This window comes from Sturnus vulgaris, chromosome 1 (assembly GCF_052056855.1).
Source record: "Sturnus vulgaris isolate bStuVul1 chromosome 1, bStuVul1.hap1, whole genome shotgun sequence".
In the NCBI taxonomy this organism is placed as follows: domain Eukaryota; kingdom Metazoa; phylum Chordata; class Aves; order Passeriformes; family Sturnidae; genus Sturnus; species Sturnus vulgaris.
In genome coordinates this window covers 134,449,800-134,573,513 of record NC_142243.1, presented here as the reverse complement: position 1 = coordinate 134,573,513, position 123,714 = coordinate 134,449,800, and the positions used below count along the sequence as shown (strand labels likewise).

Genomic DNA, 123,714 nt, shown 5'->3' with positions numbered 1-123,714 from the left:
GTCCAGGTGGAAAAGCTAAGTGTGCGATTTGTATCAACACTTATGGTATTATGTATTAAGAAGAAAAAATAAAATTCCTGATTTGATCCCAAGAAATTGTGATTTCTGTTTCCTGAGAAAAAAAACAAAAACAAAAACTAACAAACACACAAAAAAACCCTACAAACCACCTCCCCCCCAAAAAAAAAGAAAAAAAAATAAAACAAAAGCAAACAAACAAATAAACCCACAGTGAAAGCCGTTTAAACGGCAGAGGTGAGCTGGACTCACTGTCACTGTCCAACAAGAAAGACATAAATCGCCAAGCCATGCCAATTGCAGTAAATCAGGTGCCAGAGGAGTCCTACAGAGGAGACTTGTACCCCTCAGAGCTGCGGGGATACTGAGTAACTTTGGCAATCAGCGGAGCTACTTTGTGTAAGTTTTGTAAGGCACAATTAATTGTGATGTGTGTGTACGAAATCTAATCTCTAAAAGGAAGCATAAAGATAACAAGCGAATCTCAAACTGAAAGTTGGATTCACCTTATCTTTAATTCTGAGCACTGGCTCCTGAACCTTTCCTGTAGCCAGAGAAAAAGGAAAAAATAAAAATGTGACTGAGCACTGATAGACATTATAGCAAACCCAGCAGAGCCAAGTGCAGAACAATTCACCCATTCTGTTTCATCCTTGTAATGTAGCCTAGGATGAGGCCCAAGTCACGGTCCTAGTTAATGCTCTGCTGTCTTAAAATACAGAAACCATACTTCCATTTCACTGGTGCTGTGGTTTGAAGTATCAGCTGAGTTGCCAGAGCTGCCAAAGTCAGGAGGAGAAAATGTTGCAGTGACAAGATCATGTGAGTGCCCAGAGTAACTGGTGGCTTTAGCTCCAGTTTGTGCACGAGAGCCCATCACTAGAGCTCTTCCCAGAGACCGGGCAGCCTGCTGCTCTTGGCAGGTTGAACACATGGAAGGTATCCCAGCATGAGATTGAAGGAAAGGATGATGGCAGGAATCCAGCACAAAGTATCTCTTTGTTTCGTATGAGACAGCATAGAAGATGGGGGACTTTTATTTGACTTTGACTTTGGCATTTATTTAATAGCACACCAGAAGTACTGTGTAATCCCCACATTTCAGTCTCAGTCTCTTTGCTGCTTGTCGTTTCTCAAATGATGAGCTTCTGTCCACCACTCCCACCACTTGACTACTTTTTTATTTGTAAGAGTCTTTGTTCAGTCTGTCAACATTTGAGACAATGGGTAGAGGAAGATTGGAAGATATAAAGTAGGAAAATGCTGGAGGCTTCTATCAAGCCATGCTTTGATATGCAAAGAATCAAAAATCTGGCAACTCCCCCCAGGCAATTACTAAACTTCTTGAGGATTGCTAACTATATCTGAGGCTTTGAGTCCTTTTCTTCCTTCCCTGTCTTCTCTTAGTACCTGGAGGGATTACTCTCAGTCTGGAAGAAGCTCTCAGTAATGTAGGCTGCTTCTCAGTTATTACAGGCAACCACTTAATATAAAAACCACCTTTCAGAAAGTAGGTTTCACATTATAAGCAGGTGCTTTAAGTAAAACAGTAGTGAATTGATTTTCCTCCTGCTGTTAGAGGACTGTTTCAGACCTTCATGGTAGTTGGACACTTCCTATGAATTTCCAGACTAAATATTTTTATGACCATTTTGTATTTGTTTCCTAGTATCAACATTGCCTTTTAACCTAAATAATTCATTTTGTTCTCTGAGGCTTGCCTAGCTAGGGCATTGAGTGACAGCATTTTCTTTTTCAGCTTTCACTCTTGTTTCACTCAGCAAGTTCTTGCTGTGTATGTAGCTCCTGAGAGGATGTGTGGAAAAACTGAACATGATAAATGCCATGCAAGCCCTCTCCACATGATTTCTGTTTATTGAAAATACTTCTCCCGATGTGCTCAAGGATTTCATTACCATTTTCAGTGGCCACAGCACCACTGATGGCTGATGGTCACCTTTGTGTTCAGTTTATATATACAGCTGCAGCTGTTTGCCACTGGATTAATCCTCTCTAATACATGATCTTGAGGGTTTCTTCCAACCTTGATGATTCAGTAATTCTGTGATTTTATGGTATTTCATCTCTCTTCTAGTTCTTTATTTTTTTTTCTTTCTAATTAGCATTCCTAATGCTACTTATTGTAGATAACAAAGTAGATGATTGATTTTTCTATCTTTTGAAGAAAAAAAGTTTATTTATCTTACAGTGAGTGAAACTTTTTCTTTAGATTGGATTCAGTGGCAGTATTAGAAGTATTCTTTCACTACCTCACCAGGTTTGCCTTAGCTACAAACCATACCAAGATTACTATACACCTTCTGTAGCATCTCATTCCTTTTTTTTTTTAACTGCAGTTTTGTTTTTTTTTGCATTTTTCTGTGAAAAATCTTACATTTGAATGGATTTTCCAGATATTTAGGGGCAGGGAGAATTGATTTTTTTTTTCCTAACAAAACCAGGTACACATTAAATTAAGCTACTCTATACCTACAATATCATATCTACTACTATCTAGTAGTACTTTCAAGAGCCTTTAATCCTTTCACTACAACTTTTTCAACGTTTTCTTTCCCTTCAGCATTTTAAAACACAGTGGTTGCAGAACCAAAATACTGGCAAATGCCGCCACCACCACCAGTGATTGTACCAAAAAAATCATCTTCTGGAGAGTTCCTATGGTAAAGTTTCTTGACTTCAGGTAAAACAGAAGATTCATCATATGAGGCTATAACTTAGAGATGCTGGACACCATTCTTGGGAATTTTTTTTTGATCACTTCCTTTTTCCATGATATTGTCATTCAGTGCATTACTCACAAAACTGGTAGTAGAACACAGGACTGCTTAGAGAAACAGATTTTGTCCAAATATCCTTTTTTCTTTTTTTTTAAACAGGCTATGAAATGGATCAATATGGGGTTAAGTGTAAACATTATACACTTGGACATTTCTTAGGCACTCACATAACGCAATATTTTGACTAGGGAGCTATAATGCTGCAGCAGCAGCTTTGCACATATGAAATAGATTGCAAAACAGATGATAAATCTCAGCTGTATCTGAGCAAAGAATACTTATTAAGTGAGTGTATTTCAAGAGAAACTTTGCAAGGATAAATTTCTGACTCTGTAGTGCTTTAAATTCTTTATCTACAGCATTAAAGAAAACTTACTCTATTTTGGCTACACCTTAAAGCCTTGAATAATTCAAGCAGAATGTTTGAAAAACCTTGGAGTAGGATAGCAAAGAACAGAAAGAACCAATAGAGAACTGGAAAATAGGCCATCCAGTGAAAAACTCAGAAAATGCAATGTCTTTAATAACTTGGATTTAGGAGGTGACTTAAGGACACCATATAAGTAAACATATAAAGGACAAAACTTCAATAAAAGTGTCTTCAATGCAGCCAACAGAAATGTAATAGCACTTAATGATAGAAATCTGTGAATAGAAAAATCAGACTAGAAACAGGCTGGTTTATCTACATCTCAGTCCTTCATATTTGATAACATTTTGTAAGGATTTTTTTTTCTCCTTTGCAAGTTTTTGACTAATAAAGAACTGCTGTTGTAAGGCAATCCATAAATTAACACAGAAAATAATTATCTGAGGGTAATTCTTTATCCTTTTGTATACTGAAGGCTCAAAAAAGATCTTGTATTTTAATTCCAAAAGTGATGCCTAGACAGCATATTCAATGGCTGCCCAACCTTCAACTTGCTCAGTTTCACTGCTCCCTTGGTGCCTGCAGTTCTGCCTTGCAGACAATGTTTTCTCCAACCTATGGAGCTTGGCATTCAGCTCCTGCCTTGGCCCCAGGGTGATCTGGTATGGAGAAAAACACCAGTTTGGACAAGGTTCAGCAGGCTGGTGCTCAGCTCATGCACAAGCTCCCTGCAGCTGTTTGGCTGCCTGAGTTCCCCTGTGTGCTCTTACATCACAACCAGCACAAACCTGCAGAAATCTGCTCCTCACAAAACACAGAGGTGGCTTCTAAGTGTCTTTTGCAGGACAGTCCGAGGTGTAGGTGTGACTTGGCTGCTGCTGGCTCCTGTTAGCACAGAGGCTTGGAGCATCTGTCCTGCAAGTGTGCCTGAGAGCAAGCACAGGGTGACCAGCACAAGGTCTCACAGAGAGCTGGACAGGGCCTGCCACCTTCCTTGGCTCCTGAGGTCCTCTGCACAGCCCTGGCAGCAAAAACCAAACTCTTTGTCTTCTGCATGTTAGAATAGGATAGGCAACAAAGGCATTAGCATTTACATTTCATTATGAACTTCATGAAGGACCAAGTTACAGGGGCAATTTCTACAAACCTAGGTGTTACAGGACCAAACTTTCAGGAGTCAAGAATTTTTTAAGTTATAATTTTTTTTGAGAAACTACCAAAACCTCTGAACATATACTTAATTTGAAGATCGTGAGTAATCTCTTTAAAATATAAATTCAGTGCAGGGTTTGGTGGCTCCTGTTATCTCCTCAAGATGGTTCATGAGTCAGATTTAACTGTGGCTCAGCATCACAGCTGTACCATAGCCAAAAGAAAAGGTGCTTCCAGTACACAACATTTAATCAACACAAAAGCTTTTGTATATATGCATATATATGTACATATATATTCTATATATTAATACATCATATTAATATATGATGTATATAATACATATATAATATATATTAATAAATTATCATAATGGCCTTTTAACAGAACATAATTCATCTGAGACATGCAGAGCCAGGCAGCATTCATTAATTACACTTTTTGGTTTAACTTTTTCTTTTAAATATATACTTATGAATTTAAGTACCACACCCCTGTTGATATGTGCTACAAAACAGTCTCTTTCCTTTTTGAAGTAGTAAGATCATCACTAAAGAGGAAATCAGAGGAAATCTCAAGCCAGGAGCCACAGCAATGACAGATCAGGCAGGCATTTCTGCTGCAAATGTTGCCACAAAAGCCCCTAGGGATCTGACTGGACCCTTTGGCTACCCTTTGGCTGCTGGGCATCTGAAACACGACATTTGAAATGTTGATATAATTTTCTTTTTTTATTCCTTGATCTATATAATTCTGTATGAACACCATTAGGTCAAGAGCCATACTGCCTAAATTCTGCCAAATTTGTAGTTTTGATGATATTTGGGTGCTTATTTTGAGCACAACACAGACATTATATAAGATTCATGAAGAATCATGTTATTTAACATGCAGATACATGTGAAAATTCAAAGACATTCCTACATTTAGAATATTGTTCATTGTGCAAGGACTGATTTAGAGCAATTTGCGTGCTTTCTGGATCATGTTGTAAGATCTAAGTTGATCTTCTTGCGTGTGTGATGTCAATTTTGTCCCAGAACTGAGTAAGAAAACATTGTCTTGGATTCTGAAGGAGAGTTGAATTTAAGCATGGCATGGCTTAAATTACCAAGGGCAATGCTGAAAATGCAGTTTTGCTGATCACATGTTCAAAGTTACAACAGAAGTAAAGCCTGTGAATATACTTGGCAGAGCAGCAATCCCAGGACAATTTTTCAGCTAGCTAAAGTAGGTGAGTGCTGTCTGTGGATGAATTCAGTATGTATTTTATCAACAGGATATAACTTCATTAAGTCCTGCCTCTGATGATATCGTATATCAAATTTTTTCACAGTAAACATTATCCAGTCTGGATGATAATCATAAGCTACCACACAGTTCTGAAGAAAAGGAAGAAAAGATGTAACCTATGTATAAGGCAAATGCTTGCTTTTCAGTTACCATCTGCGAGAGTTCTGATTTTCTTGTTCCAAAATATTTTGAAGAATCACATGGAGTTTCCAATAGAATTCCAGTAGGGAGAACTTAGTTAATTGCAATATGTGTGGCTATCAATCAAAATTTTGCCTTCTCTCCATTTCCCTGAGGTCCTGTGGCTGACTTCAGCTGCTATCCATGGCACCCAGAAAGATGGAAGTCTGCAGTTACAGAGACAGCAAGGCAAAAGGGGCCTGAGCCTGTGTGTCCAGCCTTGCACACCAGGGAGTTCCTTGCCTTTTCATTTACTTTAAAATTGTGAAGTGATTCTTAGATTCAAGCCTCAAGATTCTAATCCTCAAACATCTGGAAATGAAACACAGCAAGATGACCACAGAAGTGTGGGAGAGAAGTGCAAGCTCTTTACATACTCATACTTCTTCAAACCCTTTGATCTGTTTCAGTTCCCCTGTTTTTAAATGTATATAATGAAGTTTGCAAACTGTGAATTGTGAACAGAACTGTGCAATTCATGTATCATTGATCTATCACTAACACTCAGGGTAGTCCTTTTTACCACAGTGAAAAATCAACACTTTTCATTACATCTGTGTTTGAGTCTTTACTGAATTTGTTTTTAACCATCAGCATGTTCCTGGAATTATAGAAAATGTCAGCTGAATGCAAGGGATTCAAGTAAGAAAACGGTATGGCTTTGCAAAATATGTGTCTTCATTTCCTTTTAGAGGTGATATAATGTACTGTGCACAAATTAGAATCATGTAAGTGTCAAGCAGGTGGCTAGCTATATGCAGAGATGCTCCAAACAGCAATGAAAAAAGTGAAGTGCATATCCAAAATAGGACTTGTGGATGTAACAAAAGGAAGATGTTTTTAGAGGGATGATGAGATAGAGCAACTTATCTACTTAATTCTTCAGGAAAACAAATCAGATTTAGCCTCAAACCCTATATCTTTATCTTTTAAGTGATACAAATGGAGAATCATAAGGTAATTGACAAACTACCAGTAATGGTTACTGTGTGTTACTGGCCAACTGTAACATACCTGCTTTACCTGACAGTAATTTGCATCCTTCTTTTTTTAAGATACCAAACACCTGCTGATCTGGCACTTCAGGAGTCAACTGAGACAGTTTGATTTCAGTAAGCACTCGACCCAGGAAAGGATGTCTCCTCTAATTATACAATTAAGACTGATGCTTCCACTGATAGACTCAAATTTGCACATGTATTGCAAATTCTGCTTGATTAATTGCAGTACAGTATGGTTTCTAAACCCTATGACCTAGTATTACACATACATTCTATATTTCCAATCCTAAGGCTGTCAGGTACAAACGTTTTAAATTATTTTAAAACTATGGTTTGATTTCTCTGTAGACTAATAAAGACAATAACACAACAACATTATGATCTAGTTTACAAGCATTTCAAACCTTGCATGTCAATAAATAAGAAGCTGAATTCTTCCACTGGCAAAAGCCATAGACTTTTTATTGTACTAACAACCATTTCGATTTATTTATTTATTTCAAACTACTTTTTACTACGATCTCAAATTTTCTTGTTTGCAACAGAAACTAACAAAAATTTTATCCAGGTCTTTGAGAAATCTGTCTCGCTTCTGTCTGTCTATGCAATGCTAAACACTTTGCTATCTATAAATATTTTATTACAGTCAGCACAGACAAAGGCAAGATAATAAGCAAGAGCTGCAGAAAGTACAAACAAGGGAGACATGAACCTTAAAACACATCAAGGGGAGGAGACAATTTCCATTCCAGCACAGGTATACCAAATTGAAAAGCAATAAATACCTCAGACCATCATGATTTGTACAAATGCCATCTCAGCTTCTATTCTGATCCAAATAATACTAAACACTTTAGAACAAAATTTGAAGCAAAAAAATAATTGCTGATGTTTCAAAACATGAACAGGTGATAAATACAGAATTTGTTTCTCAACATTATGTTGTGCTCATCCAACCTGTTGGGGTTTTTTTGAGGCAAAGGAAATGTCGTAGATCTAATCTGTCTGCATTTCAGAAAAGCATTGCCATAGATGTGATTTATAACTGAAAAAGGAACCAGCAGAAGGAATGTGAGTTAGTATGGACCTAGCCCATGGCCAGGAAAGACATTATATATTGGGTGCACGGAGACATCACAAATACAGTCAGCGATCACATCTTAAACTTTCCCAGCTAGTGACTCTATCTGGTCTCAGAACCCCTGAGACAAAGCTGTTTAATAGATGTTTGTTTGTTTTCTCAAGCATCCACCTCCCTCTTTTCTCTGCCCCTTTTTATAGCTCATCCTCAGGCTGGTCATGTAGAATGAACTGGTCTGAGCTCCGCTGGGGCTGTGCTGCTGGTGCAGCCTCTTGTACAAGAGCCACAGACAAGGCAGCTCACATTTAAATGTTGGTGCTCTACACCTGCACAATTATGGAACCATGCATGTTCTGTTTCTTGGTGCTAATAGGAGTGCAACAGTTGACAGAGGAATTTTTCTGAGCTCCCCTTTTTCACTGGGGGTTACTTTTCTAGCCCCCTAGAGTGCTTACAGTGTCTGTTGAGTGTAATGATATATTACCTTTATTTGAACCTTATTTATCCAAATTACTATGTCAGGACTTTTCATCCAGGATGAAAAACTGAAATGCAGAGAGGAGTAAGTAACTAAAATGTGTGGTTCGGGCTTTTTTTTTGCTGACAATTCACACGATAAAAAATTAAAAAGAAAATATACATTTGAAACAGAAACCAGTCAGTTCTAGATGAACATATGGCCACTGATACTGTCACTCAATATCTATGCATTTAAAAGGAAAAGATTTGCATTAAGAAATAAGCTAAATTCAATTTTTTAAAGAAAAAAAACCCCAAAATTGGTGGATCAAATAGTCTGTTTTTAAGAGCCTTTTGAACATCTTTAGCTGTTTTTTTAATGAGAAGCAAAGCAGCAGGATCACACAATAGCAGGAAATTTAAGCTGATAAAGCTAATTTCATCCTCTGCTCTAATGCAATGAAAGAAAAAAAAAACTCATCCCATTTTTCTAATGATTTAATGGGCAGAGGACATTATAAATTCCCAGAAGATAAACATTTTTAACTAATTTCCAGCTCTTGCCTTTGTTCTTTTACTTTTATTGTCCTTGCTGCCCCAGGTGAGTGTATCTAATATTGCCAAGAATAACCACATTCACATAAATCAATCTCCTGGAGTGTCCCATTGATTTATTTTTTATCTGTTGATCTTAAACTGGTGCACTGATGATACACAAAACTATTAAAAGTACCTGCCTATCCAGACAACTTTTCTCCATGAGAGAGGACGCCTGTTTTGTGCTTGCCTCTGGCACAGAATGGAGGCTGAAATATCTTCCACTCATAAAGTAGCACATATCTCATCTTATTAGGATGGTCTCTGAACTTTGAAGAACACTTTGCCCATCCTGGCACTGAATGGGATCAGAAGATTTGATGCTAAAAGTTTACTCATGTTGAACCTCTAATTTCATGTTTGCCTCTACTGTCATGAAGGGTCCTGAAATGGGGAGTTTTGGAGAAGGAAACAGATTCAATATTACTTGAAAATATATTAATCTAAAAAAAAACTCAACCCCTTCAAAAACCAGAAGTATTTACATACTAAGGGAAAATTTATATGAAGGAGAAGCCTGTAAGAGTTATTCCCAGGATGCACATAGGTACTGTGATGGAGCCCAGGTTCTGGGCTAAAGAGCTGTATGTGGCTCATCCCTGCTATTTCTGGTCATGTTGACCTCAAAGAGCAAACAGAAATCTTCTGAAATGCCTGCAGAGACTCTGCAGTGCTGCAGCTCCCTCCCTCACAGTGGCTTCACAGCTCTTTTGTCTCTGCTGGCTAGCAAAGCTTCTCATGTAAGCCAAGTAGCAAGCCCTGCTGCAGGCCTGATTCATCTCCTTGCTGTTTATTCAGCTTTCCAAGTGACCCTGTGTCCTCCACTCAGACTAATTAGTTAAGTCCAGCTCTGGCTACAAATGAAAACATTTCATTATTTCCCAAAAACTCTTCTGTCTGAAACATTTGAATAATCTGTGTCCTGGTTTCAGCTAGAGGTAGACAGCGGTAATTTCTCGGAAGAAAATGAAAATTGTTTACTGCATTAAATTTCAAAAAGGTTCTTTTCACTAAAATAAACTACTGTTGTAGCTCATTGTCCAGGGTAGAGCTGTAGAACTGCCTTTTTGGTTGAAATAGCTTTGTATCTGCTGGCTGGGTGACAATGAGGCTTTCACTCCCAATGCTAAAGCATGCTCTTCTGCTGGAGGTAGACACAGGCTGCAGGCAGAAGGTCACAGATCTGTATTCCACACCCTGCTGAGCTATTCAGCTGAAAACTGGCCACATTGCAGAATGATTCCGGGTCAAACCCATGGGTGTGGAGACATCATTTACAAATACCACAGTCTTTCTCTGAAGGAACACTAATACTGATTTATCAGAGCCAAGCCTCCCTTTAGACAGCTATAGCTGCTGTTTTGGATTTCTCAGAGCTGGGAACTGAGACAGTGTTGAAACGTCTTCACAGTGAATTTGCAAGAAAAAACTTTTTTTGTGGTATTTGACTGCAGTTTCTACAGCTAATAGAGACGGGTAAACAGGAAAGATACAACCTAGCTCCAGAGAAGAAGCAAGGAGAACAGACTCTAGGGAGAGAACATCTACGAAGTCTCTAAGGATAAAACTTCGCTCCAGAGGAGCAGTTTAGAGTCCTCTGTCAGACTAGACTGTTTGGCACGTATTTAACCAATACTCCTTTTGGTTTAGATATATTAATCTGTAGATGTCCTTGTATTAAAACAAGACAAAGGTATCCACTTCAGTGACAGAATTCTGGAACAGAGCTTGTCTAAGCTAATATAAGAGGTTACATGAGCAATTATATTTCTTCTGACCATAGCAGAGGAGAAAAGGCACATAAGTCAACCAATACTGCAGCAGTGAGCCTTGTTTCTGTGATGTTTAAAAGATGTACATGAATGTTGCCCTCCCATATTCTGTTCCTGCTCCTCTTTCCCTTCTGCCCTTAGCAGTAGCCAAGTCTTCCATTTTGCAGATTCCAAGCACCAGTGTGCACAGACTTGTGATTAGCAACAATTTTTAAAACTGTCCATGGTATCCCTAGCCAACAGAGTAGTGGTGAGGAATGCCCTAATTTTAAAGAATTTGGAATTTATTTGGAACTTGTTGACTGGTTATCATTTGCTCTGCTGCCTTGCCAAGATTTTATCTGGCTGTATATCGACTCGATGTGGCCTTTGCTAACATATCAAGACTGGATTTTTTTACCAACCAGATGTTTTCCAAAAGAAGTACAGACAGGCTAACACCTAAAATTACGGTCATGAGTGATTGCTTTAGAGAACTTCATGTACTTAGAAGCACAAGTGCCACACTGTTGGGTCACCACTGCAAATTCCTCGTTGCTTTCTCCAATATGATGCATGGATGAGCGTAGAATGAAGGAAAGCTGCATTGTTCAATCAGGAATAAAAGCATCAGGCACATATGAGAAAGGTCGGATTTATGCCTTAGCATGTGTAGGATTTGTGAAGCCTGCAGTGCCTTGTAACACACATTAAAAGAAAAAAAAACAAACCCGGAAGAGATTTCAGCAAAAGATCTACTTATATTTCTGGTACTATCAAAGTTTAGATTCCTGTTTGCTGCTTTTGGCCTTATATTTATGATGTTTCATATCAAAATTTCCTCAAAGTATTTTCTTTCCACTCCTAAGTTACTAAAAATTATTAATAAAAGGCCACTATATTAGAGTTTCAGATACAAAACCAGGTGAGCATTTGAGAAAGCAGATACTCCTAATATTTGTGAGAAAGGGAAAAAATGCAAGGAATATTGGAAAAAACTGTTAGGAGTAAGCAGTTCCCAAAACACAGAAACTTAAGAAGCCAGCTTTTTAATGGGCTTTCTGTTCACAGATAACTATTAAAAAATGAATTACAGAAAAGCTGTGGTGTAAATTCCCCAGAATCATATATGGAAATGGAGAATGAATTCAACATCTGAGGATAAAATCCCTTCAGCCAGAGTTCATGTCTCTTCATGTAACCCACAGAATCCTTTTTATTTGGGAGCAGTGGAACTCATCTCTCATGGGGATCCTCTGATAGTCACGAGAACTAAACTTATATTACATTATCTGTTACCTCCTAACCAGCTATTTACTCTGTGTGCAAGAATGTCAGGGTTTTGATACCATAACCTTCCTGCCCTCTTTAACTCAAATTGGACCAAATCCAAGAGGAGTTCTGGAAGGACACACTGTACTCACATTTATGCATGCATGGGGTGTGTGAAGAAGTCTTGATTCTTTAGTGAGACAAGCTAAAGTCTTAAAAAATTTCATGTGAATTAGCACATTATTCCTATTATGGTGTGGAGAAAAGGAAGTCCCAGCTTTCAGTGTAGCTCAGTTTAGCCCTGTTCTGTATTACACACTTCATCAGATCTGAAAAAATGCCTGCAGTTTTGGACAATGAACAAAAACCTTGAATTATCTTTTGGTCTTATTAGGCAATAAATTATAGAATTTACTGTCCTTTCCTCCATTTGTACAGTATGATGGGAAAGCTGATGAATTGACTAGTGAGTGGACTAAAAACTATCTTTTAGTCCTCTACAGAGAAAATTCTACTATGACAGACTGATTGGATAGGAATTTGTATATGTTTGTGCTTGGAAGACCATAAAAAATTATTTCCATAGTTTTGAGGAAACAATCCCTTTTATTGTAGAGAAGTTTGTATACACAGATGCGACGTATTTACAACCAGCTTTTCTCAAACAGATGACTGCTTAACATTCTTCACAAATCTGTCCAGAACGAAGTAAAATGAAGCTCAGAAGCCCAGCCGGCCAGCACAACCCCAAAATTCAGATTAATTCCCAAGGATATCTGTAATGTGAATAGATGACATTCTTCAGAAGGAAGAAAATAGGACTGTGACAAAGATCAGTGGATGTATTTTAGGATTGGTTCATTCAAATGCATTGCTTAGCTTGATCTCAGAATAGATAAACCATGAACTAAAATCCCAACAAGCACATGGAGACCTGCCTTTTGCCAGGGGTGTGGAAGAGAGAGGCAGAAAGAGTCTGTCCTTTCCTTCCTGGCCTCTGCAAGAACAGCTCACAGTTGCTATCTCTGTGAAAAGAATTTGTTGGTCCTGTGTTCCCCTGGAAAGCTGTTTTCCAGAAAAAGTCAGGAAAGGTTCCACATTTTTTCAGTCAGCAGAATGGAGTCAATGCACTAAGGGTGAGAACAGGTGTCCTCCTCAGGAAGGGTGTGAACTCACATGCCAGCCCAGCCACAAGAGAGATGGCACCTTGGAGTCTTCTGGTGCCCCTCCAAACTGTGACTCAGCTCTGCACTGCCCTTTACCTGGGGTGCTGTGCAATGGCACCAGTTTAGCTTCAGCCTGTTCAGTCACCCCAAATGCAGAGGAGACAATGCAGAGGGAAAGGAGAGGTAGAGACACATTATATTCCCTTTTCATGTTCCCTTTCAATTAAAAGTAGAAACTTCATTTAAAAAAAAAGTTACATGTGCAGGAGGCACTTCTCTAGAGAAGAAATAAATACCTCATACAAGCATTCATGGATGGATGAGCCTCATGAGAAAGATTCTCAGTACAACCAGTTCAGTCATAAAAGGAATCTAATGCCCTGACATTGATGTATATGAGAAACAGACAAAACATATCTGCTGATGCTCAAGGAAATTACATGCTAAAGTTCCCCACAGGTTGGGAATATGTATCTTAGAATCTGCATAATTTAGTTTACACTCAGCAGAACATTGCGGTATTTACAGGCACATTCCGATGGGAAAACATTTGCATACTGAGAGCAAAAGACACAGCTTTGTCACCTAATCATGGGACTTTAAAGCAGGGATCTTGTGACCTCAAAATACTATTTGTGAGGTTAGTGGGGAGGAGAAAGGTGTGTAGGTGGGAAAAGAACGTTATCAGAATTTGCTAACTTTTTTTTTGAGCATTAGAATGGTTTCGGGCTGGGACAAAGTGAGTCCGTGTGGACCACACGTTCTGGCTTGTTACACATAGAGTGCTTTGTCTATTCTCATTTCCTGTATTTATCCTTCCCTATTAAATATGTTTCCTGTCAGCCAGGTTGGTGAGAACAGTGCTTAAGACTAATTCTTCTTCTTGCAATCATCATTATCATTTATAGCATAGTAACTTCAAAAATACTTGCAGAAGAGAAATGAACTGGAATGTCACTTTTTTTGACTTGGTCTGTATTCTGAAGTTGAATGTGGGCATCTGAGAAACATATTTGTAATGCTTTGGAAGTTTTAGAAATAAAAAAAATTAAGTTACACTCTGAACCTGATTGAGAATGCAAAGTTCTACGTTCTCTAGCACTGTATGTCAGACATGGTGGAAAAAGCTATTCAGTGACTACTGTAACTCTAATGCTACCCAGAATTATTTTGAAACTAGTTCACTAGTTTCTGAAACACTACTGTAGTTGCAGCAAATTATTAAAACTATCTACAGAATATGAGTCATACAATTTAGGTTTCAATATGTCAGCAAAACAGCAAGGTGTAACCCATGGAGATTATATCCTGGAAGTGAAATTATCAAACTATTGCTTCAATGTCTGTAAAGTAAAGCTATCCTCCCTAGGGACACAGCACTCTCACTTATGCTGACACATAAGGTGGTGGTGGATCTTTAGCAGCTCCATTTGCAGGATCATCATATGGTGGTAACAGGACCTGCAGGAAAGGAAAAAAAGTTTTTATTTTTAAAAAAGAAGTCAAATGATAAAATTTACAGAAAAGAAAACCCCTAAGACCGTGTCCTCAACCAAACAAACCCCCAAAAAACAACAAAAAACCCCAAACAAACCAACAAAAAAAGACGCCCCAAAACCAAAAAAGAGTAAATTATTAAGCGGGAGCAGAATACTTAGGAAAAGAAATAATATTAGCTTGAAGTTCCTCCTTTTCAATATGTATACTGTTTTCATTATGAAAGAAAACATGATTTCTTCTCATTTCTTAGTAACCTCAGTGACAGCTTGATTTCATCTGTTCACTGCTGGTACCTGAATTTGTTCAATCTGGCAGTGATAGTGGCTGCTTCTTCTGCAGCTCTGTCAGGAGGGCTAAACCTTGTTTCCTGGAGGAGTGCTCAAACTGCCAGAGACACAAAAGTCCTCTCCTTCCGAGCCCACCCTGGAATAGCTAATAATTATTTTGGAGTGGGGAAAAAGAAAGTAAATGGAGAACAAATTACCTAATGCCTAAATATATCTCCAATTCTATACTTCTGGAGTACTCAGACATGAGAAAGAAGATCTATACTCCCAGAAGCATTTCAGTGAGTACTTCAACATCTGACAGCAATTAGGAAATTAGGACAGGTTTAGTCATATATCATCCCCATTCACTGGAGTCCAAACAGCTTTCTAGGACATGAGAGATACAAGTTCAGGCCACACAGGGCAGAAGAAAGATTTAAACCAAGATTCCTTAGGTAAGTATGCCAGCCATCATGCAATTTTTAATGGCACCTGCACTGACATTAGCTTGCATGTGGGAAGGCGAAGGAAGAGTTGGTCTGCTAAGCCCAGCAGGATAAAATAGATGTCTGAATGAAGAATGAGTGTACATTTCCTAAAATATCTCAATAACATGTAAGAATATCACTGAAGTGCATTGTCTGAGATACTTTATGCAGCTGATGATAAATTATTCATAACGGAATTTCCAGATTTATCAGCATCACTTCTTGGTCATTAAAGAGTATGTAAAGCTGATTGTCTATATGTACATAGGGAATATCCTGATCTCAATAAAGCCAGTGGGAGTTTTGCTGTGAAAGGATTTCACCAGTTCTTATAGAAGTTGATAACCTGCCTTCTGCAAAGAAACATCCATATCATTCATCCCTTTTGGACCTCAACCACAACATACAAAATCAGTAGGAATTGTTCTATAGATTTAAACAGACTTTGGAACAGGCTTTTGTGGGATAGTTCCAAGTGTGATTCACATTATACTCATGTGAGTTTACAAACATGCATTGATGACCATGTGTTCAAGTACATCTGTGCACGTTGCTAAGATTACGGAATGGCTACCTTGGCATCTTCAGCCTGTAATCAGAGAAGTTTTATTACTTCAAAAAGGAAATTGTCAGAGCCATTGCTCTTCATTAATACCATATGTCTGAGCTTGTAAATGCAGTATTTTATGCACTGCACAATCTAAAAACTCTCGTACTTGAAAAGCACTTAATAAATTGTGTCACCCTTAAAGGCTGCAAGCATCTTATGATTATTATCTAGTGAAATTAGGACAACATTTAGGATTTCAAGTAATATTATGATAAAAATCATAAATATATTTTGTAATGTAACCTCAGTAAATCACAGTACTAAAGCATGTTAACTATGAAAAGCACTACAGATGAAATCCCCTCCCTAGAACTGATCACTAGCTTAATAACAGGATTTCTAGTAAAATCCTCATGTTACTAAAAAAAGCACTAATTTCTCAAATATACAGAAATATGTTTATTGGTTTATTATGAAACAATATAATTGGTAATTAAATCTGATCCACAGATGACTCTGAAAATGAATCAAGTTTCCCTTCACAAAGTTCCCTTTGTGAAGCTTTAGCTGTCTTACTGCACTTTTGTAATGCTAAGCCCCAGCTTGTGATCCATTTCTTTCAGGTTAAGAGTCAGTTTCATCAGGTGTGACAAGAAGTGACAGCAGATGCAATCCAAAGAGCTGTCCATCATCCAGTGATAAAGACCAGCTGATAAATAATAGACAATATCTCTTCCTGTACTCTGATCCTCTTTTAAACCCTTGTGTACTAAAACTACATTGTTTACATCAATATTACTATTTCAGCATAGAGGTTGCTGTCATTTCCAGTAGGTCTCCTAGCCTGGAGAATTAATGATATGGGTGAACTTCTCCATTCCCTTCATTCTTGTATTAAACAAAATCTGTCTGGTAGGAGAAAAGCCTCCTGGTGAGACTTTTACATCTTGGGAGGCAAGCACCCCTCTTTGTTCTGCAGACTCAAACCTCATATATGGGTCAATGGCCCTAAGGGCCCTCAGAAGACACTTTCTCACTTACCAACAGTTCAACCAGAAGTGAGAGGAGATGGGAATGCCTGTAGAAGTCTGGACAGCAAGGAGATAATGCATTGCTATGCCTCAAATACTAATGACAATTCAAGTGAGCAAGTTGGAACAGAACATTCCTAGAAAGGTGGGACCGTACAAAGGTAGGGCAGTCCCTTTCTGAAGCCAATTTTCCTGTTCTGTGGTGACCACACAACATACAGCACAAGTGCAGAAGCAGGATCAAACAGTGCTCATATTCCTAGAAAGGACTGTGGACCACCAAGGACTCCAAACACCCCCCAACTCTTTTTGGGAACTCTCCATTGGAAAACTGTGTGCTCCATAGTGTTGCATCAGACACGAAGAATCCCCTCCCTGGAAGGGATCTGGATGCTCCTCTGCTAACCTGAAGGTACATAACTTGATAAACTTTTTGTTTTGTGGGCCCCCCACCCTCAATGGAACAAAACTGTAACCATTAGTTTGACCACAGACATTGAAATTACAACAGTCAAATCTTGTCACTGGATCCACAGGTGGTTATGTCCTTCCTCTATCTGTTCCTTTCCTTTCCTTTCCTTTCCTTTCCTTTCCTTTCCTTTCCTTTCCTTTCCTTTCCTTTCCTTTCCTTTCCTTTCCTTTCCTTTCCTTTCCTTTCCTTTCCTTTCCTTTCCTTTCCTTTCCTTTCCTTTCCTTTCCTTTCCTTTCCTTTCCTTTCCTTTCCTTTCCTTTCCTTTCCTTTCCTTTCCTTTCCTTTCCTTTCCTTTCTCCATCTTCTTTGTGACACTTTTATAGAAAATAACCAAAATTGCCACATGCCTCCTTTCTGCTGAAATTGAATTGTTTTTAAATAAGTCTGTGTTATATTTACACTGAATATTCAATAATATTTCACTCTAATTCACTCCAAGGGATTTATTAACAGGAGCCTCAGTTATCCCACCTCAGTGGCAGGTCATAACAAAGCCTCCAGGACCCATTTTGGAGAAGTCACTGGCTAAATCCTAAGGCATACAGATTTCTATTGGAATATTCAAAATATGTGGGGTATGAACTGGGGAGGCTGCTAAAAAGGTTCAGAAATTTCACACGAAAATATTTACATTAGAAGGCTAAAGCACATTTGTTAAATGTTTTTAAAGTTTAGGGTCATGTTATTACTGGCAATGGTTTTTTTGAACAGTTCTATCAGTGATGACTTTACAGGCTTACTCCCCACACATTTTTTTCTTTCAATATTTAAATATCCTGATTTTTCATTCCCTAAAATGAAGAAAACAGTCATAAAAAATAACCAGCGCAGAAGGAGCAGAATTCAAAAATTACTACCTTTGCCCAGCAGTGTTTGACTTAAATGAAGAAAATAGGCACAGAATATTAAACAAAGGTTAAGGTGAATAAATGTGATGGACAACAAATGGAAGAAAACACTCAGTTTATTGAATACATGGCACCAGCTGGGACACCAAGTGTCTCACATCATTCATACAGTAAAAGCCCTTCAAACTAACTTACTTTCTGTCAATGTGATTTTGTTACTCTTATTTATTCATCTGTCAATGATAAATCTAAATAATCATCCTTCAGCTTCCATGACAGTTTGAATAACTCTTCAGCCAATTCTAATTACAAATCCTGCAACTCTACCCCTGTAGGAGATTTTTTTTTTATAAAAACAGAGTTTCATGCCCTTACTTTTCCTTTTTTTCCATATTTCCTCAATTAAATCTATTTTGGCAAAAGGGAGAACTATAATAAAACCTGAACCATTTCAGCTTTTAACTGCTTACTGTTAAAATGGCCAACATTTTACAAGAAAGATAATTTCATTAGAATTTTAATCACTGAATTTATACCAAAGTAGCTGAGATGAAAATCTGGATCAGAGTAGTTTTCTGGAGTAGTTTCTTGTGTTAATTTTAAATTTCAGCATGGCTAATGGAGGCAGATAAGTGCCTTGAACATAAACCAACACAGATATTCAGGCAGTACATTATGCTCTCCAGAGACGTAAAATGGAAGCCAGTCACTGAGCTACAGGGTAAATTCAGAAACTGGAAAACTATTCAGTCTTATCTATGAGTCTAATTAGAATGGATATAGTCTAAATTAATTGATAAAGTACAAAAAATATGTGCATGTTTTAGGTATGTGGTACCCCAAGGCAGAATTCCACTCAAACAACTGATGCATTTTGCTTCCCAGGCATTACATTTCTGCATTTCTTTGTTTCTTTATTGTGAGTTGAGAAAAATGTATGTCAGTTGCCTGAATGCTGTGGGATTAATGTTTGCAGAGTGTATGAGATTGTCACTCACAAGTTACTATAAAAATTATGAAGGACGCCCATTTTTTGGCACTCAGTGACCCCTATGTGAAGATATTCTGGCTTTTTTTCAGTAGACCAGCATGCAAGTTTGGAAGATTAGATAGTTGCAGAGTTCAGTCCTACAGGATGCCTGAAATCTAAAGGACAGAAGCTTATAACTTCTTTCACAAGCCCTATAACTGCATTAATTGTATTTAAGAAGCAAGCACCATTTGAACACCATCGTTTAAGATGCAGCCAGAGGTAACATTACTCACTGTTTGTACAATAGTCTGGTGTAAAAGCATCACAGAGAGACTCTGAAATCAGAGCTCTAGGGGTCTCAAACCAAGAGGGTTCAAACCCACAGCTCCAATCTGCCATATGAATGCTCCAGATACAAGGTTTTCAGTTATATTTGAAGAACCATTTTTCATGGATGGATGGAAGGGAGGGAGGAAGGGAGGGAGGGAGGAAATAGGAGAAACTGGGGCTATGTAGCCCTATGCTCAAGTGGGACAGGGAGTGCTGAGAGCTGGGCTTTGTTCCCAATAGCATTTAAGCATTTTGTGATAAGCAGTCTTGTATAATATGCAGAAGTAATCCATAACTGACCCATAAGAAATCCTGTTCCTGACTTAGCTGGTGTCATCTGAGTGGTTTGGTTAATTGTATTACATAAGCATCTCTATTATAAAACATGATACAAGATGACCTTCTCTGAAAGAAATAATTACCAAACAAGTTTGCCAATGGCTATAACATATTCAGTTAATATAAGCATATGTCATTTCATGTTTTTTACATCCTGGTTAATCTGATTTTGGAGAATAAGTTTTTTAAGACATTGCTTAGAAACAGATCTGAGAAGAAACACAAATAAATAGTTGTATATTCAAACAGTTTGTAGCTAATCTTGTTCCAACAGTGTTTTTGTTTGTTTGCCTGCTTTGGGGGGCATATTGCATTATTTCAATAATCACTCCATAGCTTTGCAGCTGATTCCACATTTACTTGAACTTCTAGGAGAAAATTTTCTTTCTTCAGCACGTGTACAAGTTTTCTCATATTGCTGCAGTGATTTCTGTTTGAACCCAAGCTCTTATATCTCCTCTTTCTAAAGAAGAAAATGTGCCCAGTTCCGTATGAGTAAAATAAAATATTTGATCAATGGATTATTTCTGCATTCTCACCCAAACCTCACTGAAATCAACAGGAATCTTTATGTGTCTCCAGAGAGCTTTGGATTGCTTTTTCCAACAGCCATTTCTATTCTCCACTGAATGGAATGGTACATTTACCACACAGCAGCTTTGAGTTTGAACAGCATCCTGTTTGCTGCTGTATGAAACATTTGGGAGTTCCCACGACAAAAAGCCTTGTTGATGTCTTGTTAGAAACAAACACAACTTTAATATACTTTTATCCAACACCTTCTAGAACTTAAATGCCAAAAAAAAGGTATAGATTAGAAAGGTCTATGATAACTACTGATGGTTATAGTGAGCATTCACAATGTTTTCTCAAGCTTTAGCTTTTCAGTAGAAACACCTTTGCTTTATGCTGAAGGACTTCAGGTTACATCACACAGGTGACAATAAATAGTTGTGTGGAATTATGGTCATTACTACTGCAACTTAATCCTGTTGCTATTGTTTGGAGCTCTGACAAATTATTTGACTTTGCCTTAGAAGGATCTCACACTTGTAAAACAAGCTTATTATTTGAAACTTCTTAAAAGATGTTGGAAACATCAAGACAAAGTCAAAACTCTCTTGGATGACACTTGCATATGACTGTATGAGACAGGTGCTAAATTGTGGAAATATTTACAAAATAAATATGTATTTGGAGAAATTTCAATCTATGCCTGGAAATGTTTATTTCAAGCTCTTCACCACAGCTCTGTATGTGCTGCACATAACTCTTCTACAGAAGTGACCTTTACATTTTAGACACCCAAATCCTTAGGGAAGGCCAATGTGAATACACAGGGAGGAAAAGAAGAGAGGGCAAAAGGAGCCCTTTGTTCCACACAGGTCAAATACAAGGTGTCAGTGGGCTCAGACTGTATTCTCTGTTTATTAAAAAGAGGAGGGAGAGTAACCACAAGGTGAATACTGTTAGATGGGAAGAATATGCCAGAGCCAGTGTTGAATGCAGTGCTGAAATAGTCACTGCATGCCGTTCCTAATGCAGGGTACATTCTCAATATGCACAAGCCTGATATATCAGCTTCAGAGACAAATGAACTGAAAGAAGAGGTTTTAAGCAGCACATACCTAATTGCACCAGTCCTCTGCTCTGGGTTTATTTCATCTCAGTGATTCCAGCCATGACCAATAACTGACTTGCACCAATCTGACACCACTGTGTGCTTTGGAGAGGGTTTAATGGTATGCAATCACATTTACTAATTTCATGTTTACTTCCCTGCTGTCCTGTCATTCACCCAGCCAAGAGGAGTGGAATTTCCTCCCACAGCTGTGGTGCTTTGAGGAGCCATTAACTGCAACCTAAAGCATGTTCAGCTGCATGGAGCAGCAGCCAGCCCACAAACAGCTCTGGAGACCACCTGTTCAAGACAGTCCCAAAGGTACTGTTGGGTTCTCATTACACAGATGTTAGGAAGATCACCTGGGGAAAATAGAAGATGTCTGTGTGCATACACAGCTAGAGCCAGATGATTGCTTCATGCTTGAGACAGGAAAGGCTCAGAATAATTCTCTTTTGCAATGTTTCCCTGTCAAGTTTGACAATGTGGTTTTCTTCTGAGCAGTCTGAGATTACAAAGGAAAACATAAAATTAAGGTATTTTTTTTTCTTAAAAAATTCTGAAATCTAGATCTCCTCAATTTAAGCACTGTTTTGGAGACTCAAGCCACAAAGTGGTAGCTTATTTCCTTTAGTGCTTTGTATAACAATGAGATCTGGACTATATGTAAATATCACTGACTATTTAATCAATTTTGTATTTTATTTGAAAGGAAATAAGCCTATTAATGTAGCACTTGTTTTATTTCCTGTACAAAATTTACTGGAAGCTATTACTAAATATACTGATTTTATTGAGGCCAACCTTCTAAAGTTTTTAACCTTTCTTGTGTAGGGAGAAAAGAAGTAGCACTTATCAAGAGTGTCTGAAGAAATAAGTTTTTTCTATAATGAGTTTCCAAGAGTTCACAGAATCATAGAATATCCTGAGTTGGGAGGGACCCATAAGCATCACTGAAGCACAGCTCCTTGCCCTGCACAGCACCATCCCCAAGAGTCACACCATGTGCTTTAGAGCATTGTCCAAATGCTTATTGAGCTCTGTCAGGCTTGGTGGTCAATTCCCTGGGGAGCTGTTCCAGTGCCCAACCACCCTCTGGCTGAAAAACCTTTTCCTGATATCCAATCAAAGTTTCCTCTGACACAACTTTGGGCCATTCCCACTGGTCACCAGAGAAGAGAGATCAATGTCTGGCACCACACTTGCCCTTGTGAGAATGCTGAAAACCACTATGAGGTCTCCTCTCAGTCTCCTCTCCTCCAGGCTGAACAGACCAAGTGACCACAGCCACCCCTCGTGGGGCTTCCCCTCCAGACCCTTCACCATGCTTGTGGCCCTCCTTTGGACACTCTCTAATAGCTTTATATCTTTCTTATATTGTGGTGCCCAAAACTTCACAGAGCACTCACCAGTGGGAAAAACAAGAAGTATTAAAACTAAATCCACTGAGAATTCGGTTTTCTATTTAATCCCTTAACATGAATTTACATTTTACACTGGCTGTATGAAAAGGCTGACAGCCTTCAGGAGAAGAGGGAGCTTTTTTCCAGTAGTGAGGAAAGAGGAATAGTAATAATTCTTTGGTGAGATGCAGTCAGATGTTGCATACAAGGCAAGCACTGGAGACAGAAGTAGGGATTAGCTTTCATAATGCTGCAGTTAAGCACTTGCATGCAGGAACAGCTTTCCTGGATAAGTTAAAAGGTCCGTCCAGATCACAGTAATAAGTGCTGGATGATAAAGAAACAGAAGTGCATGACTGAACAATGAAAGAAATTTAGAAAGAGCAGAGCAAGCATATACAGTTACAACTTGCCCAGAATATTCTATAAAATGTCAGAAATTTGATTGTCAAGGACATGAAAGGAATTTTTCTTTCACTGATTTTTCTAGCCTGTATTTCAATCCATGCTGATGTCTAGCACCACTATGTACCCTGGCAAGCAGTCCCACAGCTCATCTAGGTGTTCCATGAAGAAATACCTTTGGTTTGCTATGAAACCTGCCAGTAGCTATGTCACTGAGTAAGTGAGCATCTCCTCTGCCACTCATGACTTTAAAGACCTCTGTTTGGTTCCTTCTTGTTCTGCCCTCTTTCCTCTCATTAAGGATCCTCACTCCCCTGCAGCGCATTCCCCAGTTACTTTCTTCATACTAAGAAACCCACTTGACAGTTTTGGGTCTGGGCTGAAGAGAGAGCTCCAAGACCAGGTATGTGAAAGGTGCTGGTGAGGTAGCTAACCTAAATTTGTGCTCAGGAAAGTGGCAGGCACCTTCACCCACCTGACCTGGGTCAGATGATCTTCCAGATGAGATCAGCCACCCTTTAGAAGCAATTCTTATAAGTAAATGCTTATAAATATCTGCTTCTTGTTTACAATGTAAATAGATGCTTTGGTCAAATGAGTCCAGTCAAAGCAAATGTTCCTGAGGAAGTAACAGAGCAATATCTAAAAAAAAGTTCCCATCTTTTTCTTTTTCTTCCTCCCTGTCCCTAGATAAAAAGAATCCTGGATATAGGGCCAAAACCAAAGCTTCGTATCTGAGCCAAATCTTATTTAATATTAAATGAGAAATGTTTGACTTTGCTTCATACACAGATGCTGTTACAGTTTCATTTGGATGCTTTTGCTTGAAAAATCTGTCCAAAGTATGCTAGTTAATTACTATTTAAGGATTTCATTATATGTTGTCTTTCAAATAAATCCCAAGAAATCTTCCTTGCAACCTGGACAGGAAGTATTTTCATGTTTGTATGTATGCATTTCCTTTAGAAACCACACTAGAACGATTACAGATGGAGTAACTGGAAGCAGAATAGCTCAGAGATAATTTATAATGCCATTCAGCAAACAAGCAGGGTTTAGTGCTCCAAAATAATCTGTGCAAAGTTAGAGCTGCTATGGCTTATTTTTGTTTGGCAAAATTGCTTATTTATTCCAAGCCACCAGCTCTCCAAGACACTATTTAGGAAACTTTATGTGAGTTTATGAAATTCTGTAATGAAGCAGCACAATGTTTTCAGCACTCCAGACAGATGAATAAATGTATATATTTCTAGGATACAACAATATTTAGGGAGAGATTGTGATTACCCTTGCGTGGGAAGAAAATTGAATTGAGGAAGCTATTGTCTTGTTCCATCATGTGCAGCCTCATAAAAGTCATCCAGAATAATGGTGTAATTACTCTCTCCATTCAGAGGCATGGAGCAACAGCCCTCTTCAGGTCACAGATGTCTTTCCTACACCTTGGTCAGCCTCATACTGCTGCATTTTTAGCTGTACAACATGATTTTGTATAAGCAGAACAGCATTATTTTTTCAATTTTTCCTTATTTTTTTTCAAAATGAGCATTTTCTGGATGAGCTTTCTCAGGGTATATTTGTCTAAAAGTCATCAGTACTGAAAACATTGAGGTATACTTTTGTCTGTTTAACAAATGGTTGATGTCTTGAGTGCAGAAAACTGAGAGAGCACTACTCTTTCAGGACTTTTTAATTACTAAACTACATCTCTTTCTAACCTTATCTTTTGCACTTACATTGTGTATTCCACTCAAGTGTTAACAAGGCAAAGCTGGGTACAGCTCACATGGACATCCAAATTTTTTAAGAGGATTGATTATCTCTCAAGAGTGTGATTATCAGTCATGCTTACATTACAGATGCAGCTGGAAAGGCTTCTGTCTGTATAAAAAATCTATTACTGTTAGAAAATCATAACTGTAAAGCACCTGTCAGCCAGAAACTCTCACAAACTTTTCCAGATCTTCTAAATTTGGTAGATGTATACCCACTGAACATTGCTCTTTCTGAAGCTGAGTGTCTGCCCTAGAATTACTTGAAAGCAGACCCTGCTTTCCTCACTGCTCATAAGACAGAGAATCAAACCCACAAGTGCTGTGCAGTTTGGAACAGACCACAGTGGACAGTCCCATGTCCATGAAGAGTCCCAAGGGATGCTTGGGAAGAGCACAATTGCTCTAAGGGAGCCACTAAAGTGAAATGAAATGAGACTTAAAGTCCATAAGTTAAGTGAAACCATTAACAACCCCAGAAAGACAGGCTCTTGACCACTGCCAAACACGGGCAGCTGGGTGCTCCTCCCCAGTGTGAGCCGAGTGTGGCTCCAGGTGATCTCTGAGAGAACACAGCCACCTGCTGAGCCACCAGCTGTCACTGCTCTCCCCATCCAGCTGATGGCTCTTCAGCATCTGCGTGGCTTGTGGGGTTGGGAAAGTTTTGTCAGAGAGGCTTGGGGAGGGAGGGGCTGGGATGTGGGAGGCGTTCCTGCTCTGCTTGGCAAAGGCCAGGGCTGTGCTGTGCTGTGCAGGAGGATGTGATGAGGTGACACCAGATGAGGTAGTGCTGGAGCTACAGCAGGACCACGCCTGGGGAGCAGCTCTGCAGCAGGGCAGGGCTCCTGCACAGGCCAACTCTACAGCTATAAAACCCCAGCATGGCTCAGCACTGCTGGGACTCTGCCTCTCACACCCTGCTCCAGCTCCCTGCTTGAGCAACACCTGCCTGAGCCAGTTCTCACCTCCCCCGACTGTTGCTGCACAGTGTAACTATGACTTGAGCCTGACCTGGAAAATACACACACAGCTCAGCTAAACACCCATGCATCCTTGGCAACAAGGATTTAAGTTGTCATTGACTTTTGCTGCATTGATATGTATCCTTGGAATTATACTGAAGACTTTGATTTGTGTTTTGAAGCCCAAAAAGCAGCAGCTGTCACATGGTAGTTAATTAATCCCATTAGGATAAAAAGCACTAAAGAAACACTGCAAATTTATAAACACTGGTTTTTTCCTACATTGCCACATACCCAATTAGTGAACCCAAAAATATTTGGAAGATTTAAATTACACATCCCCATTTCATGTCTTCTTTTTAATCTAATTATGAACACTGAGAACAGATTTGTCTATTTTATTGTAAATCGCTCACAAATTGTCACGTATGAGTTCCAAATTCCAGTATGTCAACTGCAAATAAACACAGATTTACAGTCTACTTAGGAAAATACATAAACATGCATATTTTGACCTTGTAATTTAGCTCACAGATAAATTTATAACTGTCATGACAAATGAAAATGTTTTGGAAATCTTATTTTTAAACTTAAGAGGGTATCTGCTCCAAATTGGCACTGTTAATGGTCCATTCCAAACAGTACAGCTGGTTTCTGACAGCAGCTACCTAATAATAGGTGAGACCCATAACAAGAAGTTCAGTTAGCCTATAGAACTAAGCAACAGAGCAAACATGCAGCATGAAGTAATTCAAACCACAGGGACTGCTGGATTTTAATTTAAAAAATCTTCCATAAACATAGAAAAGGTGGAAGCAAGAGCTGAATATAGATAAGACAGAAAGTTAAAAGCAGAGAAATAAGTAAGAATGAACAATCTCTTCCCTAAGATTAAAAGCTAGTTGACAAGGCATGGGACTTCACTGCAAGGAGAATATGAAATGCTGGAGCAGCTGAACCATTTGTTGGCAGATGCAGACCATCATGATACTTTTCTGCAACTCACAAACAAACAGAAGGGGAAGAACTGCACGTGTGGCACATGCATACTACCAGGATGTCAATGATGGAATCCATGCGGATCTTGAGCCCTTTGAAGATTCTCTCATTAAAGAAATTGCTTGTATTGTTATATTTACAAAGTGCAATTCTGAAGAAAAACAGCTCCAGCATTTAAACCGCATTTCTAGGTCTCATGCAGACTACTGCATTTGATTACTAATGAACCATCCCCTTTCCTTATTGCACTGGGTAGTTCCACTTATATCCTTTATTTCTTGTCCCTGAGTCTCCTTCCTCTTATCTTCGTCCTGCTTTACCTGCTTTTCTTCTTGCAGGTTTTATCAGACAGTTTCCAATAAGGAAGGTCAGAGGTCCTCTATCTGGACTCCATTGGAGGCCCTGAAAGGACTGAGTGAGTCACGCCAGGGATATTAATTTGTGGTGTCAGTTCATTTTAAAATATTTCTCTGGTTACTATTCACTGCAAAAAGTTGTTTGTGACCTAGTGGTCACAGTTATGCACACAAACTGCCACACAGGACCAGCTACCTGGTGAGCACTGACAAGTTTATAGGATTTTTATGGAAAACATCTTTAAAGCAGAATTTTTCTCTGAGCTGTCTTCTACTCTGACACATACCATCCCAAATCTGGCTAGGCAGTCTGAAACCACAGGTTCCAAAGCACCTATCAGAAAGAAGAGCTCTTGCTATGGTTTATCTGTCTCTGGGATCCATCTCACACTTCAGTCTCTTTAACTGGCATGAGTCTAAGGGTCCTTCCCTCTGTCCATAGCCAAATTAATCACCAAATTAATAACACAATAATACAAAGAATGGCTCTTCCAATTTTACCAAAGAATATTCTTCCTCTGCTCAGAGAAATCATCCATCAAGAATGAAAGATCTAACTCTGCACTTCTCAAATAGGTCTCCTATTGCTTTGAGAAAGGGAAAGCAAACAAAAGTGTTGACCGATTAATTACAGGCTACTTAGCTGATACCATGTCTGCAGAGGGAATACATCTACATTTTTAAAAAAAAAGTAACTTATTAACCATTGTGGATAAGTGTATGTAAGATAAAATCTATTGAAGTGATTTTATAAAGCACATAAAGATCTAAATCCCACTTTGAAGAGAGATTTACGGCTTTACATTTTATCCCCACTGGCGGCATGACCGGAGATGAAACTTCCATTGATTGGCTTCAGGGAGAGTTAAAAATACACAGACTGAAATCCCCTGGCTGTTCAAGAGCACAATAGAGCTGCTACTGCTCCAGAGACCAAATGTCTAACTTTGGGTTATCTTCTGCACCTGTACACTGGCAATTTTTCCAAATTGGATGAACATTTCCATGGTACTACTGTGACAGTTTAAATTTGTGTGGAAAACTAACCTTCATCCATGGTGCTTTTGAGAAGCTGTCAGGAAAAAGCAACCTCAGATTGGGAAAGTGGAAAAAAACAATCCTCAGGTTACTGTGGATTGGGAAATGGAAAAAGCAGTCCTCAGGTTACTGCAGGGGAGCCACCTTACTGCCATGCCAAAACCTCCTACAGACACCTCCAAAAACTGAGGGGAGAGAAATACTGGAAAAACACTTAGGAGGAGGGAGATCCACATTCCCAAGAGACTCTGCTGTGATTCAGAGCTGGATTTTCAGGTCCTCAGGAGCTTAAGAGAGTCACATCTTCCCCCACCTGGAGTCCAAGCCATTCCCCTGCCCAGCATTAGCTGGTTCCCATGTCATAACACAGGCTTTTGATGGAGCCAAGCCAGGCATATTCATGTGGTGTCACATTTTGATCAAAGGTCACAGAAGGAGCATCTCTCACCTAATGGGCAGCAGGGATATCCCATTCACAGCCTGCAGTAGGAGGAGGCATGTTTGTTCCAGATGGCACACTGGCAAAAAGGATGGCTTAAACCACTTACACTGAGTGACAAAAATCAGATTATCTGGTAGCTGATAAAAGGTTAGTTACAGATCAGATCTATGAGCATTATTTATAAGAATCAGTTTGACTAGGGGAACTAACTGGAAATTTCTGTGCTGAGAACAACAGAGCAAATGCATAGCATGAAACAATTCAGACTACAGGATGGATTTTAAGACAAAATCCTTCTATAAACAAGAAAGCATCCAGCTCTGGAGGCCTCATCATAAGTAGGACATGGACCTGCTGGAACCAGTCCAGAGGAGGGCCACAAAAATGGAGAAAAGGAGGCTCAGAGAAACCTTATAGCACCTTCCAGTATCTAAAGGGGGTCTACAAGAAAGCTGAAGTGGGACTTTTCACTATAGCATGTAGTGATAGGACAAGAGGGAATGGCTTTAAACTGAGAGTAGGTGTAAATTAGACATTAGGAAGAAATTCTTTACTGTGAGGGTGGTGAAACACTGAAACAGTTTGCCCAGAGAAGCTGTGGATGGCCCATTCCCAGAAGTGTTCCAGGCCAGGTTAGATGATGCTTTGAGCAGCCTGGTCTAGTGGAAGGTTGCCTATGGCAGGGGGTTGGAACTAAATTACCTCCAAAGTCCCTTCCAACCCAAACCATTCCACAATACTTAAAAGTTTTACTTTAAACTGTAGCAATTATGTCCAGTCTCCTATTTAAACTTAGATTTTTACCTCCATTTGTACAGGTTCTCCTAGCTAATGCTGATGACAAATACATATCAAAAACCATCCCTGAAGGTATGACTTGCAGCTCTGTTGGAATTTAGGTAGCAGGTTTGATTCTAATAATGACACATTTATTTCAAAGAAGAGGGCAGAGATTGACTCATTTTTTAAGAAACTTGTAGCTCATGATTTAAAGGTATATTGGTTTGAAGAAGCCCTGCTGAAAGAAGTTTCGCAGCATTCATAGAAATGGAAAACCATCATTTTAATACAAAAGTACACTTGAATGTTGGGAAAATATTATACAATTCAACAGACTATAGTGACATATTGCAGCATTTCAAAATTTTGTAAGGTTTCCTCAAGAGTTCTAAACTCTCAGAGGTCCTCAGTATTTAACTTTCAAAGCTCTACTCTTCCATGCTTCATTTTGAAACCATTTCAAACCAACAGTATTGCACGTACACTTTTTAGTCATGTGGAGAGGGAGTTTTGTCTATGTTTCACAAGGTAGACATATGAAAAAGATAATCTTCTTAAGTCTATGATTTCAGGGGGTAAAGGGAGGCAAGAACTACCTTCTGACTCACAGTGGAGAATGATGGGGATTTAACCCCACATACTGTTGTTCCTTTTGAAGCCCAGCAAAGAGCAGAAGAAAGAAAGAGGCTGCTCAGGAGCACATCAGCTCCTCCATCACAACACTGAGTGCACTGTGCTGGTGGGTGCCCATGGAACTTGTCAGGGAAGGATGTGAAAGAGATGGATATGGACTGTGTCACCTAAGGGTGAAAGTGCTCACCCTGACTAGAAAGAAGCAATCAGACATGGGTTTCAATGAAGCTTGCCTCCACCTCAAATAAATAATTCAAAACCCAGGCTGTTAGTGACTCTCCTCTTGCCTTTCTGTCTGGGCCTGAGAAAATCTTCCCTGGCAGCATTGCTCCTGAGCCTTTCTGTACCCACAAACAGGAATTTTTGAGTGATTTTTTTTTTGTTAGCTGATAAATTCCCAATCAGCTCTTTCTCATTTAATGTCATCTTATTGAACTTCCTTAGTAAGATGCATCATACCTGACATATTCTCACCTTATTAAAATTAAAGCAGTGTAAATACTGGGGAAGAAGAGTCCAGTGGTCAGAGCCCTAGCTAGGAATGCACAACCTTTCTCACAACCTCCTTTTGCTTAGATATATTGCAAGAGCAAGGTAAGTGAAGTTAAATTAAAGGTTCAGTCCAACAATGTTATCTGTGAATGGGATGAAAGGGCTTCCTTTTCTCACAGAAACTTTTGGTAATTACGAAATACAAAAGTACTGAGAAGAACTTTGGTAGCCAGGCATCTCTAAAATGTCTTTTGTTTTATGAAGACAGCAATGAGGCAGGTGGTTTTAATGCAACTTTTAAGAAGTATGTTTAGTTTCCCAGATAATCCAGCTGACACTCTCCCACTGCTGAGGCCGCTGGCTCTGTGGGCTGTAGAGTTAACAATGTTTAAAGCTGAGTTACAACTACCTACAGGCTGAACAAAAGAACTATCAAAATTATTTCACATAAAATTCCTGTTATTCAAAGTTGATTCCAGTAAAGAAAATAGTAACACTTCTTAGCTCTCAATATATTCATGTTTTTATATTTAAATGTCCTGGCTGCCAGCTGGGATCATGATCTATAAAACTTCTTGCATTTTTCTTAAAACTTCAGGTATAGAAGACAAATAACTATGCAAGAGTTCTATCTTTCATGTAAAAGTAGTTATGGTTTTCTAAGCCCTTGTGGCTGCACAGGAATCACTCATTCCAGAGGATTACAGCTGACAGTCTAATACCTCAGTGCATGGAGACCACCCACAGTTAGTGAAACCCGAGGAAGGCAATGCTGGGATTTTACCCAGATGATCCAAAGGCCCAAGTTCATGCTGCTCTCATTCTGTTATGTAAATGGTGTAAAGACCCTTGTTACATCAGCCCACAAGTCACCCCAGTGGCTGATCTGGCACAGAGTCTTCAGTGTAGCTTGGGTGGAACTGAGCAGCTCCACAGCAAAATCCCTGCAGACAGAACTGGCTCTTTTCCAGAGACCCCATCTTCCTATATTCCTTCAGTACCTTCTGCAAAAAGCAAGGCATTACCTAGCAATCATGTCCTGCCCATGTGCATGTAAGCACTAAACTACCATAAAGTGAATCTATGCTTTTCATTCTTTGAGGTTAAAATCTATTTATTAATTTCTTTCATGATGATCTTTGTTTCATTTGGTCTCCTTTGCTTCCTTTGGATACAAACCCCATTACGGACTGTGAAACAAATCATTGAACTTTTGTTGCCTTTTAGCTCCTCTCTGTGAGTTTGTAAAGCACTACATCAGATGTTAAGTGTCCTAAATCACAGTTTCTGTAGATAAATCAAAATTTCACAGCAGGTGTAGACCATGGCATCTTTGAGTCCTAATCAGTCCCTCCTCTGTCCAGATCATCACACAGCTGGAGAGCTCAGAACTGGGGGTCATTCCTGGGGCCACGAGATAAACTGTAGTTTATGATTAACACAGATTCTTTAACAGATAATATGCATAAAATAAAACCAGCTTTTTAGCAATGGGTGTGATTTCCAGCTATTGAACACCAGCCCCTTGAGTTTCAAGTCCAAACATCACCAACAGATGAGGACTGTCAAAGGGATTAAGGTGGTTAACTAAAAAGTCAGCAATATAAAATAAAGCCTTTAAATGCATAATATTACACAAATGTTTGCCATCTGACATCCTTACCGCCGTGTCGTTGGTGGTAATGTACACCAACACATCCGAGTTGTTTCTGCCATTGATGTATCGGTAACAGTTCCACACACAGCTTATCAAGTAACCCTGCAAAGAAAAGGGATTTATTATTCTGTGCAGAAAAGAAACCATGGATGCTTTTCTGACAGAGCATTTCCATTCTTTATAAATATGAACATCATCATGATAGAAGCACTGGACAGTCACTTCCCTGGTTGCAGTGAGTGGGAGGATGTCTGGGGGCTCTGTGAACAACCCAACATCATTCCTCATACTGATAGAATTGGGGTTCTTTAGAATTGAGAAGGTTCTGAGGATACTTTACTGTGGCTTTCAGTTTATAAAGAGGGCTTATTCAATCAATGCATTCCATGTGACTGAAATGGTCTGAGATCTTAGTATTTTTGCCTGACTAGAGAAAATCACCAAAAAGCTTTTATTGATATCTGAAGTTATTTTAAACACTGTTAAAAATAGTTGGGAGTTTTTTTCCCAGTTTAAGACAAAAGCCCCTGTAGCAACAATAAACCTACTGCAAGATCATAAACTTCACTGCTTTCATTCCTGGAGCTTGGGTAGTGCTGCATCCTGTCAAACAACTAGTAGTCTCCACTTTTTAAACTGGTTGGTCAAAATGCTAACAGCCACCACATCCTTCACGAGCAGGAGAGATTCCAGTTCGGGCAGCAGAGAGGAGTGAAGTGACTGGAAGGAAGATAAGAGGCAGGAAGATGTGGAGGAGTTGGAGCCAGATCTGCAGGATGTCGGTAATGCAGCTGGCAGGACTAAAGCAGCTCTCTCTGGAGCTTTCTGCTTCCCATTGTTGGAGGTTAGGGTTTTTCCTTTTGTTTTCTTTCAAACCAAGACACCCATGCAATCACTCACGATGGTGATGAGGAGAATTTTATGTTTTGATAGTGCCCAACTTCTATTTTTACTTAGTAGGCGTCCACAGCAATTCTTCCACAAACCTAACACATGCAGATGAATCTGCCAGCACTGAATTTGCATGTGTGTCTCACTGAGTGAGTCATACTTTTGTGACTCACTTGCACTGATGGCCTTCCAAAAGCCTCTTATCCCTTTGAGCTGCCCTGTGCTTCCTCTGTATCCAGAGCTGACACACATGAGCTGTGTTTTTCAGGGTGCCATGTGATTCACTGATGGCTTGCACATCAGGAAGTTTTTTTCCACCAGGGCTGAGCTGGCTAAAATCTGGTAAATTTGCTTCCTCTTTTTTCCACAGCACCTTACAGACCCTGGACTGATTTGCAGCTGTTGCAGACTTTGACAATACTTTTGGCCATCAAATGGGGAGAGAAAAAGTCTTGTGGAGTGAGCTAAGTCCCACGGGAAGATTAGACAGGCCAAGCTGTGGGCTGTGCAAACCTACCCCAGGCTACTGAAACAAATAAAGGCACATACATGGAGAAGTGCATCTTTTCCAGAAGTAAAATGTCATTGTTAATTTTAAGTGGTAATTAGTAGTTCAGCAGCTTTCAGATACTATAGCCTGAGAAAGGCATAAGAGTCAATGAGGAACAGAGACTGAATATAGTACACTTCTGTGGGGACACAGCCTGTCTTTATAAGAAACCCTTTACATTAAGCCTACCTACTTGCAAAACTATTTCTATACTCCTTCTTAAATCCAAAGTGAGGGAAGCCCTGTTTTGGATAATACAATCCTATCTGGGAGAAGCTAGTGGGAGATTTATTTTTTAATGCTCCCATTCCATGTGGTGAATAAAACACACTTAACCCCACAATGAACCTCTACAGCTTTCCCAGCTCTGAACCCTAGCTCTAATCATCCCTGCTCCTGCATGCACAGGCTGTTTCTCAGTGGGTGAGGTCTGTTCCTTGAATTAAGAAGGTCATCAGCCAGCACACACCAAGGAATTGGCCCTGAGACACTGACCAAAATAGGGTGGAAAGTGGCAGCAGCTTGGAGCATGTCCTTGTACAACTGCCGGACGTGCGCTGCTGACCTGCAAATCATGAATCACAGAAACTTGTTTTCCTCAACCTGCAACTTTATTTAAGCTCATTCCTAATAATTATTTTCTACCAATACTGCTCCACTGTTAAATGAGGCTTCTGACTCAGTTACCAATTTTCTTTCTTTAAAGACTTGGCTGAGGTTTCAAATACTGCTTTAAAATGTGTGGCTGGACAAACAGTATAGAAATATATTGATTTTTACCCCAAGAGACTAATGTTCACATTTGAAATTGGCCCTCGATAAAAGGCCTGAACTCCCTCAGCTTAATCCACCCTTAGTGGATCTCCTGCCTACCACAGCATAGACTGGTGACAGACACCTTTTGGGGGAGGCAGCCCCAAGCAACCACCATGAGAAAGGACAGGTATGTAAGAAGGCTGAATGAAGAAACAGGCACCATGCCTACTTCTAACCAGCTTTCAGTCTTCCCCTTTGGATGGTGGGAAATCATTTGAGACCCTAAGGATCTGAAACCCACAAAACTTTGTCACCCTGCCTCTCACTGTTGCAGTTGCAGATGCACCTGTTAAGTTTTATAATAACAGCAATGAACTGCAGACCTGTGCTCATCAGATGCCTGACCAGAAGACTGACCAGCATCTTTATGGAAATAAGAGGTTGTTGTATTGTGCTGCTTCTTGTAACACAGCAAGGGAAAGTCTGTGCTGATCTGGGTCACAGCAGCCCTCTGGGTAACCCCTTACTGGCAGCAAGTGCAGGGTGAACACCACATGCAGCTTTCCCTACTGTAGCTTTTCCTAGGTCACAATGTATAGGTTTCTCTCCTATTTCTAGTTGAACTCCAGAGGGAGAGGAGGCATGTTTTTTTATACATAGGACCTTTCCAGTTTCAATATATAAATGTGGTACCATCTGTAAAGTCTATCAAAGATAAATGTGATGCATCTGTGTGTGTTCAGCTTTCATTTGATGGAGCAGATTCTGTAAATCTGCATAGCAGCTCTTCTGGAAACATAAGAAATTTAAATGAAAATACTGACAGGAATTTAGTATGTGTTTCTGTGTGAGTCACATTTTTTGTGACACATTTATATGATAGTATGTTGCTAAAATGAGCATTATATGAGCCACATATACTCTAGGAAAAATATGTTTTACCATTTAAAAACAAAATAAGTCTTTGGCACTATTAATTTCTTAGGTTTCTTGTCTCTGTAGTAAGCATTTTTGCCATTCCAATTTTAGTTGCCTTTTTTTTTTAATAAGCTTGAAGCTTTCTTGACATACTTTGTCAATGAAACACCAGATCCATGTGGGGTAAAAAGGTGCTGTTGGTTGCATTGGAGAAATTTTTTAGAGCACATTCCTTGTGGAACCTGAAAAATCTATGGATTTGTTAAATTTACACATATTTCTTGGAAGTGCAAATAAAATCAGCTGTACGGTTGGGAACATATAAGACCAGAAGGCTAAACTCTATTGCTAAATCACAAAAGTGAGCACAGCTTCCAACAGCACTTTAATGTACCCTGTCTGTTGGGTTTCTTTCCCCAGTTTTGAAGTAGCTTCAATAACCTAATCTACCTCTTTGCCAGGTAGCTACCACAATAACATTTCCTGTGTATGTTGTAAAATGTGTTGTCTAGAAGCAACACCTTTGGTGTCACTGTGATTCTTTAGGACTTCTCTAATACAATGCAGAATTGCTTTGCAGAAAAAGCAAGACTAATTTAGAATAAAGTCCACACAAGAAATACAAAAACAGCAGTGCTGTGCTGTGAGAAACTTGCAGGAGGGTGCAAGAAAAGGGCAAACACACCAGCATATTTTACAAGAGGTCCAATGCTTGGGGTACTAGTTGGAGCCACAGGTGGTTGTTTTTCCTGCATTGATTTGTCTGCTCTTACTCTGAGCTCCTTTTGAACTTCTGACCCACATCAGGAGAGGGCTGCTGCACAGGACACTCAACCTGGATGTGGTGGTTTCACATGAGCCCTTTCTGGCTGCTCTGGGTGATGCTACATCTCCCCTTTGCCTGGCACCTGCCTCCTCCAGCCCTCTCACCCACTAGGTTTGCATAACAGCAAATAAATTCTCATTCCCTGTGTCCTTCTGTTGCCTGGTCTAACAGTTCTTTATGGTGCTCCTCCCAGGAGAGACTGCTTGGATTTATTTACCCGCTCTACAAAATTCTTTCTGAGAATTCAGAGCACCAGAAGGGAAGCCCTACTTCCAGAGGTGGTGGGCATCAAAACTGGCTAAGAAATGATACAATTTATATTTTTGGTTTTTCTATTCTTTTCTTAATATTCTGAGCATTTGATTTACTTGTTTGACCAGAAATGAGCTAAGTTAATATTTTCACAGGTCTATCTGTTACAGCTAAAAGACTTCTTTTATAGGTGGTCATGCTTACTTCAGAGTCCACTGCAGTTTATGAAACAAGAGCATACTTCCTCAGTGCCCACTACTTAGAATTTTTCACCACTGAATTTCTCTACCATTTCCTTGTTCAGTCAGTCCATCCCATGAGATTCTCCTGCAAATATTTCTTGGCTAATTATTTTCCCTATTTCGAATGATATTGCAAAAAATATTGTTAGATTTCCTTCCCCTTCCCAGATCTCTTATGAATGTACCGAACTGCATGGATCACAGTGCTGGAAAGACTAATAATTTATCCTTATTCCTTATTCCCTAGCTGCAGTCAGAGAGATTACTTTTTTCCCCTACACATCTAAGGGTGGTTTTTAAAGTTTTTCACAAGACACACTGCCAAACACATTCTGAAAAAACAAGAAGTCTGTATCAACAGGCTCTCCCTTGTCCCCTGGATGATCCACTGCTTCAAAGGATTCATAAGTCACAAGTTCCTCCTACACGCATCACACTTCCCCATTGTGGCCTATACGTTCTTGTGTTTGTCTGTGAGATTTTTCACAATTTTTTCATGACGATGTGTGTAACTCTGTTTCAAGTTGCTGGGCCTGTAGTTACCCAGAACTCTTCTAAAGACAAACCTCCCAGCAAGGGACATTCCACCCATGACCAGAAGCAGACTTTATACACCATAGTGCACTTACCTTAAAAGCCAAAATGATACTTATGAAAAGGAGGATAATCACAACCAGACATGTAGGGTTCACAGACATAATCTCTTCCTTGTAGGGAAAATTGTTGGGCTGCATAAGCAAAAATAAGGAAAACACTGTGAGTCAATCTCATAAGTAATTCAAGAGCCATTCAACTAGTGCATTCTATAATTAACAGCTTACAAAGCTTTCTGTGATCTACTAAATCAGGAGCTCTCCCCACCAACAACCAGTTTCAGTAAGTGTGGCTACAACAGGCATTGTGAACACTCAGCTGCCAAAGGTTCCCTGGAGGGCTGAGGGATTTGCTTTTTGCTTTGAATGTGGTGTGGGCTCTCTTCCTCAGTGCATGCTGGGTTTGTATCTGACACAAACTAGCAGAAGTCAGAGAGCTTTGCAGCAGGAAATCTTCCACCATGGGAAATGGCAAGCAAATCTCTTACTGAGTAATCATTACACTGGCACTGGCTGCCAAAGAACAGTGGCAGCTCTTTCCCGAAAGTCAAAGCAGGAAAAACTGGACAGCATAATTTTTTGTCCTAATATTATATGACATTTCAAAATACATTGGGTCTATTCTACTCCATCTTATTTTGGCTAAATTTGGACTACTCCTCTAGGAGCACTTGTTAGTGCTGCTAAGTGTGTGTTCCATGGAGTCATGGGTCCTAAAGGGGAGCCACCTCATGATTTCAAGTTGAAATGTGGAAATGTGCCCCAGGCCCTTCTGTTACCACATACATGAAATAGAGGAGACAAAATTCATCTTCTTGCTTAGCACAAGCTCTAGTGATTTACAGCTGTGAAACACTTCAGGATCAGCCCCTAAATATGTTTTACTGGATTTTTTATTGCTTAAAAGCTCCACGCCTCTTAAAATGAATGTTCCAAATAGTTCTGAAATACTGCAAGACACAAGTTCCTGTTACAGTTAGAATAAACCATTGTTCATAGACAGAGCTGTTCTCCACAAAAAGATAGCTCCACTGCAACAGTAGCTCATTATGTCTGATTGTAATAGTTCCTTCCCTTTTCCCTTACAGGTCTAATTACTTAACCAGGCCAGCTCTGCATCCTTGTCAGGACAATTAACTAGACCAAGCTATAACCGTATTCTTGGCAATGATGGTGTAAATCCAGAGTAACCCCTTAATAACCCTTATTCCAGCACTCAGCCCAGTGCATCAGGAAATTATCTTTTTTTTTTTTTTTTTTGGACAGCTGCTACCGAGAATAGCTCTTTATTTAGCGCTTCCATGAACTGTTCAGAGTGGTTAACATCAACAGCAGCTGTAACCATTTGCAGATAAATGTTACATAAGCACATTTTCCACTTCTTGACAGCAATGTTTCTGTTCCTGTACTGAATTCCATGGCTGAAGTTTTTATCATGGTATCTTCTTTGTTGAGGTACAGCTTTTGTAGGGAATTAGCTTACTATAATTCAATAAGTTACTGTTTTGGGTTTTTTTTCCACAGAAGGTTATTCAAAATATAGTAGATGCAGTCACTCAGAGACCAAGAAAGCAAGAGTATATGCCAAGAAACAATGCACTGAAAAATTAAACAAAACCTTTGTATGCATAAAATTTAAGTATTAATGCCCCAACCTATCATCCTACATGCAGGAGGGACACCATATGTCAGGAAGTTAGAAAGTCCAGTCAAGTCAACGACAGTTACAGTAAATCTGTACTCAAATTATTTTTTTCAGTGCTGATCTACCATTAAAAAAGTAATCAAAATAGTTCTTGAATGTAATAAAAAATTCCTGTTAAGACTTTCGTTCTCCAAAGAAAAACCTGTTTTTTGGGAACCAGTCACAGTCAAAGACTGGATGACTGCATGCTGTGTTTTTGGCCATAATCTGATGGGCTGTTTCTAGACATCAGCTCAAAAGGGATTTGCATAGGGCAAGAGCAGGGCAGGGAAATGACCAAGTTCCCACTTCCCTGACAAGCAGGAACATCTGCTGGAGCCATGAACCCTGGTGAAGTCTGGTGCAGGATGTGCTGCTCAGCAGTGCCTGGCCTTCCCTTATATCAGCACCCGTGTTTCAGCAAATATTTCAGCAAAGCCAGGAGAGCACATAAGGAACAAATGCTGTGGTTTGTCCCCTTCAGACTCAGGTTCCTCAGCCTCTGTCCTGAAGAGATGAGAGGTGTAAGCAGCCCCAGTGAGGCGGTGGGAGCTGCACCCATGCCATGGTCACCCCCACCCAGGTGCCTGGGAGATCTTGGTGCAGGGTGTGAAACCTGAAGTCAGTTCCTTTTGGAGCTTCTAGGCTCCCTGTGTGGGAGATAAAGCTTTCAGTTCTCTGATAGATAGCCCAGGAGCATTGGGTCAGCATGGAAGAAACTCCTTTGTCTCTTTTTGCTAACTGGGCTGGGCCAGCCTATGAGCAGTCTGATCTTAAGTCACAACTACAAACCCCTTCAGTGCTGTAAGAAAACCAATTTTTAAAACCTGCACCTTTGGCAAAGAAGCAGGAAAGATGGTAGGAAGCATCTCAGCTGGCTCCAGTTTCACCTGGTACAGGGACCACCATGGAACTGGTGCCATTAGACAGCCCTCGGGTCTCATCCCATGGCTGCAACTGTTCCCAAAATCTCATTAATTCCCACAGGAAACAGGTACCAAGAGTGGTTCAGATGAATCAAATCACTGGACTTCACTGACTGCAATGATGAACTTAAATACTGATGTGGACACATGAAGTCGGACAAGAAATTCTGCTCCTGTCTTGGGAATTTGCTCTCCTGTGGGAAGACCAGTAGCTGAAATCCTTCTGCTGAGAAGGTTCCAGGCACCAGTGCTGCAACTTCTGGAAAAAGATCAGTGTCAAATGTTGTACAAGGTTTGATGAAGATGAGACTGAAATACATCTGTGTGGGGAAAATCAAGCCTATCACTGGAAATACAGGAGAGATTTTGGAGCAGAACATGACGAAATTTTCTATACAAACAAAGGATAGTTGTAATTGTGTTGCACTGGCATGCAAAAGTCATAATTAAAGTGTCATTTATAACCTTGTCACAGATATGGAGAGGGCTATGTGCATAATAATATACCTGATATGTTCTAATTTTAAAAGACTACTGCTTATTCATATCAAAGCCCTATTAGACACTTAAAAAGACTCTAAAACATGCATGGAAAGTACATTTCTACTGCATTAGTATTGTACAAACACACAAGAAGAATAAAATGACAAAGGCTCAGCCTGCTTGCATAACCTTTCATGTCTACCTTCACCTTGGACCACAAAAAATCCACTTTAAAATAAAGTGTGGACTGTCATTCCAAGTTCCAATCCTCCAAGTATCAAAATCTTACAAAATTGAAAGAAAACAGCAATATGTCTGTAGAACTTGTAAAGCTCTGCTATGAAGTTAGTGGTACTTCTTTGGAATTATAAAATGGCATTTAAAATGTCAGAAAAGGTATTTTGGTTTTAAGCTTTTGTTTATAGGAAGAATTTCTTTAGGTTAATCTCTTTTATGTTCTCTAGGTATTTCTCCATGGATTTAAAAGCATGGCTGATAGCACCTGAATTGTTAAGCAGGAGCATTGCAGGCAGTCCGACAGCAAAGCTACTTAATATACTTTAATATACTTCTGAAATTTTGTTTGGATGAACTGTCATAGTCCTTGATTAGAAAAAAAGTCTGCATAACTCAGTTGCAGACCAGCCTGTTCTGCACCTCTGCTTCAATCCATTTCATATGCTCTTATCATGTGACAGAAGATAAAGTGTTCAATTTGAAGGCTTTAAAATGCCATATATCAAAGACTTAGTGAGGTTAAAAGGAAGAAATGTGCTTTAGGTCAAACTGCTTTAGACCTCTGCTTAGAGCAAGAACTAAAATTATTTTTATTTTACACATGTTGGATTTGCTGTATGCAAAAGTTTTTGCTTTTTAAATGACAATGATAATGACCAAGATATCCAGTGTAGCTCTTAAAAATTTTGATCACATGACCACCATAAAACTTACTAAATGCAAAACTTGTAATATTTGCTTGTTTTACATGACCCTTCACACTAAGATGCTCTTGCAATCTATGGCAATAGCTTAAGTAGCACACCTGAGCTAAGCTGGGTATCAAAAGGCAACAAGAAGTTCCCAAAGACACCGTTCTTAGGAAAGAAGCCAGTACAGACTGATGTTACCAAACACCCTGTGAACACAATTGCAACATTTTCAGCTATGGCCCTGACCAGCTTATTGAGATGTACTCATCATCTTGCTAAAAGTACATGGAGAATTTCACAGTAGCTGTAACTCATCACTGACAGACTGAAATCCCACAGATGTGCACTAAAGTAACTATATAATGATACCAGATAATAGTGAAGTAGAAATGGTTAAAGAAACAGGGTTTTCCTCACCTTAAATCAAACAAAAAGTTATTTGAGACCGCTAAATGTATTCTGTTACCAAATGCACAGTTTCTTCCAGATAATCAACAATGGATTTGAACAACAGTTGATTTTTCATTTACCTTATGGAGCTGTGCCCCCTAAAATATAATTTCCCAAATGCAAAGCAGATTCAGAGGAACAGAAACTGCAAGAATGCCAGGAAGAAACACAATCCTTGTTTCCTGCCTACCCTGGCAGACCACTGCAAAGGGGGTGAGGGCAAGACAGCCCTAGGGCTTATTTGCAAACCATCAGGAGGGATCACACCTGAAAGGCATTGCATTTATGGTGTAATTGCTTGCATTGATTTTCATCTTGTCCTATGTCTGAGTATCTGACAATGGTGGATGTGCCCTTCACATCTCCCCTTTGCTTCTGCCCACTCAGATAGAGTGTATTTACTCTGAATCAAATGTAACAACCTTATGCCAACAGATCTAGCCCTTCCAGGTAAAGGGACAAGGGGTTCCATTTGAGCCATTTGTGCTTGGGACCACAGCTAAGACACAGGAGGCACGATCAGCTTCAAAGCAGATGCAGAAGAGCTTCAAAACTTTTTTGAACTAGGTGACACTAACTGTTCAAAATTCATCACAACTCTTGGTAGTTTTTCCCCATCACTGATCTCCAACACAAATGATAAAATACAAACTAATCTTTGTTTCTAAATGAACTTAATTGGACTAACTTCCAGCTGCTCATTAGCATTATGCCTTACATCTAATTCAAACAGCCTTTTAATACCTCATTATTTTGCATATGAAACCTCTAATGGCACTACCTCTTGGTATTTTTGCTCAGTAAATGAAGCAGGAAAAGCTGATAGTCTTTCATCATACTACAATATATCCAGCTTTTTTTTTTTCCTAAGTTATTCTTAGGAACTTTTCTGTATGTTCTCTGACTTTTAAGCATTGTTTTTTTTACAACCAGACTCCATAAATAGATGGAGAAAATCCACATTACCAACAGAAAAGGGAAGTCTCTTCTCCCTTACAATTAATTGCTCTTTTTTCTGTCCACAAATCCCAAGAGCAATTTTTGCAAACAGCAAAACAACCTAGGGACTTTAGTTTAGGCACTTAAATCCCCTAGGCTGCTTACAGGGCCACTGCATCCCAGGCATAGTTGTCAAACTGTATGCTCATCTGTATTGCTTAGGCTTTTACATTTCTTTGCATTTATCTCTGTAGCACACATTAGTAGCTGAAATCAAGTTCTCAGGCAGTCTAGCTCAGTGTGAGCCACGGGTTTGATTAGAAGTGAATTTGCTGGGAAAAGTCACAAGTACTGCCACTGGGAAATGCAGAGATGTGCTCACTCTAGGCAATGCAGGGTAGGGTCCTCCAGAGGATGACACAGAACAGCCAGATTACACTCCTGCTCACAACCTCCCAGCAAAGGACTCAATCCCTCTAGACAATGAGCCTGGAGAAACTCTCCCATGGCTGACATCAGCTTTTGTGAAGTGCCTCTTGGGGTCCAACATTATTAATGGAAGTCAGGAGGAGCATGAAATCTACTGCTGACTCCTGGAGACCTTTCTCTACTCAAAATAGAAACTCAGTAGCAGATGGTCGGCTTGACCACAGCCTTTAGCAGTCTGCCAGCTAACCTCTCCTAATCCATGTGATACATCCTGTATTGATCTAGTGCTTTATTGTTGCTCTGAGCATCATGCTGCAAAGTCAAACATCTCATCAAAGCTCATTATGCTCCTGCTCATCTTTATTGATGAAGTCAGTAATCTTGTCAGTGAAGGAAAATGAGTTTGCCTTCAGGACTGATTTTTCATGAAACTGTGCTGGCCGTGATTAATAATTTTTCTCTGGTCTAATCCATTATCAATGGACTGTCCTCTCAGCCCCAGCCCTTCTTTTATTATTCTGCTTGGTAGCAATGTCAGGCTAATCAGCCTATAATTATCCTGGAAATCCCCATTGCCCTTTTGAGCACTGACAGTTCAGCGCTCCTGAAGTCCCGTGGCATTTCATTACCAGACCAGAATATGATTTACAACAGCAAGACAAAGATGTGTGCAGCCAAAGATTCAACACTCCAGAGCAGCAGTGCAGATCACAGAGTGTTCTGCTGCACCATACCAAATCCCTTCCAAGGCCTGCTCTTTCTATTTCTGCTACAGAAAGACCTGCTATTTTTTTATCTGCAAGGAAAGAAAGGGATGTTTTAGCACACATTTCCAGAGGAACAGCTGGTCTTTGCCCTTCTAGTCAGTCAGCTCCATATGTAGCACCAGATTTTAAGCAGAAAAGCAGAGGCTTTTAAGTGCACATTTCCCAGTCTGTTTTTGTCCCCATCATGTTCTTGCACAGTGACCAAGACAGAGTAAAATCTGGTTACAACTCATGCTCTGGGAGGTGGGGGGAGTTCTGCAGCCACACAGATGCTTGTGCTGCCACAAGAGCAGGGCTGCACCAATGCAGCAGCAAGGGTCTGTAGGCAAAGGACAAGCAGGAGGGCTCCAGCAGTGGCACTGCCAGCTTTAGCACTCCCAAGCCATGGCTGCAATTTGCTCTTTTCCACTCGTATCTCTGAGAGCCTTTTGATTTATTCCTCTGCTTCTCTTCTAGGGCACCATCAGCTGTGAATGCAGGTGGGTGTTAATAAGATGAAATATAACAGGCTCCTGATGTATCCCAGCTCTCACTGGCATGACACATTGCCTCTTCCTGCAGATTTGTGCAGCTACTTATCTGCCTGCTGTTTCTCATTACCTGTTATTTATACTGGCCAGCTTTCTATCCACACAACAAAGTTCACAGCCAAGCTAATCTCAAGGCAGATTTTCAGAGACATTTGCAGCACTGGCTTCTCCAGAGCTCTGTGACTCCACGTGAACCCTGCTGGACATGCTGGTGTGCTCCTTTCTTTGTTCTAGGGGATTGTGATCATATCTTGTACACTTATGGCAATACTGGCCATAGATGTTTGACCAAAGCAGAATGAGAAGTGAGCCTCTAAATGTCCCTATGACAGAATCCAAAATATTTTCTAGCAAAATCAAACCTACACTGAATCAAACTCCTGCATAATTAAATGTCTTATAGCTATTGAATAAATTAAAAGGAGTAACAAAATATCCTTGAAATAGTACCAAAAATAAGTCACTGGTTATGAACACAATAACTCTGAATGCAAAAGCGATTATTTATCATCTATGTCTTGCAGTATGAGTCTCACTCTAAATCAATGGTGCTGAGACCTTTCACATCATTGCAAAGCTTCCAAGCTTTTCACAAATATTGTAGTAACTTAGTAATGTAGCCTTGCAAGGATGTTGAATTCAGACTGGCAAGGACTGAAAGAACTTCTCAAGGACTGTATGAGAAGGATATCACTGGCTAGAAAAACAGGGCAAATAATGCATCTTACAGAGTTTTTTTCCCCCAAAGGCCTGTGAACATCAAGTGATTTACCAGTTGACGGAGGTAGTCCTGAATTGTGCTGGGATAGACAAGTACACTGATGGCAACCAATGTGTTGAGAGCAAAGTCAAAGATCTGGTAACAGAAGAAAGGGATGATCCAAGCCGCATGTTGCTAAAAAGGAAATAGAAACTCATCAGCCACAAGATAAAATAGAGGAATAGATTTCTTTCTACAGGAATCGAAGGAATATTTGACATTATGGAGTATTAAATCAGCTGAAAGAAATATGACATTCAGCCAAAAGGTTTGGCCAAGGCAATTTGGCTACTATACTGCAGTAATATGTGCGGTGCAACTCCTACAACTCATTACATTAGGAGATTTAGAAACCACACGATACTTTTCCTCTCTAATTAATAGGATTAATGTTGGGACAAACCACAGGCTTGGGAGGTGAATGGGAAAAAATTCCCTTAACTTTGATAGGTACAAGATTCAGTTCTCTGAATTCACCATTTGCACAGAGGTTACTCATATTTGAAACTGCAGACAATCAACACAACTGCTGCGTGCAGCAGGGGGCCCTGGGGTATCACTGATCTAAGCAATCAGCTCTGCTGCCTCTTTAACTTCTTTCCCTCCTCCCTCCCCCCTCAATTTTCAGCCAAACAAGTAAAGAAGTAATTGTTAGAAAACAGTTTTCTTAATTTTGTTTCTGTGGAGTTGTGTAGATCTCTTCATTTGTGTATTCAGCAAATACAATGAATTACCTTATATGCGCCATATGTAGCCATTGCACAGATCAGAATCATAAGGAGAGAAATAGCGGTGGCAATGCACATATCTGGAAAAGAGACACATCAATGATTGCAGACAAATTCAGAGCTTGCTTCAGTTATTTTGCCACCTCCCTTGTGTGGAGCATCTCAAAGGGCAGGGTGGGAGATGGGTGGAGATGGGGTCAGGTGCATTGTTCAGAAAAAATCTCTGGCTTTTGTGGGGAACATCCTAAATACAAGAAGCACAGACAGTGCTTCTGTCTGTGCAAGCCTACAACGTTACACCGTGCTGACACACTAATACTAACACTGTGCAGCCTCTATCAGACTATGGAGATGAATGGTTTAATTTTTCTAAGGATTTTCAAAAGTCGGGAGCAGTTTTGACAAGACTATTTTACTTGTGGTGGTATCTGTAGTCAGAATGTGTCTGCTTTCCTGCACTACAGATTGTTTCTTCATCAACAGCTGCTGCATACCATTGCTCATATATCTCTATACTGGAAAAGGAGCACAACTGGCAGATAAAGGCATCTCACAGCAGAAATAACATCTTGAAATTTTTCATTTCAACCACGAATACTACAGAGATATATTTATTAATGAAAATGTGTAACTGTCAGGAAAGTTAAAGCAGTAAAGGAAAAAAGACATTCTTTAAGGTTTTGATTGGAGGAATTACAGGACTCCTATCTTTTTCTTCTACTGCTGATCAGTTTTCAGTTAACTTTTCATTAGATTTAAGAAGTTCCTAAGCTATGAACAGTTGGAAGGAGGTCTTGGGTAAAAAAATTACATGTTTGGTATTTCCATATGCACCTCCCTAGATATCATTACAGACCACTGTCAGGAGATCAGACATGAATTTCAGAATTTGACTTTACAGTGAGTTTAAGAGAGCAATGGAACATCGTGCCTATTTTTCTGAGGTTAAGGCAGTGCACAAAGAGGATGGAGGATGTGAGGTGTATAGGACATGGCTTTAGAGAGACCACCTCTGTTGGTATCTGTGAGGTACCTGAGCTGATTTGGGTCATTGCTGTTACCAGGTGTGTTTACCTGCCTTGATGAGGCACGTGGAGGAGCTCTGAGATGCACAAACACATGACAGTGCTCAGGAGGTTCATCACCCTGACTTTGGAAGCATTCAACGTGTAAAGATGACATCATTTCATCACAGAGCTGCCATGACATCTAACTCCAGCACATGATGAGGAGCATCCCACAGCATGGAACAGTCCTCAACTCAGCTCCCTGGATGCATCAAAATCAGGTTCTGGGTTCATGCCCTGGAGCCTTCACCCAAGTCTCTAAAAGGATCTGGCAGCTGTGCACAGGTCTCACCTGTCACCACCAGGAAGCACTGCAGGCTCACCCAGGTCATGGCTGAGGAGGAAGGACAGGCACTAATTCTTGTCTGTCATTATTTCCAGCCTACCAGAGCGATCATCCATGTAGGAAACAAAAGACCAGGTCCTTGATCCTCCTGCGCCTGAGGGAACACAAACCTTGCTCTAGATGGCACTAATCCAGATTTCTGCTGGCCCTTGATGCAGAGAGGAACCTGAGGCTTTTGAAGCTGGTGGGAAAATGAGCAAGAGGAGACTGCTGCTGGCAGGTGAGGACATCTCCAGAGCTGCTATATTCCCTGGCTCTTTGGGCACTGTACCTACCAAGAGCAGGACTTCAGAACCCAGGTCTCTCCCTTTCCAGAACACTGCCTGTGTCCTAAGTTTCAGGATTCTTGTTCTCTCTCTCTCGCCCCCAAAGTTTGTCCTTGAGATTGCATAGGGACTCAAATGCCACAGAAGTCCTATGGCAGGCTACTTCCTAATTTAATGGATTAAATATGAAGGATAAAGTGCCCTTTCCTGGCATTTGGAGGAGCACATTCAAACCACTATTCAGATGAGGCCCTGGAGCACAGATGTCATTTCCCACAGTACAAATGCTTGAATCTTTTATCTTATTGTCAAAATCAGCAGGTCTCACCCAGGAGTGGGGCCAGCACTCAGCAGTGAGTTTAGCTTACCCTGGCACTCCCTGTTTCCTTCACAGGGGCTTCCTCCAACTCAGCTCATGAGTGCTGCACAATGCCAGTGGGAGGCAGCTGGGCTCCCTGTTCGTCATTCAGGAGGGAATGGTATCTCAGTGCATCCCAAATTGCTCTTCAAAGGCACCTCCTTCTCCTCTTAGAATGTGTAGAGAATCTAGACAACCAGCACAGTGTTTGAGCCTCATTACTTTGACCAGTTTCTAGGGTTTTAGGAGCTGTTAAGGCTGTGCTGTGCCTGTTAGAAGTGATCTGAATTCTGCCCTCAAGAGGAAGAAGCATCCACAAAATATACACTGACTAATAAAAGTTACTGCAGTTTCTTAAGACACTTCTGGTTGTGTGGCTATTTGCTCTGGCTGCCTACATACATCCTGTGAAATCAAAATTATTTTGAATAGACCAGGTACAATTGGGGTAATGAAATAAAAGGAGAGAAGTGAAAATGGCTGCTGTAGCCACTAACCTCAATTGAACCTCTTGTAAAAGGGCCTCTTGGATCAATAGTTTGACTCTGACCATCAGTTTGGAGGCACTGCTTATGCACTTATTCTTGATCCCAACCACTTCCTGCATCCAGGGGGAAGCTGATGTCACTGTCATTTGCAGCAGACGTAGGAGTCACAGGTACCACTTTGCTGGTTACTGTGGCAGTACTGGTCCAGAGCCAGAGCCCAGCAAACTGTGATGAATTTGACATTGAAGATCTGGTCTGACATACTCATGCTCCCTGTCTCCAGTGTCTCCCTAACTGTGCTCTATCGTGCCAAGTCCTAGTTGGCTCAAGCTAGTTCTTTCTCATTTAAGGCTTCATTGAGTTTTTTGAGCTGTGCCAGCTTCAATTAATCAGAATGAAACTAGATATGCAGAACATTAAACGAAAAACTGACAGGGGTGTGTGATTTTTTTTTCAGCTATGCTGTGCTTTGTATGGCATTCATGGCTAGAAGGGCTGTACTTGGACTGCTGAAGGGATTATCCAGCCTATTGTCCTAGATGGCTTTCTGCCTTTTCTCCTTGGGTTTAAAGAAACCAGATGAGTTTTTTAATTCTTATACCTTGCAGTGGCATCCTACTTTCCTGCCTCTTTGGAGAGAAGATGCTGCTGGGGCTGGGCAGAGCTCCTGTCAGGCACTTGTATGCACAGCAAGCTGCAGCTCGAGCTCCCTCGAATCCACCTCAGAAGTATTTCCCTGCCTTCCCCTCTCCTCTTGCAGAGGAGGCTGATGGTGGGTGCTGCAGGGACAGGGAGGAACAGCCAGCAAGGCCAGTCCTTGAGCCAGGACTTGTGTGAAGTGATGAAGACCTCAAATGCTCATCATCTGCCCCAGCCTTGGAGTTAATTGCTGGCCCACAGCTTTGACAGCAGGGGCCAGAAAGCTGCTGATCAGTAGCCTGCAATCCTCAGGCAGTTTCTCCCACTCTCCCAGACTTATTTATCCAAGAGCCTCCTGACTGCCAGCTAAGGATTACTGCCTTCTCTCTCCTCCAGGCCGCTTGTGCAAGCTTGATGCCACTGCTGCCAGCCACTGTGCAGCCTCCTGGGCCACAACCTGCACAGCAGCAGCATTTTCTCCCTGGCAAAGAGAGAAGGACAATGAGAAGGAAAGAATATTCTGCACCTTTGAGCCCAGCACATCTACTCCAGAGTATAAAATTAGAGGGAAAGATGCTGCCCTGAATATCCTATGCCGGGAAAGGATCTAGTTTTCTCCCCCTCCCTACATCTGGGACTTGTACTACATAGGTACTGTTGATGGGGCAGGAATGTACCTACTCCACCATTTCCATTTATCCCCCAGCAGAAGTCCAAGCCCTGCTGTCTGTAGATTTCTTTATAAAATTTTTCTATTTGAATTAGTTTTTTTAAGTCCTCAGTGCATGTCATATTTAGCAGAGAGATCATCACATTATTTATTCTCCCATGTCCTGAGATGTCTGCTGTCCTGTCTGCCCATCCCACGGCAGAGACACAGGCAGATTTTGACCTAGAGTTGCTGACATCAGTGTCAAAGTTCCCCTCCATTTCTGCAGGGCATGCAGAAGATTTCAGTCCTTGTTGTCATGTGGCCTGTGAAGTATCACACACATCTCTGACACTATGACAGCAAAACAAAACCAAGCAACACTCACTGCTTGTTTGGGCTGTTGACATGTCAGGATGATGGTCTGTGTGTGTCTGAAGAAACTGAACAGAAGGCTCAGGCAAAACCCTCTGGGAAGTCAAAATGAATTACAGGGCTTTTCCATCTCCTGCTCTGGGATTAGTCTTTTAACAGCAGCAGTATTACATTGAGCAGCTCGCACATTTCTAATTTTCCCTAGTCCAGGTTCTAAACTCCCTCAGGAAATAATAAAAACAAAGATGAGACTAAATGGGCTCAGCTGAATATCTAGAACAGGAGGATATCCAGTATTTTACCCAGCTCCGAGATGTACACAAACCACACACTGGTGTCTTCCAGTACCTCCCTCTGCCACATGGCCAAGTCTTGGCAGACTTTCTTCCCCCTTGCTTCCTTTTCTAGAATAGAAGGGAAAATAAATAGCCTAGAGTTTTTTCCTAAGTGTTCAGGTAAATCCTTTCTCTGACTAATCAAACAGGTATTTTGGAGCCTCTGGCAATGCCCTTGGAACCACACTAAATCCTGGACTTAAAACTGATGCTGCACTGGTATTTTCAAGCAGTTTGCACTAGACTGGCTGTAGCTCTGCAAATGGCAGGAATTTTTCCCACTGCTGGAACAGAAAATTGAAAATTCTCCATAAACCAGGCACAGCTAGAAATAAATCTGAATACAAATATTGGGGGAATCCTGGTTTCTTGGAAGTCAAGGGAAACCTATCATTAACTTCATTTGACTACTGTGACAAAGCTGATAAGTTTTTTTCCAGATGATGTTTTCAGATCTTTTATAAGGGATCCTCTACAGAAGAGAGAGAGAGTGGCAAGTTTTACATGTAAACTCTGTGTCAGCACTTTTTTGTTGTTTGCTGTCGATTGGAGCATCAATAGTAGTGAGAATAATGGCCATTACTGTTTGTGTTATTATTATTATTTGTCAACAGAAGTATATAGAGATAACAGCTTTGGGACCTTCTTTAGCATAAAAAATTATGTATCTTCCTGCATTCCATACACATGATTTCAGTGCATGCAGCTAACCTGAAAAACATTTCTTCAAGAATGACAAATAAAAGTAGGAAAAGAGAAGAGTATGTGGAAATTTTTCTGATGATGTATCTCATAATAAAATATTTCATTGCATTTGAACAAATACAGTCATGCTTAAAGAAAAGAAGCAGGAAATTATCTCCTGCCAGCTATTTCCAATAACCATAAAAATCAGTAGCTTGATTCAACTGCCTTTACTCAGTAAGGCACCAAACCAGAGGGAGTCAAAGAATAAAAGGAGACATCAATTCAAGTGTTCATTCGTAATTTAACTGCCTGTGAAATGTTCCCTTTACCAAATGGAAATGAGGTTGCTTGGCCCATAAGCCATCCTTTCACAGTCTTGCAGGGTTCACTTCAGAAGCCTTGATAAAAATATACAGAAAATACAATTTTCAAGTGTAGATGGAAATCCCCAATATACTTTATCTGACAGCTACTGCATTACAAAACAGAATTACAATTTTAAAGCCTTGGGCACTGGCAGGCCTCTGATGTCGGCTATATAAAACCACAGTGACAGACAGTCATTACCAAGGTTAATCTCTGAGAATTAGGACAAGGCAGTCAGTTTTAATATGTCAGAATCAGCTAGGAGCCCATCTGTATCTACTATGGTCCTTACTTTCTTAAATCCAGTTATATAAAAAGATTTTTAGTTGGAAGTTGCAGGTGGTTTTTCAATGAAGACACAATAGAGTAGCAATCACCCCTTATTATTAATTCAATGTAGACCCTCAAGGCATATTTGCATTAAAGTCCTTGTAGAAATAAGCATCCCTTAAATGACATCCAACATCTCTGGCACAACAATGCACAGTTTCTTTTCTCATGTGTGGGGCTATTGCTTCTCCTACTGCCACTCTTATTGACTTCAGCAGGAACGAGGAAAGGATTTAGAATGTTTAGCTGTGGATGGGGGAATTCTGAGCAGAAGGACACCAGTGTAATTAGCAACAGATGTTGTTTCATACTACTGTAAGAAATGTTGAATGTAACAATCTTGTGAGTAGAAATGAAAATACACAGACATTTTTATCAAAATCACATTGAGAAAAAACTTTACTAGATATGAATTCAACAGTTAAATCAACAAACCACCAAATAATTTGAAAAAGTTATGGAACAAGGAAGCATTTGCAAAGGACAGAAGGTTTTGTAGGAGACATAAATGGCCTATCTTACCCTTCTCTGAATCTATATTGAAGATTTTCTATGATGCCTTTCAGTACGAGCAGGAATTGCTCTGTGTTATTGCTAATATGCCTGTGACTATACAGTTTATATTTGTATTTGCATCTGTTTGAGCAGGTTTGTGCAAGTCATGCCACATGCACGGGGGGTGCATAAAAACATCCAACATGAATGAAGGCACTCAGTCTGAACAGCAGCTTGGCTTCTTGTGCATCTGCAGGCGCTTGGGATGTCGTGCTGGGAGGTGCATATCTCCAATATCTCCCTCTGTCTTGTAAAATTCCCCTGGGGCTTTCAGCACCACGCTTAGGGATAAATCTCCCTGCCAAGGGCTGGCTTTGCCCCTGCCAAGCCAGGACACAGAGCAGATGGATTGATTACTAATAGGTAGGTGTCAGATAAGGTTACTACTAGGAAACAAGTTTGAACTGTGCCAAGACACCTTTCACAATAAAATGCATCTGTACGGCACAAAGGTGAAGCAATAATTGAAAGGACAGCAATGACTGAAATGACAGGACAGTTACATAAATGCTGGAGCAATGAGTGCTAGTAATTAGGGAACTTGTACTTACTGGCATCATCCATAAATTCAAATTCACCCCCTAATTCAGCACTAGTCAGGTGGTACTGGTCAGGATCAGTCAGGGCGCTCAGCAGAATCAGCAAGACCACTGAATTTATAATCTACAGAGAGGAAAAAGGGAAAAAGATCAGTCTGTGAAAGTAATGCATGAAAAACCTCTGGGCAGCACATACCCACCCTGTTTCACACCAACTATGATAGAGACTGTTTTCCAACTGTACAACTGTAGTATTTAACTAAAACTACAATTAATTTCTCTCAGTTGGTGTAAACAGGACTTACTTCTTCCCTAAGTGGCAGCATGAAAATTAAACAAAGCATAGATCACCTCTTTTCATTCTGACTCTATTCCACACCAGAAAAGCTACCGCTGCTCTTTCAGAATATAAAACATGTTAGCACATCCACCAGTCATTTGGAGATTATTACAAATGAGTTCTGTAATCAAGAACTATCAGCATGGCAGAACTAGAATTGGGGACAGACCCTTTGCAGTTGCTAGATGATCAAAGAGGAGCTTAATTGCTAGACAGGGCTGTGTTTTAAGAGGCCACGAGTGAGGTGCTGCCTTAAGTGAGCTGCTAAATGAAGAGGCCTGGGGGAAGTGGGAGGTGGCAATGTGAGCCCCAGGTCTGATGCCCACATTCCTGTGTCACATGGCACAGATGGACATTCACACCCACCAAGGCCTTGGCTATGAAATGCAGTAAGTGAATTAAATGCCAAGAATATCAAGTGATTCAGTAGAAGCGGATTGTCAAGTATCAGCTATGAAAGGATTGGAGAGGTAGCCAAGAGCTGTATTTTAAAACAAATCTGAACAAAATGCTCATATCGCTTTGAAGTGAAGCGAGCTAATTGCAGAAAAGAAGATTGCTTTGCATGAAATAATGCAGCCAGGCTAAAAGCTTATTCTACAGAACTAGGAAGATAACTGGTGAAGAAGAAAATGGAAAGAAGAAAGCTGAAAACAGTACGCTTGGAAAGATGGATTTTATTGCTTTGATTCTCACTTCAAAGTCATCCTAATCTGATCACAGGTTACTGACGGCAACAAGAAGGTGTAAAAACACAGGTTATTTCGAGACATAACAGGCTAGAGAATTTCTCAGGTAAGATTAAATCCCTTTTGATAGGTAAATGCCATCAAGTCTGGCTGATACCAGATCTGTTAGCAATCTTTGAAAACTGCTGAGAATAGATTGAGTTCACAAGACAAGAAAAGAGCAAGCACAGTTTATGCATTTTCAAAGCAGGAAGGTCATGTAATTAATTTCTAGATAGACTGTGAGATTTAAGAACAAAATAAGAACAGATAATCAAGCAGTCTCACCATTAACGCTTCAAATTTGTCACAAGTAACAATCACCATGGGCTTGTCAAGGGCAAGCAGAAAGTAATTTTTCCTTCTCTGACAGACTAAGAGGCCTTATGGACAGGGTAGAAGTAGTAGAAAACATCTCTGCATCTTAGCACACCTTTTGACATTATGAGACTCCCACAAATGAGGAAGGAAAACCTGGCTTAGTTGAATGTGCAGGAAGGTGAATGCACTGCCAGCTGGATAACTGTACTGAAAGAACAGCTGTCATGGATTTAAGGATTCACAGCCAGCACAGAAGACATATTGATCAGTGTTTTCCAGGATTGTTGAGAGACTTATTTCAAGTCACTTGTAACTTCCACCTTTCTCTAATTTGCAGACAATGCCGAGTTTGTAAGCACTTTGGGAAGTAAGATTAAAATAATTTTGACCAACTAGAGCAGAATTCAGACAACAGAGCACAATTCAGCACCAAAAAGCATAGAGAAACACATTCGTGAACAGCTTCAGAATGTGAGGCAAAAAAGCTGAGTAGGTAATAACTGCTCAGAAAGGAGTCTGGGTATGACAATGAATTAACTGAACATGACTCAGTGGAATCCCATAAGCTCATCTTTGTGGCTACATGGTTGTGGGCAGTGCTGTAGAAACCTGGGTATTAGATGCATAAACCATCCTCCCACTTGCCCTCCCTCTGCAGAAAGGATTCCAAGTCCTTCTAAAATGTACATGGAAAAAAGCCCTGGGGAGGACCCTGCATCAGAACAGAGGGTAGTCACACATCTGGAATGTAGGACAGATAGGGAAAAAACTGGGGTTGCTTAACAATGAAAAGGTAGGGGAAGGTGTTCTCAGTCCTTTATGAGCAGAAAGGCAGGGGGAAAAGAACGAGGTAATAAGATTTTCCTCCAGATCCACTGGGTAAACAGATCTGAATTATAGCAAAAGAAAATTTAAGTTAGACAGCATGGTGAACAATAAGAAAAGAAGCAGATAGAGATTGTCAGGAGGGGGTTAGAGATCATCATGACTGCATTTTTACACAGAATAATTAAACAGATTTGTGTTGGGAATGCTGTTACATGATCTTGGCTTTCTCTTGGTTTTGAAGATATCAGATGACTATCAAAATTCAAAGTTACATTCCATAAATCATACTGGGTTTTAACATTACGTGTAACTCCATATTGTAACCTAGTTCTTGTTTTATATTCCTTTGTGGAAAGCTTGAAGACATAAGCCAGTAATAAATATGTTACCTAAGAAGAGTACTCAAAATATCCAAGCAATCAGAAACCATAAATGTATAGAGTGTTGCTATTGTAAAAACATAATTTTTGGGTACAGATATAGCCACAAAACCTCATAAAATACTGACCTAGGCACTCTTTCTCCTTATGGATATATCCTGATTCAGATCATGTGACTGTCAGCATTGCCTTAAATTCTGTGTAAGACATAGATTGTGTTTGCCTGATGTGAAGTCTGCTGCAGTCAGTAGGAATCTCTCTAATGCTCTTTAGTGCATTACTTTTCTGTTCTATCACTTTGTTCTCTTGAGATCCTCATCATCATCTGAGCACTTTCCAGCTGTGCTGTCAGCAGTGCAAGTGAAACACACCACGTGTTTGTTTGCTCCTTTTCTCCCAGAAATTTGTGCACAGTTGGGTGTATTGTGATCATTAGGGTTTTCCTTTTGTTTAGAAAGTGATGTGACTGCTGAATTTTGAAAAATGCTTTAATGCATAAATTCAGTGTGTCTAAAAACTTACTGATGTAGTGCTTCCAAGGACACACAATCAAGGACAAGAGCATAAAAAATTATTCCCTGTTGGTATATGCAGTTGGTATGAGAGTTGAAATCTCCATTCTAGGAAAAGCCAGAGATTCCTGGGCTCTTTTGATAGGGCCAAAATTTCCTTCCAGATGTTCTGCATTTCTTGAGCAACAAATAGTGTAACAACCAATTAGCAATGCTTAGAAAGCATTTTAATTATACAAAGTTTCAGGAAGCTACTAAACCCTATACCTTCCCACTGTCCTCCTTTTACAGATGGAGAAACTGAAATGTCCATGGCCATACAGCAGGGGGTTGTAGCAGGATGCTCTCTCTGGAATGGGGTAAAATAACTTGAACTAACAGTGGTAAATGAAGCTGTCAGTGGTAAATGAAGAAGGGGGATTCATGCTGCCTTTGGTGTTGAACAATGCTGGAGCCAAGTGTGACTCATCCCGAAGCTGAACATTCTGATAGTGAGATGAAAATGTGGTAGACCTGGTAAAATACATGGATAAGGAACAAACAAGTGACACTGCTGATAGTTTATCTAAAGCTGCCGGGCTGACACAGCTGCCCTGGAGACATAATGGCTGACAGTCAATCACCCAGTCCCAAACCTGAACAGCAGGGTCTTCTACCACACCCCTTCTTGGAGTGCATGTGTGGAGACTTCTCCTTTGAGTGGGGATGCCCTTCAAGGTTACCTTTCAAGATTGAGTGAAAGAAACTGGCCCGTGGTCATTGATATGGGTGAGTAACAGCAATCTGTTAATAATAATCATTTTTTGTTAGCTTTAATACAATTGTTCCAATATTGCGTCATGGTGTACTACAATAGTTGTTACAGCTCTTATACTGTGTAGTAAATTCTGATTAAGATAGCTTTATCTAATCATTATAACAATAAAAAAATTATTTAGATATATCTGGTTTGCTGTCCTTTATCCTGTGGGACAAAGTTGTATAAAGGTTCAACTATACCTATATAATCCTTTAGACAAAAACTGTTGACAAACAGTCTGGGTTTAAGACTAGATCCAGCCCTACCCAGACTTCTCTATGAGGAGTTTAAAAAGCAAGGGGATGCTTTCTACACTCCATGACTCAACAAGAGGGCTTCTTTAATAAACTTTATCTGAAGCTCCCACTCAACCCATGGCAGATGTTCAATAAGAATAAAACACAAGACTCTGCACTATCAAATCAGAACTGTGACCACTGGGTTCTACAGCTGATTGCAGCCCCAGTGCAATTCCAGGGGTTCAGGAAAGGAGCTCCAAGGACACTAACAGGCCTTATTTCACCTGCACAGCCCCAGTCTGAGCCCCAATCCCTCTCCACACCCCTGCCCATGGCCCAGGACCCCATCCAGGTCAGCCTGGGGTCATCAGTCTCTGTCCAAGTGGTACAACACGATGCCACTCTCCAGCCATGCTCCTGGGTGGGCCCTGTAAAGGCTTGTTTCCAGTTGTATCCCTAGTCCCAGCCCTCTTTGCTTTTGGTTGGCCCCCTGGATTGTCACCTGCCCTCCTGGGACTGTTGATGAACCCCATGACCAGCCCCAGTTCTGCTTCTGGGCTCAGTCCCTGCAGGATGGTGTTCAGAGTGCCCTAACAACACACTGGAAAAAATCTAACAGAAAGTCCCAAAAATGCCCAACTGTCCTCTTATTCTGATATGGAAATAAAATAATTATTTTTTTTAAATCCAAAAATCTTACTTCTTTGGCAGCCAGATGGAATTACATCCACATTTTAATCAATAAAGAGGAGGAAAATAACTGCTTTATAGAGATCACAGAATGTATGAAGCCAAGGGAAAAGAGGAAATATTATGGAAGAGACATCCAGAAATTGAAACAGTAACTGGAGCTCCTGCTGTGAGCTTACAAAACATAATTTCAGCTATCAGAAGATACTTTAAACTGCAACAGATGTGTGACGAAGGTGCATGCAGGCATGAGCAAGACAGGCAGCAGGTGATGAGACTGATGCTGCTGCCACCTGCACTGTGATAAATAACCAGCAGCTTAAGCACACTGTGAGGCAGTTCTGCTGGAGAGAGCATCCAGTGTTCAGGACGCAAGGACACAACCTCGTGTCTTCCACAGGCAGCTTCCAGCAATTAGAAGCGATATAATGCACTAAAATTTCAGACTTCTAATGTCAATAAGTCACCTTTTTTCCATGTCATTTGTTACAGAGGTCAGCAGTGAACTGTGGTGGGGAATAAAACACAGGGGAGGTGTCAGAAGGCACTGCAGCAACAGGTGATCTGAAAACAAATATCACTATAATTTCAGACCTTTTGTAGAAGTACAGCTGCATGGTGTCTATCCTAGCTCATCTAAAATAAAATTAGTTCCAGTAGCTCCTAAGAGCATGCCATTAACACTGATCCCTAACTCAAGCAGACAGAGAAACGCTTTCGCCAGCAACTTACACTGATGTCTGTAAACACCGAAAGAATTGCCAGGAGTTACAATGGCTTTCAGTCAAGAGTCAAAATAAAATAGCTTTGATAAAAGAGTTTAGAAGAGATAATATTATGCTCACTTTAAATAAATACACTGCATTAAAAATACAGTGATATTTCTATTGAAGTCTACAGGGTCCTCTCGACAAATATTCCACTACAGTTCTCCCAAGACTTTCTAATGCAGTGAAGAGAGATACCTATACTTACAGGAAAAAAAGAAGAGCCCTCCCCTGCTTTATTTCGATTGAGGGTTCAATTTATAACTGAATCCATGCATGTAGCAGTCTGAGTGTCACAGGTGGTGAAAGAAATTTGTACAGTTTTAATTCTGTGACTCTTTTCAGCCTCACTGAACTCAAGAGAGATCCACTTAAGCACCCTCCTTAAATCTCAGCATTGAGAACTAACTCCCTGCCTGTGGCCCTTTTTACAGTTGCAGAGCTGGTTTCATGACACTGTGAAGCCCAGTAATATGTAGGAACTGGCACACAGGGTTCTAGCACTTTTTTAATATCCCACAAAACTGATTCCGCTTGTTGTCCTCTACAGAGATACTACGGAAGCAAATTGCCAAGGACATAAATTTTAGTTGCAAGAAATCCTAAACATTTTTAGTAAAACTTATGAAAATCTCAAGCACAACCGTCATACCCTCTCCTCTGTTTGTCTCCAAAAAACTCAAGGCAATTTTACAAGTCTAGGTACCTGTTCTCTACAGAAATGGTAGAAACAAAACATCAGTCTTAAACTACTTTTGTTCCTTGAAACTAAACAGATGAGTATTTTCTAGCATTTGGATATTTAAAGTCAGTATCACTATCAGAAAAAGTAAGAATATATAGAAAATGTCTAAAGTATTTCAGTGTCTAATTCTCCCCATCTACTTTTCCCTTCTCACTAGGCATGTTCTTTGCATTATTTCATTTTCTCTTTAGGCATAGAAGATCTTCATAAAAGGAAGAACACCTTTGTTCATCAAAAGGACAAAAGAACTCTACAAAGGAAAAAAGAAATCAAGTTCAGGATTTAACTAGCTCAGGGTAGATTTGTACTATCTGAGGTGCCTTTCCCAAACTTCTCCGTTAGTGTAGATAATGAATTCAGGTTTACTGCCCCATATAGGAAGATTTCTCTATCTGTTCTCTGTCTCCCCCTGTTAGGCAGTTTTGTGTTTGTGCTCATTGGGGGCTTTTTCTGAACTCTGATTGAAGAAGAAACAAGGAGGCAATTTTATTAATAAAGGTCTTAAACTGAGTGCTGTGAAGAGCAAACAAATAGCACATGAAGAAACAAGAAACAAGATGTCCCTTCTGTGTACTCAAGTTCCTTGACAAGTCTCTCAGCAGTGATTCAATCTCTTTCCCTCTCGGGGCACAAGAGCTACATCTGAGCCCACCACAGCCACTGGTTTGAACTCCAGGAATGGAGGAGCAGGAGAACCCTGGCTGTCAGAGTAGACACTTCTCTTTTTTCTGCCGTGTAAGCCTTCTGCCTCATGCTAATGAAAATGTTTCAACTCTGCAGTGCTCAGGGACAAGCTGCAGATGAGTTAGTGATGCACAATTTAATGAGTGGTCCAAGTTAGAAATCCAGACACACTCAATTATCTTTTCATCCAATGGAACAAAACAGTCTGAAGGGAAATAGAAAGAGGGACACTTGAACTTGGGTTAAAAGGGAATCCTTCACTCCTTTGACCAGTGAAACTCATTATCAGGCATTATTACTGATGCCAAAAGGTTGAAGGAATTCAGAAAAGGATGAGCTACTTATTAAGGAAATGCAAGTGTTCAGTCATACTACAAAAGATTTTAAAAACGAAATACAAGCCTTCCTGCTTCAGGTGACTGCCCAACTTTAGTATTATAGGAGAATAAAAGAAAATGTTGTCCCTGAACAAGTTGTTCTTTCTCCCTATGTGTTTTCTCAATGCATTGTTCTGGCCGCTATCTGAAATACTGCACTGGAATAGGGAGAGCATTAGTCAGGTCAGAAGTAGAAACTAGGTTTTTATATTCTTTAATTTGGAGAGGATAGGGTAGAGTCTGCAATTCTTGTCACTATTTTTCCATACTACTTATGAGAAGGCAAAGAATCATCCAGGCAGGCTCAGACTAGCATATTACAAAGTCCATATTATAGAGAGCATATAATAGAAAGCTGCATAAAATATTTCAATCAGACTTTATACACAATTTTAGCTTTGATTGCTATGACACTAAACACTGAACTTTAAAGACTATGCTGATTAAATTGATATAGGAAGTCCAGAATAATTTACTAGCACTCTTCTATACAAATGACTCAACTACTGCCTACTGCCAGCCTTTTAACAGCCTTAAAACCCAAACCACAAGAGGTCTGTTATTACTGAAATACAGTAGTGGTGAAATTTATTAAAAAAAAAAAAATAGATGGACAGATTGTGCAATATGCACGAGAGGTTTCTGTCTCCCTAGCGACAGAGTTTAATTTGGTATGTACTTGTGAGAGACTGAAATGTTATGGTTTGTGGCTTAAGTATTGTTATAACGGACTTTTTGCCCATTATGGCAAAACTATAAAGAAGCTGCAAAGCCACCAAAGCCCTCCCCTCCCCGAACATGCCTCTGAGGGGAACTTAAGACTGTGAGTTAAGCTGCATAAGGGAACGTGAGATAAGATAAAGGTGACACTGTTGTTCAATCATCTCAGGTCTAGGGAGAAGGAAACATGGCTGAGAGAGAATAAAGTATCCCACAGAAAGCCAAAGCCAGCAGCTGTCCTGAAAATCAGCTCTGGCTGATTTGAGGTGGGGGAGGCCACAGCCCACAGACTCATCTGCTGAGGTCAGGTTTGCACAGGCTCCCCTCCAAACAAGAGGGGAGGAGAGTTTTGGGTGTGTGGCGTAACCTCAGCTCAGAGACAGTGAACATCCATCCTCCTTTACATGAACAGGCCCAGCTGTGAAACGCCCAACCCCACAGGCCACATCCATGGGACATTCACATGAGAGGCAGCTGATGGGGTGTTATAATCCATGGGGGTGTCATAACCCATCAAATGCTCCCCAGACTGATTCCTGAGCCCTTGCACCAAAGCATTGCACGTAATGCAGTGATGCAACTGCTCCAGAGTCTGTTGCGAGAGACTGGATCAAACTTGTTCCCTGCAGAGGAGGTCCCTGGGCATTCCCACCTGGCCTGAGTGTGCATTAATCCACTGAAGTCTGTGTTTTGCAGGACCATACCACCAAGAAAATCAGAAGAACAGGATCAATGGGATGCCACCAGGATCCACGGAGTGGTGATATTTTCTAGTTAATCTGTCTCTCTGTCACTCTCTTCTTCTCCCCCCTCCTTTTTCTATTTCTTTCTATCTCTTTCTACCTCCCATTTGCTGCTAAATAAAATCCATACCACTGACTTTGGCATATGGTCCTGCTTGCACCTTAATTTGGGCAGAGGCATCTTTCTGGATCTCTAATAACCGGATCATAACATTATTTAATCTCACTTTCTTCCTGGTTTAAGGAAATAAACTATTTGTATACAAATTTATCTTTGTTACTTTTCCATTGTATTTAAAGAAAATGTAACCTGTATCTAAGAAAAGTCCTGAAAATGACTGCTGAAGTCTTCTGCCCAGCAAGACCTCTAGGGAAATATTTATGGGGAAATATAATCACATATACAATTATATCATTGCCAGATCAACTCACAATTTCTCTTAAAGGTCATCTTGGTTCAGGATGCCGTGGAGAACTAGCAAAGAATTGGTATGCAGTAAAACCTTATTAGAAAAAGGGTTGTTCAACCGGGATTTGTTTGGTTTCTGCATTTATCCTTGACTTCCAAAAATGCATGTTTGAGCCTTGCAGGTGACTGTGAAAGCTTGAGGGCAGTGACTTGTGACTGTGATGTGAGTCGTGGCAGCTCCCACAGATCTAGACTTTTGTGTGGACTTGTGACAGAGGATGGGCCAGGCAACATCGCTGTAGCTGCCAACCTGGGCTGGACTGTCCAGGTACCCACTCGCCCTGGCCAGCACATGTGTGTCCTACACCCACAGCAGCCCACAGCACTGTCCATGCTCAGAGCCCCCTGCAGCCTCTCTGGACACCTGCCACTGCACTGCTGAGAGCAATGTGCTCTGGTTTAGAGAGCAAGCCACATACGGCCACTTCATTAAAAAACCAACCTAACAAAAACCAACACCAAAACACACCAAATCCTTGATCCATTATTCTCATGTAGCCACCATAGCAATATCCACAGAAGCCATACCAGAGACTGCACCCTTGAAGCACTCTGCAACCCAAGGCAAGGGTTTAGTTATGCACGGAAGAAGTGGAAGGATGGTACAGTACAGATAATTACTGAAATGGTAAAGAACACGATCACATGTATCCTGTCTGGCCACAGCTGTTTCACTGTTGGGAAATGCATCTCTCCAAGGTGAAAATCTCCACAAAACTGTGTTTCTGCCAAAAGCATCTGTCCTGCCTGCTTTAAGCAGCTTAATATATCTCTGGATAGAACAAGACCTTGCTCAGCACATGCCAGCAACAAAATGAAAAGCAGTCACAGCACTCTCAAAACCCTTTTCAAGGCTGAGTACCAGGATGACAATAGTTAGAGCTGACTGCAGACACCTGAAAAAGAGCTGACCCACAGGAGGTCCAGGAACACGCTCAAGTCTGTATTAATTCTTCAGTGATACCTTCCTGGCAATTCACCTCACATGGACCAGGAGCACTCTCTCACACCTTCAGACACTAGTGTGGCTTTTTGCTTCTTATTCTGCTGTTTGGAGATTTGGGACTTTAAACTTCCAGCCCTGCTGGAGAACAGCACAGAAATTGCCCTGCACATTTTCAAACCTCGGCCACTTTAAACTTCCAGAGTTTTACAGTCAAAGCTCAAGGCTCACAATAAAACAAGAGAAAAAGAAAGCAATCAAGGAAATTAATTCCTGGCTATTTTGCAACATCCGTTCCATATGTCCAAGAATATATAAGACTAATTGCATTTTCACTGACGTCAGTCTAATCAACGATCAGTTTAGGAAGCTTAATGTGCTCTCCTCTGGCTCACTAGGAGATACATATTAACCTTCAGCAGAACTTCCAAACACATTTTACTTGATTAATGTAATACCTTCTCTCCTCTCTATTAATATATTCATGATTTTTTGAATAAAAACCCAAATGTAATTATAGCATACTGAACTCTTAATGGGATTCTTTCCTTCAACGAGCATTTATGTAAACTTTGCTCCTCTTACAACCTACCATCTGTTTTCTCACTGGAGGGAATTTATTATCCAACTGAAAGTCTTAATAAGAAAAAAAGGGTATTTTACAAAGTTTTGCAGTTTCTGGGCTGGTAATTGTATTGATTACATGAGACAACTGTGTCATTATCAAGACAACTGATGTGGATTATCAATCATGGCAATGATTACATACTCTATGAAATATCCTACTGTGGTATTTGAAGATATAAGAAAAACTGCCTATGTTAGGGGATTAGAGCTTAAAGACATTTTCATAAATCCTTGTGTTATGTCACAGACTAATAAACAATTCAGTAAGTGCAAGGGCTGCCCAAAAGACATTTTCAAAAAATTTTATCCCTCCAATGACTTAAAAGGCTTTTGCAAGAAAAAATATTTTTAATAAATGTTTTAATGTCATACTAATTCATGACAGAATCTGGGACAGACTAATAAAATGCTGCTTCTACTTCTTTCTGCAGCACAGGAAACACACAAATCCAGCTATTTTCACCTAGAACAGAACGAACAGGGGACATGGGATGTGGTGTGCCAGTGAACCCATCCTTTGTTCATATAACCTTTTTGGCTTATTGAGGGATGGATTCTATCACACACAGGTGAGTGATTAGGCTCTTTGCAAGCTATCTTATTGATTGTGCCATTTAAATTCCTCCCATACATTCCTTTATTTTGATTCAACTGAAGAGGGCCTGAAGCCTGAACTGGAGAAAAAAGATGGGATAAGGTCCTGCACTGCAGAAGCGAACCTGTGCATGTGCAGAGTACAGAAGAGTCCTTTAAGGAGTTCTCCCGATGCCATCCTGAAGCTAATAACTGTTACATTATCTAACAATGCATCTCTAGAGAAGTTAGAATCAGAATGTCGTTATTGAAAAGGTACTTCAGATAAGATCATTTTGTTCATGCTAATGATCATTACTGGTCTTTATTCTTCGCTATGACATACCTAAAATGCATACATGTGCTTTGAGTTTGTTAAGAAAATACCATACAGGGCCTAAGCAGGTATTTGTGTGCAGAATCAGTAATTTTTTCCCCCGTGGTCTTGAATATAATGAAATGGATGTGATCCAGTCCAAGAGCATATACCCGGAACCTCCTCTGACTCCAGTCTCAGTTGGATATTCAACATGTACATCAATCATCAGGGAAGCTTTTGAAAGTAAGATTCATATTCTCCTTTATTCATAATGAATTCCAAGTTTTCTCTCCACTCTCCTCAATAGCAAGCATGTGCATAGGAAGAGTCTAATGAGTTTATTGGGAATGTTACTGCTTTTTTTCCATGAACTTGTCTTTTATCTTATGAAGTACAGACAATAAGAAAACTAATGATCATTTTACAGACATGGCACTTGGGACATAAATAGTTAATCAATTCAGTCATTGCTGTTAGAAGAATTGGGAATCTCAAGTAATTTCATATTGTGACACCTTCACTTGCTAGTGGAGAAATTTCACATACTGCTGACACTACATGTCCCACCAAGGAAAGGGAATTAGGAATGTCATTGGCACCACCCAGCTCTTCCCCCTGAATATACAGCCCAGGTCTTGGCCATGGAAGGGCAAACACCTGGTGAATCCACAGCAGGCCCTGCTCTGCAGGAATTCTTTCCCCAGGGCCACCAGCACTGGAGTGTCACTGGAGATGGTAAAGGTGATATTGCAGGATAACCTGACCCAACCCCCAGCTACATCCCACTGGCACAACACACACAGGAAGCGACGCCCCTGGATGATATAAAGGAACTGAGCCCTAAGTGAGCTGGCTACTGTGACCCTTCATACAGACATAAAGTTGAAAATCATTTCTTTTTAGCCCATTTCATCCTATATAAAAACAAAGCAAGCTAATTTTCTAACTAAAACACAAGGCCTCAAATCTGTATTCATAAAAATTCCCACAGCCTGACACTGAGATAACACATCAGGCTTTCTAATTTTGCTCTTTTCACAACTTGTACTTTTTTCAATTTTCAAAAATCTCCTGATTCTCACAGATTATTTGAAAATAATCAAGAACTTCTTAGAATTTCTTCATTTTCCCTGAAAGGGCCTTTACACCCTGTTCAAGGGACCCTCTATTTGCTGCTCCTTCTGCACTCCTGCAACCTCTACACTGTCTGAGACTACTCACGTCAGCAAATAGGAGTGCAGAAGGAGCAGCGTGGAAGGATCCAGTGCAGGGATATTTTGTTTACATGAGCAGTCACTGCTGATCTCTACCCCCTGCCAAGTAAGCCAAGATTACTGAAATCTTCTAACTGGTATTTAAGCACATTGCCATACATGCTGTTTCGCATGAGGCTTGAAAAATACCAGGACATAAATGTGGCCTAGTCACAAAATACATATTTTCATTCTCCTTTTGACATCAGATCAAGTGCACTCAATCAAGTGAACAATCCTGTCAGGGTGTTCAACCTTAAATCAGTGAGACCATAGCACGTTGTGCTTTTCATTTGCTTTACAACGTAAGTCAGCTACATGTACATTTTTTCATCATTGGGATTCAATCCTTTTATTAAAAAATGACTGGGACAGAGATAGATATTGGACATACTTTCAACAGTGTATTCAGAAAAATTCAGAACTGAAATGTCACAACTAGCAATTCATGCTGAGCTTTCCACAAATAGAAGCTCAAACATTTAACCTACTCTGGCTAAAAACTTCTGCTTGCTCTATTTATGTTCTTACAGCACAACCTCCAGTGAGAGCCACACAACTTGATAACTTGTGGTTATAAAAGGTTCTCAGCCTTGCATTAGATTTTATTTTTAGCCCCCTCACTGTCAGGACCTCAGGGAGTGCAGAGAGGGGGCAGTGGCTCCCCAGGCATGGCAATGGCTCCTGGGGGGATGTGGGAGGAGCAACCTGTGCCCAGGGCGACACAGAGCTCAAAAATGGAGGCTCCTTCTTTTATTGTTTATTTTTTTGAACTGATACCTTACAATTTCCTCTTCTCCCCACCAAAGTCAGTCAGAAATAATCAGGATTCCTGTTATCCCAAACAGCGTCAGTGCATCCTCAGGGCGTGCAGAAACCCCACTGCCGCTGCCAGCAGAGTGGAAAATCCTTCCATGACACTGTCAGCGTATCTGATGTTGTTCCTTCTTTGTGTTTTAGATAAGGAAAGTGGTGTCCATTTCCTCAGAAAGAAGACATGCTGTGTTTATAAATGCTGTCACTGACAGGGGTGTTGTTATTCTGAGTCACCAGCACAGACTGGGTCACTTGGAAACAGAAGTGCCAGTTTTCCCCCAGACTCCAGCACCTGCTGGGGATCAGAACTGAAGCTGGCTCATTTCAGCATTGTCACTGTCCTGAACAGCATTAAAAATTAAGTTGTTGGAAGTGACTTTCCAATTTCACTTGGCTTTTGTTTTGTTGGTTTTTTTTTTAAACACTTGTAAGACTTTCATGTCCAAAATGTTTCTGCGTTACTATTGCGACCTCTGATTTCATGTTATAATACAGAAGAGATGTACAGTCCATCTCAGGTAAAGCCCCAAAAATTAATAACCAGCCAAACCAGACTGGTCCTCAGGTTTGAAATAAACATTAACCCCCAGCCAGCCATATTACTGACATTTTAATCCTCAGCATAATGTTTGTATTTAACATTGCAGCACCCCTTGCAATGTTAAGCTTTTCTCCCCAAAGCAGCACACTAGTTCCTGAAGTGTGGGCTATTCTGCAGCCCCATTAGATATTCTTTTCAGGAAATTTCCCCTGGCTGCTCCAACCTTTGCAAGTTACTTTTTACACTGAAGTACCTCAGTGCTCAGTGACAGTATATATACTGCATTATTATATTGCAATATCATGCAGTGGTGTGCTATATTACTCTAGATATAGTACCAATGGCTCTATCAGGAAGAAACTACTGAAACACAAGAGCTATAGAAATATTATTATTCTGAGATTATATTCTAAAATAAAGTTAAATATTTATTTTCCAGCTATTGATATGAGACCATTGTGTCTGTGGCTGCTGTGCTTGTGTTGGAAATGCACTGTTCCTGCCCCTTATTTTTGTGGGAAAACTCCCTCAACAGCAGCACTGATGTCTCCACATGCACTCAGCTTCCCACTCTCCCCACTACTTGTAGCACTCCAAACACCCAGTTAAAACATTAAAACTAAAGAGCTCCCCAGCTTATTGATGGGGGTGGAATGTTGAGACACAGCACTGATGCTGTGCCAGCACCGCTCAGCAGCAGCCAAAACACTGGTGTGTTATCAACACCTTTCCAACTCCCAGGGCACAACATGGCATTGGGAGGGTTGCTCTGGGAAGATGAATTCCATCTCAGCCACTGTTTTTTCTACATTTACTCAGACATTAAATTCTGCCTCCTGAAATTATGCTAACTCAAAACTGGTTCAACATGTGAAAACGTTGTGTTAAAAGTCTGCCAAAACTTTTAAGCTACTGCTTTTTCCTCCTTCAGATGCCTCTACTATTGAATCATTGTATTCATGGTCATAGAATTTATAAAACTTAACAGGTAATGAGAAATGAAAAAGCAACAAGAAAACTATTCATTCTCTAGGTTGATGTTTTTCCTCATGTAATTTCCTGTAAAGAATAATGGTAAAGAGTATATGGAGTACATGTTGATGTTGCAAAAAATCAGAGGGCTTTTGAACTTTGAAGAATGCTCATAGGTCATGTGTGGTTTGGAGTAATGCAATCACCTAAAATGCAGAGAAAAAACCATTCCACCAAGAGAACATCTATTTTTATGTTAACCCTCAATAGCACATAGTAACCAAGCCATAATTGTTCTTCTGAGCCAAAGAAATCCATTTGTATATGACTTTATCAACCAAACCTTTCAACCAGGGTCATTCATTCAAGGAGTTACTCCTTCCTTACTTATTGTTTCCTAACATAAGTGATCAAAAAGGCTTAGCATTTATTACCTACATACATCTAAATATCTATTCTTAATGATTAAATTTAAAATTCAAATACTTGCCATAGTGAAGAAAGCACAGAAAGAAATGTGTACCCTATAAGTTTGAAGTAATTTAGAAATCCACCCTGAAAAAGTTATGAAAGCAAAAGAAGCAAGAGGTGCCCATCAGGAAATACCTGCTCATAGGAATGGAAATTTAAAACCAGATTTTGCATTAAAATACTATGTGAAATTGGCTCACCGGTATTTAAATGTTTATAACAGATTAGGTAACAGTCTAAAAAGCTAGCAGGCTTTTCTTTGTATCCATGCCCAGGTGATGCACTTCCCTCTTCTTCAAATAACTTTAGGTCCACTGAACAGCTAAAGTATCTGTATCCCTGTCTCAGTGGAGCCAATGTGAAAAGGTTTCATTCAGCTGAAGGCAGAAAGAAATAATAAGCACCCTAGAAGAAACGTTCAAAAGCTTTCAGGTCATATTACAATTTAGCAAAACTTAATTGCAAAGAGAGCATCTTTTACAATGCCATCAGTATTGCAGATACTACAAGCTGTGGATATTGCCATTAACCGTATTTTATTAAACCAGTAGCTAGAAATGGCTCAACTACTGCACAATTTTCTCAGCGGTGAAATACATATTTTACAGGACATAGAATAGTTTATATTATTTCTAGGACATAAATGTCAACCATGCTTTTTTTATTACACTGGTTGAATTTATTTAATGAGCTGTCCTACAGTGGAGGCCAGCCCTGCATTTTTCACTTGCTTCTGCAGGGAATTTCAGTAGTTAGCAAATAAGCCAGGGTCTAATCTGCTTCCGTCTGCAATCACTTGAAAAATGATGCTTGGCAAACAGCTCTGCACAGCCTTGCCATCAGACAGAGACTGATTCCTCACACCAAGAGACCGAGCAGGCTGCGAAGTGCATCTACGTTACCTACAGCAAACAACCAGTTCTTTTTATTCTGAAAACCCTGAGACTATGGCTGTACCAGTTCTGGGAAAACTGCTTTTTCCACGTTGCAAAGGATGGAGAAACAATTGTCAGAGAGGAACTGATAGCTTAACGAGGCTCCTCCTCACCAAATCACCCGGGCCAAATAACTGGGTGACAAAGAGCCTTTGGTTACTGATGGTAACACTGGTGCCTCCAGGGTAAATTCCTCACTCACGTCCTGTAATCCTGGCAAAGGAAAGATGTCTTTCTAGTACCTGCGAAAAGCTGCCTGGAAGGTTTCAGCTCCCTACCAGGCAGACCAAAGCACTACTGCCAAACGATTACCTGCCACACTGGGGCCAGCAGTAACGAGAACACCCGACTGCCTCATGGAGCAGCGACCAGAGACGATAAAACATCATTTTCTGCGGTGTGTCCAGGGGCCGGGCAGCCTTGCTGGAGCTGATGCACCGGCGGGGCCCGTGCGCTGCAGCCAGCCCCGGCCTGAGACCACCCCGAAGTTCGGGGGTAAACTCTCACTCCAGGGGTCTTCACATTTTCAACCCCCACGCAGCTTTTGAGCTGAGACCCTGCCGAGCCCGGCCGTGCACTGTACCTCGTGCGCCGCTGCCCTGAGCCCTGCACACGCACACGCTTCGTGCCCCAGTTTCGGCGGAGCCCGAGCCGGTGCCCGCCGGGATGAGCGGGGGATGCCTGCGCACTGCGCTGCTCTAACAGCGGCTCCCTCCGGAACCCGCCTGGGCCGCCTGAGCCGCTGCGATCGGCATCCTCATCCACGGAGCAGCCCTTCAGACTGCGCCTGCAGCCGGTGCCGAGCGCCCGGAGCGAGGGACGCGCTTACCAGGTACCAGACGCCGAGGATGATGGTGCCGGTGCGGACATGGCAGCAGAGGCAGCAGCTGTTGGAGTAGAAGCGCGCCCAGGGTGAGCTCAGCATCTCGGCGGCTCCTCCGGGCTCGGCCGCTCCGCGCCTCTGTCCGCGCCGGTCCGTGGGGCGGGGCCGGGCCGGGCGGGGGCCGGGGTGGGGTGGGGCGGGGGCGGGGCAGGGCGGGGGCGGGGCCGGAGCCGGGCTGTGGCTGGGCCGGGCTGTGGCTGGGCCGGGCTGGGGCGGGGCCGGAGCCGGGCTGTGGCTGGGCCGGGCTGTGGCGGGGCCGGGCTGTGGCGGGGCCGGGCTGTGGCGGGGCCGGGCTGTGGCTGGGGCCGGGCTGGGGCGGGGCTGGGGCGGGGCCCCCACTCCCGGCGGGCGGGACCGAGAGTGCGGCCCGCCCCGGCCCAGCCCAGGGGGGCGGAGGAAGCTCCGCGGCCCCTGCGGGCACCTGTAGCCGCAGCAGCCGCCCGGAGCAGCCGCGCCGAAGCCCGGGAGGTTTCGGGATGCGGAGTCCAGCGCGTTCAGCGAGCTGACAGCCTGGGCCCAGCGCCGCTCTCCGGGGGATGCTCCAGGCTGCGCCTGCAATGAGCCCGGTGAGGGCGAACCGGCTCGGCTTTGCTTCCTTGGCAAAGCTTGTAGTTCGTCTCGCAGTTCTTGAGTGGCAAAGCAGCAGAAATAAACTCCAAGATAATATCGGAGGAGGTCATGGAATGTTTTGAATTTACCCCAAATTCTGCAGCCATGAACATTTGTTTTCTTTCACAGTGCCCTCCTAATCCACTCCCAAAGTTGCTGCTATTGGGGTGACTGTAATTTCCTCGTGTAACTGATATACAAGGTAACATTAAGCTCATTGCCACTACCTATAGTTAATGCCCTGATGATGGTGGGGTGTGGGGGGACACACATCATTAGGAGGAAGGACCCAGTCCTGCATATTCAAACACTGATGCATATTTGAGCTGAACTTCCTACCAAGCAGCTGCCTTTTCATGTTTTATTATCTGAGACTTGCATTGTCCTCCTGATGAAATAATGAAGAAAAAAATCATCCGGTCTGTATGTCTACCCTGACCCTAAGCATAATTTATTTACTGCCATCCATCTTGGCTTGCTACCAAATTCCACAATTTATCATCAAAATATAACATTGAAAAGTACTCCAATGCTTCCCTATATGGTTGCTTTGGGACTCTTCATTATTTCATACTTACATACATCTGCACAGAATAGGAACTTCAAGATAAAAGCTAACTTGGCACAGACAAACATTTCTAACTACGCTTTTTCCTTACTTATAAAGCCACTATAGTAAATTAAATCAAAAATACTTTTAGTAGGAACTTAACATAATCCTTATTCTTAGTTTGTCCTTTTAAAACTGGCAAGGGGTTGGCAGGGATTTTTGTGTATAAAAAGAAAAGCCACTTAGCACTGAATTTATGATTTTGACTAGATTCTATGCATAAGCCAAATATTTTCAAGATTCATATTCAAAAATGAAACTAAAATTCTTGTAAAATGAGACATCAGTATTGACAAATATTCAAGAGGCTAAAGGAAATTCACAAACCATGGGGTCTGGACTATATCTCTGCTAACCTTGAGAGACTGTCCTTTAGTACCAGAAAGCAGGAAAGCTAGAGATGAAACCGTTGCATGCATGCCTTGTGGAAGGTAAGAGCATCTGCTTCATGAAGGCTATTGACCAGGAACCTGACCTTTTCAAAGCCGAAGTGGCAATAAATTCAGGGTGATTCCATAAACAAGGACTCACAGATGTAAACCTGGTGGAAAAGGGACGAGAGAGACAGTGACAAAACCCAGAAGTGTCAGGTTACTGACTGATGGGCCATTGAAGAGCTTTGGACAGGATCACCTAGAGTTTGTAACTGATAAGAAGGGGCAAACAAGAAGAACAGGAAGGTTTGGGATATTTGAGGTGGACTCTACAAAACCTTGGAAGGAATCATTAGAGGAAGAGGATTGTGAAGGAGCAAAGGGGAGGGAATAATTAGAGGAGGGGGATCAGGAAGGAGCAGAGGGAGGATCAGACAGAAGGAGGTATAAAAGAGGTCAGTCGTGTGCAGAGTCTGGCTGAACACTACCTGCTCACCCTCACTTCTTATAAAACCTTACTTAAGTGTCTCTCTGTGTAGTTTCCACTCTCCACACTGTGTGTGAGGGCTGTAAGGAGCAAGAAGTGCCAGCTGCTGGGGGGGATCAGTGAGTGATAAGTGGTGGGTGACTGTTATTTAATGCTTGCAAGCATCAAGGCGGACCAGCTGGTCTGTACTTGGGTCTTCTGTGAGTCCCATGTATAGGAAGCACAGATGAAGGCAGCACCTTGTCTGTGGCCATCTGTGCAGCTGTCCCTACTGGGCTGCTGTCACTGCAAACGGCAGAGTAGCAGCTGCATCCCTCAGCCTCGAATGGGCACAAGCTGAGCTTTAGCAGGCAGGCAGGAGGAACTCAGGTCTTGGAGCTGTGAGAGGCAGCCACTGTTTATAATATCCTCCAGCACAGCCCTCGTCTCTGCAAGGAGAAATTAACTGCATGTCTGCTTTCACTTGTGGTTTCCCATCAGTGGCTTTAACCCCCATATCCTCAGAAGAAAAAGGAAGAAAGAATAAGCAGCAAACACTAATCACTTCAGAGCAGTTTCCTGTATAATTATTAATTTCCATTCAAAAGGCCTGATGGGAAAGAGCAGGAAACATCAGGCTTCACATCATGCTCTTGATTTATAACTAGCTGTATTTGGTTTGCTTGGCAAGATTTTGGTAGTGGGGAGGCTTCAGAGCCTGAGTATTGGCACAGATACAGACCCTCCTCAACACAGCCTCTGTAAGTAAGACTTCCATGTCTCTCATTTTGCCTTATAAAACAAGAAATGACAAGCACTTGTTACAGAAGTGGCTGTGAATCCAGAATACCTGATCTTACACCCTGATGGTGGAAGATCATTTAAGATGCAACAGGGGCAACTTCTGAACTGGATGACACCAGAGTTTTGTCAAAGTTTCCAGAGGTACAACAGATACTCGAGATTGTCATCTTTATTAATCAAAACTTGAACAGGACCAGTATCACTGTCTTGCTCAGCAAGTGAGACAAACTAAGAGAATTAAGAACTTACTTACAAGCACTTTTTTCAGCTGTGCTGAAAAAAAGAGATTATTTTTGCAGTGGGATCCCTATGGTGAGAAATTTTTTCCAAGAGAACGTTCAATGCTGAAATTGAACACTGCACAGGGTCAAAGCCTGACACACCCTGTATCAGCCGCTGGTCAGTGTGGGATGTATCCAAAAAAGAAATGCAGGCTCATGGCTCCTGCCTGCCCACAGCAGAGCTGTAGATCACTAAACTCCGTTCATACAGCCACTCATTCCCCACAGCACACCTTGAGAGCTCTGCTAGCCAGCTCGGAAGGGACACAGCCTGACTTTGCTGCTTTGCCAGCTGTGTTGCAAGCTGTTTTGCTTAACAAAACCCAGTATACTCTGTGCCCTGTTTCTGCTCTGTATTCCCCATGTCTCCCCTGTGGTCTTCTCACTGCAGGGACAACTTCTCCCTCCTGCCAGAGGATGCTCTGGTTCATTTAGCATTTTCTTGCCCTTTCTATTGTTCACTAAAATTGGTTACTGGTGCTTCCCAAATTTGATAATACCTGTCTGAACAAGATTGCTGGAAGAGGACAGTTGGCTTAGAAACTGTCTGTGATTCCCACCTTCTGTCTGTACTCACAGACCACAGAGGTGGTGCAGCACAGTTCAACTGGCTTTGAATAATTCAATTACACTCTTGCCCAGCATTGCCCACAGCACATAAACAAAAGGGGAGCTTAAGAGAATCACATCTTCTGCTTGCAGGATTTGCCACGTGCTCCAGAGTGAACAAAGGCATTGCTAATTGTTTTGCATTTGGCAAGTTAAGATAAGAAAAGGGTTAAACATTGTCCAGAAACCAAGGTCTGCATATTGTCCTTAGGGACAGGAAGGTGACAACTTTGTTGACTTTGTTTGACTCTTATTGTAATAAAGAGCCAAGTTAAGAGTCATTTTGTTCAGCTTGCTTCAGAATCTGTGTTTTTTCAGGATGGCTGCAAACGATTCAAGTATTCAGAGCTGTAGAAATATTTAATGCAGTGAAGTTTAAAAAATATCTGTATTTTATAAAAGAAGTAAGCTTCCAATAAAAGTCTGACACTACCCCTCTGCCACAAAGACTAGCCAACATGCAATCAAATAGACTGCTGCTACGATTCAAATTGGGTTCAAGAGGTCATTCATTCCCCTGGTTTGTATAAAAAGGATCAGAGTGAGAACAGTATTTTTCTCTGGCATGTTACAAGTCAGAGCACAGAACCTGTAAGAAAGCCATTGGAATGACACAGCTTAATGTGTAACTGCGTGCAGAGCTAAATTCTTGTGTTTAAGCACCAAACAAAGGGCAACAAATGGTTAGTTGGTTGGTGTTTGGTTTTTTAATTTCTTCTTTCTTTTAAAAGTTCTTTAAAATTTATTAAGAGAAATGCCGGGAACTTTTTACCTCGCTACTGAGATATTTTGTCATGATTTGTCTTGTAGAAGATAGTGATTTAATATCTTAGGAAATTTATATACTTGCATATTTCCCTTCCTGATGGTAAAGTGTATTTGTAACTCTAGTTTCCTTGGGCCACAGCTTCATATTTCTACTTGAAAGTGGTGGTTTTAAGAAGCATATCATTAAAATATTTTGATATATTGCCCTGCCAAGAGCTCAAATGTTCTCCAAGGAAAAGCTTGCTTTACTACATCCTTCTTTTTCCCCTTTTCTTACTTGAAAGCCTTTCAATTTTGCTCTGAAGATATAGGACTCACAAGAAGGCTAGTGAGTTCTAGAGTACACTGAGATTCAGCTATTTTTCTTCTGGCCTTCTCATTCAAGACAGCCTCACAGACGAATTTTAATATTTTGGGTGAGATGAAATCGTCTTTGCTACATTTGCAAGAAACCTCAAAGTAAGCTGGGCAATTATCTAATTATTTGCTTGGCAGCAGGTTTGCAATTCGGTAACATGTTCTTGAAGCTTTTCCTCAGATACAGTTTGCTTTTCCACGGGCTGCAGTCTCCTCAGTGGAGATCTGCTCCCCATGGAGTGCCTGCTTCTGAAAGTATGTGGCTCTTGTGTCCTGTCCTGTTCTCCTCTCCCTTGTCCGTACAGTTCTTTCTTAATCATTTTTGCACAGGGCTGCCAGAGGTTCACGTTTTGCCTTGCAGAAGATGTTTACACTGGAGTTACAGCTTGGCTCTGCCAGTACCTTAACAATAAAGAACGCTCTCCTTTTGCTTTCAGAAGTCTGTACATTTCTCTAATAGTTTTAGTTCTCCTAGTTCTTCCCCTGCTGGTTGAGCATGCCTGAAGATACTGAGAAGTGGAGACATCACTGCTAATTGCAACTGTTATCAACAAAATTGGTAGATGCAGGTGTTCTGTATCCAACTAAAACTCCTCACCTCTTCCTCCACCAGCCTAACGAGCCCTTTACCACCTCACACACAAATTCTTCTGCAAGTTATTTTGATAAATTAACTTTCTGCTCATCAGACACAGCTTTCAGTCCTTTAAGTATGTTTATTGCTTCCCTCATTAGTGTGGGGATCTAGACAATTTTGTACAAGCTTTTAAAACTGCAGGCATCAGACATAACAGTATTCATTTAATCAATGGACACAGTATTGGGATTGTACCCCCTTTCTTCTTCACTACTCAGATCAAAACATCTCCAGATTTACACCTGACCTTTTACTTCACCAACCCAGTAGAAGGTCATGCTTGGAGGTTTTTGGTCTTTTGGCCTGAATGCTTATGCTGGACACAGTATTAAACTGACTGGGACATTTTATCCATAATCTGTAGCCAATTATAGAACATAAAGTACAGCATACAAGGATGAGACAGGGCTGTTGGATAAATTGGTTGTTGTGTTGCCAGCGGTCTCACTGCTTGCCAGATTGCTTGAGCAAAGGAAATCTCAGTGACAGTTTTTAATACTGTGTTGAGTTTCCAGTCAGAGAGGTCACAGGTCTTTGATTGATAGGAGAGGCAAACCTTCTAAGAAAAGCTAATATACATAAAATACCATTTACTTCCTTTTAGTTCCATTAGTTAGATTAGTGTTTCATTTATAGATTGAGTATGGCTCAACACTGGGAATGTTGCCAGATTTAATTCCCTTCTTCATTGTGCAGTTATGGGTTTTCCCCTTCTTTTAAAAAAACACTTTTTTTTTCCTTTTAATATAAAAGAATGTCGATATTCTCTCCCCTCTTCCCAGTTTGATCATCAAGCATGTTTTGTTTACAGACCTGTTTGGATTTTTTTTTGTTACATCTAGTAGAATTCATGATCATTTTGTCTTCTATCAACAATCTCAGTCTAGTGGTAAATCATGTCCTTCCATTCTGTTGAAGAACCTATACTGATTTTAAGTACAGTCAAGAAGAATTGAAACAACACATCTTCCATAACTGTAATTTATTACTGTGTGTAACTTCACAGGAAACACTTCCCAGTTTCAGATTTTTAGATGCCAGTTAGGTTTCAAGCAGTAACTCATCACTTTACCTGGAAACCTGATTAGACTTTCCCCCAGGTGCACTTTATTCCTTATCATATTAAGTCAAATGTGCCAAAACCTGGAGCTTTGAGCTACCACCAACTTTGAAGCAAAACAATTTTTTTTTTTTAAATCAACATAATTTCTTTGAATATCTATGGAGTTATCCCTCTTTTCTTGCTCTCTTCCAAGTCTGCTGGGCTCTCGAGCAAACTCCAGGGAATGCCATCCTGCTCTTCTCAGCAGTGTTCACTGCAGGCAGTGGTTTGTCACAGAACATTATGGAACCTTCTAGTCTCACATGTATTGTTTTCTATGGTAAAAACAGCACTTAACTTTCTCATAGTGTCACATCCTCTGCTTGTTTACCCATCCACTGCTTATTAGGGAGTCACGAATGGAGATCAATTGCTTTCCAGCCAAGCCTGCAGAGCATGCCATAGGAGCTGGTGGCTTTATACTGTGAAAATATCAGTTGGGTTTGTCCCCTTCAGCTGTCTGTCCTGAATCTCCCTGATGATTGATTTGCTGAGCACACGACAGCAATTCAAACCCAGTTAGCCAATATGTGCTTTTTTCTACAGAGGCAAACTGCAAGTACTGTACAGGCAATGTAATCTTTTATATACACTATAAGTAATTACAGATCCATGGTATGTCCTTCATGAAGTGCAGAGATACAGTACTGATGATATTACTACTTCAAGAGCAAGGGAAACACTTCTGTACGGTGCTGATGCTGCAGAAAGTTTAATTGGATTAAGTTTGTTCCAATTTATAAATCTTCTGTATGTATTAGGAAATACAGCTAGGAAATCTGGATCTAAAGCTACATAAGATGGAGCCATCAGTACCATGTGCATGTATGTGTGATGAGACTGAAGTTAATACTGTAAATTTTATATTGTTTCTTCTAAAGAAAAAAAATATCAAGGCTGCTAATATTCTCCTAATTATAAAACCCAAAGATACTCTTGGCTTCTCTTCATCACAGTCTCCAAAACATCCTCCTAAGATACCTAATGCCAGAAGTAACAGCAATAGTTTAAATCATATCTCTAAGTTTTCATCTTTTGTGTAGCAAATCACACAATAAATGCCAATATAATTCGACTGAAATAGCATTACTTGCCAGCTGACCTCCAAACATTGTTTCAAAAGAATGTCTCACGATCACACAGCTTTTTGCTGTGTCCCAGTATAGGTTATCAATGTATATTACTATACTGTGACTGTAAAGCGTTTTATAGGCATGCACATCTGAGCAGTTTTGATTATTGCCTTAGGCAACTTTTGGAAATCCTGACTGAGCCAACATTGCAGAACTGTCCCAGCTCACAGTGGTATTCAGTAATGTAAAGGCACAGAGAAAGTGTAATTGCAGTAAAACAAAATTGTAACTCACTATCTCCACTGCAACTCGTTTAGTGTCAAACATCTATGCACAAACTTTTGGAATACCAGAGCTTTAGTCTTAGCATTCAGAACCCCAACCTCTGCAGACCAGAATGATATACATATACCACTTTGGAGAGAACTTTTTTTCTTTTTAATATAAAAATCACTGATCACCAACATGACATTCTCCAAACCCAGACAGTTTGAAAATGCAAATCTGCACATTTTGCCCCTTCCTTTTTGATGTTTAATGTACATGAGCCTTTAAACCACGTAACTGCCACAGAGGACAGTATTTGTAAGACAGCACTCCTCACTGTGAGTTTTACCACACTGATGCTGATGGAGACCTCCTTAAAGCCTTGGTGATAGCTTACTTCATTTGGAGCAGGGCTCAGCTTCTGATTTGCCATAAGAAAAGAAAAAAAAAGAAAAAAAATTGCCACTAGGAATTCTTTCTTCAGTTAAACTGCATTAAAAATACCTTCTTCAAGGTGGACAGCTCAAGAAATATCTGGAATTATTAAGTCTAAAGAGTTTAAAGCCTCAAACAATATCATGTCCTCCATACAGCAGCAACACAAAGCAGAAGTGAAACACTGTGTGAAAGATAACGTGTGGTGCTCTCAAGAGATATTAACATTATATTTAGTGTTCACATAAGAAAATGTGTTCCAGCACAATGCTCTTTGGCAGCACAAATTCCAGTGGCATACTAGTGCAAATTCAAGATTTTAGGTATGGAAATCTTAATGTAAAGCAAAGCAGTTGCAATCCTGCTTTCCCATAATGATCTTGCGCTGCTCAACTGATGTGCTGCCTCAAAGTGAAACGGACAAAAATTATTTTCTAATATGACACATATGACTTCTGACTAAGTTTAACCATAGCCTACCATTCAGATATGATTGAAATCCAAAACACATGGCAATCTTTGGGTATATAAAACCTGCCCCTCTCAGTCACTTGTGTCAGGCTTTGGAACCCTTCAATTATGCATCTCTATAAAATATTTTTTATCTTCAAGGCAGTACAAGTTAGTGTTTTAATCATTACAAAAGCAGTCACTAAATTTTCTGCTCTGCATGCCTGCTAAGGGCTCACAGAAAAAGACATGCTCCTAAAACCTCATAAAGAAGTTTCACAGTTAACAGCAGGCTGCATGAGTTGGATGACTTTGAACTGCATGTCTGTAGTATATGAATATAAAATAGCACATTATTGATTTGCCAGTTCAATTCTATCAAGTGCTGAGCCCACTCCAGAAAAGCACTTAAATACTTTTTACTACTAGTATTACTGTTCAAAAGTGTTCAATATGCAGGTCAAGTCCAAGTAACATTATTTTTGTTTATTAAAAAGACAGGTTTTTGGGGTTTTTTTGTTTTTGTTTTTGTTTTTGTTTTTGTTTTTGTTTTTTTTTTCCTAATTAAATAAACACATTTGTTGAGAGCAGACTGCTATTTGAACCTCTATCCTTGGAAAATGCAGAAAAGAATTTCAACAAAAGTGGAGAAAATATTGAAAAGACCCACAGATTAAGATTTTAAAATGTTTTAAAAATAACCAGCCAGGCATGATGGTGACAGACAGGTATCTATGAAGGTGGACCCTCAATTGTGTGAGTCTCATACTTAATGTAACACCAATATTAACCCTACTCTACACAGGCCACAGACTTGACTTCCAGCAGGAATACCAGAGAGCCAGCTGGGGTAAGAATAACTCCCAAGTATCAGCAGAGCTTCCTTTGCAGGCAAGGGTTAGGGTGAGCTGGCATTGCTGCTGCTGCTGGGTGCTGGCCACTGCTCTGCAAGGATCACCATACAGTCTCAGATCTGGGTTTTCTTAAGTAGCTACTCAGACCATGCAGGCAAGAGTTCATGGAGAAAGAGTTTAACCTGAAAAAGTTTCAAAGCAGTTGAAAGACTCTAACTTTATAGCCAAGCTAAAGGGCAGTGTAACTAAGGCACAAAACTGGAACAACATACTTCAAAAGTCAAATGAAAGATGATGCTGGCACAGCAGAGTTCCTTGTAACAGATGACTTGAAGCAGGCACCTGAGGCCACTGCCCTATCCTAAACTGCCCCTGACAAAACTCAGTTGGGCCAAGACTACAGCCTTTTTATCACTGAATTTAAAGGTTTTATTCCCCATCACACTATCACTGATGGATTACTTTCTTCTGTAATTCAGAAACCACATGGTAGTGGTTATGAAAAAGATACTGTTTAACACTGCAGTAATCTAAAGTGTAGAGTCTTTGAAGAACACATGGACCTGTGAAAGTCTCAAACTTCTGGAGAAAATCACCTTGATAACTACAGAATGTGATTGACAGAAATACAATTCTTGAGATGCATTTTATGTATACCACAGGAAAAAACCTATATCACTTATGGAAAGACAGGTAGCAAGCAATCATGTAGAATTTTATTGTAGTCTGTTTTCTTTCATAATTGTAGTGCACTCAAACAATATTGCACCTGGCCAGCTTTATGGCATTTGGTAGTGCTGTTGCTTTTTTTTTTCAAAATACAGTATAAGGATCATCTGATCCAATCTTTCTTGACCAAAGTACAGTTGAGACAAGATGACCCAGCAGTCTATTTAGCTGGATCTCAAAAGTCTCCAGTGTTGGGGAAATCCACAAGCTCCCCAGGAAGATTATTCCAATGGCTGATCATTCTCTTTGTGAAAAAGTTTCCCCATGTGTCCAATTGGAACCTCCTCAGCAATAGTTTGTACCCATTATTCCTTGTCTTTTCCACATACTTCTTTTAAAAAGGGAGTCTCCATCTTCTCTTTAAATAGTGGAACATGGTGATAAGGTCTCCCCTAAGCTTTATTTTCTCAAGGCTGAACAAACCCAGTTCTCTCAGCCTTTTCCCCATCACAGTCTTCCCAGTCTGTGGCTCTTCTCTGGATCTCCTCCATCCTGTCCACATCTTCTGTGCACAGCAGGGACCAAACTGAGCACAGCACTCCAGTGTGGCACTGAGCAGAGTGGGATAATGACTTCTGGATCTCTGCTGGTGATGCCCTTGTGGATGCAGCCCAGTGTCCCGTTGGCTTTCTTTACCAGCCCAGCACTGTTTGCTCCCAGTGATCTGATTGTCCACCTGGATCCCCAGATCCCTTTCCCCAGAGATGCTCCCCAGCTGGGTAGATCCCAGCCTGTGCTGCACACCTGAGTTATGTTTTCCCAGGTGCAAGACCTGGGAAGGTTGCCCTTGCTGGACTTCATCAGATTCTTGTTAGCCACTCTCCAGCCTATCCAAATCTTCCTGCAGGGTGACTCTCTCTTCCAAAGTGTCCACTTTCCCACTCAGTTTGGAATCATTGGGAAACTTCATCGTGGTGCACTTGGTTCCATCTTCCTGTTCACTTTCTGAAGATATTAAACAGTGCTGGGCCCAACATCAATCCCTGGGGGAGCCCCACTCGTGCCATGCTGCCCATTTGAAAAAGAGCCATTTACCAGCACCCTCTGAGTGCTGCCTCTCAGCCAGTTCCCACCACCACATGGAGCACTCATCCACACCACAGCCCACCTGTTTCTCCAGAGGGAGGCTGTGGGAAACCATACTGAAAGCCTTGGAGAAATCCAGGATGCAATGTCCACCACCCACCCCACATCAACCAAGCAGCTTACTTTGTCACAAGTGGTGACAGTTTGTGACAAGATGGTGACTAGGTTCGTCCAGCTCAATTTCTCCTTAGTCAATCTATGTTGGCTTTTCCCAATCCTGTGCCTCATCTGAATTGTGATAGCTACCAGGATTTGCTCCATAATTTTCCCAGGGACTGAAGCAAGATTGATGGGCCTAAAATTCCCAGGATCCTCCTTTAAGTCTTTCTTGTGTATGAGATTAGCCTTTTGCAGTCTTCTGCATTCCCTGAAGTCCACAACTTCCTAAAGATTATGGACAGCAGCCTTGCAATGTCAGCTCCTGTAATAGCTCCCCCCCACACACTTACTTCACTGACACTGCTGGATCTGTGTTTGCAGCAGTCTGGATTTTTGGTCCCAAGGCAAAAAATCTGTGCTGGTGCAGACAGATGTAAAGGAACTGTTGAGAGCCTCTGCCTTTTCAGTGTCACCAGTGACTAATTCTCCTGCCCTGTTTTTCAACAGGACATTATTTGCCTTTTGTTTCTTCTTGCTCTTTCTGTACCCGAAGAACCCTTTCTTGTATTTTTTGACATCTTGGCCAAATTCAATTGGAGTTGAACTTTTCTAACTGCATCTTTGCACACCCTGGCAATGTCCACATTCTCAGTGGGTATTTATCCACATTTCCATCTCTGGTATGCTTTGGTTTTGAGTAGACTCAGAACCTTGGCAGTTAAGCAAAGAGGGCTCTTGCTCCTCCTACATCCCTTATCTTTAAAGGGGATGAACTGTTTTTGTGCTTTCAGAAGAGCATTCTTGAAAAAGTCCCAGCACTCATTAGCTTCTTCACCCTCCAGGGAAGCTTTTCCTGGAATCTGTCTCTTTTTGAAAAAAATTAACACTGCAGTGATTTCAGACATGGCTGCAGGTATTTTCCACATTCACTAGCTGCCTCTGTGAACAGGTGAAAATGTGAGGTTACCGATTTTTCACAGTGCCTTTGAAGACTTCCAAGAGCATAAGCAAAGCTTGCACATGGCCTTAGATATATGCCCAGCCACTCAGCAGCAGAGGGACAGCAGTTTATACAGCTCCTACTCCTTTGGCTAACTGGCTACAGCTCAGAAAGGCACTGTTCTCTTGGGTCCCATGCCTCTTCAAAAGATGCTCTCAGACAGCCAGGCTTTAATGTAAGTCCAAGTTACAGACTCACATCAGAGAGGAATTCTCTCCCATCTGGAGCTTTGTTTGGAGACATAGCTCAAAGCATGACTTTATTTGTTAGCTACATAGGTAAGGTTGGCCAAGGAAAGAGCAGTCATGAAAAATAAACTGTGATAGCCTTTATCAGAACAACCTCTGATAAAACCCACCTCAGTAACAACATGTTTGGTTTATACTTCACCAGGTATTTGAAATAAGGGATTACTTAAAGTCAGAGTCAATTGAACAGCTAAGCAGAAATACTGTTAGTACAGGACTTGCTATGTGCGAGGCAACAGGGAACCAACTCATACTAGTCAGTTTTGAGTTCATTGTGGCAATCTGGTTCGGAGTGATCCATGACTTTCCCCCGCCATGGACTGAATTAAAAATACTGAGCCAAGTTAAAGCAGCACTTGTCGTGGTTTAACGGATTGTTTTTAGCTGGGAAGGGTGTCCACGGGCTGTAGGGATGGTTCCCTGTGGGGACCTGGCAGAACCAAGCAGCTGGCTAGTTTTGAAGATTGACACCCGGTTAAACTACTTAAAAGAGCTGAACATGCCTCTGTGAAATCATATTTTAAAAGGAACAAAGCCCGGGAAAAGCTCTCTTGCTTCTGGCCTTTGAATAGGTAACCGGGCACTGGCCGGGCCAGGCTCTGCTGCAGTGCTGTCCCTTTCCTGGGGAGCTCGCCGGTCCTTGTTTATTGGGGCGGTGCTTCCAACACCGGGAGCAACCATGTGGCTGGGACCAGCGCTGGGATCAGCACTGTGTGGCTGAGGCTATCACGGCATGGCTCGCAGTGAACTTTGTTTGCTTAGCCCTGCTGCAGCCAGAAGGACAAAAGCAGCAGCAGCTTTTCTTGGTTTTGGCACCCCACATGAAGGGAAGGCGTGGGGTGGCACCGGCACCCAGCGTGACTCGCACGTGTTGGTGGGGACAAGGTGACAGACAGAAAGGCACAGCAAGCGAGTTCCCCGATGCAGAGCCTGGATGAGACCAACCTTCAGCCTGCAGAACTCTATAGAAACCGTTGCAGTTGATAAAGCTTGAGAACAAATGAACCTACGTGAAGACACGTAGTGAAAACAAGATGGAGACACCGAGGTCAGGGGTCAAATTCTAGATGGGAGGAGGTTGAGGAGCCTTAGTCTAGGGCTGAAATTATTTTGTGATGCTAGAGTGAAGATATAATTGATATATTACTTTTTCTTTTTCCCTATAACTCATGGAATGTATGAGTTGGGATGGGGAGATATAGCGCTCTAACCTCAGCCGTGAGCAGAGGCACCAATGTTGAAATAAGCAGATGTTGCAGTAGCTGTGATCCAATGAGAAGCCTGAACAGAGAGAGATGAGAGAAATGGAAGAAAACCTCTATTCCCAGAGATAAAGAACTTTTGTTTCTATACTAGAACAGATCATCCTTAAAATTGTACCCCAATAAGCTGAAATGACCCATGGTGGGAGTTATGAGAGAAAACGACCAAAACATGGGAGGGATTTCATGATTGCAGACTGATTCGCTGTGACATTAAAGCCTGAGAGAACTGTTTCATAGCATGGCAAGAGAGACTCCTCTCCCTAAGAGAGCTGAAGAAAGACTATTCTAGAGGCAGTAAACGGACTGAAAGTCCCAGGTTTTGTCTCTTTACATTGTCAGTGGGTAAGAAAAGAGGGTGTGGGGGGAGCAGAAGTGGTCTGGAGGTTTATTTTTCTTATAATTCTGTTAATAAAGTTTTCTTTATATCCTTTAAAGATTGAGCCTGCTTTTCTCTCTTCCTAATCCTTATCTCACAGCAGAAAATGAGTAAATAATTCTAGTGGGTACACTAGTATTTGGCTAGCACTAGACCAACTACAGGACTTAATGCTACAAATAAGACCAAAAATATGTTTTTATAGCTGCAGATGTTCCTAAGCATGTTTTCTTTAAGGAATATTTAACATGAGTTTTTTGTTTAGAGTTTTAAATGCACTTTTCAGAATACACCAAGACATCACAGTTTCAGTTAAAAAACCAATTTCCAGTGAACCAGAAACCTTCAGCTTGGTACAAACAGTGAGAAATTCAAAAAGCAGAAGTTCAATAGTTTCCTCAACTGAAGGGACCCACTACGGAAAACAGATAATTTTAGTAATTCAACCAAATTTCAACAGGAACAACCCATGAATCATTAATAACATGATACAGAACACAGGCAACAGTAATCCCCACCCCCCCACCCGTGAAGAAATAGAAATCATCCCACCTTGCTCCCAACATCCACCCAAACTAACAGCAGTTCTGTTAGTCCTGCAGTGAGCAAAATCCATTGTGTTGCCACATTACTTCCAAGTTAATAACTATAAGTCACGCAGCCCTTCCTGTTCCTTCCCCCCCAATTCATTTGGCTGATGCTCTTTGTTCTTAAATGAAGTAATTCACTCAGAATTTTAACATCAAAATATTTTTAGCAGAGTATTTTAAGAAGCAATTAAAATTTTCAGTTTTTTTTTTCTTTCCACTTACACCAGAACAATGAAGAAATCTTTTAGTACTGGCCTGAAAAACCAGAACTGCTCATTTTTACTCAGTGGTCACCAGGAGAAGACTCACAGGTACAAATATCTGTGAGAGACTGCAATTTTTAACAGCTGAAATCCTGACTGGCAACCTACTTGAGTTAAAGGCACAACAACAAATGTATCAAAGTCGGCTTAAACCATACACTCTGATGTCTGCACTTTTAAAAAGCCTTATTCACAGGAAAATCCCACAGCTAGGAACTATTAATAGGGCAGTTTCAAGTGAGATACAATTCAGTTACAACACAACAGTACTAGCAATATTTCTATAAATTTTGAAATGCTTTTAATATGTACATTCTTTCTTAGTAAATATTAAAGTAGTGCTCTTCACTTGCACTTTTTCTTTAGACTTCTAAAAGGGCATCAGAAACACAGTTTTCACCCCCTCCAAACCAATGCACAGTTACCTCTGTAACAAGCACATGTGAATTCTGTACACCTTTCCCTCCCCACAAAGAGAAATAAAAATATGCCATGACTATCCAATTACACATCATCACAAGTTTAAATTACACATACAAATAATTGCAAAGTATTTAGAAAAAAACCAACATATTGGATTTATGAAACCATTCCATGCATTCAGCAACAGAAAAAAAAAAAACACCCAAAGAAAAAAGAAAAAAAAATTCAGTTTCTTTAAAATGGTGTTTTTTGCTCTAACCAAGTACCAAAGTCTGGATCAGTGTATCATTAAGACTAACCACTGCTTGAATCATAGAAACATGACAGTACATAGATAACCAAGTTTCTATTTATAGAATATGATATAGTTACTACCTCTTCAATGAATGTCAAATAAAGCAAGTTTTGCTTTCTAAGACATCGAAACTGCACATTAAGAAAACAGTAAGAGGTGCTGCTAAATAGGTAACAACACTTTGAAAGGAAGGCTAGGTATTTATATGACCCTGTGATCCTGCTTAGCAGAAGCTGTTAGTTAGCAGGGCTCCTATGTTTTAGCTAGTTTGTTTCTTTTTCCAGAATGACAAGCTATTTGACTACCCCAGAAATATCACCAATTTTATTTTCAATAGGAAAAAAAAAGAATTTATGCAGTGAAAGTTCTTGGAGGCAGTATCTTTCATTACTTAAATTCTCTGTATTTTCCATAAAAGAGCCTCGTAGCATAACACACAGATTGGAAACATTTCAGACATACATTAAAAACCTGATTTCAAGGGGTATTTTTTAACCTTTACTATGAAGACAAGTAAAATTATAATATTATTTACGTGCAAAGGACTCTGCATGATTTTGTAATATCCTATTTTTTCATGTTTACCTTCAATACTTCAGTTCTAAATTTATTTTACATGAATCATGACAAATATCACTCTTGATCATTACTCCCTCCCAGTAAGTAAATCAATACCATCAATATGCTCAATTTATTTCATCAGATCAATTTAAGAGTGTCATGTTCCTGATATACAGGAGTTAATACCTGTGCAAGTTAGTATCCATTTATTAGGAAAGCTCTCCATTTAGCAGGTGCATTTTCAGTACAGTTAAACCCAGCTTGCTGCATTATCTGCTCTTCCCTTGCAATACTGTCAAACTGCAGTTGAGTACAGTCAGAGCACAAGATTGTTGATCAGTACCACGTGTTACAGCTGTTAACAATTCTGTTTGTGCCACAAAACCAGAAGTCAACAATTTGAAAAGAATCCTGACTCTTTAACCAAACTTACCAAGTTAAATACCATCCTTAGCAAACCAATTTTTGTAAAGGCTATTTACAGTGTACATGGCTGAGCATGTACCTTACAGACACAAACACATCTCCATACCACATCATTACAGTGCCTGAAAATGACAACACGTCTTCAATGCCATTTTAATTAACAGTTTCAAGCGGGAAATGGTCTTTATTTTACAACTGCTTTACTTGCATAATTTTTTATTTTTTTAATATAAAAACACTAACTCCTGTCCAGAAGTCTAGACACATTCTACATACTACAGGTTAAGGCAGTAAAAAAATGTGTTCCTGATAACTGTTTTTGACAATGTCAATTAAAGCTGTCTGAAGCTACTCCAGTTCTCCAACAGATCTTCGAAATCCAAATAATTTGTGAGTGAAAAATTCACTTTGCTTTGCTCAGAGTTTTAGTAATACAGACAACAGAATTGGGTATCGTAAGTCAAGAAGTGTTAGGAGAAGGAAAAGTTTCATTTCAGTTAATTTCATGAGTTTAGAAGTTGAAAGAATGCATTTTTAGGTAGGATTCTGAATCAATCAAGAACTGTAGGGAATGAAAAAGATAACCAATTTTATGCACATTACTGCATTCTTAAAAATATACTGTTATCTTCAATAATTCAAGTAAGGTAATAGACATTATAAAAAATAACTTCATGAACCATACTCAAGTTTCAAATCACATTCTCAAACTTTTAACCCAAAGCAGTTTTATTGTGTTAACTTCATATAATAAACCATGAAGGTCTGACTGTACAAATGGTTAATGATTTGCACTTGTGATTCCTGCGAGAGCTAGCAGATTTGCTAACCAACTTACTGTAAAGATACGGCAGATTATGTATTTAATCAAAGCACTTTGATTCAGGCATGAAACAAATTCAAATGGTTGACATTCTGTGCTTCTAATGCATCACTCCTAAGAGAGGCAAGAAACACCCACTATTGTACAGACGATTATTTTTACAGAAAACCCTTCCTTGAAATTAATCTTTTATCCGCAGCTGTAGATGAGAGTATAATCTGTTGTAAACAGGGCACTGTGTTGTAAAACCAGTTTTTTTAACTTAAGATCTCTCTCCAAAAGTTGGAAAAACAGACTCTTCAGAATGTCTTTCAAATGTAGCATGTTCTGTTTGCTATATCATAAAGTTACTTTCATTTGATTCCTTTTTAAAGATGTTTGTGTTCACAGCAGTTCTGTTTTTAAAAATTGTTTGAAATTTATATAAAATTCTGTACATGTTCACAAATTATTGCATAAACAGCATGATCTTCATGACAATATTCAGCAACACATGTCCATCTCAGGAAGTTCACGTTTCTCTTCTTGCTTTTTTCTTCTTTTTAACTTGTTTGGGAGATTCCCAGCTTTCTTCAGACTTTGCTAAAAAACATAACATAATTATAGTGTTAAGAGTGAGAACATTTACACAGAATTGGCTTTTAACATCCCAGGTAATACACACTGTATTGATTCAGATCAATCAACTAGAAGTTTTATTCACCTGCTTCAAATGAAAATGATTTAATTTGAAATGCATCTAAAATGATGTTCACCAATTTCATCCTACATTTTTACCCCACAAATATTTAAGAGTGGTACACATCAAAGGTCATTCATTTTGCAAATGTCTTATTTACAGTACACTCTTTGTTATTTTCTGGCCTACAAAAAATAATGTACCTGTACACAATTTACATTAAATGCTCACTTCTACCAGATTACACTACTCTTAACCACTACATATGTGACATGTCAGAAGAATATTTTTACAAGTATTGAACTATGTAGCAATGTGGTTACATGGAATCCATAATGCAATACAGAACCACTATGTTCTTAATAAAACAGACTGCCTTAAAACATGCTGGCTGCTAAAAGTGGTAAAAAAAATTATGTATTGTACATACTGAACCTAAGAGATGTTCTTCAAATTGCTGAGGCATGAATCAATGACTAAAGATTTCATATTTTAGAACCAGAAAATTTCTAAGTTGATACATTGACTTGAAATATTCCATTGCTTCATGTATTCAAAACCAAGAAGCCAATTAATGCAGCTCAATGAGATTTTGTAATTATTAAGTCATCATGTTTCTTCTGCAGTCTTAAAAGCTCATTTAGTACTTCAACACTTAGCCAGCAACTTATTAAGGATTGTCAGTATTTACTAATTTTATTAAAGAATCTGAATCAAAACAACTTTTTCTTTCAAGCAATACCTTTCACATCCTCACTTCCCTTCTAAATTTCCTCTTTTACTGTGTGAGTACTTTTCTCAAGTAATCAAATGCTTGTGAGTACACTTTTGTCAAGTACAACAGAGGGTTTTTGTTTGATGTTGCCGGGCACTGCATATTTTCAAAAAACAGTGTATCTGCAGCAATTAAGCCTGATCTATGTGCTGCTGGACTACAAAAAAATCCCCACCCAATACCTTTCTACCTCCAGATAAGCAACTGTTTCCCTCTGTGATTACATGGAAGCATATGGAAAATGTTAATGAGCCAAATTGAGAAATCGAAAGACCTCAGTAGGCTGAAAATTGAATTATTTGTATTATTCCCCAAATTTCTGGTAGCTAAATATTCTGTCAGCTGCAATGTCAGTAACCATCTGTTCTCCACTGAAGACCTGCAAACAGCCCTTAGAAACAGCACGGACAGAACTCCTCAGCCACAGCATGGAGCTCCTGTTCTGATGGTGATGAGTACATCCAAATGTCTGTTAAGGACTGCATAAGCACAACAGACATTTTCAGTTATCCAAGCATATGAAGCCAATTTTTCCTCACAATGAAAATAAATATATCAAGGTGCTTTTAACTTTCTTAAAGTTAAAAATATGGCAAGATGTATAAATAAGACACACAATGCTCTGATGTGGCACTTTAAACTCAAATCCAGGGCAAAGCATCCTGACTACACACTATGGGGAAAAAATACATCCTAACTTCAGACAAATAAACTGAGAGATACTTACTCTGTGGAGGAGGCACACTATTTTGCTTAATATTGGGACTAGAAACATCTGTCTCTTGCAGCATCTGTGGCACTTGGGAAGTGATCTTGTCAGAATTACTCTCTGATACAATTACAGATGGCTCAGTAGAAACAGCAAGTGAAGGAGCCTCCTCAGACTATTTGAAAAACAAAAATAAGAGTTTCCAAAAGTTTTTTTAAGCAATACAAAAGTAAAAATTCTTACATGGTGTTATTTCAGCAGTATACTTAGCAGCTGCTGAGAAGATGGCATTGAAAAATTAAGCCAATATTAAAATCCTTAAAAATACTGTAATACTATGACTGCCATCTAGTGCCAAAATTTTTAATTGCATACAAGCAAAGATAAACAACATTAATTCTTAAAATACAGCATACACAAAGAAAGAGAGACCAATCTCTCAATCACCAAGACCCTAAAAAGATTCTAGAATATTCAACAGAGATGTAAAACATTGACACATGCATTCGGTTGCAAGGTAAGCAGGCAAGTTAAACAGCACCAAATAGGTAACTCAAACCCCAAACAAATCAAACAAAAAGTATCTCCAGTCATTGCTATAAACGGCTCAAAACACTCTATGCTTATAGAATAACAAATATTGGCAAGCACAATCAGTAAGTATTTCAGTGGAACTTACTGCAAAAATAACTCCCAAGTAAAAGGCAATCGTAGTATTTTTCAATTACCTAGTTGATTGTGAAGGTTCCCACTACAGAGACAAAATACGACTGTATTCTAGTGTGTAGCCCTTACTGCAATTCAAATGACAGCAAAACAGAAAAAAAATATTTTGGCATTCCAACAGGAAAGCCAGAACATAAAAAACTGAAGATCCCACAGCAAGTCACCAAACGAAAAAAGACTTCAAGAAAGAATGTATTGGAACACAGTGTCTCAGCCAAGCAATAAACCCCAAACTTTAAGATGCTATTAAGAAATCATAGGTGTAGTTGTGTCACAACAACCAAGACCTAGAACTATGAAAACCAAATAGTCAAGTCTACATCCCTGGATGCAGATGTACAGATCCTATGTCATAGGCACCAGTTTGCACTGCTTCTATCACTATAATGTGTCAAAATTTCAGTCAGAACATTCAAGAGAGCAAAACGATAGAAATTTCTTTTTTAATCGTATCATACTAAGCAAGAAATTAGACAGCTTTAATTGAAAAAACCCAACACATTAACTTAAAGGATACAGTTCTCTAACCTTTCATGAATGGTTTGCTGTGCTCTTACACATCAACTGAAACAAGATTTTTTAATATCCATTACTGCAGTATTTCTCTCAATCCACTGAAAAATTAATCTCAAATATTTTTTATACATCAGCCATGCTGGTAAAATGAATTCCCATCCTACAGGAATTCCAAACTTAGCCAATTCTAATGTTGCCTAATAGTTAGCAATCATCAACTACATAAATAAACCAACAAACTGTGACTTCCAAAATAAAAGGAGGACATAAAACTTCGAGTGCAAGGTAATCAATTCAGGTAACTATTGGCATCATAGTTTTGTTAGGACAGTCACACCTGACCAGCAGGTAAAGCAATTCAATTAAGATTTAATAGCTCTGCCATGTCAGGTTGACTAAGAAACATGTTGCAGCTTGAGTATTACACTGTGCAGTATTACTGCAAATGTAATGATACAAATATATACAACACTATCTGGACATTTTTCCAAATACTTCTGTCTGAATTTTGGATACAGGAAAGTGGGCAGTGATGAAAACATTAAAAAATGGGTACTACTCTTTGATGGGATATTCTCTGCTAATTCAGAAAGGAGGCCTGAAACAAGAAATAAAGCCTATTTGATAATATAAATAGTTATATGCATAATTCTATGATTCAATATTGAAGTAGTGACTTGTCAAACTGCTACTTCTTTTTCCAAGTATCTCTCTTCATTTAAAACCTTTGCCTGCAGACAAAACGCAAAAGGTTTCAATGCAGCCCAATGTATAGCATGGGGGAAACACCATCAATGGATACTGTGATGTCAAACCCAAAGTTCAACATTCAGCTGTTTCTGATGTTTATGAGGATATACTGAATAGTAACTTGTTTGTGCTCAGTTTATTTTTCCCTATATTTCATTCTCATGTTTTGGAGCATTTGCTTAAGACTAAACTACCTACCTTGGAAACTCGTGTCACCCATTTCTGTGACACATCAGTCACAGACTGTATCTAAAACTTTTTACAACAGCCAAGTCAAACAATATTGGAAGGCATCTTTGCATGTGTGAAATTACAATGAAGCCAAGTCTGATGTCAAGGAGACATGATAAAGACTGACAGACCATCTGCACTGTCAGATACAACAATTCACAAGCTGTCCTTTATCAACTCCACTTCCAGAGAATGTTAGTAATAATTTCGTTTGTCCTTTGCCCCCACACCAAGTTTAATACAGAACAGGTCTTGTTTCAGTTACCACTTACACAGCTGTACACAGACATATATATGAAAAAACTGAATTTAAGATTCAAGAGTAACAGAAGCCCTCAAGTCCTTCAAAAACAGTGTAGTGTAGGTCTACATGAGATGCTGATGCCATCAAATCACCTAGGAAGTTGGTGTGATTAATTATTAACAGTAAAGCAAAGTCTGCTGGAACTGGGCTTATATTTTGGCAGTGCCGACAACTTGTGAGAAAAAAACAAACCTGCAGATAATTTTCAAATCAATTTAGATTTCTGAACAACAAAAGCTACAGTCTTCTAGGATGCACTATTATGCCTTTTTCTAGAAGTCAAAAACATGCCAGCTTGGTGTCACAATCCAAGTTTTCTGTCTACACATTTTCAACTAGAGCTTCTAAAATAAAACAAAAACTCACACTTCCACGAATAAAGCCACTTGCATACAGACAGATGTCTTTTCAAATACAGCTTCAAAAAATCCACCACAAAACTCAACAATCCACTAGTCAGATAGAACAGGCAGCTGTTGCCAACTTTGATTTAAGGTTGAACTGATCTAAACTAATCTGCTGTAGTAAATAATTGTAGCAAAGCTCTACTTAGAGTATTTAGACTAAGCCTTGAGCATGTCTGAATGTGCTTTTCAAGACATTTTCACACAAAAAAGGACTTCTGTACTTTTTATTTGGTGACTTGCAGCCTCTTATAAAAGATTTCATTCTCATATTTTCATTTGACTTTTAAGACCTCAGTATTCTTATTTAATGCTTAGCAATTAAAAATTAAAACTCAGTATTCTGACATATACTCTGTGTCACTAGTGTTGTTCACTCTTTATGGAAATAAAAAACAAAAATCAAAGCCACTAGAAATATTAAATATTTTACACCTTCCTAGAATGTGATGCTTCATAGGGTAGCAGTAGCTAAGCTGCTATTTGGAGAAAGACTGAGAGAATTTGTATTCTCTAGAGTAAGTTTCAACTGTGAGCTGAAACTAACAGTTTGTGAATTGGTTCAAATAAAACCTTTTCTTATTCAGTCATTAAGCTCAGTACAGATATCAAAAATCAATTTTAGACTGCATTTAAGTCAGAATATATGAAGTTTGTAACACTTCATTCTGTTGCAATGTAACAGTAGAATATGTCACTAGTCCCGTGCTCAGACTTTTTAGTTCTTAGGTTTCTACATTTCAAAGTTTTAAACCATTGCTTGAATATTCAAACAAGAAAGTAACTTGCCAGTAAAGAAAGTTACTATTGATTTGGAAGATACTGCTTTTCAGAGTAGACATACTTTTTAAAACTCCTATCTGACCTCTACCTAAAATTCAACTGTTCAATTACCTTTATATTCATAAACATACAGCCTCAAACAGTATTCCTGCTGTAACCTTGTCTACACAAATTAATGTGTCAAATGACTTGAGCACTTCCAAAATCAAATTGTAACATAAATCATATTTTGCATCCCTACCTTAGCTGGTTCACTAGTACTTATGGTCTTCAAAGAAAAAGCTCTTTCCTGCTGTGCTTGAACTTTTGAGGTATCCGCCTGAAATTGCTCTCCAGCTTCTCTATCCAGTTCTTCAGCATCCTACAAAAACGGGGAGTGGGAGGGGAAAAAAGAAGAGCCTGTGTTTGCAGTCAAGTTCTGACTCTTCTCCCCTGTGAATGAGTTTTGCTGCCATAATCAGGTTCTGTAAGTCAGAAAATCTACCAAAAAGAATAATTGAAGTAGTGGGCTCATACTAGCCTACACTCAAAAGGCGTAGAACAACATAATAAAAAAATACTCATATAATACAATAAAGCCCAGAAAGCAGGATGCTTAATGCAATTTATTAACAAAAATCCCAATCTCGGAATGAACTGCACTTCACACTCCTGTTAAATTGTAAGAATGTGAAATTAAAATTAATTTACTCTAAACACTTAACTATCACAACGACACTTGACTGCTCTTGGTTCTGAGCTTCGCTACAGGTTTTAAAATACAAGCTGTATACTTTTCTATCCTTATTATGCTTTAATACTTTTGCAACCTGGTTTAGTTTGCCATAAGGACTGTAAAGAAATTGAAAAGATATCCTAAGTATTTAAGAGTCTAAACCTTTACTCCTTAGACAATCTCAAGTGTAAAGCTTTCATTTTAAATGTGGAATTAGAGTGGTTACACTTGTTAGTGGCACTAGAAGAATCCTGTGGTTGTGGAGAGGTCTCTGAGTTTAAACTGGAAACACTGTTCCTTCAATTATTTCCTTATGAAAATACAGTCACAGCCTAATGTTGATTCCTGACAGGAAGGAACACATACTGGCTTACTCCAAGCTCTTCAGTTAGCTTCTACTGCCTTGAAAAACACTGACATCAACAAGTGAGTGTGAACATTTAAGAATACTCAGTGAGAAAGATGAATGTGTTCCATTTTCAGAGGATAAATATACAAATTTTAAATGGGTTTGAAGTAAGACTGGCAAGTTACTAAACTGTTACAACGGTAGCTTCTGTGATTAGCAGTTCAGTCTGCTCCTATCAAGCAAAATTCCCAATTCTACATAAAAATTTAATACAGGTAAGTTCTTATCTGTAAACTGATGACTTCACAGACTGATGGACTGAAAGAAAATGTAACAAAATTGGAATGGTTGGAGAACAATGAGTAGAAGACAAATCTGATTATGTTAATAGAGAAAGTAGGACTCTACTTGACATATATAATTTGAAAGACAGCTCACAAGCAACGGGAAAAAAATCAGAATGCCTTCACTGACCTTAAGATCACGTAGGACACTCACAAACACCTGTTAACCATAACCTATTAATCTTGACTTACACTTAGTCATAGCAGAGATCAGAACAGACTTCAATTTAAAAAAAAGCTGCAGCCCTAGTGCTCCCAGACTGAATTTACCTCAAAAGAAACAAGGGAAATCAACACGAGCTCCACCTCCACACTGACAACTTGAAAATAAAATTTAATGTAACAGGAATTTAATTTTATAACTTCTAATAAACTGAATATGTGATAGTCATAGAAGCAAAGCCAAAGCAAGTATAACTGAAGTTTTTGCTTTCCCTCTCTAATTCATCTAGTCAGATTCCTCTGAACATTGGTCATTTTGTAAAGAATGTAAACTATGAATGGCTAGCACAATAAACACTAGGATACAGTCTGATCATAAGCTATTAAAAGCTCTCTCCCATTGGCAAAATACTTGTTTCATCTATTAGAACATGATTCAATTGCCACGTGAAGTGCAATCCGCTTTTGCTATTTCTACAAATCTGCTTCAATGCAATTCTTCAAAAGCTATTTAAGTAACACAGAAAACTCCAACCATCCTCAGTTTGAAAATATTCTTTCCTTCATTGAAATTGAACTCACAGTGTAGCTCCACCAACTGAGATTGAAGCATTGGCACTTCCCATTTCACATAAATCAAAGTAAAACAGTACATCAAAAAAACCCCATTATATTCTCACACAATTGTACTTGAAGACAGCTTAAGAGAAAACTTCAATTTCTTTCGTTCTCCTAACTAGCTATATTCACCAAAGCAGCTGTCTTTCAAATGACATGAGGAAAAGGCTTCCCATGCAGAGGCCAATTCCACCTGGAGTATCCCTACAGTACAGAATCCAGATTTGATAGAAAAGAAGTAATTCAGGATAAATACTTTCTATGTTGTGCTTTTCATATATCCAGCAAAACTACAAATTATCCCATATTCAACTTGTGAATACAACAAATTAAGGAAGTAACAGTAAAATAAGAATTACTTTAACTCTTGAGAAACAATTGCAGACAATCCAATTCCATAAAGAAATTAATTTCCTAAAAATAATTTTTGTTCAAGATGCTAATATCCAAAGATGAGGGAATTTTGGGAATTCCTGGCAATTGCCTTTTAAACCATCCAGATTTTACCTGTGCAGGAGAGTTAGCTTCTTCACCCTGCTTCTTCTTTTTCTTCTTCTTTTTCTTGGATTTGCCACTTGTAGAACTCTGAAGAATTGGCTCTGCTTTTTCTCTTTCGTTATCTGAAATCTTCATATGTAAACAGAAGGTATTTAGCATTTAAAATGACAATGAAACATACCTCTACAGACTAAACATAAATTAATAGCTATAAGGAACTGCATATACTAGTGGAAAAGAACACAGTCTTGTCTGTTCAGTTAATTCTGGAAAGAAACACGTTCTTTAGATGATATCTGGTAATACAGGTAGAGGAGTTGGGAACAGAAAAGGCAACAGACCACCAGGCACTAATGGCATGGAAATGCTCTTTTTCATACTGAGAATTAAATATTGTCAAGGAGTATTTATAAAAACAGGTCTAAACCCTCCCAGTCTATAGTGATAATGTAGTCCTTATAATTATGGCAAGACAGAAAGGTTTAACATGGGGCTAAGTGATTTCTCTCTTCTCAGTAACAGTGTTTTCCTTCTGTGTACAGAGCAAACAGTCAAGCTACTCTTACCAGTGTAACCCTGATGAGAGATTACCTTTATCACTACCCTTCAAGTTACTTTAAGAAATGGCAGTGGTAAGGACAAAGTCTTGGAGCTAAGAAGAAAATACCACCTTTTACCTTCTGAGTATCTAATCTCTCTTCACGCTGGGGAACAGAAGCAACTTTTTCTTCATCTACCCAGTTTCCCCACTCTTCTGCTGGTGCATTCCAATCAGAGCTTGGATCAGCAGAAGAAAGTCCATCTACAAAGATTAAAAGTTTTTTTCAGGAATATTGCCTCACTCTACATGTGCTCATTTCCAGTTTAAAAAATGAAAACCCCCCTACACATTTATTCACTTCTTGATATCACAATACAAATAGCAATTTCCTGTATTTCTGAAAAAAAGGTAAAGACTTTACCGATAAGTGGAGGACTTTTTAAAGTAATGAGTATGACAGTGATTTTACAGAGTCTAATCACAGCTGCAGCTAGCAAGATGCAGTTGCTTCAAAATTTTTTCTAAGCTATGTGAAGAGAAACAAATTTAAGAGTTGCTCTCTACCTTAAGCTGTTCTCCGTATTTTCTTTCTAACTTACAAAAAAATTATGTATGAACTGTAACACTGATCAATCTTATCTTGGCAAGATTCCATTACAAGTGATGTATCTGAAACTGTAAATCCTACTGATGACTTATAACATTGACACTTTTAATAATCTTATTTTTCTTAGACTCTTAAATCCATACTCTATTTTGTTATTATTCATTTATGATGGAATGATAGGTTTAAAGGGTCAGTTACATAAAAATTAAAAATATTGGAATGGAAGAACTAAGCCTGAGACTGTTTAGTAGAAAGTTGCAGCAAGCCAATTTTAAAGTAGAACACGTTGTAAAAGATTGTATTCTCATTTCACATTTATATTAACATCACAATTATTTCTCCTCCCCACTTCATACCAAATTGAAGAACAGGCAAATTTGATCTGCCTACTATGGTGGGATTCAATTTAAACAACTGGAAATAAAGTGAAAATAAAAAGCAGTAATAAATCCAATTAAATTTACTGGCAAACATTATGAAGCCAAAAACACACTAGGAGATTTTAAGATTAATTAGAATATTTAGGTTAGAAACTTTCCTAATAAAAATATTATCATCATAACACCTACTTCAGATGATAAACTGAGAAGTGTTATGTTGAGTAATATTTTTTTTTTTCAAATCAGTAAATTTTATCTACTGCCCTCTCATTAGCTGCTTAAGAAAAAAAATACATTCGTAGTAGTAATAAAAATTAGTAGTATTTGTACATATAGTTAATTTTCTTGTCCTAATCCTGATAAAGCAGTGGGTTGTATCACTTTGGCCTAAACTTGCATTTGGCCACTTCTGTTAGTGTACTCTTAGTTGACAACTTTGACACAATTCACAGAAGCTTCAACCATAAACATTCTGTGCTCAGATATGTGAATCTGTTATGCTTTTGAAAAAATGTAAAACTGATGACTTTCCAATGATTAACTGAAATGTGCTTTTCTTATCCTTGAACTAGACAAAACACAAAAGATAAGTTTCAAAATTATCTGGTAACAGAGCAATCATACCAACACTGGTGGAGTCAAGGACTGCATCAATCTATTCTACTTTTCCAGTCATTTAACTGCAATAAGTTATTTTTAGAGAGAAGATAACATGCAAGGCTTTTGCCAACTTCTGGAACAATTCTTCAGGTCAATGCATAATGAGATGCACTATGCTTTTTCACTAACAGGGAGGAGAAAGTGGGGAGTAAACACCAACTTCACTACAACTCCCAAGTAATTTCAGTTATTTCTATCCTGTATATGCTTCCTATATATGCAAGAAACTTCCTGATGTTTGCCAAATGAGAAAGCAAGTTAGATTAAATACAAGAGTATGATGCCACCTTAACTTTCCTGTAAGGTACTTGTAGAAACAAACTGATTCAAATTCTAGATACTACTGAATACATATTTTGCAGACTTGCAGTAGATTTTTCTCATCACTTGCAGCAAGACTGTTTTATTAGAAAGATTTTTCTACTTTAAAATGCATGAGCTCTCTCTCACTTCTGAGTTCGATATCCCAGTATTTTTCCTAAAAATTAACCACTTTCTATCAGAATTTATCAAAATACTTCTAATACCTTTAAACTGTCCATTAGCTTACAGAAGTCAAGCATTCCAGGTTTTTCCTTAGATACCCACCCACTGTCTAATACAAGTAGCATATATAAATTACTACACTATCACAGTAATTAACATTTTGTTAATGAACATTTTAGAGGAACATACTTAACCCAGACCATTCGTCATCAACAGGGGCTTGAGCATGACTTAAATCCCACTGAAAATCAGAAGTACCAGCCTGAGAAACTGATTCACTGTTGGAACCTGAAAAAGAATAAATAAAATTGTACTTGTGAGTTAGCAAGCTTCCTGAAGTTTCCTTTGGGAAGGAAGTCCAATCAAAGTAGGAAAGGAAGACAAAAGGCTCAAAGAAAAAGGTCAGATTTTAAGGACTGCAGAAGACGAGAAAATTAGTAGGTTCTTGTGCATGAGGTATATTCAGAAAACAAGGAAGCTGAAGAAAGAAGACAAAATAAACTCATGAGAAGAACACGAAAAGAGATAAGGGTCAGTAAAAACAAACAGTCTCCTCAAACTGAAGAACACAATGAAATTTCACGGGTAATAAAATTGCTACCCTGTATCAATAAGATCTCTTACAGGGAGAAGCTTAAAAGATCACTAGAACAAAACCTCATTAATCACATTGCAGATCAGACTATTAAACATTACTAAGAATTCAATTCTCATTTAAAGCAAAGGTTTCAAGAACATAAAAGCTGCAGAACAGTAAGTTCAATACTAGTCATGATAACGGAAAGTGCTACACATCTAACATAATTGTTTTCAGGAAAATAAACAACAAACAAAAACATTTCATAAAAAGGTAAAACAGAAACTAATTGTAAGAATGAAATAAGTTAATATTTTACTGTATGATGAAACGTCTGAAATTGAGTTTGAATAGAACTCAGGTCTCTTTTATATACACCTCTGCAAGAGACACCTCAGATGACAGAAACATGGACATGCTCTCACTTCTTTTGTGATTACAATGTATTACAACATTGTGTGTGCATCTAAAGGTGCATCAGAGAAAACTAATATACTTCACCTCGTCATATTTCTCTCAAAGTTGAAAAGGTATTGCAGCTGAATCTTAGCTCAGTGTGCCATCCTACTTTATTTAATAAAGTTGCGTTAAGTTTTAGCTTAGAGACTGAGCTTGGATTCAGGTGGCAGCTTCGGAATTTTTTTTAAAATGAGAATTCTCTGTGCAATTAAGACACTGGACACTGAGCCTGAGTTCAACAGTTAAAAGCCTATGAACTGCAATACAAGCAAATACAGCCCAAGTGCATAAGCACTTGGCCAGCTAGTTCCAATAAGAAAACTGCTATGCCTAAGGCTCATGGTGTTAGCAAGCAAGAGCAGAAAACCTGACCTCAGATCCCTTTACTGTATAATAAATAATTTTAGGACTTGTTAGTTTTTAATACACAAGATTTATTATGAAGATAGTTTTGTAGTCTATAGCACACAATCCTTCAAAAAAGAAAATCCCAGAGTTTCAGCATTTCCATTTGTCATACAGAGAAAAGACTTAAGACTTCAAATTTTGCCTATGGAACGTATTTTCAAAGTAGTGATTCAGTTCCTTGATGAGGGAAAAACTGAATCATCAAATAACAAACCTCCCAGAAGACTGGAGTTAATGGGCTTTCCTAGAAAGAAATCTTCAGATTTCTAACTTGAGACATCACAACGCTGAGCAATCTCTTATGCCCATTATTTAGGCTTAACATGCAAACAAGAAAGCTAAATAAGAAATCACAGAATCATAGAATGATTTGGGTTAGGACATAGCTTAAAGACCATCTCATTCCAACCCCCTTTAGTTCCAACCTTCTTACTAATATTCTGTGATTGATCTAGCTTTTGATTATCAACTTAAAACAGCTACTTTACTGCATAATTTCAGCATCATAAAATAGCTTTTTAAAGTGTCTTCCACCTCTTTGCAGTACTGTTTTCAAACAAAAATGAGAAAATGCATATTAGTAACACTTGGCAAACTCTATTCCACCTGGTGGAATAGAAGAGGGTAGAAGAATCTTTGGAAAGGCTCACATACCAGAAACCCCAGGAGTTAATCCAAATGAGGAGAAAGAAGTAGAATTTTGTTCAGAGGTATTAATCCTTGCATCCACATTCCAAGCAGCTGTGGGGAAGAGGAGAAAAAAAAGAGTGTCACACACTGCTGACAATGTTGAAAATTTAGCTATTTAATTATGAATCAGATCAGAAAAACTCTGGCTAGTCCAGCCATGATGACATTTCACACAACTGAGGGCGTTAATCAGACCTGATAGATATGTTACTTTATGAACACACAGCTTGAAACAATTTTCAAGCTTTCCAAGATAATCTTCCCTTTACAGCCTTTTCTATATATAAAATTCTCACAAAAGTGAAGTCAATCGTTTTTTGAGCCCCATACTATTATTCCTCCCATTACTGCAATCATTAAGTTTTGAAAAGTACACCTAGATCAAACACAGCTTGGAGTATATTATATATATATATATTAAAGAATGGAATAAAACTCAGAACAATTTTTGACAAATAGGAGATGTTACTTAAAAATGAACACATACTAGACTGTTATATGTAAGGCAGAAAATAAGCAGAAATGGTCAGTAAAAACTAATAGTAGCTTTTATTTAGAATTACATTTACTTAATTGGGGAAGAAGGGGCTAAAAACCAGACAGGTATTCCAGATGTTGTCCAAAAAGTAGACAGTCACCATCCTCGCAATTTAGACTCCTCTGTTAATGCATCCCAGCACACTGCTGGTGTCCTTTGCTGCTAGGATCTACAGCTGGCTCATGTCCAACTTGGTGCCCACCAAGACTCCTTATCCACAAATCTGCAATTCAGGCAGCCAGGGTTGCTTTCAACCCAGATTCAGTACTTGACATTTGTACTGAACTTCTTTGGGTTCCTGTTGGCCCGTTACTCCCATCAGGTTTAGGTCTTTCTGGATGGGATCCCTGATCTGGACTGTTTTAACTGATTCCTGTCACCACATTTAAGTTTGGTGTAATCTGGAAACTAGATGTGAATGACATGGTTGCCTCCTCCAGGTCACTTATAAAGATGATAAACAGAACAGTTTCAAGTACAGCCCTGTGACATCCCCCTTGTAACCAGCCTCCAGGGAAAGTAGGACCTACTGACCAGTTGAGCCTGACCAGTTTTTCACCTGTTCTAGTTTGGATACAACAACACTCAGAGACAATGTTGAAAGCATTAGTCAAGTCATCATGAAAAACTTTTACTGCTCTCCTTCACCCACAAAATTATTCATTTTACCAGAAGCAAATCAGCTTGGTAGACATGATGTATCCTCAGTAACAAAACAAACAAAAACTGGTTAGTCACTACGGACTGCCTTATTAGAATACACAGCACCACGCATCTAGCCAGAACATGAAAAAAAGCCCTTTACTTCTGCTTGGCAATGGTAAAGCTTCCAAGGGTATATCAGATCTAGCCTCAAGAACTCAAGTTCAAAATATGCCAGAGGAATAAAAGAAGGTCTAGACTTCTGCAGATTATGGTTGGGGTAGGGCTGTGTTTTGTATCTGTACTGAAAACTAGGTTGGTAATACAGGGATGTTGCTGAGCAGTGCTCACACAGAGTCAAGGCCTTTTCCACTTCTCATATCGCTGGCAGCAAGGTGGCTGGGGCTGATCTTCCCAACAACAAGTTGGAAGAGACACAGCCCGGATGACCCCAACTGGCCAAAGGAACATTCCCTACCATGTGGCATCATGCTCAGTATATAAAGTTGGGGGAAGAAGGAGGAATGGAGGGACATTTGGAGTTATGGTGCTTGTCTTCACAAGTCGCCATTACATGTGATAGAGCCCTGCTCTTCTGGAGATGGCTGAACATCCGCCGGCCCATGGGAAGTAGAGAATTATTTCCTTGCTTTGTTTGTACGCACAGGTTTTGCTTTCCCTATTAAACTGACTTGATGTCAATCCATGAGTTTTCCAGCTTTTCTCCTTCCAGTTGCCCACCCCATCCTGCTGGTGGGAGAGTGAGTGAGTGGCTGGATGGGGCTTGGCTGCTGGCTGGGGTTAAGACTTGACAAGACTGAAGTAATACTGCTGACTACAAAGGAACACTGCTTTCCAGAAGAGATGAGGATTACTTCGACTGAACCATGGGAAGGGCCATGTTACAGCATTTACTAGTAAGTTGATGATTGTTGCCCAGAGAGAAATCAAGAAATCTCTTCTCCATTATTACTATGGACAGCACAAGTAAAAAAGGCAGAAAGTTATACTAAGCACTAAAAAACAATTTCCAATGAGAAAAACAGTGTAACACTAAGTGTCACGAGAGTTGAACAATGGTCGTGCCTGGAGTCTAAAACAACACCTGCCAAAACCATACACAGTTGATTTGATCATGTTGGACCAACAGAATAGACTTACAACCTGGGTTTTAAGACATTTAAAAGAAATTACGCTTCAAAATGACTTAGTAATCATCTTCAGAACTTTATGAAAGTGATATACAACATTGCATTACTTCACAGAAATAATTTTATGTCAGATAAACTCAAAAAACCCAGTTTAACTGTACACAGAGACATAGGTACTAAGCCATCAGAACTTGGGAGTAAACACAAATTGTTCAGTTAACATTTCACTAGACCCCATCAAGATTTTTAAAAATATATAAACATAAAAATATTTCAGAGATCCACTACTAAAAAATACATTTATGTAAAAATGCTTTTGTGAAGCAAGTTCTTGGAAATAGCTTACCCATAGGAGTGAACAAAGAACGCTCTTTCCATGGCCTGCCCACCAGGCTTACACCCCAGTCCTTTCCATTTCCATTAGCATCTCCAGTGTCTTGGCCCCAAGCCAATGTTTCAGTCTTCCTCTTCCCAGCTGCAGTTGAAGGAACAGATGTCCATTTCTCCTCCCCTACACCAATCTGTGACGAGATTTTTACAGACTTCTCATTCCAGCTTCCCCCATTTACTGTGTGGCTTTCACTCAATCCCGGAGAAACTTGAATACAACAATAACAAAAGGATTATTTAAAACAAGAACTAGATGAAGAATTAAAATATTCCTTATATGCACATTCACTTAATAAAAAAACCCCAAATGAACAGCAGCTTTGCTACCCCAGTGTGATACAGACAGGGCTGTTGCTCTGTCTCAGCTGATTTTCCAGTTCAGATGATATGCACCATCTGCCTACTAACTTGAAGAGGGAGGAAAAAACAGCACCAACTGTACTCTCTTTCCTCATCCCTTTCTTTACAGGGCTGATGTATTGGTGAACCGGTGCCTCTAGATTAGAAAAAAAGGTGAGGAGGGTACTTTCAACACTGTCAGCTAATTTCTCTTAGAGAGTATGGGGATGACTTGTGGAAAAGCTCATGCACTAAAAAGAGGATTTTCTGTTTCTTAAGTGCATGCAGCAGTTCTCCAAGCAGGATGTAGATGAAATTACCAAGTATAGAAAATACTTCCCAAACACTACACAGTATTTACAAAGAGCATAGATATCATACTGACCATAGAATCCCTCACAGAGACTCATAGTAACAGAGAAAAATTATAGTAACACTCCATTTGCAACATTTGTAACATATTTTGTTACACTAAGGTAAAAGACCACAACACTGCAAGAGTCTCTGTTACATGTTACCCTGATGAGAAATTACTAACCACTGCAAGTTAAATGTATACTTTGAGAAGTCAGCAGTACACTGAGACAAACATCATAACAGAAGTTTTTAAAATTTATATTCCTATACAATATAAGGGCAAATGGATCCAGCCTCGCTTCCTACATATCACAAACCTTTCTCAAAGTGCTTTGTATATCAAGGTATATCTTTCTCTTTTTATATATGCAGTGGAAAATAAAAACCTGCTCTTCTACAAGCAATTCAGAAATATATAAATATTATAACTGTAACACTTAAACAGTAAGCCAAACCCTCATGTCAGTATCAAGTCAAATCAGTATCATATGTCAACAAAACATACAGACCAAACATTTTATTTTTCAAATGAACTTGTATCTCAGGCAGCATAAACATGCCCAATTCAAGCTGGCCTCACTGACATAGAATTAATTAGGTGAGATACGCCTAGATTTTCTCCAACAAATCAATTCCAAACACATGCATCTGTAAGGTCACCACTGCTGTACAAAATCTATTGCCCTTTCTCTACAGCACTAGCATTGCTCCTGTCAGTCAACGTCCTCCTAGTGTAATATGAAGTCTTTGAGAAAGGCAACAAAAGAATACTGAAGAGACAGAAACCAAACTGCAGTTGGTAGAAAAACCTTTTTGCAACTTTGCAAAAAGACAGCTGAGGTCCTGAAGCAGGAGCTTGATTCTTCTCTATTTATTATACTACTCTCTTTCAAAAAACTTTAATTTCTAAATGACCAGCCAATTTTCACTGAATCACAGAAAACTGAAAAGGATCTCTCAAAGTATACCTAGTCCCACATTCTCTTTAATGCAGAGCAAACTTCAAAATTACACTATGTTACTGAAGTTCTGGAAACCATAAAGGCTGATTGCCCAGAGGTACTTTGAACTCTCTCATTAAAAACTTTTTTCCTCCTGACCTGTCAAAATTTCCCCTTACTGAAACTTGATTATTGCCGCCTGTCCTCCCATTAGGCATCTCTGAAGAATACAGCTCCCTCCTTCTGTGCCATGGTACAGGAAGTTTGCATGTGAAGTAAAGCTCTCAAAAACAAGCAGAAAAGGATTCACTTTCTGGATCTGTGCTTTTAATAACTCATTTCTTGAGTTGCTTATTTACACTAGCTACTTTTGATTAAAGCAACACAGCTTTAGACATATATATGTAGGCAGCAACCATCTTGATTTTATCATGTCAAACTAATTCACTTCAAGTATTATTACAGCAGTATCTGTTATTAGAAAACTGCTACGACTCACTAGTCATATATTTTAAGTTGTGTACGACGTGTCAAATATATTCTTTTCATAAACATGTATTTATATATAAGAACTTTCAAAATGAATGTATTTATCTCAAAGAATCTCAAAGAATAATGTAAAGAACTGAGTAACTTGTATATTCAGCCTGAAACAAGTGTAAACAATAATCAGGACTTGTGAGCTCTTTGCAGTTATCAGAGTTTTCTTTGAGCAAGTAATTGATTAACACAAATAAGTGAGTAAGTCTGAAAAGCTAGCATAAATTATTTCTCAGCAGAGCTTAAAAATAGATGTTACTGTTCTGTACATAAAATTTTTTACAATAGGTAATGTCTGAAAATTCAAAATATTGAATTGTATTTCTACTTGTAACAGAGACTGTTTTCAACTTCTTAAGAAGTAACTGCAACTTAGAAGTATAACATATAAGCATAGCCAAAAGACTCAGATGTACAATAAAGTTCTGTGTCAGTAACTCAAAATTCTGGACCAAAACTTGCTGTTTTCACTTCTGTAAAATACTTCTCTAGTTACTTAGGATGCCAAATAATGAAAACTTTTTACCTTGTGGAATTGATGACTCCCCCTTTGCAGGTTTAGAACTGTTAATCTGTGCATTCAAAAGTGCATCACCTGATTAAGAAGTAAGAGGAAACAAAGCTAGATGAAACTTTTTTAAACAGCAGCACCTGTAAAAATCTTCTAACAATCCAATAATAATATTTTAAGAAAAGAAAATATTAGTACCTCACAGTAAATTAAGACAACTCCAGAACACTTAAGGATAAAAGTTAAAATGCTCTGGTTTTTATTATTTGTGTTTATGTTGCAGAGAGAACACACTCGAAGTGACTTAGGACCCATATACCAAGTAACTGCATATTTCAAAAAAACTTTAGCTGCTTTCCTAATGAACGAAGAGCATAAATCTAAAACATAGGTTGTCATTTACAAGCAAAGAGTGGCTGTAAGTATTTCAGACCTGTAACTATTTCTAAACTTCTACCTTACAATGAAAACACTAGATACAGCTGAATTCTTTTTGGATTAGTCTTGTACAAGGTGATAAATAAGGTACAAAAAAAGTATGATACATAAAGGATTCTGACTGGAGGGGTTACAGTAGTTATAATTTGCAACAGTGCATAGAGACAGCTGGAACATTTCTTGAAGCTCTGTATAAACGAATGGGAAAAGAAAGGCAACAGGAAACAACTGATCTAGTCCTCAGGGCAACAATTATACACTCAGTCAAGGTGCAAATGAGTGTCAATGAAACAGGAGGGTGAGGAACACAAATTTCAATAAATTATTTCAAGGTACCAGAGAGTTGTTGTGCTCAGTCTTTTTGTCACTTTGCTAGAACATCATCAAGTTTCATTTAATTAAATCACCTATTTCTCAGTTTTACCCAAATATGAATTCCTGTGCCTACACACACTTTAAGCCAGCCCATGCAATCTTTTGTTTCTGTAACAGCAGCAGCCATATCTATTGAATACTCAGCTACAGTAAATAACTACTAAATCTCAGCCACATCTGCCTTATCATTATGAACAGCCTTAGTACAGGATACTACTAAATCTATGTTGGAAAAAAATGTCAACATGTTAAGCAGTGAATGATATTTTAAATTAATTTCAGGGGCATAACCTTCTCACAAGGAAGCACTCAAAAAGTTAAGGAGTTGGTGCTGCCTGAAGCAGTGCTGGGGATGCCTTTGAAGTTTTTGGAAACAAAGGGCAGAGTCACAAAGAACAAGTGAAGGAAGAGGGACAGGCCTATGCAACAGACAGCGCACCAGTGTGGATGGAGGCCAGTGTGTTTAGCCACTTGCTCCAAAATACTCTCTTGTGCTTCTCTCAAAATATGGCTAGAAAAGGGGCCGTTTTGCACAATGAGAACGTACTTTCACACAGCTTGAAATTATTTCCTCAAGAGTTTCACCTCCAAATACACCTAACATACATCCAAAACAGAGTCAACTATTTAAGCATTTGACTACAGTTATCTTTCTAGGACACGTTCACAGACCTATCAAGCATCATACCTTTATTTTTTCTGAGACCAACTGGAAGTGATGGTGTAGGCATCAGCTGTTCAATGGATACAGTAACTGTGTTTTCTATACCCTGGAGATTTGATTCTCCTGAGCCACCGTCGTTCAGCACCTTGTCTCGCTTACGCTGCTGACGCTTCTCTCTGTTGCTGATTTTTGTTTCCCAGGCTCCTAAAACATCACCCAAATGAAAACATCACTAACTCAGATAGGAAGGAAAGATTTTTAGCTTGTATCATATCAAACAGAAGTCTGAGGGAAGTTTAACCAGTCAGCTTCAACCTTAGTTTGAAAACACAAACAAATGGCCAAAGGTAAGTTTTTCTGTGATAATACTTGGCTTCACAGAGCAAAACATGAATTACATGAGCACCCTACTATCCATAACTTTTCAGTTTTTACAAGATTACTTTTACAAAAATCATCTGAAGTTATTAAATACTGCTGTTTCAAAGATTAGATTTCCAGATGTAATATGTGATCTACAGAGTTACGAGTTTATGTTTCTTTATGAACCAAACACAAGTAAATCTTAAACTATTTAAGCCACAATGTTTGCATTTTGTGTACGTTTGTGTTCAGTACCTTCATCAACTTCCTTTCCATCTAAACGAGACGTATCCTGAACCGTTTTGGAATCTCCCTTTGATTTCTTTTTTTTCTTTGTCTAGAACAAAAATAAAACATTATCTTAATAATACTTATTACTTGGCATAGCAATTCACAATTCCCTGCCCCCACTCAAAATACAGAAATTTAAAACAGATTCTCCTGAACAACCCCCTGTGAAAGACTTGTGCAGCACAGAAATGGCAGGTGGAGGGAACATTACTTATGCTGCAGAATACTAAGCTAGGTAGAAGCAGCAATGCTGGCAGCATCACAGTCACAGAGGAGTAAAGAGCTGTTTAGTATATCCCACTCTGTCAAAATTTGTTTTGTCCAGAAGTATAAAGTTACACATGGATAAATAAATAATGCCAGTAACTCCTTTAAAAAAAGGTAAAAAAAATCCAGCTTGGATATTATTTCAAAACATAAGCTGTGATTAGAGCCCCTACATTAAAAATTTCCACCCCCCCCGCCCCAAGATTTCATCAGTTATGGCTTCTTGGATATAAGAGCTAACCTAAACAAATAGGAACAGACATGTCTACTTCTGCAAATAGTTTGGGGCAATAGGTAACAATACAGAGTGTTAAAAAAATAGCATTGAGAAAAAAAAAAACCCAAGATACTGGGAGAATATATATTGCTGAAAGCCTTGGAGCAAATTGACATGACTACCTTCTTAGAAAGAAAATACAGTATTGAAAAGCTTTTCAACCTAGTGCAGAAAGGTACAAGAACTACCAAATAAACGTGAATGAAAAAAGACTTTAAAAAGAAATATGGTTGTCCACTTAAATGTTGTATGAGGAACTAATCACTTATTCACCGTCTCTGAAATATTCTAAGAATGCTGGATATCTTTCTGGAATACATCTGCCAGAGTCAGACTAGTAATTGCCAGCTGTATATCCGAGTTCCCACTATTTAGTTTTCTAGTCTTGAATGTCCCAAGAAATGTCTAACAATCTCTCTAGAATTCAGAACTGGTAACACCTAAATTATTACCACAGCTGCTGCAGATATTCTATGGGTCCCCACAATGGCATGCAGTTCATATGCCTCAGAGTTACCATGTCCTGAAAGTAATCTGTAGCTTCAATACAGGTACTGAGAGTAGAATAGCTTGCTAGTGCAGCAGAGATGATTAAAAATTCACTGCTTATATGCAATGCTGCATCAACACACCTATAACATTTAAGGAACTGATCTGAACAGTTAACTCCTGGTTTAATGTACTAAGGAACCCAAACTGAATTCTCATTTGCTCAGCAGACCACCTTAACCCACACACAAACTAACAAACTTCTGAAAAGCCTTCAAAAGAGAAAAACTGGTTTTAAAAGTAACCTGAGAAGAATTGGTTCTAAAAATATGAACAAGTCAAATTACTTGCTAGAGCAACTTCTAAGGAAAGAATTATAAAGGAAAGTGAAAATTGGCATTCAAATTAGTTATAAACTGCCTCTTCAAGTTCGAACAGAGAAAGATTACTAAGTTTGTACCTTTGTCTCCCATTTGCAGCTACACTGAGACTGGAACTTGAGATCCTAAAGTCTCCATCTACAAAGCTGTAACTACCCAACTGTCCTCTGGTACTAAGAGAACACCTGAAATTACTTCGGAAGTCTCCCAGACAAGAGTCAGTCCAAGATGACTACTCTTCCAAACTGTAACCTCAGTTTAGATAACTAGCTCCTATGGAAGTATAATATTCAAATTTTACACTTTTCAGGAAAACATCAAAGTTTAACAGCTGAAAAAGAAGTTTGTGATTAACAAACTCTCTTTTTAAAAAGATCAAGAACGCAAATCTTGAAAATGTGTTTACTTTATTAAATTGTGTTACCCTGTTCTGAAAAACCAGAACCATCATTTTTTACCCAGTTAACCCACCCCCTGCTAAACTTGGTACTGTACCAGTTGTTATCTTGGTACCAAACTGACAGAAACAGCAAGAGATGCTAAAGCCATAGCAAGCCAGCCGGTTATTTTGCAGAAGTCTATGCATTCAGAGTGTCACCTTCTGCAACACACAAAGACGCCAGTGTTGGCTCTGCCAACAGTCAAAGAGCACATGAGGAATACTGCAGGCCTGCCAAAATTTTTTAAGTCTTTAAGATGCATTGTGCCCTATGCAAGAATAAAAGAAAAACTAAACCTTTCTTCTTGATCTCTAGCCGAGTAATTATTTCTAGTATTCAAGACAAAGCAGTTATGTGGTTGCAAACAGAATGGACAATGACATTTTAACTTCCCACGGTCTCATCCACAGAGACATTTCTTAGGTAACAGTCCCTTACATTAAACACCAAAAATACGCCTGTACTGTGGCAAGTCACTAATTGCAGAATCATAAACCCTGTAAACAGCCAGACTCCAGACATTATCCAAAGCCTTCCTTCCCACAAAGCAGAAAAACATGCATGAAATTCACAATGCTGAAGCAGCCAAGAAATAGAGAAACACAAAGGATATGAGATTTTCATTGAAAGCATATATTGAAGCACAAAAAAAACCAAGCACGCTCTTCAGGCCATAGATTATATGTATTCATATATCTACACACACGCACATACAACTTCAATGACAGCCATTGTCTTATACCATCCATTCCAAAGATGGTACAAAGACACACAGGACTCCTTACAACCTCAGCAGGGTTATGTTACAAACGTTACAGATGCCCTGAGAAGCCCTACCAAATAATTAGAAGCCTGCACAGTTACCTGCAGTTCAAAGGACGTTCTTAAGTATGCTTTTAATTGAAGGGTAACAATTTCCTCCTGAACCAAGCATTCTTTGCCTACGGTCCCCCAAAAGTGATATGAAAACACAATTTGAATCATCAGCCACATCCATTTAGTGGTACTCATTTCCTAGAGCTGCAGCTTCACATTTTAAAATTCAGATCACTATGTTTGCAGTTTTAAGACAAAGTTGAGTGTAAGATTTAAACACCTTATCTACTTGAAAACCTGCAAATAATTATTCATTCACATTTCAACTGTTTTATGTTCTTGGAAAAGAACAAAGTAAAGTTAATCTGATATGCAAAACACGGGGAAGAGAAAGAGCCAGCACAGAACTTTAAGGCAAACCTATTTCACAGAAAAGTCACTCAATTTGCCAATGGCAAAAACATTTAAAGTCCTACAGCAAACTAAAAGGATACGGTGTTTTAGCCTATCTACTAACTGCAAAAGAAGTTACTGGAGGGTAGTCAAGTAAATTTATTAAAACTTGAATGAGCTAAAGAAATTACAACAATCATGGAATGGTTTGGGTTGGAAGGGACCTTAAAGATCATGTAGTTCCAACCCCAGCCATGGGAAGAGACATCTTTCACTATACCAGATTGCTCAAAGCCCCAGTCAGCCTGGCCTTGAACACTTCCAGGGATGGGCCATCCACAACCTCCCTGAGCAACCTGTTCCAGTGCCTCAATACCCTCACAGCAAAGTGTTTCTGGCTATTTATGTATAATCTTTTCTTTTAACTCAGTATAGTCTCAACAAAAGCATTTTACTGAAGAAAATAAGTCAGAAAACAATGACAGTGGGAAAACTTCATGCACAATGTTAGCAAAAGAACCAAGCAAAAAAATTATCAAAGGCCCAAGCAATCCATGTTGCCCATAAATGACAGCATATGATAAAACAAGAAGATTAGTCCTCACAGTTCAAGAAAATAACATTGCCAGTAGTATGGTTACCTTTTAGATTATACATTGCACATCAATGTTTACAAAGGTATTTTTAAAGTAAATGTTTAATTTGCATAACAAAAAGCTCACACCAGACTTCAAAGCTCGCAATTGTCATCAAAAACCAAGAACTCTAATTACTAATGGATACATCTGGCAAAATAAATAAGCAGGCACATGGTTTTAATCCTTTGAATACTAGTCCCCCAATTGGTAGACCATTTACAAGGCAATTAACAATACTATCATTATGCTGCATCACCACAGAAGCCATCGAGATGAAACAAACTTTATTTCTGTAGGCTTAACACTGTCACATGATGAACAGAGATATCAGTGTTTAGTGGGGGGCTGGGAGTGGGGCTTCCCTGATAAACACTCTGTGATAAGGCATGTCTCAGAAGTTAAGAAAATACTGCTTTAGCTCCTTCCAACTCCAAATTAGATTACTTACAAATTAGTACTCTTCACAAAGAAATTTGTCTCTGCATTCATGTAAGTGACAGGATTTCAAACCAAAACCAGAGTTATTAGATATTGAAATAATATACATCAAATTTCAACACTGTTGCTTTGCATCCATAACTAACCTTTTCATTCTTCTTCTCCGTGTCCACAGGCTGCTTTATATTGTCTTTACGGACAGTTTGCATTACTTCATCTTCAGACACATCAAGGAAAGACCGTCCATTAGGCTGTGTAAACAATGAATGTAAATAATAATAAAAAAATAGACAAAGAAGATGAAGCAAAGCTCAAATTACACTATTACTGAAATGCAATTACTTGTTGATGGAAAAATGCTTGTAAGGTTATTGAATAGAGCAGACCAAATTGTGGATTGGTGTTCAAAGGATTTACTGCCATTCTGTATTTACCAAACACAGAAATGAAAAAGGAAAGAGAACAGTTCTTCTCATTTCATCTCATTCCTATTCAATCCAGGAATTTCGTAACAAAAGGTAAATTTCTGAAATTTATCAGCTTTTAAAATTACCTGTAGCTGTTCTGAAAACTGATTCAGAACAGCTACAGTTGTATGTGCCATAAATTATCTAATTAAATTAACACAATTACCACTTTGTACAGTTCAGCAAGAGGACTAATTTTTAAAAGTAGTTTCTACATTGACCTAACATCTGCAATTTCTACCTATGCATATCCCTCCCAGCTCAGCTCCTTCACAAGTTAAACTTCATAGTAGAACAGAAATTAGAAATCAAACATGAAGCATGACTAAGCACGACACCCCATTGTTCTTTTCAGACAGACTTGATTACAGGCATTACATTAGTCTACCATTTCCCCCTCGCACAATTAAGGAAAGAAAATTAGCATGTATTATTCAACATATAAAATTAAAACTCCGGACAATCATTAAATGAGTCTTTATATTACCTTTGACAGTAAAGGCATACACCTCAGCCTGCATATTCCCCATACAGAAATGTAGTAATTTAGAAGTCATTTATTTCTAACAAAAAGCTATAACTGAAGTTACTCTGATTAACTGCAGAAAAGATTATATTACTGTCAACCATTAATTTCAGTGTATTGGAAACTACTGTTACGAATAATAATTGATAGAATCCCCAGAAATGTGACTGGTTCACATTCAGAATGACTTGGAAAAATTGACTAAAAACTAAATGAGCATAAATAGCTACTTCAAAGTTGCTTTAATTCCTGCAATTCTTTCAAAATAAATTTCAAGCTCTATTACCTTTAGTTAGTTTTTTGTTATTAAAAACCCAAAAGCTATTTTAACTCTGCATCACACAAAACTAATTGCTTTCAAGTAAAACAAAAGTCATATTCCTTGAAATATTAGATCTGATCCTCAATTTAACTGTTACAGGCTTTTAAGTCTTGCCACATTGTATTATGTTTACAAACCACCCTTGGCATGATTTCACCAGTGCATAACATAGTATTGCTTACTGTAGTTAGCAAGCATGCCAACTTCTTCAAAGTAACTATAAATAGAAATTGAAAGATCAGGTCACCTAACCCCTCTTCTCCTGCAACGATCAGCTGTGAACTAGACTTCTATTTAACATGCAGTACACTTCCTTCAGCATTCTGAAAATGAAATATATTTTACAAGTCTGTGTCTAGGAACTCGCTCTAAAGGTTCTTCTCAACAAAGTCCACCTTATTGGTATAGGTATATTCCACAAGGATACTAAAGAACTGATATTTCATCTTGAAAATAACTCATTGCCGAAACTCAGTACTTGCGCCTCTCTATTTTCTCCAGAGCATATTTAGCAGTAAAGCTAGATAACATTTGATGCTTCTAGTATTGGATGTGTATCAAAAAAGTTCACAGCCAACTAACTTTTAAAATTCTGTTCCTTGCTTTGCTTCTTAGCTACTACATATATACCTTAAATTGAAAACCACTTTCTTAATCCCTCCCAAGTATACAGTAAATATAAGTTTTAATCTTTAAATTAAAAAAACTTCAGCTGTTTCTCTCAACTAATAAACTAATTCATATCCATTAAAAACCCTCTGGAAAAATTCATCCACATGACTGTTCAAAATGCTGTGTGATCGTCTGATCATCTGATCATGTCAATAACAACCTTTAGAAATACGTTTGAAAATTTGCACTTTGATACGTTCAGGGAGAAATATATCCCTTAATAACAATACCCTTCTTCTCGGTGGAAGCCTTCCATATTTATTTTCTGCCCATAGATGAATCACAGAATTTTAACCAAAATCCACATGACCATTTTTGGATATACCAAAGAAAGCAACAGAAGCAGGAAAGAAAAAAGGTAATCAGAAATGTTTCATTTTAAAGAGACAAACATAGCCCAAAGTTTAAAACTTTATGGGTAATATATTAAACATCCACTGACAAATTAATTCAAAATTGTATCATTTATTATTTGACATCTTTTTTACCCTCATCTTAAAGCTGCCAGGCATGAGTAGTAATGCTAGGCAGAAGTAATGTTGCCAGTAACAGTACTGATTACTGAATGCTCTTCTTGCCTGAGGACCTTAAAATTCCAATATTTAAACCTTTTTCCACACACATACATATGAGGATGTTAAGATACACAAAATGTAGAAATGGTTTTGCCTAGACTGTCAAAATGAAAAGTACTCATTAAACATGGTAGTGCAAGGATAACTCAGTTTCATGCTTCAAACTGTATTAATGAAATTGCTATCACCTCAATCTTACAACACTGTATTAACCAAAGTCCTCAGTTACACATTATAAAGATACTTCTGCTTAGACTATCTTTGGCCAATGAAATAATCTGTTTACCAATACTTTCTGTAAGCTTCTTTTCAGAAAGAAATTAAGCAATTTTCTCTATGAGGCCTGAAGAATCCTACAGCCCTATTTCTGCCATTTGACCACTAACATACACACAAACCAACACGAGTATCAACTGAAAGAACAGTCTTTACAGAATCTAGGTGCAATAAGCACTGAACAGCCATAGCCTAGAAAGTTTATTGAAGCAGACCAAATATGAAGCTTCTTCAAATGAATGCAAATACTTTTACTAGAATGTGTAGCATTTATTCTCCAGGTGCATAACAATAGGAAGTACATAGTCAATTTGGTATTTTCCACATCTACAAATAGATGGTGTGAATGGCTTCCTAAAGTGGTAGCAGAGCACAAAATATGGCTGCTCTCAAGTTTCTGTGGTGTTTGGCAGATTGCACAGAAACCATATAAGACAGCTTCACCTTTTTCTGCTGAAGTAGGAGAAAGAGGCACAGTAATTATTCAAAAGAAGAAGGAATCAAAATTAAATATTAAGTTTTATGGCCAGAAAAAAAAAATCTTAATGGGGCCAAAGAGCTCTGCCTCTTCCAGAAGTTAAAATAAAAATTAAAAAGGACAAAAAAAGAGCTTCAGGTTTATTGCACAGAATTTGATGTAAAGACACCATGATACACCTTGCTCCAAGCAGCCTGAGAAAGCCAGAACTGGCTTTGTAAAGTTTAATGTTAATGAATGCTAAACAGTTTCAGCTCAACTTTTTTCTCAGTCTGTTCACAGCAAGTAACTGAACAGACTCTCATACGTACTACTGTATTCAGTCAATGCAGTGCTACTCAAAGAAACCTATTTTACTATGAACATGAGGTAAGTTGTACCCTACTTACACAGGTACTAAATAAAGCCACATGCAAGGAAAAAAGCAATACTCTTAGAAAAGCTACAGTGAAGGACATTTCTGATCCTGACTGACGAGTGTTACACATCACCTGCCATACAGTCAGCTCAGTAATTCTGTATTAAAGTAACCCTACAGCTTTTAATTAGACATCTGTAGTGTGTTCTTAAAGCCAGACCAGTTGCTCTAAGCTTTCTGAAACGCCCGCAATGGAAATCTAGACCCTGGCATAGCAAGCCTTGTAGTAAATCTACTGCTAATAGGCTTATTCTTTTCCCCTCCCAGCCCTCATATTAGCATCACAGCACACAAACCACACGATGAAAATGAACAGGCAGCAATCAGTAAAAATTTTTGTTGCATCTTTAAGTTTTCAATGTTATTTCGAGAATTTTTCACGTGAGAATGAGAAAACACCGGGATGTGCTAATATTGGTCTCTCTAAACTTATCTTGGAAAATGAGCACAAGGCAGGCCTATTAAACTTTGTCACTGGTATAAACTTATTTGCACTACAGTTAATGATTCAGTTTGTGCCTTTCCTTTTGGAGGAAGGTAGATTTTTTTCATCTCACCATGGAAATAATAAATACAAAGTACTGTAAAAATAACTCTTAAAATCTTAACTAGACAGAACCACAGCTTAAAAACTACTTTGCTCTTTTGATTACAAAAAGATTTGCTCTTATATTGCCTTAACTTTATTCAATGCCTATGTATACCAAGTTCAACAGAGTACAATTATTTATAAACACCAAAAATGTCAGTTAGTTTTGATATAAAATTACTGAAGCTTGCCTTTATGAAGCCCTATACAACAAAGCACTGTCAAATCAACAGTGATATCTACCTAATCACTATCTTCTGTGGAGGCATTTTTTAATGTCTTAGGCAATGACTTGCAAGACTTTATGATTTGTTTTCATACTGGAGTTTCAACTAAATAAATCAAGTAAAATCGATTTAACGTCTAAGATTAGTCTTTGTTGTCAAGAAAGCATAACATATTTATTTAACACTGAAGTATCTGCTTCTCAAGACGGCAAAAAAATTACATCTTTAGTATGCCTTCTCCAAAATGGAGAACCTAGCTACACTGGAAAGATTCTAAATCATGTTTCCTCTTCTTGGTGCTCAGTCTCTTGCAACTTCCAGAAACAACTTCAGTAGTCCAGTGCGGTGGCATATGCAGACTTTTTTTTTTCTGCTTAAGATGTTCTAGCCTTATACTCTCACGAAAAAGTTTCCCAAACTTCTCAAATCTTAATGCTGCCACAGACTCAAATGGATGTACAAACCCATTGTCTCTCCTTTCTCTCGTCATTAGGGAAACAATTCAGATTTTATAGAGCAAGATATAATTATACGACACAGTTGTAATAGGCAGGGGACATCTGTTACACTTTCATTCCTATAATCCATTTGGACATAAATAGGATTACAAACATCCTAACAATATAAAAGCTATAGAAGCAATCCCTTCAAGCCCCAAAACTGTGACAACTGTAAGCTTTAAAAGGACAGTTGACAATTTCTGCACTCTACTAATTTTCTCTTAAGTGGACGCATACCGCCAAAGATGGGAGGTTCCCACACCACATAATGACGATTTAAAAAAATATAAGTTACAGGAATTATCTCTTTTTAAGGGGCTGTTAAGACACAGATTTCCTTATTAAAGGAGATGATCCTTACTGTAACAACTAAATCAGACATATTCCTATTGAGGCACGCTGACAGCAACATTGACACTAACATGTTCTATTGAAAATACAGTGCAAAAAGCTTACTCAAGTTTGAATCATCACAGCATTTATAAGGCTTAGAATGCTGCTTCCAACAGTCTTTACCTACCTATACTACAACTCCTGGCTTGTAATTCTAAGCCATGATAAGATTTACACTACTGGTTGGTAACCCTATTATTCAGTGAATACTAATAGTAACAGCAGCTTTCATGTAATTTTTGTTTACAATAAAATGCTTCCAAAAAGCCAGCCTTTTCCTCATCACCCAGAACTATTAACACGTAGTTTACTTGTGGTAGCGCTGCTCCTCCCAAGTTTTCAAAGCAACCAGATAACCCAGACGACAGGAGAGAGCTCCAGAGCAGTCAGGACCACCCCCCATCCCCTCCTTCCACAGGCAAATATCGCACGGCGGCTCGGGGGGAAGCTCTATGGCACCCAGATCCTTCCACCGGCGACAGGCGCTGGGGAGCGTCAGCCGCGCTCGGGGCCACTCGCCAGACGCGACGCCCTCGCCTCCCCACTGGGTGCCACTGCCCGCCCCGTCCCGCCGCTGTCAGAACGCTTTCACCCCCGCCGCCCTCCCGGCCCTCACACCGCTCTCACCCGCGCCGCTTTCTCCGGCAGCTTCTTCCTGTTTCGCTTCTTCTGCTCATCCCCTTTGAGGTTCAGCTGCCCGGGCCCCGGGCCCGCCGCCTTGCCCTGGCTCCCGCCCGCCGTCAGGCCCGCGCCGACCGCCTCGTCACCCTTCCTCACGGCCGCGCTCCGCGCCGGCTTCTTGCGGAGGCCGCCCCCGCAGGCCGCGGCCAGCAGCAGCCCCAGCAGCACGAGCCCCAGCGCGGCCGGCACCGCCAGGGCGAGCCAGGTGGGCAGCGCCTGCGGGTCGAGGCCCAGTTCGAGGCCCAGTTCGGCACGCAGCAGCCCCAGCCCGCCCGACAAGGCGTCCCGCACCGGGGCCGCCGCCTCCTCAGCCCACCGGGCCGCCGCCTCCTGCCAGCTTCCCGCAGCCATCGCGGTCCCCGGCTTCGCAGAGGCCCGAACCGGGGGGGGCGGCGAGGGCGCGCTCAGGCCGAGCGCATCGCGGCCTCGGGAGAGCCGCGCCGGCCCGCCCGAACCGGAGGCACTGGGGGTGGGGGCAGGACGCCACGGGACGCGAGCGGAGCCTCCGCGGGACGCAGCTGCCTCAGCCTCGGGGCCGCCCGGGTCTCCTCCTCTTCCTCCTCCCCGCCCTCCGCCTCGCGCGAGACGTCACGGCCCCGCCGCCACCGCCATCACCGGAGAGCGCGGGGCGGGGGCGGCTCCTCCCGCCTCCTCCGCCTCCTCCTCCCAGGCGCGCCCGGCCCAGCCCAGCCCAGCCCAGCCAAGGGCGGTGCCGGGAGCGATCTCGACGTGGCAGGCTGCGAGCGGAGCGGGAGCTGCCGAGGCCAAGGGGTTGGAAACGACCTCTGAGATCATCAAAACCGGCCTATGACCGAGCACCACCCTGTCAACTAGACCTTGGCACTAAGTGCCACGTCCAGTCTTTTGCTTAAACACCTCCAGAGTGGGCAGCCCATTCCAATGCCCGACCACCCTTTCTGTGAAGAAATTCCTCCTAATGTCCGAAGTGAAGCTCCCCCGGCACAGCTTGAGGTGGTGTCCTCTGGCCATGTCACTGGTTTCCTAGGAGAAGAGGTCCCCCCCCCTCCCCCCCGCCTCGGCTACGCTCTCTTTTCAGGTATTTGTAGAGAGCGATAGTCACCCCTGAGCCTCATTTTTTTCCAAGCTAAACATCCCCCGTTCCCTCAGCTGCTCTTCACAGGACTCCCTGCTCCAGCCCCTTAATCAGCTCTGTTGCTTTTCTCCGGACACCAGCACTCCCAGGCCCTTTTCCACTGGGCAGCTTTTCAGACACTGTGCCCTAAGCCTGTGACACTGCGTGTGGTTGCTGTGACCCAAGAGCAGGACCCTGCATTCAGTCTCATTGAACCTCTTAAAACTGGCCTCAGCCCATCAATCTGACCTGTCCAGATCCCTCCAGAGCCTTCTTACCCTCCAGCAGATCAACACTCCCACACAACTTGGTGTCAGCTTGCAAATTTGCTGAGGGTCAACTTGATCCCCTTGTCGAGGTCATTGATAAAGATGTTAAACAGAACTGGACCCAGTACTGATCCCTGCGTAGCACCACTAGTGACCAGCTGCCAACTGGATTAGTTCCATTCACCACCACTCTCTGGGCCTGACATTGAGCCAATATTTCATCCAGCAAACAGTGCACTCACCCAAATTCTCAGCAGCCAGCTTCTCCAGGAGAATGCTGTGGGAGACAGTGTCAAAGGCTTTACTAGAGTCCAGGGGGGCAACATCCACAGCCTTTCTTTCCCTCATCCACTAAGTGGGTCACCTTGTCATAGAAGGACATCAGTTAGTCAAGGATGCTTTAGCGTAGACTGTTTTCATTTTTCAGAGAATATTAACTGTTATTGCAACTGGTTGCACATTTCAGCCACCCTAACATCCCAAATAAAGCATTCTAAGAAGTTTAAAATATTGCACTGACAGAACAGTGATCATATAGTTTTAAATATATCAGTCAAAAAAATATGCCTAACAATTTTGAAAACATCATTCAGCTACAGTGGTTGTTTTGTGTTTTGTATATATCTATAAATAAATAAATATATATATGTATGTATGTATGTATAAAACCGAGGCCAAAGAACAATAGATATTGTTCATTTTAAAGAAAACACCACAAGAACCTGGTGGGACTGAATTCCACAATCCAAGCGAGTGACACGATGGTTTTCACTGCAGCGCCAGGACACCACCAAGTGGCAGCATCGTGAGGAGCCGAGCTCTTGTCGGAAAAACAGTTCTGTCTTAAAAAAGCACAAAGGGAGCAGATTCGCACCTGGAAATAGCCAGTTTCGGTTTGATTCGGCTGGTAAAGTAAGTTATTCTGAAAGGAATAAATATATTTTTATTGTGATACAATGAGATAGAGCCATAAATAGGCATACAATTGTAGTAAATTGAAATATTTTGCAGAAAGACTGTGTGACTCATTAAAACAGTTGGAAACAAGTATACTACTCTGGCTATACTCATCAAATAAAGCAAAAATTTTCTTTGCAAGTAATTTTGACACGTATTATTCTAGTATTAATGTTCAGCTGTATTAATAGATCTGATCAAAGTTACCTCAAGGACTCTTTCAGCAGTGCTGATATAAAGCATCATCTTTCTCATGGTATTTTCTTGAAGACCACAGCATGAAATTGACACATTACACACATGACACATTAAAAAAGAGAAAATAATGGCAAAACCAAAAAGAATGGAGACAAAGCTTAAACTTATTTTTTAAAATATCAGCTCTGTTGACTGTGCAAACATTCCTTGTTTTACCACAACAGCTCTTAGACATACCTTACACAATACCTTTTCACCATATTTAAAACTCCATACCTGCCAGTTGTCATGGCATGAAGAAAACCTAACTATTGCTTTTCAGTCTCAAAATACCTGTTTCAAGAGTTTATGATTATCTGGAACAATACTGAAGCCATGTGTCTTGCAGCTGTAGATATTCTTTAGACTAGAAGTCAGATGGATGCAGCAGAAGCAGATTAATCCTCTGATCAGTTAAATAAGCAGAATCCCAACAAAACACATGCCAGGTTGTTGTGACAGGAAATTGAAAAAATCTTGAAGCAATTTTTCTGTCTTATATAGATCGTGACTCTGCGTTGCTTTAAAGTGAACTCAGTATATAATTCCCTGAAAATAAGTTATGTACTCATGATTTTTCTGGAAGGAGGGAGCAACAACAACAAAAACATCCCTGTTCCAAGAATCACCATTACTAATCTTAACAAGTAGCTGGAGAAGTAGTCTGCAGACAGAATTTTCATTGACAAATTTCTCATCTAGATCATGGCTGGGTGCCTTGAGCCAAGACTCAGCCCAGGCTGAAGAATGGGCTTAGAGTTAAACATTGGTTTAGGAGAATGAGGGTCATCATGCCTAGAGATGCAGTTGGTGTGGAGCCACCAAGAGCTGCCGAAAAGGAGTAGGACATGAATAGAATTCTTCCTGGAGATATTTTTCATCCAGGCCATGGCTGGGCATCTTGGAGAAGGCTCAACTGATGACTGGGATTAGGGTAATGTTAATATTAATGTTAACATCTCTCTCCCTGATTGGGAGAGAGATAAAACCTGGGGCTACAGTTGGTGTGAGGCAGAAAAAGAGCAGCTGAAGTAAGATTTCCCTGAAATCTTTTTAATCTGGGTGCTACTTCAGGATCTGGAACTAAGGCTCAACCTATCCTTTGCATTCAGACTAATTAGACTTTCAACAAGGCAGAGCTTAGAGCTCCATTTTGATAAAAAGATTTGATGTTGGAATTCTCTTAGGATAACTTGTTCATCATAGCTATGACTTGGGGTCTTTGGCTGGTCTCTGCAGATACCAGGTGCTGGAGTTGTGGCTACAATTAGGCTTACAG

General features: G+C 39.8%; 2 protein-coding genes across 3 annotated transcripts; both read right to left on the bottom strand.

Moving 5' to 3' along the window:
• Positions 1-12,558: 12,558 nt before the first annotated feature.
• On the bottom strand, positions 12,559-70,964 carry LAPTM4B (lysosomal protein transmembrane 4 beta). The gene is made up of 7 exons (XM_014879811.2): positions 70,773-70,964; positions 53,164-53,275; positions 46,158-46,231; positions 45,436-45,558; positions 37,563-37,661; positions 32,505-32,600; positions 12,559-14,599 (listed from the first exon to the last, which is right to left on the bottom strand). Exons 1-7 carry the CDS (start codon positions 70,866-70,868, stop codon positions 14,525-14,527), a joined length of 675 nt encoding a protein of 224 aa, XP_014735297.1. The 5' UTR covers positions 70,869-70,964; the 3' UTR covers positions 12,559-14,524.
• Positions 70,965-86,456: 15,492 nt separating this feature from the next.
• MTDH (metadherin) lies at positions 86,457-120,314 on the bottom strand. 2 transcript variants are annotated; one of them, XM_014879758.2, is made up of 13 exons: positions 119,826-120,313; positions 113,902-114,006; positions 109,582-109,663; positions 108,988-109,167; positions 107,502-107,570; positions 104,755-105,006; positions 102,042-102,128; positions 100,133-100,231; positions 97,947-98,071; positions 97,279-97,398; positions 94,825-94,944; positions 90,888-91,044; positions 86,457-89,288 (listed from the first exon to the last, which is right to left on the bottom strand). In XM_014879758.2, exons 1-13 carry the CDS (start codon positions 120,228-120,230, stop codon positions 89,218-89,220), a joined length of 1,872 nt encoding a protein of 623 aa, XP_014735244.1. In that variant the 5' UTR covers positions 120,231-120,313; the 3' UTR covers positions 86,457-89,217. The 2 variants fall into 2 exon arrangements, with proteins under 2 accessions (XP_014735244.1, XP_088033684.1); XM_088177558.1 differs by lacking the exon at positions 94,825-94,944 and having other exon boundaries at positions 119,826-120,314.
• Positions 120,315-123,714: the final 3,400 nt, after the last annotated feature.

Coding starts and splice junctions, on each gene's coding strand:
- LAPTM4B (XM_014879811.2), bottom strand. CDS start 70,868: ATGCTGAGCTCACCCTGGGCGCGCTTCTACTCCAACAGCTGCTGCCTC. Junction 46,232..53,163: donor TGAATTTATGGATGATGCCA/GTAAGTACAAGT, acceptor TCTCTTTTCCAG/ATATGTGCATTGCCACCGCT. Junction 45,559..46,157: donor CTACATATGGCGCATATAAG/GTAATTCATTGT, acceptor TTTCCTTTTTAG/CAACATGCGGCTTGGATCAT.
- MTDH (XM_014879758.2), bottom strand. CDS start 120,230: ATGGCTGCGGGAAGCTGGCAGGAGGCGGCGGCCCGGTGGGCTGAGGAG. Junction 107,571..108,987: donor TGGTCTCAGAAAAAATAAAG/GTATGATGCTTG, acceptor CTTCTTAATCAG/GTGATGCACTTTTGAATGCA. Junction 98,072..100,132: donor TGACGAATGGTCTGGGTTAA/GTATGTTCCTCT, acceptor TAATCTTTGTAG/ATGGACTTTCTTCTGCTGAT.